The sequence below is a fragment of the Grampus griseus genome (genome assembly GCF_964374135.1).
Source record: "Grampus griseus genome assembly, chromosome: 2".
Taxonomy (NCBI): Eukaryota; Metazoa; Chordata; class Mammalia; order Artiodactyla; family Delphinidae; genus Grampus; species Grampus griseus.
In genome coordinates this window covers 164,651,591-164,795,769 of record NC_139018.1, presented here as the reverse complement: position 1 = coordinate 164,795,769, position 144,179 = coordinate 164,651,591, and the positions used below count along the sequence as shown (strand labels likewise).

General features: G+C 41.0%; 2 protein-coding genes across 2 annotated transcripts; both read left to right on the top strand.

The window, feature by feature from the left end:
• Positions 1 to 24,868: 24,868 nt before the first annotated feature.
• LOC309817802 (large ribosomal subunit protein eL30-like) lies at positions 24,869 to 25,457 on the top strand. Its single transcript, XM_082647046.1, has one exon. It carries the CDS (start codon positions 25,050 to 25,052, stop codon positions 25,416 to 25,418), a length of 369 nt encoding a protein of 122 aa, XP_082503172.1. The 5' UTR covers positions 24,869 to 25,049; the 3' UTR covers positions 25,419 to 25,457.
• Positions 25,458 to 34,713: 9,256 nt separating this feature from the next.
• On the top strand, positions 34,714 to 139,147 carry LOC309819341 (uncharacterized protein C10orf67, mitochondrial; the record flags this gene model as incomplete). The annotated part of the gene is made up of 12 exons (XM_082649438.1): positions 34,714 to 34,877; positions 59,165 to 59,285; positions 65,836 to 65,979; positions 67,894 to 67,968; positions 87,373 to 87,528; positions 93,855 to 94,002; positions 95,090 to 95,148; positions 129,472 to 129,554; positions 129,629 to 129,694; positions 132,642 to 132,729; positions 137,752 to 137,835; positions 139,061 to 139,147. The coding sequence occupies 12 exons, from the start codon at positions 34,714 to 34,716 to the stop codon at positions 139,145 to 139,147; spliced, it is 1,275 nt and encodes a 424-aa protein (XP_082505564.1).
• Between the last annotated feature and the right edge of the window lie 5,032 nt (positions 139,148 to 144,179).

The following is a 144,179-nucleotide window of genomic DNA, read 5'->3' as shown; positions in this document are numbered from 1 at the left end:
GAGTTTAATATTAATATCTACCTCAGATGTTGTGCAGATGACATGAGACCATACACATAGACTTGCTTAGTACTGTACTGGACCCATCAAAAGCAACGAATAAACATGAACAAATACCAATAACAGCCTTGAAAGGCAACTTTCCTTTTAGAGTGTCCTTAAGGCACAGTCAGCCAGGTGTGTTGAATTAAAAATACACAAACAAACAAAACTTTTAGGCGAAAGTAAGAAAGTCTTGATACAAAGTGTTTGCGGAATAGTGGTGCGTATTCACATTTCTTAAACTATCTTGAAACAATTTTACAACCCTCTCCTAAAGCTTACTGGTTCATACTACTAACCCTTACCAGTGGGATTATTCAGCCCTGCGTTCCAGGGTGAAATGGCTTCTGCACAGCCTTCGAAAAACATCACTCTATGTGATAGTGTCCCAGATCTAAGCCTCTCCAAGCTAATTCGCCTCTGGTCAACGAATGTTTAGCTGCCAGGCTCTCCGGCTTTTACTCTATATCTTTATCTCACTGTGTAGTTTCTTTAAAAGCAGCCTTCTCTTTGTATTACTCCCCTGCGCTGTTACCTGCACATGGGCGGAGTTATATTTGCATGCTTTGGCCTCAGTTGTATAACACCTGTCAATCGGTTATAACAGCACTGTAGGTAGATTAAACTCACATTAATATCGTGATTACTTTTTTTTTTTTTTCGGTACGCGGGCCTCTCACTGTTGTGGCCTCTCCCGTTGCGGAGCACAGGCTCCGGACGTGCAGGCTCAGCGGCCATGGCTCACGGGCCCAGCCACTCCGCGGCATGTGGGATCTTCCCGGACCGGGGCGCGAACCTGTGTCCCCTGCATTGGCAGGCGGACTCTCAACCACTGCGCCACCAGGGAAGCCCTCGTGATTACTTTTGATCCCTCTGAATTTAAGAAAATTTGTAAATCTACATGTGTATATATATTATTTTTCCAGTCACAAAATCATAAGTAATCATTAAAAATTCAAACATTACAGCGTTAAAAAATGATTCATGACACTTATTAAAGATGGTAAGACAGACTTTTTTCAAGGGGTGGGGAGGGGCTTCATAGAGGGAGAGACTCCACTCCAACGAGAACGAGTGGGAATTCACATGCAAGGAACAGGCTGGGGTGTCAGTGGACAAAAAATTACTAAGAGGAAACATCGACGGTAAGGAATTCTTATTAGACCCAACAGAATTCTTGCTGAAGGCAGGCCAGAATGGTAAAATGTGGAGGGTGGGGAATGAGGAATTTGATCAGATACCAAGGGTGGGGTATTTTCTCTAAACTGATTTAGCAGTGTTCAGGTTCAAACTGGATTCCTCGAGGACAGAGAGCGGAAACCCAAGATCAGGCTTAGGAGTCCAATTCAAGTTAAGCCAGGGAGGGCCCCTGTCAGTAAAATAAATATCCTAAAGTGATAATTTCCTAAAACCCCACCTGGGGACAAAGTCTTTACATTAGGATAAAGTAAAGACTTTGTAAATTACAAAGATTTACATTAGGATAAAGATTAAGCTGTTATAACAAAGGGAATAAATGACTTTAAAAACACATTTAGGCTTCCCTGGAGGAGGGGGGCAGGGAAAGGATGAATAGGTGGGGCACGGGGCATTTTTAGGGAAATGAAACTACTCTGTGTGATATCATAATGGTAGATACTTGTCATTTTACATCTGTCAAAACTTATAGAGTCTACAACACAAAGAGCGAACCCTAATGAATATTATGAACTTTAGTTAATAATAATCATCCCCTGCAAATATACTACATTAATGCGTGATGTTGATAATAGGAGAAACTGAGAGGGGGGGTTGGGGGGATGATGAGTACAGACTTTCTGTTCAATTTTTCTGTAAACCTAAAACTGCTCAAGAAAGTAAAGTCTTTTTAAAAATGTTAAGGTGAAAAAAAAAAAGTTAAGGTGAAAATTCCACCTGTTAGGGAAATTTCCAGCTGTTAGGGAAATTCTACTCCATATGGTCATTTAAGGACCCAGGTTCCTTCCAAGTCATTGCTCTGCCATCCCCATGATATTGTCATAGTTAGAGATAGGCCACCATCACGTCCAGGTTCCAGTTGGTGGAAAGGAAGAAGAGAAAGTAGAGTGCAAAACCCTACACCCACCCACTACTCAAAGCCATATTCTATTGTGAGATTGTAGTCACGTGACCACACCTCACTGCAAAGAAAGCTGGGAAATGTCTACACAGATGCCCAGGCAAAAGTTAAAAGCAGATTATGGTGAACATCCAGCCACAAGCAAACACACACACACACAAATATTCATATTTTATATTTTCATTATGTATTAGATCCATAAAACTGTACGTTATAACTGTTTTCATTTACAAGTATAGGACAACACCACAGCACACACTATTTTGCAACTTGTTTTTTCAAATTTATAGTTTATCTTGGGCATATTTACACGCTTTTCAGCTGTCTAATTCTCTAAGACAGCTGTATATGATTCTATTTACAGATTTGTCAAAATGGTTTAAAACTTTTAACCTTTCATGATCTTTAGTTCGTTCCAAAATTTTTTTTCCTATTTCACTTCTCCAGACTGGTCCACATCTTTTAATTGCATGTTTTCATAATCATAATGGCCTGTACTTCTCCTTCATTTGGGATTAAATAATATTTGATTAAATATAATTTGAATAATTTGTCATGTTTTAGATGTTGTGGGGTTTTGGGGTTTTTTTTGTAATTTTAAATTAAATGTGTAACCAAATCATGAATTATGTGACTTGTTTGATATCTGTGTTCTCTTCTGACATATAAAATTTGTGGGAGTCCTCCATCAAAGCTGGACCACAAAGACAACCCAACCTATGTGCAGACTCCACGTGGACCCTCTGTGTCACCCCTGAGAGACTCAGGGACAAAGGGAACCCATACAAACAGGCTAAGAAGGGAATTATCGAATCCCAGGTCCAACAGTTTTGGTGATGGAGAAGTGGCTTCCTGGAAGAGGCAGAACAGTAGTGGCCAGGCTGGATGGAAAGACAGAAATGCATCTGCAGTGCAGTAATGAAAGCTCTTCCCCTAGACATTTGCCCATGTTTGGGACAAGAAGAGGGGAACAAGGATCCCTACTGTCCAACTTCTTAATGAGGCTCATCAGTAAGTGTATCAGTAGTTATATCAGCTTGCTTTTCCTTAATTTCTCAATCTTATACTACCCTTACTTTTTAAATCTCTTTATACACAGACACTATGTGAAGTTTTAAAATACCTAAGTATTTACTAACCAATCTTAAAATTCTTTTCTTTTACTTGGAGCATATACTCTATAATGTAATAAGTTACTAATAAATTTGAAAAAAAAAAAAAAAGCTGGACTACAGCTGTCCTGTTCACTAATGTATCCCCAGAACCCAGCCTCACACCTACTATGGAGTAGATACTCAATAGATATGTCAATTGCATGTTGAGTGTATGAATGACTAAATATCAAAGCTGCCACAGACTTCGCAGTGTATTTCTAGAATAATTCCTAAAGCAAAGTTTATTCATCAAATTCATGAACATCTTGTATTTTTATAGATATTGCCTTGCAGAGAATACGTACCAGTTTAGTTTTTAAGACTTCTTTACAACAAAAATATGTTAGACCAAAGGGAGGAGTTATTTTAAAATTCAATTCATTACATCGCTATAATTGTGAGGAGATAAGAAATGTTATTTTGGTTTTGGGGAGGGAAATTTCTCAAAGATAAAATAGAACCCCCTTTAAATGAGAGATTTAGGTCTATTGGACTTTGTAAAATTTTCAAACATTATTTGGTCTTTGATACAGTTCAGATATGTATTGTCTTGTGTATATGGTGTGCTGTCGCACTTGATCACATTTTTCCTCAAAAAACTGAGATTAAATAGTAAATGTTTAAAACTGTTTGTTGAGGACTTCCCTGGCAGTCCAGTGGTTAAGACTCTGCCCTTCCACTACAGGGGGCTCAGGTTCAATCCCTGGTCGGGAGGGGAGACCCTGCATGCCAGCAGGGCGTGGCCAAGTAAATTAATAAATAAATAAAACTGTTTACTGAAATGTAATACAGCAAAATGCACACACAGTAAGTCTTTTGTTCAATGGATTTTCACAAACTGAAATCACTCATGTAACAAGCACAGGATCAAGAAACTGACACTCTCAGCACCCCAGAAGCCCATGGAATAACAGTTTTAATCTATACAGGTATTTGTCCCAATTGTGTAAGCAAATTGATACTACTACATGTTGTAGTAATAGTAGTAATGTGCATTTTGTGTGAATATATTTAAAATACATTTGTACGTACCCACATATATTATTGCACAGGGGTTCACACCAAAGTTTTCTCCTGATTTTCTTTCATCCTTACACTCTGTATTTTAAAGACAGGTCACTGGCGATAAATAGAAGATCCCTCACGTCATGCATGGTTAAAATTAAAATCACCGATTACCCTGCACATTCCTGGACATTTCCAGATAGCCCTGAGAGCCAGCCACGCACGTTGTGGAAACAGCTGAGGACGCTGTATGACAGGCAGTGACGCAGGAGGATTCAGGCTCAGGGGCTATTATTAGAGTGAGCAAGTGCTAGGTGTGTAAACAGACTGTTAAATAATCTCTTTGGAGGAGGAAGGAGAAAAGAAAAGGGAATCCGAGTCTCTGGCGCTTTATCTCTCCAAACTGTACTAGTCACAATCCAAATGTAGCGTCAGCCTGTGTCCGGGTAGCCCTGGTTCTTGGACTTTGTGCGTCTGCGGAATTCCCATGCGCTGAGCCAAGCTCCATGGGTCTCTGTGTCCCTCTGAGTGAATTCAAGGTCACGGCTCTTCACAAAGTGCTCACAAGGAAGAAAGGAAGACATGCGTGTGACTGTCAAGGAAAGTTCCAGAGACTTCAAAAAAAGCACATACCTCTCTTTTTCTCAGCTCTTCTGTCCCATTTTACTTTGACTTCAAATGTGATCGCTATTTTCTTAGGCTTTTAAAAGGGCTGGAAATGACACCGTATTTTATGATTTTGTTTGGGTGATAATTATTTTTCATTTGAAGGTCCAAGTATGAAAGACAATGTTCTGTCAGCAGGATAAATGGAATCAAAAGCAGAGGATAATACAGTTCTCCAGTGAAAACAAAAACAACCACATAACAACAACAACATTTAGAAAAAGTATCTGTCCTGAATTTACCAAATAATTACACACAAATTTGATTTTCATCTGGTAGACCTCACCAATATTCAGAATATCCCAGTAAATTAGAGAAATTGTCTCTTGAATAAAATTCAATAGAATATTATATTGAATGCAATTCAATATAGGTTTGAAGTATAACACTTCAAGAAGATAATCAACTTTCTGTGTGACAAGCATTTTTGCAAATTTTTCTCATTGAATCCTTATGATAGTGCAATGAATTAGTTACTATTATTGATGTCATTTTATAATTGAGGACTCTGAGTCTCAAAGAGGTTCAGTGACTTACATACCTGGCAGGGGATAGAGGGAGACCAGAACTCAGGTCGGTTTGAGCCCAAAGTTTGTTCTCCTAAATATTATGTTCAGCAAAACGACTACATATTCTTTCAGCTTAATTATTCTACAGTCTTCGGCCCTAAATGTGAATGGTAACGTGAAACCAGGTCAAAGACAAAAGTTGTGGATTTACAAGCCGCTAGTCCCAGCACTTGCAGTGAGTACTGCTATGTAGCAGGTGCCAAAAGTACTTCATGGATGTTCCCATTTAATCCTGACTCAGTCAGTTTCCAGACAGGCTTACAAAAGAAGCTTCCCCAAGGTCAAGTGGGTAAGGGATGCGACAGTGGGAGTTCAAATAGGGTCTGGCAGTCCAGACTCCACTGCTTCCCAAAATGGATTTTTATGCTGATGAAGTGCATCAGAAAATTAGCACTCTAACATTTGTGCCTTTGTTATAAGTGTAATTGAAATCAAGCAGCACCCTGAGGGGTCCTCCCTGATACAAAAGCCTTACCTCGTCCCCCGTTTCTAGTTTGTAGGAAAAGGCTTCAGGCTCCTAGACCTTCCCTGAGTTCCAAAGGGCAGATGTGGATCAAACAGTTTCTAATCAGAGAAGGGAGAGAATGCACAAACAAAGGAAAAGCAGTGAAGAAACAATAGTGCAGCGAGAAAACAGAGTCCTAGCTCCTCCTCAAGGAATATACATAACAATATACCCTTGAGTTCTTCTACAGGAACTAAGGCCCCCCCCACCCCAGCCAAGCTGGAGGATGGTAACTTCAGGCTGAGCACAAGATTCTTGGAGCACAAACCTCACCGCCAACCAATCAGAAGAAAGTCACCCTGTAGCCCTCCGCCCAAAGTTTGGCTATAAAAACTCTTCCCCGAAAACCACTGGGGACTCTGGATTTTGGGGGCCTGAGCTTCCTGTCCTCCTTACTTGACCCTTGCTATACTAACCTTTCTCTGCTCCAGCTCCGACATTTCAGTTTGTTTGGCCTCACTGTGGGCACAGGAACTTGGGTTTGACGACAGTCATAATGATTCTGGGAGAGGCACTGTTTTATGCAGTCAGGGGCATGGCTGCCCCTGTTATTTGTGGGCCAGGGCGTGAGTAAAATGGTAGCCCACATGCCATATGACTAAATATTTGACTATACACCAAGCTAGCACATTGTTAAGCAGGCATTCAATCTGTATGCTTTGATGAACAGACCTTTGTGATGACCTAGAAGGCGAGACTTCCATCTCAGAGGTGTCTCTGACTCCTTGGCATTAGAGGTCAAGGGTGGCTGCACAGGGACCTCGCTGGCCCTCCTCTTCCCACACAGTGAAGGCTCTTGTGCTTCTAGAGGATCAGGGCTCTGCACTAAGCATCGTCCACCAGGGTCCTGGCTGCACAATCTGATGCTGGGGAAAGAGACCCCAAATGAAGTCAGGACAGACCCTGTAAATCAACCTGGGGTCCCGAGCACTTTGGCGCATAATCTAGAAGGAGAAGGCATGGGTGTTGGGCAGACGCATCTCTTTGGCCCCATCTCCTCACCTAGAGGTTACACCTGGAGAACAGCAGAGCAAGGTCCCCCATGCATAGGGCCCCTCCTTCTGGGGCTTATGGGCAGGAGGTTTTGCCTGTGGTCCTCAGAGCCACTTTCAGAGAAGCAACAGCCGACACTGCCTTTTAAAATGAATTCCAGTCTTTTAACCTTGCCTAGGTTCTAAAACATTAAAAGTCATCCAGGGAATTCCCTGGTGGTCCAGTAGTTAGGACTCCACCCTTCCACTGCAGGGGGGCTGGGTTCGATCCCTGGTCTGGGTCCTGAAGCCACACAGCATGGCCAAAATTTTTAAAAATTAAAAAAAAAAAAGGTCATCCAGTACAGAAATCCCAGCAGTACTTCTTATTTATTTGTTTATCTATTTATGTAGAAGTATAGTTGGTTTACAATATTGTATTTGTTTCAGGTATACAGCAAAGTGATTCAGTTACATACATTTTTTTTCAAATTCTTTTCCATTATAGGTTATTACCAGATGCTGAATATAGTTTCCAGTGCTATACAGTAAATCCTTGTTTATCTATTTTATGTGTAAGTGCTGGAGAGCAGTGGTTTTAAAACATGCTCCTGGGACCAGGAACCCATCTAAAAACGCTAGTCCCTTCTTCTGATTTTACACATGAATGCTGTACATCTTCAGAGAACTTCATTTTAAAATAAGAATGAGTTCTGCTTTTAGTAAACGATTAAATTACTGAAATTTACTATGCGTAGGCAGTAGAGCAATACTTATACTGGGTTGGAAATACTTGGGTCTGAATCCTCTTTCTGACATTCACAACCATGTATATTTGGGCCTCAATTGGCTCACCTATAAATAGGCTATACTAATAACATGTCCCTCACAAAGCTGATATGATTCAAAGGAGAAAATGTGTACAGAGAGTGTAATAAACTGTCCGACACATAGTAAGCACTGAGTAAATGATAGCTCGGCTAATATTACCAGCAAGGAAAATTAACATATTGCTAGGGTTTCCCAGAGACAGTCCTCAGTTATCCACCAGGAGCTTTCCCTGCTACGAAATGCATGGCCATGATGCAGAGGCTCTCACTGCAAACCCATACTCGCACATGATTAAAATTTCCACAATTTTCCAGAAGGTTACCATGTTATCAGATCATGATCAACAGAGTTCTGAGTTCATTGTGATTTTTAATGTTGGGTCATCTGCCTTTTAAATATAAAATACTTCTGTGTAGCTGCCTCAGAACGCGTGTAGCAGTTGTGCATTGTTTGGTTAACTCCAGAGTAAGCAGTAATGTAAATCTGGATCAGCTCTTCTGGGCCTGTAATTTTGCAGTAACTAGACCTTAAGACATGAATGCATTGTGGCTCAAAGAAATTATCCTTATAATTCTTTCTGAGATGTTTCTGCAGTTTTGAGTAACATTTTCACTGAAAGTGAGACTTAGGTGGGCTTTTTTTTTTAATAAATATATTTGTTTGTTTATTTATTTTTATTTTTGGCCGTCGTGGGTCTTTGTTGCTACGCACGGGCTTTCTCTAGTTGTGGCGAGCAGGGGCTACTCTTCATTGCAGTGTGTAGGTTTCTCATTGCGGTGGCTTCTCTTGTTGCAGAGCACGGGCTCTAGGCACGCAGGCTCAGTAGTTGTGGCTCGAAGGCTCTAGAGCGCAGGCTCAGTAGTTGTGGCACACGGGCTTAGTTGCTCCGTGGCATGTGGGATCTTCCCCGACCAGGGCTCGAAGTTGCATGGGCAGGCAGATTCTTAACCACTGCAGCAACAGGGAAGTCCCTTAGGTGGGCTTTTGACGGCTTTTGTCCCACTAAAGTGGACCAAGGTCAAATGAGTTTTAAAACATGACCATATAGTATTCAAGACTACTCCTCGGGATCTTGGTTGTTTTTTATGGAAAGTCTGATAATTTTTGAAAACAATTAACAAATCTTAGAGCACAGAATGTAAGAACTGTGCAGTAATTGTCCTCTAAATTTGGTACTAATCATATCCTTGCAAATACTATATTTAATTCTTGGCTTTGTATCTAAAAGGGGATGGAAAACTTGGAGAGAGTTTAAAGGAAAACCATCAAAATGATTAAAGGTTTGGGAAACAAGACCCATGAGGAAAGGCTAATGAGACGTTGTTTATTCTGTCTGCAGCCACGAGAGTGAGTCCAAACTTGAGAAAAAACTTTCAACTTAAGGATAGCTATTGTCTCTAAGCTACCACATATGTTAACGCAAATTCGTGTGCTCGACACACAGTGAGGCCAAACAAACTGAAAGGTCAGAGTTTGGAGCAGAGAAAGGTTTAGTACAAGGTCATACAAGTAGACAGGTGGCTCATGGCCTAAAAACCCCTAACTCCCCGAAGGGTTTTGGCAAAGCACTTTTAAAAGCCAGGTAACATAGCACAGGGAGATCAGCTCGGTGCTTTGTGACCACCTAGAGGAGTGGGAGGGAGGGAGACGCAAGAGGGAAGAGATATGGGGATATATGTATATGTAGAGCTGATTCACTTTGCTATACAGCAGAAGCTAACACACCATTGTAAAGCAATTACACTCCAATAAAGATGTTCAAAACAAAACAAACAAACAAACAAACAAAAATCCCCAAACCCACCAAGCATAGAGCCTGACGCTCCATAAAGGTTGGTTGAACTGAATTGAAAGAACTGTGGATGTCATTTGCCACAGACTGCAGGGGACAGTGGGGGTGGGTGTAGGGGACACAGCCCCTACTGAGCCCCGAGCCATGGCATTGAGCTCATGGGGGGCCACAGGGTGCTGTGGTCTTAGAAGCCATAATAGATCAAGCCGGCACTGTTCTGACTTCATAGTGAATCTGAATTCAAATGAAACAAAGTTTCTAAATAGATTCATTCTAATCCAATTTATTTCACTTTGGTACATTTCGAACTCAATTTGTTATATACAACTCACTCCATGGCAAGGAAATTCTTTATAACTCTTATTGCCCATATAAGATTTCTATCTCTGTAGATAATATAAGAAAAAAACCCCAAAGATTGAGCATAAGATTTTCATAAATATTGGAGACAGTTTATCATTAAACTGACCAAAAGAGAACCCTTGTGAGCAATATATGAATAAATCATTAACAATTAAAAAAAAAAAAGCCAGGTAAGTGGGGGCCAGGGGAATGGGGGTGGGGCGGGTCAAAGGGGGTGTGGTCAGCTTGTGCACCATTCTCTGACTGGCTGATGGTGAGGTGGGGGGGGTGTCACAGGGGTTAACATCATCAGTCCTTAGGCTCCAGGAGGCCTGGGGGTTGTGTGCTCGTGGTCATCAAGAAGTTAACATCTACCATTTGTTGGAGAGGGTTTTTTTTTACATCTGCAAAACAACTCAAGTAATGTGCATCAAATACTATTATCTAGGTATTTCAGAGAGGATCTAAAGCAGAAGATATGGGGGAAAGCCTGTCCCAGGAAGGCTCCCATGGGGTACTGCTCGGTTACATATAGAAAGAATTTAAGGTAAGTATAAAATATCCTCACAATGGAGTACTTTACCCAAAAAGCCATAGAAAACCGCTATGCAAAGGATTGTTCCAAATAGGGTAGATATTCAGCTGCCAGATAGGAGAGTTTTGACCTAATGATAAGAAATGTATACAATGTCCTTTTGAAATTTCTATCAGTTTCACGATTCTAGGATTATTTCTTTCTGTAAGTGAACAGCTAATGTTAAATTAGCTGGTGAAATCCCAACCTCAAAGTTAAGTCAAAGATCTCCATCAGATCCTAATAATCTGGATGAGTAATAAACCTTGTGGTAACCCAGGAAATGGGATTCAATAATGATCTTGACAATACTGATGGAGACGAGAATCCACTTCTGTTGATGTTTAGACCAATTCATTAATTATTAGAAGATTTAATCTCCCCTATCGCAACCTTGCTTCATTAAAAACTCTAGTAAATTTGGGGGAAGTCATAGGGAATCGTGCTTATTGTATAGGTTTAATTGTGACGGCCAGTAACTCAAAGGCACATGGCAATTTTAATAACAAGAACAATTGTTAAAGATCAGAATGTCATAAGCCAACATGTACCTTTATCTGTAGTGTTATTTACTTGATGTTTATTCTCATGGTGTGTGTTCTCAACAACTGTGTAGACTCATTAAGGTTCAGATGATGAGCTGTGCATACGTGCCCAAGAGTGCTCACTGCATGAGTGAGAGTAAAGAACTATGTATACCGGGCATTTGCTTGGTATTAGGAAGGTTTATTTTCTTTCTTTTTTTTAAATTTTTTTTCAGCTGTGCCGCCCACATGTGGGATCTTAGCTCCCCGACCAGGGATTGAACCCACAGCCCTTACACTGGAAGGGCGGAGTCTTAACGCCTGGACCACCAGGGCAGTCCCAGGAAGGTTTAAAATGAAAGTCTGTGAGACACATCTTCTGGCCTCACAAAAACTACATATACTAAAGAAACACATGTTCCATTTGCTAGTAGGACCATGCTGTTTATTATCTAGAATAATTTTTAAAAACAAAACTTGTTTATTGATACACCAGAAATTTAGGGGAGCAACAATATCAAGAAAAGAAATTTCAAGATTTGTTTTTAAATACTGCTTTCCAGCAACATACGTATATCCACCAAATTTGATTAATCTAAATATAATAATGACGAAACATGTTTAGAGGAATCCAAAAGGTGGGACATTGTTCAAGCTTCTTGGGGAAGAAAAGTCACTGACGTAGAATTTTGTTTTTCAAGGCAGGGAAATTGCTCTAAATTTAGAACTAAAGAAGAATAACCAAGTGCAATCTTGGTTGGAACCCAGATTAGGAAAACAAAAAACCCAGCTATGAGACGTTTTTTGGAACAGCAGAGGAAATTCAAATATGGACTGTATGTTAAATGGTATTATATAACTAATGTTAATTTTCTTAAGTATGATCATTATACTGGGATAGATTATAGAAAAGATATCCTTCTCAGCGCTTCCAGTGCAGGGGGAGCAGGTTTGACCCCTGGTTGGGGAACTAAGATCCCACATGCTGCTCGGCTCGGCCAAAAAAAAAAAAAAAAGGCAAAAAGAGTAAAATTAGAAAAGACATCCTTATTCTTAAACAATTCTCCCTTTCTCTCTTTCCTTTCACATGTGTGTATGTGTGTATATATATGAATAGCAAAGAATTTAATCAAGTCAAAATATTTCAGATATATATTTGTATGAATATGTGTATAGATAGATAAATAGGTGAGACAAATGTGATAAAATATTAAAAAGTGGTGAATTTAGGTAAAGAATATATGTCTTCATTGTACTATCCTTTCAACTTTTCTATAGTTTTTTTGTTGTTGCTGTTGGTTTATTTGTTTTCAAAATAAAAATTGCGGGGGAGGCATGGAAGTGTTTCAAAATAGTGCAGTTAACAAACCCCAATATATAGTTAAGCACCAATATAGTTTCAATATTTGACATAAAAACGGAAGTGAACTTTTTGTGTCATTATTTTCTTGTAGACTCTCTTATTCTCAATTTAATAATTGCCTTTCAAGAAGTATTTGCTTTAAGTACAAAATTTTCCAAAGCTAAGAAATTAAGTGCTACAGAAATTAAATGCAAAAAAAGTACTAAATCATTTTGCAATATATATATATAGATATGTCAAGTCATTATGTGGGATACCTTAAATTTATACAGAGCTCTGTGTCAATTATATCTCAATAAAACTGGGGGAAAATAAGTACTATAAAAGTTAAAATGTAGAGCCATTTTCTCATGATTCACAATTCTTTTTATTCCTGAGTTTTCAGAAATCCCATCTGTGTTTGCCCGTGTGATCATATCCAACAGTGAAAAGGTGAATAAAGTTTCAGGGTGTAATTATAAAAATGCTTTGAGTTCCTATTCTTTAAGATGTCAGACTATAGACCATAGCTTGTAATTTTCTTAATAACCTTAATAGCGCATAAGATTTGTTTAAGCAGATTGTCCATTGAGTTGATCTCATTAATCCAAACTGTCAAATTTTAAAATATTTTTATGTTCTGATTTTGTCGAGTATAACTAATTGATGAAACTGTACCAAATTAAATGCACTTTGCCAGCATTAGCCTTTTTATTAAATTGGTCTAGCACAGTCCTCCCTATGTGCGTTTGTGGAGATTAGTTGTAACTTGCGTATTTTATATCTAGATTAGGGGATCCTTCTGGAATGCTACAGACTTGTTTCGCTTTGTTGATTCAATAATTTGTTGCAAGTCTTGCAAAAAAAGGATTCAGCTGGATCATAAAAGCTACACCCAGTAAATGCTTCAGAAACACATGCTGGACGGAGCAATTTTGTTTTCTGCTCAGCAGTTGCCTGAGTCACCAGATGACTTGTTGGATCTTGAGAGCCTGCTTAAGTAGAACAGCCTTGAGGCATGAATCAGAGCAACTGTTTGCAGTGTGCTTATTTCACATCGAGTTCAATAAATGGACCGTGGATTTTTTTTCCTTGTAATATTCACATCACTAGATTTCTTCTGAAGCGTTTATAATTGAAACACCATTCAAATTCTTTTGTGTTATCCTGTAGGTATTAAACAATTTGGCAGAGTCAGAGGTTGCTAAAATATTTCAGGGAGCATGCAACCCATTCTTTCAGTGAGATACCAAACGTTCTGCAATGGCATGGGAATATTCCTCTGTGTTTTGTGGAAGGCAAGTTCAAAGTTCTCTGATTAATCACCAAAGAGAAACCTAGTAATTATGATGTACTTTCTTTCTTGGTGAAATCAAGGTTTGTACGATGGATACGTTTGTAGCCAATTATTTGTTATGTAATATGGCATAGATGGATCAGATTTGAAGAATAACAATAACAAGTTTGCACAGAAAGGTCCACTCTTGAGTATATAGGGTTTGGGAATTGCAAACCCTATATATATAATGGTTGGGCCATTTCCCCCATGGTCCCCCATGGGTCATTTTGACATTAGTGGATTAAGAACTCAGGAAAGTGTTAAAAAAAAAAAAAAAAAAAAGAACGACTCAGGAGTCACAGTAAACCTATGTTCCCAAATAGAATACGCATCCCCTTGATACATTTTATTCAATAGTGTCTTTACCAAAGGATCTTACACACTGTATATGAGAATGCTTAATTAAAGGCTTACTGATTATTAATTGATTGGGAGGAGAAGGTATGAGGAAGTAAAGGACAATTAAATCCCAAATAAAATGTGTTGTCTGGACAGCCAAGATAAAGATGGAGCAATATACAATCAGTCTGGTACCACTAGGAACAGCTTACATTTCATTCAGAGTGTTTAGGAGCAAGTGGAAATGGCCCTTCAAAGCTCTTCCATTCTTCCCTTCACTCTTGAGCTCTGTTCTCTGTGGAAGTAATTGGCTACTGAATTTCGGAGGCTACAGGAAACATTCAGAAGTGACTCATCTTGTGATCCAAGTGGACTCACATGGAATGCCTCTGGAGGAAAGATTTTTTTAAATCTACCTTCTTAAAAATAGGTTGTCATCTATTTAATCATATCTTCTAAAGTGTCTTTTGAAAACCTTTGGGCTGTAATTCTAAGAGAAGGCACTGCCAGCAGCTCAGGCCCCCTGGTCCTGAGGGGTTTTCTGAGTGTCAGCCCTGAATCCTCTGCCTTGTTTCCTTGTGGAGTTCAGGAATGCTTCCTGAAAAAGATGTAAACAACCAAATAGCTCCTTCCTCGCCTTCCCACCTTGTCCTCCATCCCCCATGTGGTTTTGCAGGAGACCTTTTTCTGCGTCCCAACGAGTCCCCTAGAATTACTATAACTAGCCCCAGACAATCCACGAAAATCTTCTTGAGTCACCAGACACGTTTTAAATTTTTATCATTATTTTTGAATAATACCTGTTACTTGTACTGACATCATGGATTCACAAGCCAGTATTTCATGCATCAAGGTAGTTCATCAAGTTCCCAGAGTGCCCCCAGGTAGTTATTAGAACAGTGTAACTTCTTACCTATATATTATTTCATGGATACATGTACAATAACTTATTAAAACAATTTCATTTTAAAAACGATTACAATTCTAGTTTTTCAATGTTATAAGTAGTATCGATGTAAACATCCAATTTCGTGTATATTTCTATAGAATATAGTTCTCATATCCATGATAATGTTTAATCCTTTTCCCAGGTTGTATCTGATAGCTCAAAATTTGTCAATTTACAGACTTAGATAGATTGAATTGTTTTTCTCTAACTGCATTACTTGTCACTTGCCCTTAATAAAGCTCCGCCTGCCTTATTTTCTGCCTACAAACGTAGACTTGAAATTTCCTCCCTTCATTGATTTGTTAATTCCTGCTTAGTGAGTTTACTATATCCATAAATCTCAGAGCTCGTGGTATACTTGCTTTTCCAAATTAACTATAACACTATTAAAGTTTTTAGCTAAAGAATTGAAGCTGTAGATGATTTTCTATGACCTCTCTTTAACTGCTTTCCCAAACAAACTATTCTGTGATGAATCCCACAACTTTAAGGCTTTAGAGCTGAAGGTATCCTTATAGATCTTATCAAAAGCTCCTTTTTAGGGACTTCCCTGGTAGTCCAGTGGTTAAGAATCCTCGTTCTAATGCAGGGGATGCAGGTTCAATCCCTGGTTGGGGAACTAAGCTCCCACAGACTGCAGGGCAACTAACCCGTGTGCTGCAACAAAGAGCCTGCACACTGCAATGAAAGACTCCACGTGCTGCAACTAAGAGCCAACGCAGCCAATAAATAATAAAAAAAAAAATTTAAAGCTCCTTATCAGAGGCCTCTGGGATTCAAACAAAATATAAATTATCTCTATCCTTACCCCTTTGTCCACGCTGATTTACCACCTCAAAGAACTGTTTTAAATTACTAAGACTTCATTTCCCCTTTATCTTTGCTTCAAGATGCCTAATGCCTCTTTTCCAGTTCAGAAACTGGAGAGAGTTATCTCTGAGGATGTGACTGTGTGTGTGTGTGTGAGTGTGTGTGTGAGATATAACAAGTTGGGTCAAGCATTGGTATACCTTAAACAATTGGAAATTCATACTTTTTTAATTAATTAATTTTATTTTATTTATCTTTGGCTGCGTTGGGTCTTCATTGCTGCGCATGGGACTTCTCTAGTTGTGGCGAGCGGGGGCTACTCTTTGTTGCAGTGCACAGGCTTCTCTTTGTGGTGGCTTCTCTTGTTGCAGAGCATGGGCTCTAGGTGTGTGGGCTTCAGTAGTTGCAGCACTGAAGGCTCAGTAGTTGTGGCGCATGGGCTTAGCTGCTCCGCAGCATGTGGGATCTTCCCGGACCAGGGCTCGAACCTGTGTCCCCTGCATTGGCAGGAGGATTCTTAACCACTGCGCTACCAGGGAAGCCTGGAAATTCATATTTTAAACACACACGCACAGAAAAAAACTATTAGGTCATGATCTTGTCACATGAGCTGGTTCCAGACTAAAAGGTCAGGTTGACAAGTTCCTCTCCATGTTTTTCTACTTCTGGGAAGCCCAGGCTAGTTTTCTTCCCTGAGTCAGAGAGGAGCTGATAAAACAAACTCACACAAAGCTATGAGTGATTCAGTACTTAACTTTTTGCAGGTAATGCATTAAGGATGTATCAGAAGGCATGGCTTCATATAAATAAGGAACTGCTGATTCTGGGAATTTTGACCATCAGCCAGAAGAGCAGATATTTCCAAGTTTCAAATCAATCATTTATTCAATAAGCATTTACTGATTACCTTCCATGACTAGACACTGTACTAGCCATTGGGGATACTCAGAGGCCCTGGCATTCAAGGAGCTTGTGATATAGTACGGGAGACAGCAAAGAGACAATTATAATACATTATAATAGAATACGAGCAGGTATAAAGACATGCCCAAGATGTGGGATGCCAGGAGAAAAGAAGTACAAGAATAGAAATTGTGTTTGCCCCACATCCTTGGCACCTTTTTCTTTTTTGTAGCAGTCATAGGGTGAAGAGGGTTGATCCTAGCTCTAGGGGATGGGCCCTGAGGAATCTAAGCCACTCAGCCCCCACGTGCTTCTCAGTGGACACAGGGCTTCCCCCAGGACACTGGTTCACTCACGTACTGTAGTTCAGATCATTGATAGGTAAGGAGAGGTTTTCTGAGAACTTCTGGTAAAGACGTGTTCACGCTTCTTCTTCTGTTAATTGAGATATAATTCACACACCGTAATATCTACCCTTTTATTTTTTTTCTTTTTTTGGCTGCACCGTGCAGCATGTGGGATCTCAGTTCCCCGACCAAGGATCGAACCCGCGGCCCCCTGCATTGGAAGCGTGGAGTCTTAACCACTGGACTGCCAGGGAATTTCCCCACCCTTTCAAAGTGTACAATTCAGTGGTTTCAGCATACTCACAGAGTTGTGCAACCATCACTTCTAATTCCAGAACATTTTCATCACCCCCAAAGAAACCTTGTACCTCTTCTCTTTTCCCTGCAGCCTCTGACAACCATGAATCCACTTTGTCTCTTTTGCCCGTTCTGGATACTTCATGTAAATGGAATCATCCAGCACATGGCTTTCTGTATCTGGCTTCTTTCCTTGGGCACAACATGTTCAAGACCGACAAAAACAAACAAACAAACAAACACCCCGCAAACACTCTTTCATTGATATTGCTTAAAATTTTCCCTTAGAATAGTAGGAAAAGGATTCACATGGACTCCACAAACTTGTCTTGAATCTGTTATTAATTCATTTTAAAATGGAAGATTACATTCCAGATGTTCATTTTCCTCAGTTACTATGAAAGGTTCAGACTATAATCGGAGGACTAATGCCAAGCTTTGCACTGTTGTAAAGTACTCAAGTAACAAATGAACATGCTTCTTTGTAACTTTTTGCTATACTATTACCTGGGGAGAAAGTTTGCACTAAGTCTAAACTATTGCAAGCCAAGAGAGGATTCCCTCATTCAGCTCATTTCTCCTTGAATAATTCATTTGGCAAAGTTCCTTTTACTGCAAGCCTAGATGAGAGTGTCTTATTGTGTCTTAATGAATTTTAATTGTATCTCTCCCTATCTTGATGTCAACAGTATCTTATTTATTACTATATTTTGATCACGTTTAATAATTCTTCGGACTCCAAAGCTTGAAACAATTTGTAGTTTTGTTTTTTATTCTCATTGTCTTCTCGGACGGCCAGCTCAGGGAATAAGCTGATGAGACCAATGTGTCCAAGATCATGGGCTTGGCTTGTGATGCCTTCCCTCTGGCCACAGACTGTCCCTCTGACCCTCCCCCCCACCCATATTGTGATTTGTAATAAGAAATATATATGTTGGTCTTCACCTCATTTCTGACATGGAGTTCCCAAAGCCCTTGGAATTTCCTAAAGGATAGAGTGATAAAGATGTCTTTTGTTATTCATAACAAGCCCCTTTCCGACACACCTGAGTTTATGTTAATAAGTGACTTTTGGGGGACTTCCCTGGCAGTCCAGTGGTTAAAACTCCCTGCTTCCACTGCAGGGGGCACTGGTTCCATCCCTGGTCGGGGAACTAAGATCCCCACGTGCCACACGGCATGACCAAAAAAAAAAAAAAAGATGATTTTTGGAAAGCCCTAAGGATGGGGGCTGGTTGCCAGGGGAACCAATCAGGATTAAATCAAATTAGTGGATTGGAACTTTCAATCCCACCCACAAACTTCCAGGGAGGGGAGAGGGGCTGGAGGTTAAATCAGTCACAAGTGACCAGAGTTCTAGTCCAGCATGGCTATGTAATGAAGCCTCCATAAATACCCAATAAGAAAGGTTTGGAGAGCTTCCAGGCTGGGGACACATGGAAGTACTGGGAAGCTGGTGCACCAGAGAAGGTGTCCTTGCTGTCTTCCTCAGACCTTGCCTTATGCATCTCTTCCATCTAGAATAAACCAGTAATCGACTAAGTACACTGTATTCCTGAGTTCTGTGAGCCACTCTAGGAAATGAATTGATAGCTAATTTAATTAGCTGGTCAGTCAGAACCACAAGTGACAACCTGCACTTTCAATTGGCCCCGGAAGGAGGAGGACAGGGGCATTCTTGCGGTACTGAGCCTTTAGCCTGTGGGATCTGATGCTGTCTCCAGGTAAATAGTGTCAGAATTGAGTTAACTTGTAGGACGCCCAGCTGGTGTTGCAGAATGGCTTGATGTGTAGAAAACCCACACATCTGGGGTCAGAAGTGAAGTAGTGTTGTAGTGGAGTACTGAGGATAGAGAAGACACACAGGAGTGGGTTTTTTCCTTTAGATTCCTTAACCCCCATCTCTAAAATGCACCTGTGTAGTCATCCGGCTGAAGCGCTGGGTTAGCTGAGGGGATGAAGTGCAACTAACTGAATTCTCCAGTCCAAACACTTGCCCTTCAGACAAAGGGCCATTAGCCTTTAATTGGCTGAGGATGGCAATCAGTAATGTTCTAAGGCTCAGTTTCTCTCCTTATAAAAATATGATGATTAATGTGAATAATTATGAAGACTATGCACTACCACATAAAAGCAAAAGCCATGAAATTATTTGTGCCTTATGAGTACAACCATTTAAGAATGCCTGCAGTTTACACTTGATCTTAGCCAAAAGGCCGAGAAGCGATGAGAATGCCTGCAGTTTAAATAGCCCAAGAATGAAAGGGAAAACCAAAAAGGAAAAACAATTATTTTTTACAGAGGTAAAAATTTTACAAAATTTTATTTATAAATAAAACAATTATTTTATTTACGAACAAATGTTTATTTAAATGAACACATGTTCAAAACCCCTCTAGACTTCACTCACACTTTCCCTTTATGTCCAAATAAAATGGCTTAATTATACATCCCCATATTTTCCTAGGATTTTTTTTAAACCCCTAGCATAGATGCAGGGGGAGGAGACTTCAGTCTCCTGTCTGTTTCCACTTGCCCACGTGCCTGGGGCTGAAGTCCATTCTCAGCACAGCTCCCTAAGCAGAGACCAGCCTCTTGTCCTTCAAGGCAAAATCACTATTAACTAAAGGCTATTCACTCATTCTTATCTTACTGACTCTTTGAAGCAAAAGAGGGGGTGACAGAACAGCACAGAACACAAAACAGCTTGAAACTGGATGTTACCTCCATTTTCACCCCACCATACGTAACTTCCCCAGAAATTTTTCTCTTCCGTTTCTGACCAGATCAAATGACTCTATAAATATACTCTCACCCAAGCTCTTCTTAACATTTAAGGCAGTTTTAATTCTGCATTCATGTGTGTGGTTACTTGGATTAATAACTGTCTCTCTCACTGTATTATAAGCTCTATAAGGGCGGGGTCCATTTTTGGTTTTGTTCACCATTGTATTCCCAGCACCTAGTATAGCACCTGGCCTGTGGTAAACATTCAGTAAATATTTGCTGGGACTTCCCAGGTGGCGCAGTGGTTAAGAACCTGCCTGCCCATGCAGGAACACGGGTTCGAGCCATGGTCTGGGAAGATCCCACGTGCCGCGGAGCAACTAAGCCCATGAGCCACAACTACCGAGCCCGCATGCCACAACTACTGAAGCCCGTGTGCCTAGAGCCCATGCTCAGCAACAAGAGAAGCCACCGCAATGAGAAGCCCGCACACCGCAACGAAGAGTAGCCCCTGCTCGCCACAACTAGAGAAAGCCCGCTTGCGGCAACGGAGACCCAACACAGCCACAAATAAATAAATAAATAAATAAATAAATAAATAAATAAATAAATAAATAAATTTTTAAAAACTAAAAAAAATATTTGCTGAGTAAATGAGTAATGATTGTTAACATTTATTGAGCACATGAGATTTTATAGGCATTGTGCTTATGTGCTATTTATGGGTCAGACATTGCTCTTAGTGCTTTCCGTCTAATGTCTCATTTAATACTCATAAAAACTTGTGATATATATATTGTTATTATATCTGTTACACTAATGAGCAAAAAAACTGAGGCACAGAGAGGTTATGTGACTGCCCAAAGGCCACACAGCTTCTAAGTGGAGAAATTGGGATTCAAGCAGTCTGTGTCCTGAGCCCATTATCCTAACCTGTATACAAGCTATGTATTTAAATGGATGAATCAGTGAATAGAGAGGCAGATTCAATGAACTTTTTATCCTCTAAAAAATTTATTGTCCATCTATTTATCTAGGCATTTGGAATAAGGTACAGATGAAACAATTCACTTCTCTCATGTAGTTTATATTAGTGTGTGTGTGCACATGTGTGTGCTTGCACATGAGATAAACAATCAACAAATGAATATATACTATGTCAGGTGGTGATAAGTGCTATGACAAAAAATAAAGCAAAAGAGGGAAATGGAGAATAAAGACAAGTTTCTGCCAGCGTGGTCAGGGAAGGCTTTTTTAGAAGTGCTATTTCCAACAGCTGAGGATTGAAGTCAAAGAGAAGTTATAGAGATGATTGAGAAATAAATAATTCCATTAAAAAGACCTGAGCAGATAAAATTCAAAGCAGGTATTTATTAAAGCTTCGTACAAGCCCAGGGCTGGAGAAAGCAGCAAAATATCCTGGGAGGTCATTTTACACAGCATAGTGGTGGTGGTTTTAAATTCCAGGGTAATGGAGATAAGTCAGCCCTGAAGTATCCCTGCTCTGTCTTTGGCTGGTTTGCTGGGGTGCCGCCTGCTGCATGGTCCTGGCAGGCTCCAGGGGAGAGGCAGCACCACCCAAAATATACAACATCACCATCTAAATGCACCTCTGATTCATAGAACCAAATAAAAATCGAATATAATCTTCTATGCATCCACAGATCAGCCCATGTACTTGCTTTCCTGGGACTTTGCAAGGGAAATGTGTTTTTTTAAACGTCTGGGGCTGAGGTCGACTGAAGGATCCATGCATGTTGCTCAGATGTTTTGTTGATGCCCAGGTGGTAGGTTGAGCACTTAGACCACCTGACTCAATGTTGTCTAAGAGGAAAGTCTTGAGAACATGACACCTAATTGGAACTTTTGTTACTAAATCTTTGTGAGAAAATGCATTGAGAGACATCCACAGAGCACAGTGTTGGTGAAAATGATTAGATGTTTTGATTCCTAAAGCAAAGGAGTTCTTTTTTAAGAAAAAAAAAATCAAGTAGGTGTTGAGTGGCCTCTACTATCACTAGAGTTTCTAAACAAGGCTGAAATTCACCCACTGGTGCTTTGGATCTTTTTACTATAATCACTTCTCTCCATGCCTGGCCTTTTTTTGCTTTCCCTTCCTCCCTTCCTTCCTTCCTTCCTTCCTCCCTCCCTCCCTCTCTCCCTCTTTCTTTCTTTCTTTCTTTCTTCCTTCCTTCCTTCCTTCTTCCTTCCTTCTTTCTTTCTTTCTTTCTTTCTTTCTTTCCTTTCTTTCTTTCTTTCTTTCTTTCTTTCCTTCTTTCTTTCCTTCCTTCCTTCTTTCTTTCTCTCTTTCTTTTCCTTCCTTCCTTCCTTTCCTTCCTCTCTCTCTCTCTCTCTTTCTTTTCTTTTCTTTTCTAATTCATTCAGTAGAGGTACACAAACCAGCAAAGCCACATCCAGGACAGCTGGTTAACTGATACACCTTGAGGTTTTTGAAAACAAAAGAGCTGAACATTTCCTTTGTGCCAAAAGAGAGGAAGTAGAGGTTGGCTAAGATGCTGCACTTTATTAAAAAGCCCATTTAGTCAGAATGATTTCCTGACTAAGGAGGTAAATTACCCGTTCAGTCCTTCCTCTACTGATCTGCCCAAAGGCCAATAAAATATAGATTCTGTCTCAGAAAACTGAGACGTAAATAAAAGTTTGTTAAACTAACATTTCATTAGCAATGCAGCAGAAATGTCCATAACCACTACATCTGAGAAGGCATCATCATCTGTTTCCCTGTCTTTGAGGTGATACTCCTCACAACTCTTGTGAAGTTTAGATAAACCCCCAGATGTTGCTGTTGGTATTATTGAAGGTTAGTTCTTCTTCTTTCTTTTAAAATCCTACCCATTCTCCAGGTTCTTTTTATTTTTTTTATTTTTTATTGTTTTGGCCCTGCAGTTTGCGGGATCTTAGTTTCCTGACCAGGGATAGAACCTGGGGCCCCGGCAGTGAAAGCCTGGAATCCTAACCACTAGGCCACAAGGGAATCCCCAATGAAAGAGTTTTGTTTTTGTTTTTAAATTTAGTTTCCATACATTACCATGCGGTTTCTTTTTATTTTTAATAAATTTTTATTTATTTTATTTATTTACTTTTGGTTGCATTGGGTCTTCATTGCTGTGCATGGGCCTCTCACCTTGGTGGTCTCTCTTGTTGCGGAGCACGGGTCCAGGCGTGCAGGCTTCAGTAGTTGTGGCATGAGGGCTCAGCAGTTGTGGTGCACAGGCTCAGCAGTTGTGGCACACGGACCCAGTTGCTCCACAGCATGTGGGATCCTCCCGGACCAGGGCTCGAACCCACGTCCCCTTCCCTGTCAGATGGACTCCCAGCCACTGTGCCACCAGGGAAGCCCCCCAGTGAAAGAGTTTTGAGCACCTGCTATGTGCCACATGCAATGTCTACGCCACTTACACAAAGATAAATAAGGCCCTATTCCTGGAGATGATCGTAAACTATGAGACAGAGATACACAAACACAACTAAGAACAACGCAAGTCGGTGTGCCATAGCCAGGGCCAGGCACTTTCTCAGGAACACCGTGTATCTGGAGCCTTTGTTCATGCTGTTTCCAGAACTGATTCTCTTTTCCTCTCCACCTATCCAGACTGTATTCAGCTTCCATTCCTGGGGCCACATCAAGCTTTTCTATGAAAAGTTCTCTGAGTCTTCCTCCTTCCGTTTTCCCTTTTCTTTCTTAGCATTTTGTCTTCTTCACATTTCCTACATCATTTGGAGTTTTCACTGTACAAAACAGCAGTTTGTTGTAGACTGTTTTACAGAAATGTGTATCATTTTACATGCATTAGTTTTGTCTTCTTCATCAATGTGTAAGTTTCCAGAAGACCAGACGTCTCCTCTGTATTCTGTGCCAAACTTAATGCTAAAAGTACAGCTAAATATTTATTGTGGGGTTGGGTCTGCCGTTCTCATTTGGCTACCTTTGCTTCTAAAATCCTGATTGTTAAATTCTCCCATAGTTCAAGCGGGATCAATTTATTTCACAACTGTAATTTGTTTTGTCACATCTAGATTCAATGAGCTGAAGGCAATGAGTTGCCTTAAATTTCCAGGCCAGATGTGATATTTCAAATCTAATAGTGTTCTTACGTAACACCTAATACATGCTATTCGGGACGTGCAGTTTTTTACTTTCTTTTTTATTAGTGTGATAAATATTAAGTGTCTCTGCTTATAGGCCAGGCATGTTTTGTTGTGAAAGAAAAGGGTGTATGTGGTCAGAAGCAAAGGAGTCACAACTAGAAACGAGCTCCACTATTGTCTTTATTTCTTTCAACCCTTATGCTTCAAAGCTCCTTTGCAGTGAATTCTGGGACTGGGTTTCTCATGTCGGGCTGTTTCCTGGGTTAAACTCCTATCCCACTTTCCCCTCAGGGCCTCCTCTTCAGCTGTGACTAAACGTTCAGTATTTCATCTCCTAGATACTCATTGATGTGATCCTAAGCCAATCACTCCATTCAGTTGAACATTCTCTGCGCTCAATTCTCTCATATGAAAAAGGAATGTTATTGCACACCGTTGAATTAACAATGTAAATGAGGGACTTCCCTGGTGGTCCAGTGGTAAAGGATCTGCCTTCCAAGGCAGGAGACGCAGGTTCGATCCCTGGTTGGGGAACTAAGGTCCCAGAGGCTGCAGGGCAACTAAGCCCGGGTGACACAACCACTGAGCTCGGGCACCTCAACTTAGAGAGCCCACGGTGCCACAAACTACAGAACCCACGCACTCTGGAACACACGCGCCACAACTAGAGAGAAGCTGGTGCGCTGCAGCGAAAGATCCTGCGTGCCTCAACGAAGATCTGGCAAGCCGCAGCTAAGAACCAACGCAGCCAAAAGTAAATTAAATAAATAAATAAGTAAATAATAAATCTTCAAAAAAAAAAAAGTAATGTAAATGAGAGCTTTCTTGCTCCCCAGCCATCTTGGCAGCTCCTCGAAAAAGTCACTGGAGTTGCTCAACTCTAGGCTCCAACTCGTTATGAAAAGTGGAAAGTATGCACTGGGGTACGAGCAGACTCTGAAAATGATCAGACAAAGCAAAGTGAAACTGGTCAGCCTTGCCAGCGACTGCCCAGCCTTGAGGAAATCTGAAATAGAGTATTATGCCATGTTGGCCAACACTGGTGTCCATCACCACACTAGCAATAATATTGAATTGGGCACAGCGTGTGGAAAATACCACAGAGTACGCACACTGGCTATCGTTGATCCAGGTGATTCTGTTATCATTAGAAGCATGCCAGAACAGACGGGTGAAAAGTAAATCATGCACAATTTTTCTTTAATAAAACTGGCCAAAGCTTGTTTTTTTTTTAAAAAAAAAAAAAAAGAATAATAATAATAAGGTAAATGAGAGAAGCATTTTCTGGACCTTCAGGACCTGTGCAAACATCAGATGTTACCATCATCACCATCATCATCCTTATCATTATTATTATCTCCATCACTACCTTGTTTGCAAAGTTACTTAAGAAGGGTGATGGGATGGAAGGAATCCTGGTAGATATTACTACTGCTCCCCAGCATCAGCTCCCCTCTACCTCCTGAGCACTTGGAAGAAAAGACTTTTCAGTTGCCTTTGCAATTGGTGGAGCCCCGTGACTCTCTCTGATCAATGGAGTGGGTGGAAGGGGCCAAAGTATTTAATAACTGGTGCCTGACATTTTCTCCTTCTTTTTCTGGGTAAAGTGACTCAAGAGGCCTTGTGTTCCAGTTAGACAGAGCTTCTAGCAGCTGGATCCCTAAGTGGCTGTGTGCAGCAGAACTTCCTGCCAACAATGTGGGACTTGTACTGTGAATAAGGAATTAACTTTTGTTGTATTGAGTCACTGAGATTTAGGATTGGTTGTTGCTGTAGCATACAACAGCCTAATACACCGATACACTGTGACAGACCAACGGATAAAGAAATCCTGGATGTAGCTGTGGCCTAACTACCTGTATGTCCTTGACTGAGTGGACTAACGTATACCAGCTCTAAGGTCCCTTCAGCTCTGAAATCTCTGACATTTCAACACGGCAAAGCAATCCCATGCCAGTGACAGAGAAATGTTACCTATCATTTAAGGAATAAAATGAAATTTCAGCTTATAGAAAATCATCTCCGAGAATGAATCAAGCTAGAATAACTTGTAGAATTGAGACAATATTTTTTTAACTGTTTTATACACACACCAGCCTTTTAAAGAGAGTGTGTCAAAATAGTTGCATTAAGGAGAATCAGTGACTCGTGGTCATTATTATGAACCTTAGTTATTTTACAGCGATGGCCTCAGGACCAGTGACGAGTATAAGTCTCCTTGTTACTCGCAGTGGCCTAAGACTCCCATGTGATCTGAATTTTTGTTATGAATTTTTTACAGTCTCTTTTGTGCCAGCCGTTACCTTTCATTGCTGTCAATGTCCTGATCATTTGCAGCAGCTCGTCCCCCAACTTTTATTGGCTGTAGAGGTAGAAAGCAGATATCAGACTGTTAGAATTGTACATGATGGTTAGGATATATAGGGTCTGAGTAAGAGGTTAAGAAGCTTTCCTAGGAGTAAAGCAAATAGGTCCTCAACATGAACTTTGTAGCTTCTAACGATACACATCTTTTTGCTTCATTTCTTATTCTCACTAATATTGCACAAAGGTGAATTTTCCCAGTAACTGGGGTCTGGTAGACAGTGTGCTAATGTGTTTGATTCTCTACAGCAGCCCTAGCAACAGAGATTCATAATTAAGTTGCTGATATGGGCCTGACAGCTTTAGAGAGAATTCTCAGGCCATTTGCCAAAACTAACATCATGGGAAGAACTAAATAATTTGTTTCTCATGACAATTTGGTGAAGCAATATACCATAACAATTAAGTGTGTCTGTCAGTGCTCAGAGCCCAAGTGCACAGAGCTTACCCTTGCAAGCTCTGTGAACTTGGGCAGGTAAATCCATCTCTTGGTGTCTCCATTTCTCCTTTTTAAATTGTGAGTAATCAGCTAAATGAGTAGTGTGTTGAGTGCTTAGAAAAGTTCCTGGCATTGTCAGCACTCAGTAAATGTTAGACTTGTAATAATTATTTTTCTCGGTCCTTTTAGTATACTTACTGTATTGGTCAGGGTTCTCCAGAGAAACAGAAACAATGGGATATAAGTGATATAGAGAAAGATTTATTATGAAGGATTGGCTCATGTGACTATGGAAGCTGAGAAGTCCCACAATCCACTGTAGATTGAGGAGGACCAAACTGGAGGACCAAGAAGGCTGGTGATATAGTTCTGTACCAAACCTGGAGGCCCGAGAACTGCAAGCCGATGGAGTTAAGTGCCAGCCTAAGTCCAGGGGCCTGAGAGCCAAGAGCATCCATGTCTGAGGACAAGAGAAGATAGATGTCCAAGCTCAAGCAGAGAGCAAATTCGCCCTTCCTCCACCTTCTTGCTCTAGACAGTTCCTCAACAGATTGGATAAGGCCTGCCCACCTTGGCGAGGGGAATCTTTACTCAGTCTACCCATTCAAGTGCTAATCTCTTCTGGAGGCACCCTCACAGACACACCCAGAAACAATGCTTTACCAGCTCTCTGGGCATCCCTTAGCCCAGTCAAGGTGATATAAAATTAACCATCATATTTACAATTATCAACATTAAGTGCTACAAAGAATATAATGGTATCCTCTGATTAATCTGTTAATTTTTCATTGGTCACTCTGTTAGGGTTCTCCAGAGAAATAGAACCAATAGGATGATTGTATATAATATAGTATATAGATAGATTTATTTTAGGAAATTCATCACGTGATTATGGAGACTGACAAATCCAAAATCTGCAGTGTGGACAAGCAGGCTATCGACCCAGAGGAGAGCTGATGCTGCTGTTCTGATTTGAAGATCATCAGGCTGAAGACTCAAGAAAGAGCCAATGTCCGAATTCAAGTCCACAGATCATCTGCTGCAGAATTCCCTCTTGTTCAGGTAGAGGACAGTCTTTTGTTCTAGTTGGGCCTTCGACTGATTGGGTGAGGCCCACCCACATTACAGAGGATAATAGGCTTTATTCAGAATCCACCGATTTAAATGTTAATCTCATCCAAACCACCCCCCCCACACACAGAAATAGCTGGAATAATGTCTGACCACAGATCTGGGCACCATGGCCCAGCCAAATTGACACATAAAACTAACAATCACAGGGCTTCCCTGGTGGCGCAGTGGTTGAGAGTCCACCTGCCGATGCAGGGGACACAGTTTCGTGCCCCGGTCTGGGAAGATCCCACATGCCGCGGAGCAGCTGGGCCCGTGAGCCATGGTCGCTGAGCCTGCACGTCCGGAGCCTGTGCTCCGCAATGGGAGAGGCCACAACAGTGAGAGGCCCGCGTACCACAAAAAAAAAAAAAGAAAACAACAACTAACAATCACAGACACATATCATGTCTCCTTACTGGGCCAGTCTCTTCAACTGGTGGCTTGAATCTAGCCCTAGAATTTCCCGATGGGAAGTTCTCATTTGCAATCTTCTCCCTCTCCTCACTTATACATTGAAGAAAGAAGGGGTTTCCTTTTTCGTGAAGGAGGCAGCAAACGTGAAGATCTCTCTAGCCTGAAATATCCTGTTTCTCCCTTGGTTGCACATGAATTCCTGCAACCATCAGGCACTGGCATCTTGGATTAATCTCTGAGCCTACCCTTTAGAAAGCAGCCAACAGGATTTGCCTGCCTAGTTCTCTTGGTGTCAACTACTAGGTACACAACTCTTTAGGAATGGCCTTTTTAAAGAACTTATTTGGAGTTAGTCATTGATTCACTTGATAAATACTTAATGAGCACCTACTATGTGGATGGCATGGGTTGTCCTGGGGATACAAGGATGAATAAGAAACAGATTTTATCCATCAAAATCAGTCATATTAAGGAAGTTTTTATGATTTCTCTGGCTTCCCAAAAAACTGACCTAATTTGGTCACATGCAATTCCTAGGTTTCTTTAGATAAATGCTGTATCCTTTAAAGGAGTTTGATGAAGGTCAAGGTTAGCTATTTCCCCTTGCTCTCAGCTTATAATGAAAGCAAGTCTCAGACATTTATTTAAAAAAACATTCAAAATCAAAAACAAAAACAAACAAACAAAAGAGAAATTAAAAAACACTCATTAGCAAGCAGGGCCCAAACAGTTTATGCAGCCTGTTCAGAGAGGTCCACAAAGTTTGTTCTTTCAGGTGTTCTGACTACTGCCAGGTGCGGATGGTTCCCTTGAAGCAGATGTGATAACTTTCCAGAAGCAAGCTCCTAGGCCCTTTCAGTGGGCGTCAGGCAACTATACAGCAAAGGCTGGACAGAAGGCAAGGGGTCAAGCCCCATCCCTCAGGGTTTAAGTTACAGCCTTCCTGAGGTTCTTGCATACGGTTCCTGCAAGGGTGGGAGGATTTACGAACTACGTTAGCTGATTTACATAGCCTGAAGATCTTAAAATTCACCAGTTCAAGCCTGCTTCTAACATCTACCATGATAGTCAATAGACCAGTACGTTCAATAAACACCCACTGCTGACGTGCCATGTATTAACTGGCACAGTGTGGCTTGTTGCTTTAGAACAGTTAACAGCAGAGCTTGAAGTAGTCCCTTGTGTCGTGTGGGCGTCCTGATAAGCCACGGTGGGTGGGCCATCCCTGGACTGTGTGCCCCTGATCAGCACCTTGGTTACATGCTTGGTTATAGCATAACCCATGTCACATGTACATAATACCTCTCAGTGTACACTAAAGTATTTCCAGGTAAATAAACATATATTATAACAATAACAACCTGGGTTTCATGCTACTGTATTCTCCTATGTCCCTGTTCTTTGCTAGTTCTCGAAATTGCTAAATTTGTATTTTTTTTCTACCACTTTTCCAAGATAGGGTTTGAAGCTGAAGGACAATGATGGATGCCTAAAATTGCAGTTACAGGATGTTAATGAGTTGGGCTGACTGCCCAGGCAAAGGCTGACTTGCAGGTTTGTTGCCTCTGAGTCTAGCCCTCGTGAAGGCGGGTCTAAATCCTGTATTTTATCAGTTCCTTAGGTCAGGCTACAGAGGAATACTCACACTAACCAAAATCACATGTTTGCTGTTTACACCAAGTCTTTCTTGGAAATCTATGTACCTGTGAGTCTGGATTAGTTATTGGCAAGCTGCCTTGTGACACTGGAGAAAGAACAGAGAACTAGATGGTACTATGCGGGTACTTTATCCAAGTTATGGAAAAGCCTGATGAGTGTTCCACATCTCATGAGACTAGATCCCTCTATGATGTGATGAAATGGAGCACCCTGAACAGATCTCTGTCTGATAAATTCTTACTATACCTTCTTTCACTGATTCTAAGATTCACATTTTTAACACCTTTGGAGAGACTGCATGAAATACAATAACTGCCTTTTTATTGCTCTCCATTCAGACTTCTACCTTTCCTGAACGACCTCATTATATATTACAGTAGACATGTTACAGATGCCCTATGTCCCAGGCATGAAGATCCACTCTGGTCACATGACCAGACTTGGAGATTTCCCAAATTCCCTTCAGCCCCAGGTTCATAAATCATCTTTCAAATGAACTCACTTCTTTTTTTTTTTTTTCTTAATTTATTTTTGACTGCATTTGGTTTCGTTGCGGTGCCGGGCTTCTCATTGCGGTGACTTCTCTTGCTGCAGAGCACGGGCTCTAGGCGCCCGGGCTTCAGTAGTTGTGGCTTGCGGGCTCTAGAGCGCAGGCTCAGTAGTTGTGGTGCACGGGCTTAGTTGCTCCGTGGCATGTGGGATCTTCCCGGACCAGGGATCGTACCCGTGTCCCCTGCACTGGCAGGTGGATTCTTAACCACTGAGCCACCAGGGAAGCCCCTGGACTCACTTTTTTTTTTTGCCCGTGCCATCTGGCTTGGGGGAATCTTAGTTCCCTGACCAGGGATGGAACCCGTACCCTCTGCAGTGGAAGTGGGGAGTCCTAACCACTGGACCGCCAGGGAATCCCCATCTCAGATAGACTGACTTCTGCTGATGGCTAACCTCTAACATTTTTTTCACATTTTTATTGATTTCCCTTGTAAACTTAGATTTAAATAGAGGATACCCTTTACTACAGCAGTCAAGGGCATTTGGCAGTAAGATCTAAGTTCCATATCAAAATGACTCCTGTCCAAACTCTCGATCAAGCTTCTCATCTTGGTTTTCAGCTTTAGCCAGACAACAAACACTTACTGATGGATTTTTATAAGAGTGGACATGTTACCTCATGGCAGCAAAATTTAAGACATTAAAATGATCTAGTCTCGGGCTTCCCTGGTGGCTCAGTGGTTGAGAGTCTGCCTGCTGATGCAGGGGACACGGGTTCGTGCCCCGGTCCGGGAAGATCCCACATGCCGCGGAGCAGCTGGGCCCGTGAGCCATGGCCGCTGAGCCTGCGCGTCCGGAGCCTGTGCTCCGCAAAGGGAGAGGCCACAACAGTGAGAGGCCCGCGTACCGCCAAAAAAAAAAAAAGATCTAGTCTCAGGAGTTTTTCCATGAAGGATTTAGTAGCATAATATTGTCCTGGCTAAGGGCCTTGCTATTTCTTGTTACAACTCTTTATTTAAGAACTTTGGTTCTGGGCTTCCCTGGTGGTGCAGTGGTTGAGAGTCCGCCTGCTGATGCAGGGGGCATGGGTTCATGCCCTGGTCCGGGAAGATCCCACATGCCGCGGAGCAGCTGGGCCCATGAGCCATGGCTGCTGAGCCTTGCGTCCGGAGCCTGTGCTCTGCAACGGGAGAGGCCACAACAGTGAGAGGCCCTCGTATCGCAAAAAACAAACAAACAAAAAAAGAACTTTGGTTCTGGATGAAGCACGACATAAAACAAGTTTACATAACAGAGCCTGTACCACATAATCTTAGATTACAGCTGATAATAAGAGAAAAATAAGCACTTTATGCGGGATGATGCTCTAGAAAGAATTTAAATTACAAACCTACACTGAAACCCTCTGGCTTTTACTTTTGCTAGACTCTAGAACAGATAATATCCAATTGCAATATATAAATTTCTATGTTTAGAGCCAGCACTTGACTCAATCAAATCCTCATGCTATTTCATCTGAGATGTTCACACTTTTAATAATTGGTAGGTGATATTTTCATATAAGGACACATTATATTTATACATGTTTCAGAGAAGCACTTGAAAATTTAAAATTGGGGCCTTAGTCCTATTAATTTAGCAAGTAAAAATTATTTTCGCTTATGAAATATCCAACATTTTTAAAATGGAAAACTTAAAATAGTACCTTCCTCGGCTGCGGTTTAGAAGGAAGGAACACACTCTTTGAAGGCCTGGTTAGCATTCGACTTGCAGTGCATTTTATGTGTTGCCTGCTTTTCTTGCTTTATGTATTATCTCCAACCACCCCGAGACAGGTTGATTATCTAGTTTATACTGGTGAGAAAAGAGAGGCTCAGAGATGTTAAAACAAAAACAAAAACCTTGCCCATGTACTAAAACAAGTTTCAGAGCTACTATTTTTTTTTTAATGTTTAATCCAGAGCTCACAAGCTCTCCGTTAACAACCATCAATGAACTCAACATGTGATACAAAAGGCCTGCATTTAGTATAATAAGTTATCTGACAGTGACAGTATTGGAGGCGGGAATATGATCTGAAACGAACAATTTTATAAGGCAGAACACCTGAGAGATAAATGTAGGTAACTGATAAGAAGTGTTATGTAGTTCATAGTTTCAAAAAACAATCATCATCATAACTTGGTCTCCTAGACACTGAAATCTGAAGCTCCTTGCTATGCTATATAGCATGGGCAAACAAAGAGGTTTTGTTCAGTACATGTTTTTGTGGGGTGGTGTAACTACGCAATCCCTATAGGTCAACAAACACTGCACAGAGCCGACCAATGACTCATGAAATCTATTGTGAGATCTCCCTCCTCAGTTTCAAAATATTCATTTAGCATTGCATTAGTGAAACAGCCAACAGCTTGTCAGTCTTTTCACTATCTTGGCCTGGTTCAAAATGGATCAGGCTTTTTTTTTTTTGCGGCACGCGGGCCTCTCACTGTCGTGGCCTCTCCCGTTGCGGAGCACAGGCTCCGGACGCGCAGGCTCAGCGGCCATGGCTCACGGGCCCAGCCGCTCCGCGGCATGTGGGATCCTCCAGACCGGGGCACGAACCCGCGTCCCCTGCATCGGCAGGCGGACTCTCAACCACTGCGCCACAAGGGATGCCCTGGGTCAGGCTTTTTAACTTGGAATTTTACTCATTTTGAAAATTTCATATGCACTGTGGTAAAATAAAAATTCACTTAAGACAATTTAATTTATACATATATTACACTTACATATACATATATTTTTTAAATACTCTTTTCATTATATAGTAAAATTTTCCTATGTAGACTTAGAAGTTAGATTTTGAAAATAACAACACCGTAGAGTAAAAATAGCTCTTTTTCTCCTTTCTTCAACTTCCCGAGGGAAAAATGTACTACTGTTTTGATTTCTAAAATGTACTGTTGTACATGTACACAGTCATGGAAGACTGTGTTGACACTGGTTATGACTTTTGTTTGGCATTTGGGACTTTTCATCTTTGTCTTTAAATATTAGAGTAGTGATAAGGCTACAGTGATTTACAGTGATTTATTCTTTGTATTTTGAGCATCCAATACCAAACTAACTTCTTTTTATGTAATTATTATGAGAGAGAAGAAAATATTTTGTTTTCCTGTAGACAACAGATTGAAATGCTTAGTTCTAAACTGAAATTACTTCAAAAACCAGGCAATGACATATTGATGATATCAGAATAGATGTTTGCTATCATTGTCAATGAGTGGTACCTAATTTAAAATAAAGGATTAGCAACAGTTTCACTATAAGGAACTTATTATTGTAGAAGCAGTAAAAATGAATTCCACACAACACGGTATAGCTTAAAACGATGCGTTAGTTCTGACCTTTTATATTAAATAGGAATGTAAACCTGATTAATCTCTGCAAAAAAATTTTTGTCCATTAACACCTACGTTTGTGGCCAACTGGCGGGTATAGGCAATTCATCAGGCTGCCTGCTTCCCTCTTATTATGGGATTGCTCTGAGAGTCCAAGGCTCATTATGCAAAGGGCATCGTTATTAGATGGGTGCACTATTTTTCATCCTCCCGGAAGATGACCTTTAGCATAGGGAGGAAGGTCAGGAAAGCGAGGGCCGTCGAGCTTCCATCTAATGTCGCGAGGACAGGGGTGCTGACGTAGGAAAGGAGTTCAGGCATCCACTCCCCCCAAGTGCGCGGGCCTCGCAGGAGGCTGAGCTCAGAGCTTTAGCACAGGAGAAGGCTTGGAAGAGTTCGGGGCGTGGTTGGCTGCCGCAGGGTTATCTACAGGAGTCCAGCTCCCCTGGGGACATGTCAGCGGCGCCCTGGCCCGTGCGCACCGAGAACAGGAAGCCGTGAGCCTGGCGGGCAGTGGAAGCGGCAGCGGGTCGACTCCCGGGCAGTCTCCAGGCCGCCCGTCGCGCCCGCGCCCCCAGGATTCCGGCGCTCTGCCGGTTCCCCGGGAGTCGCCATGGCAACGGACGCCGGGTCCTGGACTAGGCGGGAGGCGCCCGGCCCAGCTGCCACCACCGCGGCTTCGATGGAGAGCTGTGCCGACGCGCCTGAGACCGAGGAGTGCTGGAGGATCATCGAGAACCTCGAGTCCACTATTGAACAATTCCAGTTCAGCCCCAGGTGACCGGCGCGAGCTGCGGCGCCCCGGCCCGCGCTGCCTGCCCCTCCCTCAGGTCAACACGGCGCCCCGCGCTCCTTCCCGCGCTCCACCGCTCCCCGGGCTCCTGGCTCCAGGCCACAGGGCTGCTGTTTTGATTTCTAAAATGTACTACTGTACACTAAGCACGGACTCTGGAGCCAGACTGCCTGGGTTCGAATCCTAATGACACGCTACAGGCCCCAAGAGTTGGGCGAGTTAGCTAACTTCTCTGTGCCTCGTTATCTCAAAGGGGAAACAGCCGCGATGGTGATGGTGGCGCATAGTGCCTCCTTAATAGTTCATAGCGAGCATCCAGTGAGTTAATCTGAGTGTTTGGAAGAATGTCATATATATAGCGTACATAGTACCACAGAAGTGTTTGCCAATATAACTGTTACTGACCTTTTTCTATAGTTTTTCCATCTCATAATCCTTCTTTGCCCCCTCTGCTCCAGTTTTATTTGGATAATGTAGAGCTGACGTTTCTTGGGAAAAAAAAAAAAAGGTACTTTTCTTTCTAAAAACCTTTTGAAATCCGTAAGTGGCCTGCACTAGGTTAGCTGCTGTGGAGGCCCTAAGACAAGGGCCTCGTGGTGCCCGGTGGGCTGGCTGAGAGGCAAGCCCCGCCCACTGAGGCCGCTCCCGAATGGGAAGAAGGGACCAAAGCCCAGTGGTGGGGACCGACGCAGTGAAATGGTGCCGCCAGACCAGCTGCCCCCGCTCAACTGTATTAAGTGGGTGCGTTTGTTAAAAGGGATCAGAACCTGGTTGATTGGTGGTTGTGAAAATACATACTGGCAGCAGCGGATGGTAAGTTCGGTGGGCACAGTGTCTCACCTGTTCTAGTGGTTGACTGAGAGGAATGACTTCCTGCCCTGGGTTCCGGAGCATTCCGTGGTGGGGAGCTTCTCCAGCAAAACGCACTGGCGGTGCTCAGCGGCCAGACTGACAGTGCCAGGGCCTCAGTTAGTGCTTGTTGCGTGAACAAAGGAACCACTGATGCGCGTGTGAGTTTCTCTTCACCTGTGGTGCTGGGGGGTGGGGTGGGGTGGGGAGACTGTGCTGGTTCTCAGGTGTCTGGTGTGAGTGGGAGAGGTTCAGTACTGACTGCAGTCCCGGAATGAGGGAAGAATCAGCCCATGAGGAAGCAGCAGTCCACAAACCAACATAAGCGTGTCCTTTGTGAAGTTTAGTTCTAGTCAGGAAACCAGCGATAGACAAGCAGACTCTATAATAAATAAGTTAAGTGGTGGTGAGTGCTAAGGGGGAAACAGAGCCGAAGAAATAGTGTGTGGAGTGGGGAAGGAGGTTGTAATTTTAGATACTGTGGTCAAGGAAGGCTTCTTGGAGATGACTTTGGGGGGAAGACCTGCAGGCTGGAGGGGGAACCCTCTCAGGGAACAAAGTGTTCCAGGCAAGAGAGGAAGCAGAAGAGAGTGGGCGTGGGTGTCACCAGGAGGCTGGAGCAGTGGGGGGAGGAGAGAGCAGTGGAGATGAGGTCAGAGGTAAGGGGATGGTGCCGGATGGCCTGGGACCTAGATCCTTGTAAGGACTTCAGCATTGACCTTGAATGGGGTGGTCAGATGTGTTTTTTCAACACCGCCAAGCAATTCTCCAATTCTCAGCAGACACTGACTGGGTGTGTCCTCTAGTTTGCTTATTTATTTATTTTTAATTGAAGTATAGTTGCTGTACAATATTATGTAAGTTACAGGTGTACAATATAGTGATTCACAATTTTTAAATGTTACTCTTCTTACAGTTCTTATAAAATATTGGCTATATTCCTCATGTTGTACATTATATCCTGTAGCTTACTTAATAGTTTGTACCTCTTAATCCCCTACGCCTGTGTTGCCCCTCCCTCTTTCCCTCTCCCTACTGGTAGCCACTATTTTGTTCTTGTGTCCTGTAGTTTAACTGGAGATAGTGTCATATTCCATAGGTTAAGGGTTCAGTCCCACAAGACTGCCCCTGTCCTCCCTCTTCAGAGGCCAATTGCAAGTCCAGGTTGTCACCTGTGCTTCTGACAACCAGTTATAACTCAGAGGTTCCTCAAGTTCAGTTGATTTGCTAGAGTGGCTCACAGGACTCAAGAATCCAGTTTACCTACTCGGTTACTGGTTTATTACAGAGAATATTAAAGGATATGAATGAAGAGCCAGAGGAAGAGATACATAGGGCGAGGTCTGGAAGGGTCTGGAGCACGAGAGCTTCTGTCCCTGTGGAGTTTGGGGTGTGCCACCCTCCTGGCACATGAGTTCATTCTTGTTCACCAACCTGGAAGCTCTCTGAACCCTGTAATTCAGGGATGTTTATGAAGGCTTCACTGCATGGGCAGAATTGATGCAATCATTGACTTTTTGTGATTGATTCAACCTCCAGCCCTCTCCAGAGGAATTGGGGGTTGGGATGGAAAGTTCTAACCCTCTCATCATTGTTGGTTCCCCTGACAACCCCCCCCCATCCTTAGGGGCTTTTCAAAAGTTACCTCATTCACATAAAATCAGGTGTGGTTGAAAGGGGCTTCTCACGAATAGCCAAAGACACCCCGTTCACCTTTTTCCACTATTTCAGAAACTGAGGACAGAAGACCAAATATTATCAGTATAACAAAAGGTTCTCTCATGGTGCTTGTCGCTTAGGAAATTCCAAGGGTTTGGGCTGCTGTGAGGCAGGAAGCACGGATGAAGACCAAAATATATATATGTTTATTATAAATCACACTGTCACAGATGGGAAGACATGAGGGGATTGGAGGAGAGGAATGACATAATCTGGTTTATCTTTCAACAGAATTATCCTGGCAATTGCTTTGATACGAGACTATAGTGAGGACAGGGGTAGAAACAGGGAAACCAGTTAAGGGACTAGGACAATATACTTGGTGAAAAATGACCGTGGTGGTAGCAGGAGTTGGAGGTGGTGAGACTAGTCAGGTTCTAGATCTATGTTGAAGGTAGGACTGATAGGCACAGAGTGGGAGCTGGCTAACTGGAAGGATGGAATTGCCATGAACTGGGATGGAGAAAACTAGGACACGAATAGCTTTGGGGGGAATATCATAAGCTTACTTTTGGACATAATATCTCAGATGTAACTCTTAGCCATCCATCTAGGCTGTTAAGTTGGTAGTTGGTTATGTGAGTCTTTAGAGAAGGGACAGTAATTTACCCCGTACTCTTCTGAGTTCTCGGCTGAGACAGCCCCGTTTATAAAAGATTAACAAGAGGAAAACAAACAAGTTTATTAACATGCATGTCTCATGTATACCTAGGAGTTACCCAGGAAAAATGAGTAAAACTCCAAGATGGCCCAAGCCACGGCTTTAAATACCATCTTCAGCTGAATACAAAAGAAAGATGGAGGGTGGAGGGAGGCCAGTTATGGGAGGTTACCAAGAAGTCCAGCAAAAAAGGGTAAGGTCTGTTATGCAGATTTAAAGGGGTGTCTTCTCCTTTAATAAGATTCTTTTGTGAGTTAGAGCCATCTTCCTGGTAGGAGAGGAAGACACTTACAAATGGAGAGTTCCTTTATAAATGTAAATTTCTCTTACAAAGGGGTAACTTCTACTCTGTTTCCAGGGCTTCACCTGTGTCTGCAGTTCCTCAAAAATCATTAGCTCAAAATAATCCTTATGCTAAAGGGGCATATTTCGGGGTGCCATATTCTGCTACCTTTAAAGCCTAAAGTTCAGAAGAGAGGCCCAGGATGGCTGTACCATTGTGGGGGTAATTGGCAAAAAGATGGATCTAGAGCTGGGAAACTTGGTCAGATCACCCAGGCAGTGAGTAAAAACAAGTGTGTGAGCCTTGGGGCACATCAAAGTTGTGTGCCCTTTGAAGAGGAAAAAGGTGGAAGCAATATTTTCCTTAGTTAAAATTGAGCAGTACACCATAGTGAAAGTTTGGTGCACTTTAATGCCACTTTCTTTGACTAATTCATTAATGAGCATTTGTTAGGATAGATTATTCTAGGATTTAGTGAGACGTGTCATTGCATTCTATTAATAAATATTCATGGATCTATTTTCTATAAGTTAACATGTTAATTTTATATCTAATTTGTTTGAAAAAACCCCTGTAATTGCTATTTTTCCAAGACTGTATTTTATGCATAATAACTAAGCTATTATTCAGAAATCAAATTGTTAAACCTGTAAATAAGGACTGTGTAGGAACCACTTAGTTTGTTGTGATGTTGGTTTCCATTCTAGGCAGAGGGGTTGTTATCTAAAATTAGACACATTTGGAATTTGATGGGAAGCTGAAGAATGAACTTTCATGTTGCACTTAGATTCTGAATGAGCCAGAATTTTCTAAATCAGTCATTCAAAAAGTTAGGACCAGTTAGGGATAGTAGAGCCATAGGCCTGTTCTCACCAGGGATGGAGGGTAAGACTCTGTCACTTCAGGCTTGTGGCTTTTTGGTTTTTTTTGGTTTTTGTTGGCCATGCCATGTGGCTTGTGGGATCATAGTTCCCCAACCGGGGATTGAACCAGCACCCTCGGCAGTGAGAGCGTGGGGTCCTAACCACTGGACCACCAAGGAATTCCCAGGCTTGTGATTTTTAGATTAACCTTCGCAACTTGAAGGTTCGTATTAGGGGACTTACTGTACTTACAATCTTTGAGCCTCAGCTTCCATATCTTCAGAACAAGAAAGGTAGATAACCTGAGAAGAAAGTGTGTGTGTATTAAGACGTATATCTTGACTAAGCACATGGGACAAGTTAAGCGTTCAATTGTTTTGTTTTGTTTTTTAGCTGCGTTGGGTCTTCGTTGCTGCGTGCGGCCTTTCTCTAGCTGCGGCCAGCAGGGGCTACTCTTCGTTGCGGTGCCCGGGCTTCTCATTGCGGTGGCTTCTCTTGTTGCAGAGCACGGGCTCTAGGCGTGAGGCTTCAGTAGTTGCAGCACGCGGGCTCAGTAGTTGTGGCTCGCAGGCTTAGTTGCTCCGCAGCACGTGGGGGATCTTCTGGGACCAGGGCTCGAACCCGTGTCCCCTGCATTGGCAGGCGGATTCTTAACCACTGCACCACCAGGGAAGTCCGCATTCAATTGTTAAAAAACAAAATTCAACCCAGTAGATTTGAAGATCTAATTGGTTTAATTAGGTGATTCATGAATTGGGCAGCATTCTTTCTAGCAATTAGAAGGGTGCTCCAAGGGGGTTGTACAAAATGGGAGGTTTCTATAGGAAAAAGGGCTATTCGTGAAGGAGAAGAAAGCATTGCTTTTAGGCTAGGGCTTATCTTTTGCGGGAAAGGGAAAGGCAGGGGTTTTATCGTGCAGATTGCCTCTTCTTCCTCTGGGGGCGGAATGGAGAGCCCCCCACACCCCCGTGACAGATTATCTTCTTGGTGCTGACCAGAAAATTCCAGACTGGTTGATTAGGAGTACATTTCTGGGGAAGGTTGAAACTGCAATTAAGTCAAGTATTAAGTCTAGATTTGGTATCATGGGCTTTAGAACGAGTAAAGCCTGTGGTTTTCTCTTTAACACAGTAAATAGGCACTAATATTATTTCTAGACACCCTGGAGGAGGTATCTATAAAATTCTTGAACCTGGTTTTAAAATATCATACTGTATTACTATAATATTATGGCATCAGATGGAATAGCTGAAAACATTATTCCAAGTTTCTAAATCATATCCTGAAGATATATGTATTTGGGGTGGGTTTTTTTTTTTGCACCTCTATTTTTTTTTTCTAGTTTGGAGATATAATTGACATGTAACATTATATATTTATCATAAAACCTACTCACATTCATAATTTACCACCTACCACAGATCTTTTGCTTAAAGTGGGAAGAAAGGAAAGAACATATGTGGTCAAGCTTATTGAAAAATGCAGCTGAGTAGTAAAAAGGAGCCGCCTGGTGTTGGAAAGGGTAAAGGATTGCATTTCCAGGCTGGAAGGGTGAGTCACTGAGGTCTGTTAAATGGGAGGCGTTGCAGAATATAAAGAAACAGGTTAAGTTTAGGTTGTTGTTTGTATTTATTGTATTGATGTAGCACGCAGAGTCCAAACAGGAGGCAGAAACCTCACCAATATTTGAACAGGGAACAAACATTTCCCGTTTCTTATTAAATATTAAAGAGGATTTTTAACTAGTAAAAGGTGGTAAAGGTGATAAAAGACCCTAAGCAGCATTGTCATAGTGAATGCAAATGCAGCTGTGACCCCAAGGGCAGAGGAGGCGTGAGCACAGAAGGGACTAAGATTTAGCAGGCACCCACCCCACCAAATGCTGAGATTAAGACCTCTTGGGAGAGGATGCGGCTGGTGGTAGAGACACCTGCCAGAGGGTGCTGCCCAGAGTGTTACGGAGTCCAAGTTCGCTCTGCTCGCTGTACCACAGGCAAGTAAATCGGGAGACAAGGTGTTGAGGCAAGGAACATGACTTTATTCGGAAAGCCGCAGACGGAAAAGATAGGAGACTAATATCTCCAAAAAAAACCATCTTATCGGGGTTTGGATGCCAGTTTCTTTGATGGAACAGAGAGGGGGAGGGGGTGAGGAAGTAAAGTAAAAAGGCCATAAGTCTTGCAAATATCTCCTGCAATGGCCAGCCTCAGGGAGGGGATGTGTTAATTTCTTCTTTCTTGCAGCCATTCACAAGTGGACAGGGTCAGGATGTTTCCCTGAACAAAGGCACTTTTGTTTAACATTCAGGCAGAGGGGCAGGGTTCCCCAAGGCAGGCCATTATGTATAGAGAGTATCCTTTTAGTGAACAAAAGCAACGGGAAGCAAAGGTTAAAATAAAAGAAACAGATCCAACATGGAGTCTGATTTAGCTCTTCCTGGTAACAAGAGCTGGTCCATGTGTTACCAAGGTCCGGCTGCTCGCTGCTGGAAAGCCAATTGTCGAGAGACAAGGGTCGGTAGGAAAGGAAAGGTTGCTTTATTTCGGAGGCCCGCAACTGGAGGCAGGGAAGGCGGACGCCTGTTCAAAGGCCGACTCGCATCCAACTCCGACAATCAGGAAGCAAGAGCCTTTATAGACAGAGCAAGGCGGCTACCTGCAGAAACAGTGCAGTCAGCTCTGACAGTCATCTTGAAATTGGTCATCAGTGGTCTGACCTGCGTCACCTTGATTGTTTTAGGTACAATTAATCTTCAGTTCCAGGGTCGGTTTGTTTCCATTTCTTTGAGGCCAATTCTTGGAATTGTGGCAGCGTATGTCATGGCTACAGCCTGGTCCTCACGTAGTTAACTTCTTCCACCTGGTGAGAGTTTCAGTATAAGACAGCTCACAGTATATGGCTCAGAATATTACCTATAGCCCTTAAGGAGGAACTAAAGGTCCTTGACTTTGCTTACTGACTAAACTATTATTATTTGGTCTCCTGTGACTGTTTTCCTCTGTTTCTGCATTTTCTCACTTCTCTGATTAAACTTATTCTTTGGCTAAAGTTTTTCCACAGACAAAATGCAGCCTGAGGACATGGGGGGCAAGCACCACAGGGTCCTTCTCCGTTTCACATGGGCATGGCTTGTTGAGTGGCCAAGGAACTTGGTGAAAGATACAGGCAAGCCAAGGTTCTATACATAGCTGGGAGATCCATATCGTCATTCTTGAAGGTCCTGAGTCCTCAAAAGTCCTGTCTGATTTTGGGGGGTTGCTGTATTTTTCCATTCATCTTTGCTGTTGGACATGGAAATGCTGAGAGTTACTCCAGAGAAACTCCTGGGTTCCAGACATAGTTCTTGACTCCACTGTATACCAACAACCTGTTTTTCTCTTGATAATCCGAATTAATCATTTCAACCAGTAGAGTGCCCCCTTTCTCTGCCTTTGGTTTAGTGGCGTAAGGATCACACAGTGTGGCCAGGTACCAGTTCAATTCACTCTCATATAATTCAGTGGAAACATTGTTGTGCTTCCTGGTAGAAGCATTCTCCCCTTGGGAACTAAGACCTCCAAGCCAGCAGATCATGAAGTTGCTGGGACAGGAAAGCAGTGATTTTAGGGGTGGATTATAGGTGTAAGAGTGAGAGGATCCTCTTCCCCTTTTACCCCTCAATTTCTGGACCTGTGGCTGTGGGAGAGATGGCGTCTTGTACTGATTCAAAGTGTAGAGGAAGAAAAGTAATTTTGTTGCAGGAAGGGGGACCCCTTCCAGGGCCCGAGAGTGGGCTCTTGTCTAACACTAAGAAATGAATTGTCCGAGGAGACACACGTGTTGGCAAAGCAAGAGACTTTATTGGGAAGGGGTGACTGGGTGGAGAGCAGCAGGGTGAGGGAACACAGGAGAGCTGCTCTGCCATGTGGCTTGCAGTATCGGGTTCTACGGTAATGGGGTTAGTTTCCGGGTTGTCTCTGGCCAGTCATTCTGACTCAGGGTCCTTCCTGGTGGTGCACTCATTGCTCAGCCAAGACGGATTCCAGCGAGAAGGATTCTGGGAGGTTGGTAGGACATATGGGCTTAGCATCTCTTCTCTCCTTTTGACCTTTCCCGAATTCTTCCGGGTTGTGGTAGCTTGTTAGTTCCACGTTTCTTACCAGGACCTCCTGTTGTCAAGAAACTCATGAAAGTGGCTACTATCTTGTCTGGCCAGGGTGGGCGGTTTCAGTCAGTGGTTCCCCTAACAATTTTCCTTCTACCCTTTCTATGTTATTGGCTGAGAGCCTCCCCCGACCCCACCCTGTAAAAAAAAAGACAGATTGACTGGAGAAAAAAAAATACCACCAACAGAAGTTTAATAACATGTATACCTCCTGTATACAAGAGAGATACCCAGGAAAACTGAATAACTCCCTGAAATGGCCCATGCCACCACCTTAAATATCATCTCCAGCTAAACACAAAAGAAGATGTTGAGGGTGAGGATGGAGCCAGTTATGGGAGGTTCCGAGGAAAAGCACGGCAAACAAGGGGATGGTTGTTATGCAGCTTTACGTCCATGTCCTTCTACATTGATAAGAGTTTCTAGAGGTTTAGTCATTCTCTTCTTCCCGGTACAGCCAGGAAGACAAGCTTACAACAGAGATTTTCCTTACAAATGTAAATGTCTCTTACAAAAGGGTAACTTTTATTCTGTTTTCAGAGCTTCTCCCATGTGTGTAGTTTCTTTTTTTTTAATATTTTACCATTTTATTTATTTAATAAATTTATTTATTTATGGCTGCGTTGGGTCCTCGTTGCTGCACACGGGCTTTCTCTAGTTGTGGTGAGCAGGGGCTACTCTTTGTTGCGGTGCCCGGGCTTCTCATTGCAGTGGCTTCTCTTGCTGCGGAGCACAGTCTCTAGGCACGCGGGCTTCAGTAATTGTGGCATGTGGGCTCAGTAGTTGTGGCTCACGGGCTCTAGAGCGCAGGCTCAGTAGTTGTGGCAACACAGTAGTAGTTGCTCTGCGGCTTGTGGGATCTTCCCAGACCAGGGCTAGAACCCATGTCCCTTGCATTGGCAGGAGGATTCTTAACAACTGCGACACCAGGGAAGTCCTGTAGTTTCTTTAAAATAACTAGCTCAAGATAATCCTTATGTCAAAGAGGCATATTTTGGGGTGGCAAATTCTGCTCCCCTTTGAAAGCAGGTACTACATCCTATAAGGCAGAACCACATCCTTTCGTGGATTTGTCTCTCAAATGCCATGACTGAGTCTTCAATAAGCCATTCTACCTTTCCACTAGGTCAGCTCTACTGGGTATGGGATATATGATAAGACTGTTACCCCAAAACTGGGTTCACCTCTTGGTGGGTGTTGAGCCAAAAGACACAACCAAGCCAAAGATTGGGAGAAGGAATGATTTATTACTTGCAGCAAGTAAGGAGAACACCAGGGATCTTTCCCAAAGCAATGTCTCCCCAAACAGCAAGATTGGGGAAGTTTTAAGGTAAGGGTACATGCATATTCATGAAGGGAGGTGAGTAGAGGAGAATTCAGCATAGAATTAGGGCAGAAGTTGACAGAGTCCAAGCTTTAGTTGATTGAAGTCAAGAGGGTCAACGTCATCATTCCATCCTCCACCTGGGTGGAGGCCTTAGTTCCTGCAGAACTCAAAGATATATTATTATGTATGTCTCTTGAGGAGGAACTAGGACCCTGTTTTATCACTGACCTATTGTTTCTTTTTTTTTTTTTTTTACATCTTTATTGGAGTATAATTGCTTTACAATGGTGTGTTAGTTTCTGCTATATAACAAAGTGAATCAGAATCTTTAGGATTCTCTATGTATAGTATCATGTCATCTGCAAAACAGTGACAGCTTTACTTCTTCTTTTCTGATTTGAATTCCTTTTATTTCCTTTTCTTCTCTGACTGCTGTGGCTAAAAATTCCAAAACTATGTTGAATAAGAGTGGTGAGAGTGGGCAACCTTATCTTGTTCCTGATCTTAGTGAAAATGCTTTCAGCTTTTCACCATTGAGGACGATGTTGGCTGTGGGTTTGTCATATATGGCCTTTATTATGTTGAGGAAAGTTCCCTCTATGCCTACTTTCTGCAGGGTTTTTATTATAAATGGGTGTTGAATTTTGTCGAAAGCTTTCTCTGCATCTATTGAGATGATCATATGGTTTTTCTCCTTCAGTTTGTTAATATGGTGTATCACGTTGATTGATTTGCGTATATTGAAGAATCCTTGCATTCCTGGAATAAACCCCACTTGATCATGGTGTATGATCCTTTTAATGTGCTGTTGGATTGTTTGCTAGTATTTTGTTGAGGATTTTTGCATCTATGTTCATCAGGGCCTGTAGTTTTCTTTCTTTGTGACATCCTTGTCTGGTTTTGGTATCAGGGTGATGGTGGCCTCGTAGAATGAGTTTGGGAGTGTTCCTCCCTCTGCTATATTTTGGAAGAGTTTGAGAAGGATAGGTGTTAGCTCTTCTCTAAATGTTTGATAGAATTCGCCTGTGAAGCCATCTGGTCCTGGGCTTTTGTTTGTTGGAAGATTTTTAATCACAGTTTCAATTTCAGTGCTTGTGATTGGTCTGTTCATATTTTCTATTTCTTCCTGATTCAGTCTTGGCAGGTTGTGCATTTCTAAGAATTTGTCCATTTCTGCCAGGTTGTCCATTTAATTGGCATAGAGTTGCTTGTAGTAATCTCTCATGATCTTTTGTATTTCTGCAGTGTCAGTTGTTACTTCTCCTTTTTCATTTCTAATTCTATTGATTTGAGTCTTCTCCCTTTTTTTCTTGATGAGTCTGGCTAATGGTTTATCAATTTTGTTTATCTTCTCAAAGAACCAGCTTTCAGTTTTATTGATCTTTGCTATCGTTTCCTTCATTTCTTTTTCATTTATTTCTGATCTGAGTTTTATGATTTCTTTCCTTCTGCTAACTTTGGGGTATTCTGTTCTTCTTTCTCTAATTGCTTTAGGTGCAAGGTTAGGTTGTTTATTCGAGATGTTTCCTGTTTCTTAAGGTAGTATTGTATTCTTATAAACTTCCCTCTTAGAACTGCTTTTGCTGCATCCCATAGGTTTTGGGTTGTCGTGTCTCCATTGTCATTTGTTTCTAGGTATTTTTTGATTTCCTCTTTGATTTCTTCAGTGATCACTTCGTTATTAAGTAGTGTATTGTTTAGCCTCCATGTGTTTGTATTTTTTACAGATCTTTTCCTGTAATTGATATCTAGTCTCATAGCATTGTGGTCAGTAAAGATACTTGATACTATTTCAATTTTCTTAAATTTACCAAGGTTGGATTTGTGACCCAAGATATGATCTATCCTGGAGAATGTTCCATGAGCACTTGAGAAAAATGTGTAAATATCAATTAAGTCCGTCTTGTTTAATGTATCATTTAAAGCTTGTGTTTCCTTATTTATTTTCATTTTGGATGATCTGTCCATTGGTGAAAGTGGGGTGTTGAAGTCCCCTACGATGACTGTGTTACTGTCGATTTTACCTTTTATGCCTGTTAGTATTTGCCTTATGTATTGAGGTGCTGCTATGTTGGGTGCATAAATATTTACAATTGTTATATCTTCTTCTTGGATCGATCCCTTGATCATTATGTAATGTCCTTCTTTGTCTCTTCTAATAGTCTTTATTTTAAAGTCTATTTTGTCTGATATGAGAATTGCTACTCCAGCTTTCTTTTGGTTTCCATTTGCATGGAATATCTTTTTCCATTCCCTTACTTTCAGTCTGTATGTGTCTCTAGGTCTGAAGTGGGTCTCTTGTAGACAGCAAATATATGGGTCTTGTTTTTGTACCCATTCAGCCAATCTGTGTCTTTTGGTGGGAGCATTTAGTCTATTTACATTAAAGGTAATTATCGATATGTATGTTCCTATTCCCATTTTCTTAATTGTTTTGGGTTCGTTATTGTAGGTCTTTTCCTTCTCTTGTGTTTCTTGCCTAGAGAAGTTCCTTTAGCATTTGTTGTAAAGCTGGTTTGGTGGTGCTGAACTCTCTCAGCTTTTGCTTGTCAGTAAAGGTTTTAATTTCTCCATCAATTCTGAATGAGATCCTTGCTGGGTAGAGTAATCTTGGTTGCAGGTTTTTCTCCTTCATCCCTTTAAATATGTCCTGCCAGTCCCTTCTGGCTTGCAGAGTTTCTGCTGAAAGATCAGCTGTTAACCTTATGGGGATTCCCTTGTGTGTTATGTGTTGTTTTTCCCTTGCTGCTTTTAATATGTTTTCTTTGTATTTAATTTTTGACAGTTTGATTAATATGTGTCTTGGCGTATTTCTCCTTGGATTTATCCTGTATGGGACTCTCTGTGCTTCCTGGACTTGATTAACTATTTCCTTTCCCATATTAGGGAAGTTTTCAACTATAATCTCTTCAAATATTTTCTCAGTCCCTTTCTTTTTCTCTTCTTCTTCTGGAACCCCTATAATTCGAATGTTGGTGTGTTTAATGTTGTCCCAGAGGTCTCTGAGACTGTCCTCAGTTCTTTTCATTCTTTTTTCTTTATTCTGCTCTGCAGTAGTTATTTCCACTATTTTATCTTCCAGGTCACTTATCCGTTCTTCTGCCTCAGTTATTCTGCTATTGATCCCATCTAGAGTATTTTTAATTTCATTTATTGTGTTGTTCATCGTTGCTTATTTCATCTTTCATTCTTATAGGTCCTTGTTAAATATTTCTTGCATTTTGTCTATTCTATTTCCAAGATTTTGGATCATCTTTTTTTTTTTTTAATTATTTATTTTATTTATTTATTTTTGGCTGCATTGGGTCTTCGTTGCTGTGCAAGGGCTTTCTCTAGTTGTGGCGAGCGGGGACTACTCTTGGCTGTGGTGTGCAGGTGTCTCATTGCGGTGGCTTCTCTTACTGTGGAGCACGGGCTCTAGGGCGGGCGGGCTCAGTAGTTGTGGCGCACGGGCTTAGCTGCTCCGCGGCATGTGGGATCTTCCCGGACCAGGGCTCGAACCCTTGTCCGCTGCATTGGCAGGCGGATTCTTAACCACTGCGCCACCAGGGAAGCCCTGGATCATCTTTACTATCATTATTCTGAATTCTTTTTCAGGTAGATTGCCTATTTCCTCTTCATTTGTTAGGTCTGGTGGGGTTTTATCTTGCTCCTTCATCTGCTGTGTGTTTTTCTGTCTTCTCATTTTGCTTATGTTACTGTGTTTGGGGTCTCCTTTTTGCAGGCTGCAGTTCGTAGTTCCCGTTGTTTCTGGTGTCTGTCCCCAGTGGCTAAAGTTGGTTCAGTGGGTTGTGTAGGCTTCCTGGTGGAGGGGAGTAGTGCCTGTGTTCTGGTGGATGAGGCTGGATCTTGCCTTTCTGGTGGGCAGGTCCATGTCTGGTAGTGTGTTTTGGGGTGCCTGTGGACTTATGATTTTAGGCAGCCTCTCTGCTAATGGGCGGTGTTGTGTTCCTACCTTGCTAGTTGTTTGACATAGGGTGTCCAGCACTGTAGCTTGCTGGTCGTTGAGTGAGGCTGGGTGCTGGTGTTGAGATGGAGATATATGGGAGATTTTTGCCGTTTGATATTATGTGGAGCTGGGAGGTCTCTTGTGGACCAGTGTCCTGAAGTTGGCTCTCCCACCTCAGAGGCACAGCACTGACTCCTGGCTGCAGCACCAAGAGCCTTTCATCCACACGGCTCAGAATAAAAGGGAGAAAGAGAAGAAAGAAAGAAAGGAAGGAAGGAAGGAAGGAAGGAAGGAAGGAAAAAGAAAGGAGGAAGGAAGGAAAGGAGGAAGGGAGGGAGGAGGGAAGGAAGGAAAGAAAGAAGCTAAAGTAAAATAAAGTTATTAAAATAAAAATAATTATTAAGAAAAAAAATTAAAAAAAAAACAAAAACGGGGGCTTCCCTGGCGGCGCAGTGGTTGAGAGTCTGCCTGCCGATGCAGGGGACGTGGGTTCGTGCCCCAGTCCGGGAAGATCCCACATGCCGCGGAGCAGCTGGGCCCGTGAGCCATGGCCGCTGAGCCTGCGCGTCCGGAGCCTGTGCTCCGCAACGGGAGAGGCCACAGCAGTGAGAGGCCCGCGTACCACAAAAAAACAAAACAAAACAAAACAAAAAAAAACGGACGAATAGAACCCTAGGACAAATGGTGGAAGCAAAGCTATACAGACAAAATCTCACACAGAAGCATACACATACACACTCACAAAAAGAGGAAAAGGGGAAAAAAAAATCATAAATCTTGCTCTCAAAGTCCACCTCCTCAATTTGGGATGATTCGTTTGTCTATTCATGTGTTCCACAGATGCAGGGTACATCAAATTGATTGTGGAGCTTTAATCCGCTGCTTCTGAGGCTGCTGGGAGAGATTTCCCTTTCTCTTCTTTGTTCGCACAGCTCCCGGGGCTCAGCTTTGGATTTGGCCCCGCCTCTGCGTGTAGGTCGCGGAGGGCGTCTGTTCTTTGCTCAGGCAGGACGGGGTTAAAGGAGCAGCTGCTTCGGGCAGGGGGCGGTGGTGGGGAGGGAGGGACGCGGACTGCGGGGCGGGCCTGCGGCGGCAGAGGCCGGCGTGACGTTGCACCAGCCTGAGGCGCGCCGTGCGTCCTCCCGGGAAGTTGTCCCTGGATCCCGGGACCCTGGCAGTGGCGGGTTGCACAGGCTCCCCGGAAGGGGGGTGTGGATAGTGACCTGTGTTCGCACACAGGCTTCTTGGTGGCGGCCGCAGCAGCCTTAGCATCTCATGCCCGTCTCTGGGGTCCGCGCTGTTAGCCGCGGCTCGCGCCCGTCTCTGGAGCTCCTTTAAGCAGCGCTCTCAATCCCCTCTCCTTGCGCACCAGGAAACAAAGAGGGAAGAAAAAGTCTCTTGCCTCTTCGGCAGCTCCAGACTTTTTCCCGGACTACCTCCCGGCTAGCTGTGGCGCACTAGCCCCTTCAGGCTGTGTTCCCGCCGCCAAACCCAGTCCTCTCCCGGCGCTCCAACCGAAGCCGAGCCTCAGCTCGCAGCCCCGCCCGCCCCGGCAGGTGAGCAGACAAGCCTCTCCAGCTGGTGAGTGCCGGTCGGCCCTGATCCTCTGTGCGGGAATCTCCCCGCTTTGCCCTCCGCACCCCTGTTGCTGTGCTCTCCTCCACGGCTCCGAAGCTTCCCCCGTCCGCCACCCGCAGTCTCCGCCCGCGAAGGGGCTTCCTAGTGTGTGGACACTTTTCCTCCTTCACAGCTCCCTCCTGCTGTTGCAGGTCCCGTCCCTATCCTTTTGTCTCTGTTTATTCTTTTTTCTTTTGCCCTACCCAGGTACGTGGGGAGTTTCTTGCCTTTTGGGAGGTCTGAGGTCTTCTGCCAGCGTTCAGTAGGTGTTCTGTATGAGTTGTTCCACGTGAGATGTATTTCTGGTGTATCTGTGGGGAGGAAGGTGATCTCCACATCTTAATCTTCCGCCATCTTCCCTACGATCCTGACCTATTGTTTCTTGACTGCATTTCCTTTGTTCCTGCATTTCCCTCACTTCCGGTAAGGTCATTAATTATGGAGACCTGTTCAAGGGAAAGCATTGTGGCCAGACTTAGATCACAAAATGGCTTAGGCCAAAAAAGGCTTCTCTTATGTCAAGAAAGCCGTGCCTGGCTCTCTTTCTTCATGAACCCTCCTACCTTATCTGCTTATAAGACCAGTAAGTTCCATGGGCATGAGTCCGTTGCTGTATTCTTTTGCTGTGAAATAGAGTACCTTGATTAGAAGTGATGCCATGCCCAGTGTTGTGATGGTGGGTAAGGCCTTCTGTGAATCAGTGGATGACGGTTCTGATCTCAGGTGGCCTCGGCCTGCAGTGGCATGAAGCAGGATTTTGGTTCCCGGCCAAAGATTGAAGTCAGGCCTCTGAAGTGAGAGCCCCAAATCCTAGCCACTAGACCACCAGGGAACAGTGGCCAGTGACAAGGCCCTGGCCTGTACGGCTTTGCAGAAAGTGAATTTCCACAAAGAAATGGGAAGTAGTGAAACAAAGTGTTTATTAGGAGGAAAAAGAGTACGTGTGGATAGACACATAGGCGGCCTCAGAGAGAGAGAGTCGTGCCCTCGTGGTAGTTTGAATCACTTATATGGGGCATTTCTTCCGGGTTTCCTTTGGCCAATCAACTTGCTTGGTTCTGAGTCCGTATTTGTTTTATCTCAGGGTCCTCCCCTGTGTGCGCGCATCTCTTAGCCAAGATGGATTCTAGTGAAGAGGCCTGTGGGTAGGTTGACGTCACTCCCTTTTGACCTCCAAGGAGCCTTTCTGCTCTTGTATAGTCAGGAGGGTCTCCTTGACCTCAAGAATGAGAAATATATGGCCTCTTATCTGGGCAGGGCTCAGTTCCTCCTCGTCAACTTGGAGTATCTGTCCACCGGGGACAAACCCCAGCTGCTCAGCCTGGGGCCCATCTGTCTCCTGCCTCAGTTCTGGTAGATGGCCTCATGGTCAGGGAATGCAAATCCATATCCAGTATATGTCTATCCCAATGAGGATGATGGGAGAGGTTCAATGTTATCAACCTGCCACCAGGTGGCTGGCTATCCTCACTAGTAAATATGGCCATATTAGGGGCTCTCTACGTGGGAAAAGTCCATTTTTTTGAACTCCATCCCTGCCACCATGGCCATTTTGTTGAAGGGCGATTGAGTGAGAACTGGGGTGGCTGTGGAAACTGACTGATATCCACAGGGTGTGTCTTGTTGCCTACCTGATTACTGAGCACTTTTTCTGCAGTGGATCATATGTGAGCATTCACACGGGGCACAATATTTTTACAGCCCGTACCCATTCTTAAAGCCTCATCCATGGTACTCTCCTTTAGACTTGCTTGTCACCAGTCTCTCAATCTTGTTCCTTCCAAGTTCCTGACCATCCAGTTAAGCCTTTAGCAACTACCCATAAATTAATACAAATGTGTGGTTCTGGCCATTTCTCATCCAGAAAAAGTAGTAAACTAAATGTACTACTTCAGGTTCTGTTCAGTGGGAGGATTTTTCTTCATGACTATTCTTCAGGGTCACCTCCGAGTGAGCCTGTAAGATGGCAGGTATCCACCTTCTGGTGGCAGCTCGATCGTTAACCAGCCTTGAGTTTTTTCTTCCTCAGCTCGTCATCCAGAACTTCCCATGAGGCCATAGCTGTGGATTGAGGGGGAAGAGGCACAGGGCCACTTACTCCTATAAATTGCTTTCCTTCTGCCTGAGTCTGGTGTCTTATACGCCACTCCCACCTGATGAGAGATTGAAGCTGCACTTGCCCAACTTCATGGTTTGGCGGTTCAGCTAAAACCCAGTTTGTCCTGGGAAACCCAGGCCATAAGGTCACCTGGTGACTCATGGTTAGGCATTCAGTCTCTTCCAAGGCTCAGAAGCAAGCTAGAGGCTCTTTTCTCAAAAGGATGATAGTCTACACAAGACGGCATTAAGATTTACTTCAAAATCCTAGAGGTCTGTGCTGCGATTTTGTGATGGGTGCTTGCCAAAGGGTCAACCAGATCATACCTGGTTGTTCCAGACACTCTTGAGAGTCCCACTGTATCTGCTGGTTCGTGCCATCCAAGTGGAAGAGCAGCTTGCACTGCAATCTAGATTTCTCTTACTGTAGGCGCCAGTAAAAGTAGGCTCCTTACTTGTGACTTGGAAAACGGGCTGAAGTAGCACACACAAATGTGGTATATGTTGCTTCCAAATTCCCATTTCATTGTTCATTAAGGCCTAAAATACTGACAGTTCTTACTGGGTGAAATTGGTAACATTTGAGCTTGCTTGAAGGATGCAGATGACTTTTAAAAAATAGTTTATTTTGAAATAATTTCAAATCTCCAGAAAAGGTGTCAGAACAGAACTAAGAACTCCCACAACCCCTTCACCTAGATTCTTCAATTCTTAACATTTTACCATATTTGTTTTCTCTCTCCTCTTCCTCCTCTCCCCCTGTACACATTCACACACACATACAAACACTCAGACGTTCATTATCATCAGTCTTTTTAGAAGCTTTTGAGAGCAAGCTATAGACATGGTTCCCATCACTCCTAAGCATTCAAGTGTGTTTTTCCTAAAAGGGATACTTTCCTACGTGACCAACACAGCTCTCAAATCAGCAGATTGACATTGCACAGCCCTGTAACAAGCCCCTTTCAAGCTGTGCCAAGTGTACCAGCGATGACTCTTTCTTTCCTTTCTGGTCCAGGATCCTATCTAGGAGTGTGTGTTGTCTTTAGCTATCCTGTCCCCTCAGACGTATTCAGCAGGAAGAGTTCCTCAGCCTCTCCCTGTTGTTCATGTCCTTGACACTTTTTCAAAAAGTACAGACATTCTGTAGCATGACCAGCTCTACCTGGGTCCATCTACTGTTTCCTTATAACTAGACTCAGGTCATGCATTCTTGGCAGGAATGCTGGAGCAATGGAGACTTAACCACTGGACCGCCAGGGAAGTCCTAGTAGTCCTGTTCTTAATTTTTCAACAAAATATCCTTTTCCTAATCAAACACTTCCACTGACCAGCCTTAGCCTTTAAGCTAAGCTTAGCCCTAGCTACCATTGATAACTCCCACCTTAATCAGTCACCTTTATGGTGGTTGCCAGATGGTGATTCTGTTTTCATCATTCTTTTCTAATACATTTACTAGAGCTTCCCATTCTCATTTATCTGTTTATTCATTCATTTATGTCAGTGTGGACTGCTGGATTCATATTTCATTAAATAGGTTGTAAGCTGATACTTTAATCATTTATTTAAATTATTTATTTTATTTATTTATTTTTGGCTGCATTGGGTCTTCATTGCTGTGCGCAGGCTTTCTCTAGTTGCGGCGAGTGGTGGCTACTCACAATGGAAGCCGCGGTGTGTGGGCTTCTCATTGCGGTGGCTTCTCTTGTTGCAGAGCACAGGCTCTAGGCGTGTGGGCTTCCGTAGCTGTGGTATGTGGGCTCAGTAGCTGTGGCTTGCAGGCTCTAGAGCGCAGGCTCAGTAGTTGTGGCACATGGGCTTAGTTGCTTCAAGGCATGTGGGATCTTCCCGGACCAGGGCTCGAACCCATGTCCCCTGCATTGGCAGGCGGATTCCTAACCACTGCACCACCAGGGAAGTCCCTCATCATTTATTTTGATGCTCAAATTGTCCCAGATATGGCCAGTGGGAATCTCTTCAATCTAGTTTCTGTGTCATTCTCAGGTGCCCCCATCATTTTTTGAGTATTTCCTTGCTTTCTGGAATAACAAGATGTTCCAGGCTCATTTTCTACTTTTGTTATCCCAGTTTTGGATCCAGCCATTTTTCCAAGAAGCCTGGTTCCTTTTAGTGCAGAATGGTATTTAAAAACCAACGTCTGAGTGTTCAGTGTGTTCATTGTTACTGGGGTGTCATTGCTTCTAGGCTCTCATATTGGACAGAAATAGAAACAAAGGCATATAAATATATGTACATATGTATGATATATGCACACGTTCATATGCACATATAGGTACCTATAACTATTTATCTATCTGTGTACATAATTATAAAACCATGCCCTCATGCCAGAACTTCCAATTCCATTACATTGTCACAAGGTATATTCTAGCCTACTCTTTTTTTAAGTTTGTAAATATCGTTTCGGGGACTAAAGAACTTGACTTCTGTCATCTTCAGTACATCTTCAGTTTGTTCAATGTATCCAATCTCCCAACCATTTGGGCTCTCTCCTCTGCCTGCTGCCTCTGTGCTGCTGCCCCTGTTCTCCCAACTACTCTCCATCCTTGGCTACTGGAGCTGTTGGCCTTCTCCTCTGCATGGCTCCCAACCTTTTTCATCATTGAACAATTGACCCATCTCATTGGCCACCATGTTGATTCCTGTCCTCTGGGAAGGGAAGGGAAGGAAAAGGAACATGGAAAAGAAAGTGACTACGTATGGTTTTGATAGGTAGAACTGTAGGGAAACTTGGTCCTAGGCTGAGGTACTGCTGAGGTACAGATGTATTTTGGGAACTTTTAACAGGAAGATGTGTGACAGGTGAGTATGGTACATGGGGTATACTTAATGAGAGATGAGGCTTATCTCTGCCTCAGAATATGTAACATGTTTTTGTTTACTTGTTTACTGGTTGTCTCTCCCGTTAGAATGTAAGTTCCACGAGAACAAAAACTTTGCCTTGTCCACTGCTGTTATCCTTGCTGCCAAAAATAGTGCCTGGCAAATAGTAGGTACTCAGTTATTCTTGGTTAAACGCGTGAAGCTCCGAAAAGTAGTTTGCCTGGATATTGTGGAGGTCAGAATAAGAAGATTGAGTTTAATTTTCTTAAGCAGGGGAAGGCTATCAAAGTCCTCCATAGTGGGGTAGTGGTACAACCTGAGTTTTAGTAAGATACCTCTAGGAACAATGGGAATGATAGATGAAAATGACAAAAGATTTGGAGACACAGTCATTTTAGGAAATGTTTATTATCTGTATTTTGTGGGACGCTTGTTCAGAAGTATAATGATTTTATTTTTATTTCATGTTTTAAAAGATTCCCAAATGTATCATAAAGGAATTTCGTTAAAATTTCTAAAACACATATTCTAGAAAAAAATTTACCACATGGACAGTTTGTCATCAATATTTGTCAGCTTTGAAAAGTACCAAGAACATTTTCCCTGAAATTTTATGTCATCACCACTTAAAAGTTGGTTTCTCCTGTTTGTTATAAATTGCTTTAAAAAGTACATTAAAATTTTTTTATCATAATTGATCATATGATTCATCCATTTCTATAGTTCAGTACAATATTATACATATTTAATTTTAACATAGTGATTATAATTTAGTAGTGGTTTTCACAAGTTATTTTCAAAAATGGTTATAGATTTTAGATAGACAAAGCCTTAAATATTGGTGATCTTTTCAGTTAATTGCTATATCTTAGTTTTTTTTGTTTTTTTTAAGGAATTGAATACAACAAGCATTTATCAAGAGGATTTTATGGGTCAGGTACTTGTCAAGGACTCTGCAGTGTGTGAGATCTTACCCTCCTTACAAGCTAATATGTTTGCTTGTTACTGTTTCATGGCTGTTGGCAGACGACATGACTCCTGGGTCAGAGACAAAGGGCTTCATCATGGCAAAAGCAGTATTAGTGATTCATGTTTATTTGCATTGATTCCCCATGCCCCCTAAGTTCTATGAGGGTGTCACAAAAGACCTACCATGGATGCCTATACAGTAGTGAGTTGTATTCAAGGAGAGGATCCCTGAGCTTGGGGGGTTCACCACTTCTGCAGTAAGGAGTAGCAAGCGTGCTTCTTGGCAGGGGAAAGACATTACCTCATCCTTCAAGGTTGCTCACTGCACACGCAACTCGGGAATGGCCCAAGGAAAGAGTGATCAGGGCCTTTGTATTCTTGGCATGCCCAGAAAGAACATGCAGGGACGCTTGGGCCAATGGAGATTGCCTCTCCCAAGGTACTGTGTTAGTGAGAAAAAAATAGCCTCCTAAAATGAAGTAGGCCAAATCTAAACTACAGTTTTTTGTGGGAAAACACTAGAAATTTTAATTGAAATTGAGATGTACAGCATCACGGATGCTCCCTCTGCTTTGAATAATGCTGCTGACTAGGTCTGTCATCAGTATAATATTGATGGGTGTGTGGAAGGTTAGTTGAAAATTTAGTGGGATTAGTTGAAAATCATTACAGTGTAGTGAATATCAAAATCTAAAAAAATTTAAATTTAGCCTTTCTTGGTTGAATATTGCTATGCTTTTCTAGTTTTCTCTGTATATGATTTTAAAAACTGTGATATTTTCAAAACATAGTGGTGATAGCAACAACCACTGTCACAGCACCAAAAATGGATAACATTTCGTGAAGGCTTACTGTGTGACATACACCATTCAAAGTACTTCTCAACTCACTATCCTGACAATAACTCTATGAAATAGATACTATTTATTTTGCATAAGAGGAAACTAAGGCACAGAAAGGGTAAGTAATTTACATAACGTCACATCGAATATCAGTTAGGATGCTTTCAGCTACAGTTGACAGAAACTCTGACAAATTGTTGATTTATTATATGACATTCCAGGAAGACCAGAAGTGTGATGGGTTTCAGAGTTGAGTCAATGGCTAAACAAAGTCAGCAGTCGAAATTATTTCCATCTTTTTTTTTTTTTTTTTTTTTTTTTTTTTGCGGTACGCAGGCCTCTCACTGCTGTGGCCTCTCCCGTTGCGAAGCACAGGCTCCGGACGCGCAGGCTCAGCGGCCATGGCTCACAGGCCCAGCCGCTCCGCGGCATGTGGGATCCCCCCAGACCGGGGCACGAACCCGCGTCCCCTGCATCGGCAGGCGGACTCTCAACCACTGCGCCACCAGTGAAGCCCTATTTCCATCTTTTTAAAAGCTCGTCATCTGTGCGCTGGCTCTGCCCTCTGGCTGGCCCCTCTTGTGGTCACCAGATGACTGTGCCAGTTCCTGGCCTCATTTCCACACGTGGCAATGTCCAGAGTCATAGAGGAAGCCTCTCCCTGGTGCTTCTGTGTCAAAAGCTTTCCCACAAGCCCCCGACAGATCTTTTCTCCCGTCACACTCACCAGCACTGAGTCCCACACCCCCCCCTAAAATATCTGACCAGAAGAATGGGATCACTGTGGTGGGCTGAGACCAGACGAGGGTTACCCTTGATACTGGGAATATGATCACCCTCCCCTGAGTTCCATGGGAGATAAATCTGAGGCTCTGCCAGCGGTAAAAAGAGAGGGCTTGCCAGGGGGTGCCCCCATCACGGTCTGCCCCACCTGGTCAGCAGACAAGTGAGGGGTAGAAACACAGACACTCTGTCTACAGAGCCTGCGCTGAAGAGTCTGGGAATTCTGCTTGAGCTTTCACGGCTCTCTTTTTTCACCTGACATTTTAGAAACCAATAGCTGTGGTAAGTTTGGTCAAATTGACAGAGAGAGTACATCCAGAAAACTGGCCTTCTTGTTACAGTTTGAGATGCCCGTAGTTAAAAGTCTGTAGGAGGACATTACAAATACTTGCTCCTAGTTAGATTTTTTGGGGGGAATTCTGTTTAAAATCAAATACAGTACAGTGGTGTGATTACCTTAAAGAAGAAGTTCTCAAATGTTTTGGTTTCAGGACCTCTTTACAGTCTTAAAAATTATAGGGTCCCTCAAAGAGCTTTAGTTTATGTTATATTTATTCAGAGTTACCACATTAGAAATTTTAAAGGAGAGACGTTTAAAATAATGATAAACCAGTTCTGTGTTAGTATAAATAATGTATTTTGAAGAAAAACGAACTCTGTTTTTCAAAACAAAAACTTTAATGAGAATAGTGTCATTGTTTTACATTTTTGCAAGCCCTCTCAATGCCTGGCTTAATGGAACATAGCTGAATTCTCCTGTCGGCTTCTGCATTCAATCTGTCATCCAGTCACATAACCTGTAGCCTCTGGAAAACTCCACTGAACACTTGTGAGAGAATGATAATGGAAAAGGCAAATAGAATTTTAATATTGTTAGGAAAATAATTTTGACCTGTGGATTCCCTGAAAGAGTGTCCTGGAACCTCCAGGGGTTCCTCAGACCACACTTTGAGAACCTCTATCTAAAAGTAATTTTGCTTGCTATGCCCGTGCATAATTTATAATGGCTTCAAGCAGAAGCACACATAAAACGCAAGTAAGATATTAAAAGTAGGCTCATAAATTGGTCATGTCTCAGAAAATGGAAATAAGATGAGTATCAGTGGAGCCATGTGCTCGTGTCCAGAGAATCTGATAATCCAGCAGTCCTGGGGAAAACCCCTAGTCATGAGCAGATAATTCAGTGGTTTCCTCACTTCACCAGTCCTCTGAATCTGTAAAATATGATTTGCATGAAATATGCTCCCTAAATATATTTTTAAGGAAATATCTACTATATAAACCACAGTTAATCTCTCCTTCCTCCCTTTTTTTTCTTTTTCAGATTTAACATTTCAGATGATTTGAAGGTCGGCTTTTTCAGCACAGACCATGCTACTCAAACGGATTCCAGTGAGATTTTGCCATTAAAAGAGTTGAGTTCATCTACACAAAAGCTAGTGCAGGTAAATCTGGATTTATTTTGAAACTTCTGAGATAATTTGTGGGTACCGTTTGCCTTTATGTCTTTCCTTGACAGAAGTGAAATGATTAGCATTTTAAAAAATTAATATCTTTTACACACTGAGTTGGATGACAGGTGTGTTTTTAAAATTATTAGTATAGGGGCTTCCCTGGTGGCGCAGCGGTTGAGAGTCCGACTGCCGATGCAGGGGACGCGGGTTCGTGCCCCGGTCTGGGAGGATCCCACATGCTGCGGAGCGGCTGGGCCTGTGAGCCGTGGCTGCTGAGCCTGTGCGTGCGGAGCCTGTGCTCTGCAGCGGGAGAGGCTACAGCAGTGAGAGGCCCGTGTACCACAAAGTAAAATAAAATAAAATTATTAGTATAAACTACTACTTCATTTGTGTCATATTTATGTCATGCTCATATATGTTAACTTGTTTAGTGAAATGTTTTCTTACTCTCTTTGGAATTCTTTTGACATCTGTGAACATTTACTATTTACGATATTTTAAAAAATTACAAAATATTTTTGGCATATAGAAAAATGTCAAGAATAATATACCGTAGTGAATAACTGTGTCACCCATGGTCAGGGAGGAAGAAATTTTCCTCTGTCCCTCTAGGTTCTTCTGGCTGGTCTAAGAATTAAATTGACATGAGACAGATTAACAGGAGAAAATCCAACAAAAATTTAATAGCATATATGTGGGAGAGACCCAGGAAAACTGAGTAACTTGCCAAAATAGCCAAAGCTCTCACCTTCAGCCAAAGACAGAAGAGGATGTTGAGGATAGTGGTTTGGGACTTTGTAGGAGAGGAAGACAATTCACATGAAGAAGGAAAAGCAAATATTTGGTAAACAAATGTTTGCAGGACCATGCAGAGACAGTGGGACACAGAGACGAATTTTAACTGACTTTGCTAGGTTCCTCCCAGTCTACACAGCTAGTGCATATTATACTATAGTTATCTATGGTGCTAGCTCCCTTCCTGGAACAGGTCCTCTATCTGCATTCTTCTAGGAAGTTATGGGGAAGGTCAAAGTTTCTTCCTGAGTCCTTGGGGCCTTAAAAATAATCAGCCTAAATAAATCCTCATGCCAAAGAGACACAATTTGAGGTGGCAGATTTTGCTCCCCTGTACTACCATACAGCTTTTTCAGATCTCCGTATTCTATCAGATTTCCTTTGGGGCTTTAAAAAAATTTTTTTTAAATTTTATTGAAGTATAATTGATTTACAATGTTGTGTTTATTTCTCTGTACAGCAAAGCTTTGGGGCCTTTTCGATTGTAAAGAAACAGAACATTTCATACACATTAGATATCAAGAGTTATTATTAAAAGTCCTAATCAATAAAACTGTGACATAGGGTGGCATACTACTACAAATACTTCAGGTTGCTTTGCTTCTGTTTTTTCACTTAACAACATAACTTGGAAATCATTTATGTACGTTGGTACATAAAGAGGTTCCTCATCTATTTTACAAGTACATTGTATCACAAACTGGCATCATTTATTTAGCTATCCTCCTACTGATGGACATCATTTTGGTTGTTTCACATCTTTTACTGCAATGAATAATTCTGTACATACTCACATGCCAGTAAAACTGGGATGTAAATTCTTAAAAGTGAAATGTCTGAGTCAGAGGATGCATGCATTAGTCATTGTGAAGGATGTTGCCAAGTTGCCCTGCATAGAAATTATACCAATTTACACTCCCACTTTTGAGGATGTCTCTTTTCCCACTTACGTCCCAATTTATTGTCTTCTTTTATGCCTTCAGAAAAGTGTTATAATTTTATTCCTTTGCAACTAGCATCTAAATGAGTAAGTTCCGGTCAGTAGAATTTAGGTGGAAATATTGGGTGGCCGCTTTGGGCAACCTTTAAGGCACAGTTCCGATGCACTGTCTGCCACTTTACCTCTTCCTCATCCTGTCCCTCTTTCCTTCCTCTCTTTCTTTCTTGCCCTCCTCTTTTTACTTCAGTGCCTAGACCAGGGATGCTACCAGTTACACCATGATTTTGAGGTATACAGAAGACTAAGAAGATAGAAGGATCTTGGGTCATTTTCACCACCTAGTGAAAGAGAAGTAAACCTACCTCTCTTTTATGCTTCTGTTATTTGGATTTTTTAATATAGTTGAACCAAAATCTGATGCAATATGCTTAAATCAGATTAAGGATGTTTATTTCAAATTAGTGAGAGACATTTTTTTAAAAAAAATCACGAATGGCTGGATTTGAATGCTTTTCATGGATCTGTTGAGATGGTCATACAGTCATATGGTTTTTCTCCTTTATCTGATGATGTGAAGAAATTCGAGTTTTTGATAGTAAACCTGGAACGAACCCAACTGGACTATAATATTTCCTTTTGCATTGCATTATTTGCTGTTAATTTACTAAGGATTGTTTTCCATCTATGTTCGTAAGTGAGGTTGTCCTATAATTTTCTTTTCTCCTTATGCTGTTGTTCAGTCTTGGTAGCAAAGTCATAGTATTGTCATAAAGTGAGTTGGGAAGTGTTCCCTAGTCTATTCTCTGGAATTACTGGCTTGAGATTGGAAGTATCTATTTCTTCAGTGTAAACTTGCATGTAAAACAGTCTGTGCTTATTTTTACTGCTATTGTTTTGTTATGGTTATATTAAGGTTTTCTTAAATCTTCTTGGGTCGTTTTGATGTTATATTTTTCTACAAAATATTCAAATTGTTGGTTATGGTGTTGATTATTGTCTTTGCATATCGTTTTTAGGTCTTTATCGTATCCGTAGTTATATTTCTTTTAAAATTCTTAATATGGTCTTCATACCTCCTCTTTTTTCTTGATGAATCCTGACAGTGTTATCTATTTCATTAATTTTTTTCAGAGACCCTACTTCTGGATTTATTAATCCTTTCTATCATATCTTTATTTTCTAGTTCATAAATGTCTTTTCTTATCCTTATTAGTTATTTATTTATGTGTTTTTAAAATATTTATTTGTTTATTTTATTTGGTTGCATTGGGTCTTAGTTGCGGCAGGCGGGCTCCTTAGCTGCAGCTCAGCAGCTGCTTAGTTGTAGCATGTGGGCTTCTTAGTTGTGGCATGCAAACTCTTAGTTGTGGCATGCATGTTGGGACCTAGTTCCCTGACCAGGGATCAAACCCAGGCCCCCTGCATTGGGAGCTCAGAATCTTATCCACTGCGCCACCAGGGAAGTCCCTCTTATCTTTATTATTTAATTCCTCCTACTATCTTTGGGTTTACTCTGTTTTTCTTTTTCTAATTCCGTGAATTGGATCTGGGTATTAGATGGAATGTCATATAGCTCCATGTACAGACAGTGCAACTATATTGACTTAACAGGAAGTCTTGGGTTAGAATATCTGGAGTTACAAGTTAGGGCAGTAGCTCCCTGATGTCATCTGTGTACCAGATTCATTTTATCTTTTCACAGGTCCATCATTAGTGCATGGATTTTGCTATCATATTTCTGACTTCACAGTAACAAGATGGCTGCTCCATTTCCAGCCTCCATCTGCATTTCACAGAGGAAGGAGAATAGGGGAGCAGTGGAATGGAGTGGTGGTAGCTCTACTAAAAAAGCAAAAACTTTCCATCGAAAACCCCAGCGTATTTATCGTTAGCCTTAACTACATCACATGACCCCTTTAACTGCAAAGGGTTCTGAAGGCGTGAGTATATTGGCGAGGCACATTACTGCCCTGACAAAGTCATGCTTCTCTCAGTAAGGAAGGACCTGTGTGATGGACACGGGGCTCTTAGCTATCCATGCCTACAGGTCATTCATTTTGAGGCTCCCTCTTTCCTTTCACAAGCATTTAAAGACAGTATAAATGACAATATTTAAGGCAATATAGTCCTACTAATTACTTCTTTAACGTCATCCCACAAATTTTGAGATGTAGTTTTTTTATTAGTATTTAGATTCAAGTGCTCCAATTTCCCATTTATTTTGTTGGCCCATTGTTTAATAAGAAGTTGGTTAGATCTCCACGTGTGCTCTTTAGTTACTGTTATGTTGCTGAGTTTTAACTTCAGTGCTTTGTTGTCAGCGGACAGTCTTTGTGAGATGAATTATTTGGTCTATGTTGCGACCTGTCCTGAGGCTTTGTGTGAGGTCAGTCTTCATTATTGTGCCATGGAAATGAGAAATTAAAAATAACCTGTATTTGTTGAGTGTGTGTATATACATATATGTATATATATTCACACACACATGTACATGTGCGTATATATACATATATGCACATACACATATTGTCCATTTTGTTCAATATTAATATACCTATATTAACATTCTTCGGGACATTGTTTGCCTGGTAAAACTTTCTTATTTCTACACTGACCTCAGTTCTGTGTCATTGTGTCTTAGGTATGTCTCTTGTAAACTGATCCATGGGAGTCTTGGGCCAGTACAAGTTTTTTTGACCATACCAGGATTCCTGTCCCTCCCTTCTTCAGAACAAGCCGTCCATATGGGGCTGGATCTCCTAAAGGCAAAGTCATTTCATCTTGTCCCTGGAATTTAAGGAATTCTTTAAGCTTTCACTTGCTCTAGAATTTTTTTTCATATTTCTTAAAATAGTAACCTTCATAAGTTGACAACATGGTATAAAGAAGGAGTCTGAGTCAGTCACTACTCTGTTCAAATCTGGACCTTCCGCTTACCGGCCACGTAATGTTGGACTAGTTAGTCACTTAACCTCTCAAAGTCTTGATATCCTCAACTGCAAAATAAAACCTCCCACATAGTATCAGGATGCTAAAACCGAGCTTCTTCCCAGGGTGCTAGTAGCCAGGTATCAAATTCCAAAGTGAGTGTAAGATCCCATTTGCAGAATTTACGAAGAGAATGTTACACATCAGATCAATGACTCTTAGCTCTTTAATCAGACCAAGGATAATAAAAACGGGGATCAGGAGGTGAAGGGGAAAAATTGCCGAAGGAATTTCTTTAGGAAACACTGTTGCCGTGCTCTTTCTGGGGGAGGGGTAGCGGAAGGGCTCTTCCTCGGCTCAAAGCCGGTAAGGCAGGCTTCCGTGGAACTTGAAATGTGTTTGCTGCTATTGGAAGACTAAGAGGACCGGCGCCGATTCATGTGCAAGGAAGCTAATGTGGGCTGGGGCTAGAAGGGGGAGCGGCTGAGCTGGGATCAGTCTGCACTGCCAGAGTTGCCGGGGTGAGGGTTGTGTGATTGTTTCTTGTGGACCACATGTGGCCTCTGAGAAAAAGAGAGAGAGCGCCAGCTTGGGGCCATTCTGGGTCCTCTCCAGTTGACGGATTGAGAAGGACAGAGGGCCCCCAACAGAAGGGAGAAGAAAGGGTGAAACTCTAGATTCATAGGGCCCGAGGGCGGAGTAGCAGTGAACACCTGGAGTAGAGAAGCAGCTGCTTGTCCCTGTGCATCCACAGGAGAGAGGGTACCTGCAGCGGGAACCTCTAGAGAAGCTGTGTTGGTGCCCGAGGGAAGAAGGGTCGTCCTCCTGTCCTACCAGACCAGGGTGAAGCCCCCCGCCAGGTAGGAACGGCCGTGTCCCTTTATCCCTTCTGCCTTGTCTGTGGTGGAGAAGCAGCTGGGGTGTGGGGGGAGGAGGTAAGAGGGGAGAGAGCTCAAGAGTGAATCCCACTCTTTTCCTTAAAGACGTGCAGCTGCCAGCTACTGCCCTTGGCCTGGAGTGCAGGGAGCAGCCTTACCTATGAATGAAGTTGGAAGTGTCACATTCTAAATGCTACTTTCGGGCTGTGTTTTGAGTGGTGATGGGACTTTCTGTTCCCAAGAATGAGTAGGAATTGCTTACAGTTTCCATTCAGGGCGAGGGAAGATTACCTAGTGAATACATTTTATTTTTTATTTTATTTTTTGAATTAAATATTTATTTATTTTGGGCTGCATTGGGTCTTAGTTGAGGTGTGTGGGCTTCTCTCTACTTGTGGCTCGGGCTCCAGAGTGCATGGGTTCTGTAGTTGTGGTGCACGGGCCTAGCTGCCCTGTGGCATGTGGGACCTTAGTTCCCTGACCAGGGATGGAACTCACGTCACCTGCATTGTAAGGCGGATTCTTAACCATTGGACCACCAGGGAAGTCCTAGTGAATACATTTTAAATAGACAGTGGGAGACAAAAATACATTGAGTTTGGATGATACCAACCAGTTCTTAGTCAACACATTGGTTATATATTTAAGTACTTGGCTAGTAAATTCACAACAAATGTTGATTCTTGCCCATTTTTCCTGATCTGAAAATCACATATTGAAAATTATTTTTTCAAACGTTTTTTGATTCATGGCAAAGGATAACTTACTCTGTATGGGAGGAAACTGCTGGGAACCTCCTCTCCCTTCGTCCATCAGCATGTATTAGTTTAGCAGATTAACTGGAACCCCCAGTGTACATGACTTTGGAGAGGTAATCTTCAATTCAGGACAAGCCCCTGACCAGGTGCCCAAGTGATCTGCCCAGACCAGGCCAGGTGCTAGAATCTTTACACAGAGGGCCCTTAACTCTCTACAATAACGTATGTTTTTCCATTTTTAGATTATTAAATCTCTTCAGGTGGATTTTGGGTTCCTCAAACAATTGATTCCACTGAAGTTTGAGGACCGTCTTAGAGAGGAATCTTGCAGACTTTTCACTTCTCTACATGACAGGATCCTGACAATCGAAAAACGTTACCAACAGGTAGAAGTTCTCTCATTTCCTCTGTTTCGTATGTGGATTAATTTTATGTTTAGATGTGTAGATACTACAGTTTTTAGCTTAGCAACTTATGAGGGCAATTTAATTTGTATGTGTTGTGTATCATGTGATGACTACATAAAGCTGTATGGTACCTATAGCTTTACTATGTGCAGAAACTTTTGTGAGTACCCTGTGTATGAACTCATTTAAGGCTCATGACTAACCTAGGTACAAAGTAGGTACAATTATTATACCCCTTTTACAGATGAGGAAACCAAGGCACAGAAAGGTTAATTCACTTGCTCAAGGTCACCATTTAAAAAACCATCAGGGTTTAGGTTCCAGACCAGAGAGTTTAATGCTTGAATTTCAGCCCTTAACTACAGTTTTATATGACTTGTGTTTTAATGGCTCCGTAGGAGCCAAAGACATGAAAACTCTGCTGCTCTGAGGAATTTCCTAAAATCTTTGATCAGGTTAGCATATTTATCTGTCATTAAGAACAGGCATCAGTGTTATTTTTCTGTTATAAAACAAAACACCCACGTGTTGTTGACCCCACCATTCAAAGTACCTTTTAATGCATTTCCTCTTTAAATCCCTCAACAATCCCTAAGTGGAAATCCTCTCATCCCTGCTCTGCAGATAAGGAAACTGAGCCACCAAGGTTAAGTCACTTGCTTAAAGTCAGACAGATAGTAAGTGGCACAGTAACAGTGAAATCCAATTCTGCCTGACTCTAAAGCCCATTGGTGGTTTACACTCCATGCTAGAATCAAAATTCATATCAGAATCAAGAGTATTTTTTAACATCTTTATTGGAGTATAATTGCTTTACAATGTTGTGTTAGTTTCTGCTGTATAACAGTGAATCAGCTATACATATACATATATCTCCATATCTCCTCCGTCTTGTGTCTCCTTCCCACCCTCTCTATCCCACCCCTCTAGGTGGTCACAAAGCACCGAGCTGATCTCCCTGTGCTATGCGGCTCCTTCCCACTAGCTATCTATTTTACGTTTGGTAGTGTATACATGTCCATGCCACTCTCTCCCTTCGTCCCAGCTTACCCTTCCCCTGTGTCCTCAAGTCCATTCTCTACATCTGCGTCTTTATTCCTGTCCAGCCCCTAGGTTCTTCAGAACTCTTTTTCTTTTTTTTAGATTCCATACAAGAGTATTTTTTTAATGTACTATCTTTCATTGTTATCCATAACAGATAGGATCAAATAATTTGATTAATCAGAAAGTGACTCTAGTTTGTGGATTAGTGGCCCTAGATTTCTTTCCATGAGCATAATTCATCCAAAAATACCAGGACCAGAAGAGGATGTGAACTCCAAATAGATTTCACTATTTTATTTTATTTTTAATTAATTTTTATTGGAGTATAGTTGCTTTATAATGTTGTATTAGTTTCTGCTGTGCAGCAAAGTGAATCAGTTATACGTATACATATATCCACTCTTAAAGAGTTCCTTCCCATTTAGGTCACCACAGAGCACTGAGTAGAGTTCCCTGTGCTATACATTAGGTTCTCATTAGTTATCTATTTTATACATAGTAGTGTATATATGTCAATCCCAATCTCCCAACTTATCCCATCCCCCGATTTCACTATTTTATAAGCAGTTCTAAGACATTAGAAAGACTATGATATGGAAGATGAGAGAAAACGTTCACATCATCTATTTATTTTATCCATATGAGCTCTCTATTGCTTTTGGTTCAGTGTAAGTGAAAATGGAATGTGTTGTATTAGCTGTAAACATAGGGGAAATCATTATAAAGTGAAGTTTTTGAGAGAGCATATGATTTGAATGATGGTTTTATACTGAGCCCCTCCCTTGTAGGTGTGAGAGTTGCATTTGGAAATCCATTGTGGTGCTTGTTGTATTTATTTTTCATTTGCAGAATGAGGATACCTTAAGAAAATGCTACAATCAGCAGCTGGCCGATGCCATAGCTACTATCAAAGGAATGTACCAGGTGAGTTTTGAGTGCCATCGTGGGTGAAACCAGCTTGATATCTTGTGAGTGCCCAGGGTGGGGCTCACCGTGGGTTCCCAGTCAGCGATTATAGCTTTGAAGGTCTAAGATTGTTCATGCTTACTTTAAACTGACCAAAATAACACTTTATGGTGACAGATAGAACTTTTCAGAAACTGAAAAATTCCAGTCTGGTATCTAGTCCACCTGGGCAAGCGATGCAGTATTCCAGAGTTTGTTTGGTGAGCATGCGGTTCGATAGAAGGAGGTCAGGGAGTCTCAAGAGAAGCTTCATCAGGTCTGTAGTAAATCCCAGGGAACAGTCTCAGATCCTCAATGGAGTAACTTTTCTAATGATGGGGACGCGATCTATCTTCCAGACACCATGCTTCCTTCTCTTGATCATTTCCAGTCATTATTTTTTCATCTTAGCGAGGACCTTGTGATGCTTTTAGTATTTATAACTATAATCTTGTCTTTCATTGCAGTATATTTCCATAAAGCAATATTGCTTTCTTTACAGCAAATCGTGCTTTGATTGCATACCTCTTTTTCATGGTACTGAACACCTTTGATTTAATTATGGGATTGCTTGTTACGTGTCTCTGTTTTGTGCTGGACTGTAAGCCTTACAAGGGTAGGGACGCTTGTCTTGCGCACCGCCATGCCCTGCCTCTTAGCGCTGTGCCTGGTACACAATTAGCAATCAGCTAAAAATTGCTAAGTGAATGGAGGTTGCCTGAACTTGTGGGAGATACTGGTGGTTCCACTGTCATTCTTCCCCTTCCTTTTTTTATTAGCAGAAGCACTTCTTACTATGAAGCCAAAATGCTAGATCCTTTCTCAGCTTCTTTTCCAGCTATGGCATGAACAAGGGCAAGTTCAGGTCCAATGTGACCTGAAAGTAAGTTAACTGTGAGGTTTAGAAAGGAGGTTCTTCTTCTTTTTGGCTGTGCCTTGCAGCATGTGGGATCTTACTTCCCCTACCAGGGATCGAACCCCTGCTGCCTGCAGTGGAAGCTCGGAGTCTTAACCACTGGACCGCCGGGGAAGTCCCTATTCTTTTTTTTTTTTTTAATTAAAAGAGACTCAAGGGAAAATATACCCCTCTTTTTCTTTGTTTGACATTATTATGTCTCCTTCTGATGCTTGGAATTGCTGCAACCAACCTAAAAGCAAGGAGTGGGATACTTAGGATGTGCTAAGGGTAGCAGACTAGAAAAACAGAAAGCACTGGGGTCCTTCATGACATCACCGAGCAACTAACTAACTCTGGACTTGCCCTGCCTCTGGCCCTTTTATGTCATGAGACAAAAACCCCCTTAGAATTTAAGCCACTGTTAATTGCCTGTTCAGTTACCTGTGGCTAAAAATATCCCAGAACCTATTGCCCTGTCAACAGCCTCTGTGACTCTGGGCCAAGTTGTGTTTCCAAAGGTGACCCTGACACTGTCTCCCACTCACCTGCTCTTCCGCAAGGTTACCTTGCTTCTTCCTCACCCAGAGGTGGAGCCTAATTCCCCATCCCTGGATCTGAGGGGCCTCCGTGACTTGGTCATAAAGACAGAATGTGACGCTGCATGACTTCGAAGGCAGGGACAAAAGAAGTCTTGCAACTACATCCTATGCTCTCGGGATGTTTGCTCTCTGGATTCTCGCCTTCCGAATCCAGCTGCCATGCTGTTAGGAGCCCAAGCCATTTGGAGAGTCTGCATGTGGGTACTGGGGCCATTGGCCCAACTGAGCCCAGCCTTCAAGTCATCCAGCCCCCAGGCATTTAGTCTTGCCATCTGGGGTCCTGGCAAGGAGCAGGAGTGTGCCATCCTGCTACTCCTGTCCTAATTCCTTAGTGAGTGACCATGAGAAATAGTTGTTTTATGCCACTAAGTTTGGGGAGCAGGGTTATGCAGCAATGACTAGATAGCTGGAATGGTATCCTTACGCTCACATCAATAAGGGATTTAACTGCATTTGTTGGATAAATTCCTTCCGTAGTGGTTCTGCCAGCACACTATAGCATCATGGTTAGGAGTTAGCATAGTGTATGTTTTAATACAAGGACTTGGGAGTCAAACTACTGCTTTCGAATCCTGGCTCTGCCACTTAATTGCGTGTGACCTTGGGCAAAATACTCACCCTCTCTGCCTCAGTTTCTTCATCTGTCCGATGAGGATCATATTAGTACCCAGCTCATAGGCCTGTTTTGAGGATGAAATGAACTGATCCTTGTGAAGCAGTTACAACAGTGTTGGGCACATGATAAGTGCAGTCTAAATGTTTGTGAAACAAATAAGCTCTTATACAAATTCATGACACTCCTTGGTGTTGGTGTCTTTTTCTGGCCCTTTATTATCCTGTGTTAGTGTTTAGGCTTACAGTTTTCTGTCCACTGACCACAGATTTCAGATATAGTAAAGTGCCCTGAAGATATCTGTAATCCTTATCAATTTTTATTATGTTGAGGCATATGAAATTGCCATTTGCTCTTACAGTTCTGTTCTGAACATTCTTGTACTGTCTCAGGTACACATGTGCAAGAGTGCTTTTAAAGTATGTTTGTAAGAGTGGAATGGAGAGTATGTGGATTTTCATATTTATTATCTAAGGCCAAGAGCCTTCCAAACTGATCATAATATGAAAATATTTGTTACTCTTCTTCGTCGAGACTTGATATTGTCAGATGTTTAAATGTTTGTTGATCTCATGGACATGAAACTATTTCATTTTGTCTGATTTGTGTTTCCCTTGTTATTAATACGGTTCACCCTTTTAGAAATATGTGTATTGGGGCTTCCCTGGTGGTGCATTGGTTGAGAGTCCGCCTGCCGATGCAGGGGACACGGGTTTGTGCCCCGGTCTGGGAAGATCCCACATGCCACGGAGCGGCTGGGCCCGTGAGCCATGGCCGCTGAGCCTGAGCATCCGGAGCCTGTGCTCCACAACGGGAGAGGCCACAACAGTGAGAAGCCCGCGTACCGCAAAAAAAAAAAAAAAAAAAAAAGAAAAGTGTATCGGCCATTCAGTTTTCGTGTTCTGTGACGTGCCTGTTCAAATTCATTGTTTATTGTGTTATTTGTTTTCTTTTTGGTTAATAAGAGTATTTTAAAAAACATATTTTGGATACTCATCTTTTGTTTGTTTTATGTGTTGCACATGTCTTCTCTTGGTTTTTTGTTCACTCTTTTTTTAAAATTTTTTAATTTTTTGGCTGTATTGGGTCTGCGTTGCTGCGCACAGGCTTTCTGTAGTTGTGGCTTCTCTTCTTGCAGAGCACGGGCCCTAGAGCACGTGGGATTCAGTAGTTGCTGCATGTGGGCTCAGTAGTTGTGGTGCACGGGCTTAGTTGCTCCAAGGCATGTGGAATCTTCCCGGCCCAGGGCTCGAACCCGTGTCCCCTGCATTGGCAGGCGGATTCTTAACCACTGTGCCACCAGGGAAGTCCCCTGTTTACTCTTCTTACAGTGTTCTTTAATAAACCAAAGTGGTTTTTTTACATTAATGTAGTCAAACTCCTATATTTTCCTCATGGTTTCCACATTCTGTGTTTTGTTTTAAAAATGCTGCTATATCTTAAAGTCTTCTAAGATTTTTATATTATTGTCTTTTACATACATACAGGTCTTTAATCCACTGGGACTGATTTTTAGTATTGATGTGAAAGAGGGATTAATTTTTTCCCCATAATGATCCCCCAGGTTCTCAAGTTAATAACAGAAGATAATGTGTCATGTCAGAACTCCATGTATGTGTGTAGGTCAGATTTGGGGTATTTTGTTCTGTTCCATTCGTTAGATTATCTGTCCTTGTGGGAAATCCCACTAAAATTAATGTTACCCCAAAACTGGGTTTGCCTCTTGGTGGGTGTTGAGCCAAAAGACACAACCAAGCCGAAGACTGGGAGAAGGAAGGACTTATTACTTGCAGCAAGTAAGGGGAACACTGGGGATCTCTCACAGAGCAATGTCTCCCCAAACAGCAAAATTGGGGATGTTTAAACTAAGGGTTCATGCATATTCATAAAGGGACTTGGGCAGAGGAGAATTCAGCACAGAATTGGGGCAAAGGTTGACAGAGTCCTGGCTTTGGTTGACTGAAGTCAAGAGGGTCAACATCATTCTGTCCTCCACCTGGGTGGGGGCCTTAGTTCCTGCAGAACTGAAGACAGGTGTCAGATGGTTATGTACATCCCTTGAGGAGGAACTAGGACTCTGTTTTCTCGCTGAACTATTGTTTCTTTACTGCTCTTCCTTTGTTCCTTCATTTCCCTCACTTCCCTTTAGATCCTTAATTACTGGGCAAGCATTGTGGCCAGGCTTAGATCACAAAGTGGCTTAAGCCATGCCTGGGTCTCTTTCTCCCGGGACCCCCTACCCCATCTGCTTACATTAATACTTAATTGTAGGTGTTTGGTAAGATAAATTGTCTCATTTTCTTTTTTCAGGATGGCTTAAATATTCATGGCTCTTTCTTTGTTCTTCCATATACATTTTAAAATAAATCTATGTCGGCGGTGGGGGGGAGATATTTTCTTCTACCATTCTAGGTTCTTCTGGCTGCTCTAAGAATTCAGTTGACATGAGACAGATTAACAAGAGAAAACAAAAGTTTAATAACATGTACACATGGGAGAGGCCCAGGAAAACTGAGTAACTTGCCAAAATGGCTGAAACCCTCACCTTAAATACCATCTTCTGCTAGAGACAAAAGAGGATGTTGGGGGTATGGTTTGGGACCTCAAGGGGGAGGAAGGAAATAGAGATGGAAAAGCAAATGTTTGGTAAACAAATGTTTGCTGGGTCCTGCAGAGACAATGGGATACAGAGTGGACCCTAATCTATAGGCCCTGCCAAATTTCTTCCAGCACACCTAGTCCATATTCTTTACAGATATCTCTAGTGATAGCTCCATTCTGGAGACAGGCCCTTTATCTAAATTCTTTGAGCAGCTAAGGGGGAGGTAACAAGAAAAGCTTTCTGAGTTTTCTGTTTCTTAAAAATAATCAGCCCAATTAATCCTCATGCCAAAGAGACACATTTGGGGATGGCAAATTTTGCTGTCCTACAATTTTACACCATTTCTTCATTCATCTCTGCCAGCTGCACTGTTGGGGCATCTAGCAAATTGTTAAGTAAAAGTGATGACAGCAAGCATCCTTATTTTATATCAATACTGAATACAGTATTTCAACATTACACATAATACTTGCTGTAGATATTTCTTTTGCAAAGAGACTTTTGAAAAAATCATGAATGAATTTTAATTTTGTAAAATGTGGGGGTTTTGCATCTATTGAGAGGCCATATGATTTTTTTCCCCTTAATCTATTAGTGTGGTGAAATTAATTAGCTGATTTTTAAAAATGTGAAATCAACCTTTCTTTGTATAAGCCCAACTTGGTCATGATGTGTTTTTTTGTTTGTTTCTTTTTAAAATTTGTTCCTGAACTTAGTGTGTTAATCTTTTGCTTAGGATATTTTAAACCTGTGAACATCAGTGTGGTGAGCTATACTTCTCCTTTTTTTGCGGTACGCGGGCCTCTCAGTGTTGTGGCCTCTCCCGTTGCGGAGCACAGGCTCCGGACGCGCAGGCTCAGTGGCCATGGCTCACGGGCCCAGCCGCTCCGCGGCATGTGGGATCTTCCCAGACCGGGACACAAACCCGTGACCCCTGCATCAGCAGGCGGACTCTCAACCACTGCGCCACCAGGGAAGCACCTACTTTTCCTTTTCTATACTATTCTTTTCGGGTTTGGGAATCAGGATTATGGTAGCTTCACAAAATGAGCTGGGAAATGTTATCCGCATTTTGTTTCCTAGGAGCATTTGTGTAAAATTAGAACTTTTTCTTCCTTAAATATTTAGAACAGCCAGGGAAGCCACCTGGGCCTAGAGGAGTTGATTGATTGATTGACATATTTTGAACTCCCAATTTCCTTACTGATTATGAGACTATTTGGGTTTTGTATTCCTTTCGAGTCAGATATAGTGAAATATTTGTCTAGGGCCTTTATTTCCTTTAAACTCAAAAATGTGTTGGAATAAAGGCTTAATATATATCTCATTACTCTCGTATATTTTAATCCTATATTTTAAAACCCCACTGCATATTTTTATTACTATTTTATCCATTTTCATTGCGTTTTAAAATATCACTTATCATGTTTTTTATGACTAGGAGTTCTATGCTTGGTTGGTTTGGTTATTTTTTTTTTTTTTTTTTGGTTTGGTTATTTTTTAATGGCTCTGGCTCTTTGCCCGTAACTTGTCCTGTTATTTCTATAAATATATTTCAGTGTACTTGATTGATCTTCCATGTTTCATAATTTCCATGTCTTTCATCTTTGAGGGTCTAATAAGTACTGGCTGTTGCTCATGATATGTCCTTTACTTTCGGGTTTCATGATTTTTGACTGTGAACTCATATTTCTGCAGAAACTCTTTGAGGCCTGGAATAGAGGTGAGTCTCTGTAGAGAAGATTTCTGTTTGCTTCTGTGAGACTCCTGGGTCTGTGACAGCTTTAACCTAATTCTCAGCTTGAGGCATTTTAGACCACCCAGATGTATGAATGTGGGCCATCTCATGCGTATAAAACTCAGAAGAGACTTTTCTCCACCTCTATACTTTGAGCCAAGTTTCCAGACAGGAGGCAATTTCACTTTTACTGGGATGGGAGGAGGTACAGGGTTCAAGGTGGTTACTTCTAGTTCCTTCTCACGCTGAAGAGATGGCCCTTTGGTGTCTCAACCTTAATGGGGTAGTCTCCTATTATTTGGAATCACCACTTTGAGGAAGACCTGTGTGATGCCTTTTCTCTGTGCCCTGTTAAGAGGTGAAAACCAAAGTTCACATTTACCTGGTTTCGCAATGCCTGGAGTACAGGCCAGCTTCAGTGTCCTGCACAAGTCTCTGGATGTCTGCACTCACTTAATTTTGGCTGAACTATTCCTCACTTTGTCAGTTTATAGAAGCCTTTCGCCTATCTATCCAGAATCTTTGTTGTTTACGAAGTAAGTCAGAATAACGTGATTTTTTTTTTTGAAACATGCTTTTGTAATCCTTTGTGTCTTCGACAATTTCTGGGTCACTGATAAACTTTTAGTGTGTATCAAATGCTCAAAAAATATGACAGAATAAGTGACTATCACCCTTTCTATATACTTTTTGTACATCTAGGAATAGAAAGCCCTGAAAGGATTAAATGCTTTATATGCATCGGTGTTGCGTAAACATGTGCTGGTTAAATATGCTTAGCCAACAGTGTATTAACTGTGGTTCATTGGTTTATCTAATTAAAGATTTTAATTTAATTTAATTTAATTATATTTTAAAGATATAAAAGTGATTCTTTGAATCTTTGCTTTGGCTTGTTGGCATCGCTTTGATCCATGACCTCAGACAGCCTTCCAAATCCTGGCCACCCAGTTTGTTAAGGCCTAGTCTCAAGAAAGAACAGAAGAGTTGAAAAAACAACCAAAGTACACACTTTTGGTTAAGAGGTAACTTTTGGTTAAGTGTAAATGACTCTCTGCTGCCCTCTGGAGGCCAGTTCAGGATACAGGTACAAGTGCTTTTTCAGCTATGGAGCAAGGTTTTAATTCTATTTAACTATTAAAACAATTTCTTGTGTAATATTATAGTACTTTATTTTCAGATAAAAGAAAAAGTTTTGATAAAAATTACACTTTATTTAGCTTCTTGTGGTCTTGGAAATGTATCAGCTCTGATTCAGATAAGAAAACACACTACTCTAGGTCCCTCAGACACAGAGGGATTTAGGAGCATATAAAATCCTTAGAGAGGACTTCCCTGGTGGTGCAGTGCTTAAGAATCCACCTGCCAGTGCAGGGGACACGGGTTCGAGCCCTGGTCCGGGAAGATCCCACGTGCCACGGAGCAACTAAGCTTGTACACCACAACTACTGAGCCTGCACTCTAGAGCCTGCGTGCCACAACTACTGAAGCCTGAGCGCCACAACAAGAGAAGCCACCACAATGAGAAGCCTGCACACTGCAATGAAGACCCAATACAGCCAAAAAAAAAAAAAAAAAATCCCTTAGAGAGACTGGAGGAATAAAAGTTTGGGAGACTGTCACTAGCTTTCAAATTAATAAGCAGTTTTCCCAACGTCATTTGTTGAATATCTTTTCCTTTTTCATTGATTTACGATGTTTCCCTCATGTTAAATGATAAACTGAGGCATGTTACATTTTTAAGAGTTTACTTGAGCAAAAATAAATAAGTCATGGGGAGATATTGTACGAAATAAGGAATATAGTCAATAAAATTACAATAAAATTGTAATAATTTTGTATGGTGACAGATGGTAACTTAGACTTACTGTGATGATCACTTGGTAATGTACACAAATATTGAACCACTATGTTGTACACCTGAAACATAATATTGTATGTCAATTATATTTCAATAAAAGGGGGGAGGGATGAGTAAAAAGAACAAATTTTTTTTTTAAGTTTATTTGAGGGAAAATTGATTCGAGTCAGGCAGCACTAAATCAGAAGTAGTTAGGAGCACTCCAACCAACACAGGAGTCAGGGGAAAAACTTTTATAGAGAAAAGGTAGAAGCAAAGCAAGGAGGTTATTGGCTGTAGCTTAAGTGTTTGCCTTCTATGGAAAAGCCTCATTGTCTGTTTGTGACTCGTTGTCCTTAGGTATTGATTTCTTAACCTTGAGGCATTTACAGGTTCAGGTTGGGGTTTGCTTACATAGGCTGCTAAGGTATTAGAGCCACCTCAGTCTGATGGCCTCCTTGTTTAATTAACACTCATCATACACCAACAATAAGGTTTATCTCAAGGTTATCTCTGCTATTTTGTGGCTATATAAGATTATCTATGCAGTGTTATAGCTCTCCATTGCTGTTTTGGTATTTACTGTTTTTAGCATTATAATATGTTAATATCTGGTTAAGTTTGGGTCTTTTTTCATTAGTTCTCTTTCTCAAAAATGTCTTTGATCTCTTATTTTTCCAGATAAATTTTAAAATAATTGTGTTTACTTCCATTCCAAAACGGCCTCCCTTGGCATTTTTATTAAAATGGAACTGTTTGGAAATTTATTCATGAATTTTGGAAGAAATCTGCGTCATTTACAATAATCAGTCTTCCTATCCAAGAATATTTCTTGATTCACTTATGTCTTATTTCATGTATCTCAGTGCAGTTTTATAACTTTATTTATGTGGGTTGTATATCTTTTTCATACAACTAAATTATTCCTAAATATCTTACGTTTTTAGAAGATGAGATAATTTTTGTCATATTTTGAGTATTTTGATATACATGGAAACTGTTGATTTTTAGCAGCTTTATTGAGATATAATTTACACAGCATAAAGTTCATTCATTTAAAGTGTACAGTTCAATGGCTTATAGTATATTTACAGAATTGTGCAGCCATCACTGCATTTGATTTTTTTTTTTTTTGGCCGCATGGCTTCTGGGATCTTAGTTCCCTGACGGGGGATCAAACCTGGGCCCCGGCAGTGAAAGCGTCAAGTTCTAACCACTGGACTGATAGGGAATTACCACCCTAAGCTAATTTTAAAAGAGTTTCATCAACCCCCAAAGAAAGCTTGTACCCATGAGCAGTCATTCCCTATTCTCCCCTCTCCCTTTTCCTCTCCTGTTTCAAATCTCTGGCAACTGCTAAACTCCTGTCGCTGTGGATTTACCTGTTCTGACTATTTCATATAAGTGGGATTGTACAATATGTGCTCTTTCAGTTGACTTCTTTTACTTCAGCATAATGTTTTTGATGTGAAACCACTCATTTTTATAACTACTGTTTCCGACCACTTTGTTGATAGATTTCCAAATGTGGGATTATCAGATCTCATTTTAACAGTTCTTAATTTATTTGTATTTTCTTTTTTTTAAAATTAATTTAATTAATTTGGTTGTGCCGGGTCTTAGTTGGGGCCGGCGGGCTCCTTAGTTGTGGCTCACCAGCTCCTTAGTTTTGGCGTGCGAACCCTTAGTCGCGACTTGCATGTGGGATCCAGTTCCTTGACGAGGGATCGAACCCCGGGCCCCCTGCATTGGGAGTGCGGAGCCTTAACCACTGTGCCACCAGGGAAGTCCCATTTGTATTTTCTAAATATTTACATCTACTAACTGAAAATGATAACATGCCTTAAATTCTCAAATGTATATCACTTTTTTACACTAGACAGAAGTTGCAGAATAATATTAAATAGTGCTCAAGAGAGTGATCATTTCCACTGAATTTGAAGGGAGTCCTACCTGTAATTCATCATTAAACATAAGAACGGCTTTTTGTTTGGAAGAGTTTATTGAATCCATTCCTTGTTGGAGCAGCTGGATGGAAGGAGGGTCAGACTAATTAGTCCTTTGAGATGGGCTGATTGTAGAGATGTCATTAACCTACAGCCTTGGTGCATTGGGCAATAAAGTAAAATTAGAATATATATTTATGGGGGGAGGCCAAAACTTCACCAGAAAAGTAGGTCAAAAAAGAGTTACAGTCAGAGGGACTTGAGATGGATGTTAGGTGTACACAGCCAAATGGGGATCAGGGAACCAGAGAAGATTAAGAAAAATCAGGCTAGAATGGATGACACAGAGGTGATCTAACTCCTGAGCTTGGGTTCTTAAATGCTCCCAGAAAAGCGTTGCTGAGATGAATCAAGTCCCTTTACAGAGGCCCAAGTGGTTCAGACTCTGCCCCTCCCTCATTCCTGAATGGGGAAGGACTGGGCGCTTCCTCGCCTTGTCAAGGTGGGGAATCAAATGTGTAAGGAGGGAGCAGAATTGGGGTAGGGACCACAGTTCTTTGGCACTAATGCATTGGGAAAACCTATAACCAGCCTCACACCCCATGTGATGCATGTAGCTCCTGGCAGAGAAGAGAGTCCTGTGACTTTTATAGAACTGAAGAGTCTGAATTAGACTAAGACATGTGTCTTTGCAGAGGCATCAAGGTGAAGTGCAGATGAAGGCTGGCAGCCTGGTGGAGGTGATTCTCAGTTCAGACCCTTTGGCATGGAACATGGTTTAATTTTGCTTTCAAGTTTGGAATACGCTCACTTCCTGTGTCTCACGTACTGCATGTACTTAGATGCTTCTTTAGATGATGGTCTCCCAGGTCTTCTAAAGAGAATTTTAGAGAGACTTAGCTTTATTCTGTTCTCTGTCTACACTGAATGATGAGGCTTTTCTTATACATAGAGTAATTTGTGACTAGCCCAGAACTGTGCATAGTAGGTCCTATGAATATGTACAGAATGGATGCTGATGTGTTCTTGCAGGACTCTTTGTAGAAGAGCTCTCTTAGGGTGCCGGCGTAACAGGAGAATACGTCCTGTTGTTCAAAAGCCTTAGGCACATCCGCACGCCCAGAGTGCTTGAAATAGAACCATCAGAATTGCATTTCCTCAAATCAAATCACCTCCCTCTCCTTTACTAACTGGGGGCTAATGAATGAAGTCATTACCTTCTTAGTGGGTATTCTTTCTTCTGTGAGTAAAATCTGGGCCAGTCAGAGGGCCTTAGGGAACTGACTGTTGGGGGGACTTTGGAGGAGAAGAGGGGGATGGGGAGGGATGTTTACCCTGAGAAAAGGATACAGAGGAGTAGAGAGAGCCCTGCATGAGCTGTACCTCCATCGTTCTGCGCAGACCTGATCTCCTTGAATCTGACAGAGTCTGGGGCTCCAGTTCTTTTGTCTTAGGTGGCATTGGTGACAGGGCATTGCTTAAAGATCTGTGAGTAACAGTGCTTGGGGAAACTTCCTCCTTTTCCCTAGGCAGATAATTAATGACAGTGAAAGCAGTTATCACTTATGGACGTATTTACTATGGCCCAGGCACTCTGCAAAATGCTTCATGTGTAGCATCATATTGATTATATTTCTATAAAAATACAAAAAAATGACTAGCGTTAAACTCAAATGGATTGCAGAAAAATGCAGATTTTAATATCTGAATTTTTATCTCAGTGCCTTCCTTTTCGGTGAGACTGTCATCGGTGTTCAGAAGGAAAGGTAAATGGAACTATCTCCTCTTCTGAGTGTCCTCACTCAGATATTTGGAGAAAAGGCTTATATTCATGTCTTCTCCCCTCTGGCTAAGCCATCATCTACTGGAATGGAAAATTGTTATAAGTTGACTTCAAATATTCCCCCATAATGTCTTCCCCATCAAATACTCACGTGTCTTTTTTGGTAACTTTGAAGAGATCTTGCAAACAACTCATAGTTCATTTTGCAGAACTGCAACCTTTTTATGGATAGCAAGTAGCAGTGCTTGTTTCAAGGAAAGCATTTCAGGTTTGTCCTCCTCTTTACTTTCTCAAATGTAGATAAAGATTCAATTCAGAATTACCCAGATCTGTTTCAAGGCTGTCATGTTAAAAAATGAGTTTGTTAAAATGGTCAAATAATAAAATTGTTTTTGTTTATTTTATTTATTTTTAGCTGCATTGGGTCTTTGATGCTGCGAGCGGGCTTTTCTCTAGTTGCGGCCAGCGGGGGCTACCCTTCATTGTGGTGCGCGGGCTTCTCATTGTGGTGGGTTCTCTTGTTGCAGAGCTTGGGCTCTAGGTGTGCGGCCTTCAGTAGTTGTGGCACATGGGCTCAGTAGTTGTGGCTCGCGGGCTCTAGGGCGCAGGCTCAGTAGTTGTGGCGCACGGGCTTAGTTGCTCCACGGCATGTGGGATCTTCCCGGACCACGGCTCGAACCTGTGTCCCCTGCATTGACAGGCAGATTCTTAACCACTCTGCCGCCAGGGAAGCCCTAAAATTGTTTTTAAAAGTCTCTGAACGGTGGGCTTCCCTGTTGGTGCAATGGTTAAGAATCTGCCCCCCAATACAGGGGGCACGGGTTCGAGCCCTGGTCCGGGAAGATCCCACATGCCGCGGAGCAGCTAAGCCCGTGCGCCACAACTACTGAGCCTGCGCCCTACAGCCCGCGAACCACAGCTACTGAAGCCCGTGTGCCTAGAACCCGCGCACCACAACGAAGAGTAGCCCCTGCTCTCCACAACTAGAGGAAGCCCGTGTGCAGCAATGAAGACCCAATGCAGCCAAAAATAAATAAATAAATTTATATTTAAAAAAAAGGAAACCTTATTAAAAAAAATAGTCTCTGAACAGGGAAAGTATTTATTCTTAAAATAGAAGCCTTGCTGTGTTGATTGTCATTGTCTTCCACCTCTGGAGGGTTGCAGAGATATAGAAGATCCCTTTCTAACAACTTTAGATTCCAAACTTTAATGCAGCAAATACTGTCCAGGTGTTAAATGATTTTTACTTCAAATTTTTTTTAAAGTCCTAATAACAGTACTGTGCAATAAAACACCAACATTTCAGTATTTGGAGGGGACTGAATTTTCTGTACTCTGACTTATGAAACCATGATGGACTTCTGCTAAGGGCAGGACGCGTGCTTTTGGATTGTGACCAATTCCTTTGCCTGGAGCAATGGCCTGAATGAGGCTTTTTGTTGAAAAGAGAGTGAGAGAGAAAACTGCTTAGATGAAATGGCAAGAAACTAAAGACTATAAAGAAGAGTTACAAAATAAATCATCCCATACTCACCGAGACACAAGCTGTATGAAGCATCTTCCCCTTTAACTCTGCCCTTTCTCCTGTGTGATCACCCCCTTGCCTTCTCTAGTGCGGCAGGATGTGATAAGGGTGTCCTTCCACCTCTAGATGTAGGGAGGGCACCTTTCTTATGGGAGATTGATTTCCTGCTTTCACGGAGACAGAAAGGAGGGTCTGAGTGTCCCATTTCTTAAGAAACTTTAATTCAAAATAATCAATATGCCATTGAGGCCCACTTTAGGGCGGCCTACGCTGGGCCCCAGCAAACGATGATGAATTTTGGCAAGCTTAAGGAAAATGGGAGAAAGGCAGGGAGGTGGCCCACTTGACATCATAGAGGCGTTTAAGTTTCAAGGCACCGCCAGGGAACTGCCAGTGCTTTGGCATGACTGGAAGACAAGAAGGCTGAGAAAGTGGTGAGAGGGGATACAGGAAAAGGAACCTACAGAATTTATATTTTATCTCAAAGACATCAAAGAATCATGGTAGAATTCTAAGCAGCTTTCGTGACCTGCTTAGATTTGCAAACTTGAGAGATAAATATTACTGGAGTATTTATGAGACTTGATGAATAATACTTGTCTTCCCTACTGAGGTTCTGGACCAGTTAAAATAAAGTCAGGGAGCCAGCAGACGGAGATCGTCCGTCTTACTGATAACACAGGCTATTCAGTGCTGAACCCCCGAATTTGGCAGATTAACTCCCATCACAGGCAGCAGTGGGCTGAGGAGGTCTCTTCCTGCCAGAGCAGAGCATCTGCTCCCCAAAGAGAAGGGCAAGGGGGAGGGGATGGCCAAGATGTGACCAAGTTCCTTCTTCCAAGGTCTTAATCAGATAATCAATGGAGGATGTCACTCCACGTGGAAGGAAACAACATTCCCTGGGTTTTTCTTCTTCTCTTAATACATTAAACTTAACTGTTTAGCCTGTGATCAACTAGGCGTGGGTCTGAGCCTTGGGGGAGAGGAAAGCCCCGCTCCCACCTTCATGATGCAGCCCCCCCAATACCAACCACCGCTCCTCTGGGGATCCCGAGACTGCTGGTGACCCAGAAGACTCAGCATCGGGTTAGAAGAGTGCATTATTTACATTAAACTCCAAGGTCACTTTGTATCCCCTACTGAGAATTTACTTCCTAGTCTGTTTCTCACCCCAGATTACATCCAGCTGTGTTGACCAATATTGTCTGTCAAGAGGTTTTGCCCATGAGGTCAAATAGCATCATAAAATTATTCTAATAATAAAAAGCCAACAGTTACATCAAATCAACAGATTTGAATATTAACCCCCTACTTTCGACTGCCAAAGGAAAAATTAAATATTAAATTTTCTTGTAAGAAAAGAATTAAAGTCCAAAATAAAATGTTCTTGCCCTCGTGAATTAAAAGACCAAAGACACACTCCTGCCTCCTTCCCCTCCCTGTGCCCTGCATCAGAGCCAAGCTCTCAGGGTGCAGTGTGGTCAGAAGATCGGTTACATGAAGGGAGGGAGGATGGAGCAGATGTCAGTGCCTCAAGCACCATGGGCACCAGTTCTTAACTGCCAGAGAAGGCACTGTACTATGGAAAGGAGACGAGCCATACGTAGTAAACGCTGTGGTGCTGGGCTGGAGTGGGAGGCATTGTGTGAATGTCTGTTCTTTCGTTGTAGATATTAGGATTCTCCAGAGAAGGAGAACCAGTAGGGTGTGTGGGGAGAGAGAGGGGGAGAGAGAGATGGAGATTTAAGGAATTGGCTTCTGTGGTCCCAGAGGCTGGCAATTCTGAAATCTGAAAAGTAGGCTGGCAGGCTGGAGACCCAGGGAAGAACTGATGTTACAGCTCGAGTCTGAAGACGCTCTGCAGTTAGAATTCCCTCTTCCTCTGGGAATCTCAGTCTTTCTCTGAAGGCCTTCAAGCTGATTGGATGAGGCCCACCCACAGTGTGGAGGATAATCTGCTTTCCTCAAAGTCTCTTCATTTAAATGTTAACCTCACATAGGAAATACCTTCACAGCAACATCTAGGCTGGTGTTTGACCAAATCTCTGGATACTAGAAAAGGAAGCCAGGCTCAAGCCCTCTCCTCCCCTGCAGGCTGCTAGTGTACGGGAGGCTGGGACTGGGAAAGGTCAGGAGCTTTGATGGGTTAAGAGTCAGCTGGATTGGAATTTGGGGGGTTGAGTTTTGGGGTTTTTAAGTTTTTGGGCCCTTCTTTCTTTCCTTCCTTCCTCCCTTCCTCTCCTTTCCCTCTTTCTTCTTTCTTTCTTTCTTTCTTTCTTTCTTTCTTCCTTCCTTCCTTCCTTTCCTTCCTTCCTTCCTTCCTTCCTTCCTTTCCTTCCTTCTTCCTTCCTTCCTTTCTCTTTCTTTCTTTCTTTCCCTCTTTCTCTTCCTTCCTTCCTTCCTTCCTTCCTTTCCTTCCTTCGTTCCTTCCTTTCTTTCCTTCCTTCCTTCCTTTCTCTCTCTCTCTCTCTTTCTCTGTCTTTCTCTTTCTCCCTCTCTCTCTCTCTGTCTCTCTCTTTCTTTCTGTGTTTTCGCTGCTATCTAAGAGTTAAAAAAAAAAGTCATGGCACTTTCCCGAGAGCTCTTCTAAGAGACTGAAACATGAGACAGGATATCAGATTTGAAGGGGTGGTGAAAACAAAACCCTGCTTTCTGCTCACCTCCTCTTGAGCCTAGCTCATTCAATAAACACTAGTAAAACATCAGAAACATTCCTGGAGATGAAGAGAAATGAATCCAATGTGTTTGGGCCTTATGATTACTTTATGAAATGTCAAAAGTGAAACTCTTTTTCTTCCAACGAACTGTGGCCTCCGCTGCCCTGAAGTCCAGAGGGGACGAGTGCATCCTGAAGGCAGGTTGACCCCAGCAATGCCATGTGTGTGCAGCATCTCAGCCCAGTTCCTGGTGGGATTTTTTTTTTTTTTTTTTTTTTTTTTTTTGGTACGTGGGCCTCTCACTGTTGTGGCCTCTCCCGTTGCGGAGCACAGGCTCCGGAAGCGCAGGCTCAGCGGCCATGGCTCACGGGCCCAGCTGCTCTGCGGCATGTGGGATCTTCCCGGACCAGGGCACGAACCCATGTCCCCTGCCTTGGCAGGCGGACTCTCAACCACTGCGCCACCAGGGAAGCCCTCCTGGTGGGATTTTAAATGAGCTCCCAGAGGTCGTTTGTGCTGTGTTATAAAGGAGGTGACTTGGCCAGCTTGTCAGGAGCATCTTTGTTTTGCTATTTTTTTAGGAGGACAAATAAATCCATCCTATTCAGAACATAAAGATTAGTGAGCAAAAAACAAGTAATAAACAAATGGACCCAAGAAGAATGTCTATAAGATATAGAAAGAACAGAGCAGTGGAAGGCAGGTGGGCAGGGCAGGGATGCTAAGGCTTCCCAGAGCAGGTGACATCTGGGTTTGGATGACAAACAGTAACAACAATAATAAACGCTAAGATATAATACTGGGAGCTGACGGTGCTGTAAACACTGTCCAAAATTGTTTACATGCACTATCTTATTTAATTCTCACAACAATTCAGATAGTGTTATTGTTTGTCCCATTTTACAGATGATAAAACTGAGACACAGGGGATTTGAGAAACTTGTTCAAGCTCACAAAGCTACTAAGTGACAGAGCTGGTCCTCAGGCGCAGGCTAACCTATTCTAATGCCATTCAGGAGATTGACAAGTAAGAGCTTATTAGGTGGCCTAGAAATTCCACGTACATGGAGACCTGTGGTCCCACAGTGCTTCTGAGAAATCGCCGGCTGAGTATCAGCACTGATTAAATGCCCAGTCTGGCGGGGCAAGGGGACAGCAGGCTGGCACGAGTCAGGGGCCAGGTCAGCCAGCAGCAGAGCAACAGGGGTACCATTTTGTCCATTGTGCTAACGGACCTGGACTTTAGCCTATGGGGACGGGGAGAGTTGCATTTTAGAAAGATCGGTTTGGCCACAGGGTGGAGATTGGTTGGAGAGGACAAAAGAAGAGTCAGGGAGGTGAGTTAAGGGCTAGTACAATAGTCCAGGTGAAGACAAGGACTCCGACTGTAACTGAGCAGGACCCTAGGGGGCATTCCCGGGACAGAGCCCTCCCCCAGGTCCCCTGCTATAGCTCCTCTCTGAAGTACCCAGATAACATTATCTGATGCACATTTCCTGAGTTGTTTCACAGATGCTAAAACCTCCACCAAATGGAAGATGTTAACCACTTGATGACCATGAGCACCCAGCCCCCAGGCCTCCTGGAGCCTAAGGACTGATAATATTAACCCCTGTGACACCACCACCCCCACCCCACCCCCACTACCTCACCGTCAGCCACTCTGAGAATGGTGCACGAGCTGATCGCACATCCTGGGCTCCCTTCCCTCACCTGGCCTTTAAAAATATTTTGCTGAATCCCATCAGGGAGCTCGGGTTTTTTGAGCATTAGCTGTCCCGGACTCCCGGCTTGGCGCCTTACAATAAACACACGGCACCGCAACCCGGTGTCAGTAGATCGGCTTTGCTGCGTGCGGGCGAGCGGACCCGGATTTGGTGGTAACGTGAAGGCGGGGGAACAGGGAAGGGGAGGGTGGGCTCGGGAGTGATTTAGGGGTGGGTTGAACGGATTTGGTGAGGTGAGGGGGGAGGGGGTCCTTAAAATGACAGAAAATCGGTTTCTGGCTTGGGCTGCTGTTATAAATGGGGAAGGTAGAAAGGAGGAGAGTGAAGATGGGCAACCTCCGCTCAGACCTGTTGGATTTGAGCTGCCCTGTCACTTACACCCAGAGCACCAGTGGGGTCACTTAGTCTCTGCAGAGCGTTTGAACTGTAGACATAAACAGAGTAGATGTGAAAAATAGATCTACATACTCAGTGCTGTTCTTTAAAATCTCCCAATTAGAAAGCTATATTGTCATATGGATTGTTCTGTTTTCACTCTTTTTAACTCTACTGCATATTCACTTACTGATGTTTTTCATCAGTGTGGTGTAGACTGTGTCAGTGTTATGCCCTTAGCTTGACTCTTAATGCTACCTCGATGTATTATTATTCTTCTCAGTCTGCCGGTGTTCATCGTATAACATTAGAACAATTTTAGTTTGTAAATCTAATTCTTTGAAATATAATATATTAGCAGATATGGTTAGGTTTTACTATATTTCCTGTATGTCCATGTGTCCAAACGTATCAGTAACAAACAAATGATAAAAATAAAACAATTCTTCTGTAATTCACAGATGCTGTAATTCACAGAGTCCAAAATGGACAAAATGCTTTTGCATGTCTGTGTTGAAAATGAGATTTTTATATGTCGGCAGTAAAGCACGGCATCATTTTTAAAGCATTTTTCCTTGTTTTGGTCTTGTGATACAATTCTTCAGAGCAATGGCTGCAAATAGGTTAGCACCTCAATGCTTAAAATAGGCTGTCAAGAAATGGGTCTTCTTTTGTTCACATCTCCATTCCAAACCACTGAGGGAATTAGTTGCACCGCTGAAGTGCATTTCCTTTCTTACATCGTCAAAATTTTTGCTGGCTTCCTTTGTAGAAGAAGATTGAGGTAGCACATTCACAATCATGATGTGGATTTCCTATTAAGGTTTACTATTATTATTATTATTACTGGCATGGCTGACGCAGTCAGACTCATGCTTTGTCTCATAGAATAATACTGTGCCGTATACCATGACACTTCAGTGTACTGTTCAATATAAGCAGAGTTGTTTACTAAAACTTGTGTGCCAGTTGCAAAAATAAAATAACTTTACAAGACAGGAGCTTGAATAAAACATGAAATGGTTTCTGCTGGTGCTAGCATAGTGTCTGACTTTTAATGCTGCTTTTTCCCCCCAGAAATTCTTTGAGGTGGAAGAAGAGAAGACACCTGTGCATGACGCAATGACTGTCAAAATGAATATTTTGTTAAAAAAACTGAAGGAGAAAGAAGAACTCATTAAGGAATTAAGAGAAGAACTGGACCAGTGTGAAGAATTTGGATCTCAAAAAGTTGTAAGTTTCACAGCAAAGAGTAATTCATTTTAATACATATAAATGAAGTTACAACTGTCTAAAAGCTTGGGGTCGGAATAAAGGGATTACAATGCATGTATCTTGGGTATCTCTCCACAACATAAGCCAGTCCAACCTTTTTGTGCTCGACACCATATTCTAGAAAACCCATAATAATTATAAGTAGGAGCAATATAATTGTTCTCAATTTTTATTTGTAATAGAAATAAAATAACCTATCTCCCACTACAGAAATTTCCCCACCCTAGAAGAAATGCAAAGAGATTTTTGTTTTAATTTGGAAGAGTCCCACCTTTTTTGCAGTCCAGATAATTTGAAAGACACAAAACAATCTCAAGTCAGAGGCTTCCAAGAAACCAACTTGGAACAGGATGACCTTAAGTGGAAATGTCAAGAAGGAAAATTCTCAGAGGGTTTTTGCCCTCTTCTCCCCTTTGCAGTAGGAGCCAGAAGCTGCTTTACTGCTCAGAGCACTGACAGAACAAAAAATGCAAAGAGAGACAAAGCAGAAAGGAGAGCTTAGCTGCCTGTCAAGGAGGTGAATGTGAAGGATCCGGAAAGTGTGGACCCTAGAGGAGAGTTTATTTTCATCTCAGATCAGCTCTGAGCTGCCGGCTGTACTGCCCAACCACAGCGCAGAGCCATAGAGGGGTTTTCGTATTAGGTTCTAGGAGCAAGAAGTGGATTGTTTGAGTAGGAAAGGTAAGCAGGGAGGCCAGAGAATCACAACCTGTTGAGTGTCAACTGGCAGGGTTACCTCCTCACATCACAGCGCAGTTTACCGATAAGGAAGCTGACTTACACCCCGGGCACAGCTGGTAAATGCTGACGTGACATGAGAACCGAGGTCCAGCTGAACCCAAAGGCCCGCATGAGGAGGGAGGAGCTCTGTATAGAGGAAGAATTAAAGTTGCTATATATATATATATATATATATATATACACATTATATTATTATAATAGATTATGGTATTATGGTCTATAGGTATATCATTATAATGTATGTTATAATTAATATATAGTGTATATTAATACCTGTGTATAGATACGCATAAATATCGACACATGCATATATATGTATGGAAGAAGCCTGAGAAGTTATACATCAAAGTGTTAACACTAGGAAGAAACACTTATGGTTTGCTGGGCCCTTTAAGTGCAGTCCTTGGTTTATCTAAGTCCCACACTAGTATTCTTACTTAAAACCCCAAAGTTAGAAAAGATAAGAAATTGAACTTGCGCCATTCTAAAGGACTTTATTTACGAACGGGGGAAGGAGTGCTTTGTTTAATCTATTAGAATTCTCTATGTTCTAAAAAAACCAGAGCATCTTCTAAGCAATGTGGTATTAAGGATTATTATCATAGACCTAATAAAATTGAATATTATTTCTTTGTATATGTTCTGGTTGCCTTGGAGGGAGAGGCACATCCAATTTTTGCATTTACTTTTCTTGTCTTAGATCTACATTTACTCTTATTTTTTGGAGAAAATAATTTAATAGAAAAGGTTAAAATAAGACTAACAGTTTTGGCTTTTAATCCTGACTTGGCTACCAATGTCCAGCATCAGTTAGCAAGGCAATTTTGATCCATTTGTTTCCCATTTGTGAAATGGGAGGTGATACCTGCCTAGCCAACAGAGTTATGAGGAGGATACCCGTTGTAGTGGATATGAAATGCTGTGAGTTCTTTGAAGAAAGACGTGCATATAAATTCTAGTTATCATTATGAGGAAATACACAAGTCCTCATGACTATCTGGTTTACATTCCATGAAATGCACTGCTGAGAACATCCCAATTCGGTAATTGAGCTTCTTCCAGTAAAACACGAGGTCTTTCTTGGTGTGTTTACACCTCTGAGTGTCCTCAGCCCGTTAACTGGTCTGTCTGGATGGCCTGAGTATAGGGGATGAGGGTGGATGGGGCTTGGTGAGGACCACAGAAAGTGGCAGGCCTGCACCCCGCTCTTGTATAAGAAGGCGTTCTCTGGCTCGGGTGGCATCCTGAAGACCTTGGCTGTTTCACTGTAGTTTGTCCCCAAGGACACCACATCAGTCTTTCTGTAAACACCTTAAGATTTGAGGAAAGTGAGACTTCTGATGAACTGGGTATATACATTTTTCCCAGCTTCTTAGGACCCCAGCAAAGCGCCAGGCTGACTGAGGACAGCGCAGAGCAGGGCTAGTGTACATTTGGGAGGACAGACATGAACACTGCAAAAGCAGATCACGGGTTATATAAAATAAACGTCTGAAAATTTCTTTTTAAAGATCCTCTAAGAACTAGCTTTCCTAGAACTCCATGCCACTCAAGTTCTAGGTGAATTACCTTTTAAATTTGAAATTTCATCTAATACGACTGCTCCCTCTAGTGGTGTAAAAAAACTTGCGACAGCAAGTATCTGAAACTAGATTTGGAAAACCGAATTTGGAGAAACAATTTAGAAAATTTCAATGCAGCAATGGAAAAAACTTGTAAAAAGCTTGAAATAAGCAAACTGAATAAACAGTAAGGAAACGCTCTAGTTCTTTCTCATAGTCCAATTATGTAAATCGCTCTATAGTTAATAGTCATAATCCCTCTCTAGGACTGTTGTAGAATGAAATCTAAGAATATGATAGGAAAGGGAAGGTTTAATAAACAGCTAGTTTAACTTATATTTATGACAAAATGGAAATCAGAAAAAAGAATCTCTTCAAGTTCCAGAAGCCTCATCTCTCCAGGTCAGAACACCCTTAATGTTGAATTCCCGCCCCCACTCCCACCCCGACCCCAGACCAACTACATTCAAGGGCTGAGTGTCTTTTCAGGTTCTGTAAAAACCTGCAATGACTTAATGGCACACTGCTGTAGTTATCAGGTTGCCATGCAGTACGCTGATAAATCCACTGGAGAATTGCTAAAGAAACTAGCCTGTCGAGGTATGTGTGCCTGTGTGTCTATGTGCCCAGGCACATGCATATGTGCTTTCAGTGCAATTGGAGTTGTTTTGAAAAGATTTTTCATTTTTGTTTCTTACCCAACATGGATGATCTATGCAACTATCACACCCACATCCCCTCACCCCCACCAACAGGTGAATGTAACTATTTGTTGCTGACAGTTCTGAAACAGAGCTGTCATTCAAAAGTGGCAGCTCTGCAGGGCTACACTGCCCCAGTGTGCCGCTTTCCTGGTTGTCACTCACTGGGAAAGCACCTGCTCGTCTCCGTGACTGCCATGCAGCATGGGCATGCAGCAGAAGCCCACTCCACCCGCAGCCTCAAATTGAGATGTCCAAGTACTGTACGTGGAGCCTGCAGGATTGAGACGCCAAAATGGCAGAAGGGAGACTGCTGGGAAGGCACCTGCGGTGCTCCAAACGGTGCTTCTCGGCCTTTATTGTGTTATTGTGTGTATGGGTCACCTGCAGCTCTTGTTAAGATACAGATTCTGGGCTGGGGCTGGAGATTCTGCATTTTCAAAAAGCTCCCAGGTGATGCTGAGGCTCCTGGTCCTTGGACCACATTTTGAGTGTCAAGGCTCTGGAGCACACCTGTTTTCAGAAACGATTCTTTCATGACTCAGTTTGGGATTCTGAAACCTGGGAACAGTGATACTGCACATCTTGGCTCACAAGAGAAGTAGACCAATGTAAGCCACCACTTGAAGTCCTGGCGCTCACTACACGATAGAAAAACTCTAAACTGGCAAGTTACTTTATAAATTTAAATTTCCAGAGTGACTGTGGATCACACACAGCCTGTCTTAGGCTATAATGTGGCTTTTAATAGCTTTAACTAGTTAACCACCTTTTTTTTTTTGCGGTACGCAGGCCTGTCACTGTGTGGCCTCTCCCGTTGCGGAGCACAGGCTCCGGACGCACAGGCTCAGCGGCCATGGCTCACGGGCCCAGCCGCTCCGCGGCATGTGGGATCTTCCCATACCGGGGCACGAACCCGTGACCCCTGCATCGGCAGGCGGACTCTCAACCACTGCGCCACCAGGGAAGCCCAGTTAACCACCTTTTAATGATCTCCATCCTTCTTAACTTCGGTTCGTTAATGCAGTTTGTTTTAAAGAAGTCTCATGGTTTAAGTGAGCCAAAGCTAGTGGTGTGGGCAGATGGTCGAAGGAACACCACCACAAAACCTGCCACTCAGAGTGTAACAGATGACCGTAGCCGCCCAGAACTATCCCTTTGTTCATTTTGCTAATGAGTGTCCTCATTGCTGTGAGAATCTGAATAGTTAATTACTTGCAGTTCCTGCAGCTGACAGATGGTGGGGACAGAGCTGAAGGTTAACCTTTCAGGAAGAGGGGCTGTCGATGGATTTGTGGAGAAAAAAACCCCTCGAGTTGGACGTGTTTCCTTGTTTCCTGCTTTTCTACCAGATTTTTAGAAAACGCACTTAGGTGTTAGCTGCTACCACTGGTAAATTTTACACTTCATCTGATTAATTCAAATAGTTCTCGTTTAGTTTATAATAATGAGCGCTCACGTAATCCACAGTGGATGTTCATTTTCTGCCACTGTTAGGAAATGTATGCTTAAGCCTATTAAGGCAAATGTTGTTTGTCTTTAAGAAAGCTTTTTTAGTCTATAAATACATTCTGTGATGTTCTCAAGTTGAACCATGTGGGACAAGAAATTAATGACTGGGATTCTTTATTAAGAAAACAGTGTTGTTTCTTAGCTATTAGATTTGTTAGTTAAGAATGAATTGGGGTTAAATAATTTAAATGAATGGTGACTCAAAATCATGAAGATTCATAATTGGGCTTAGTGCAAAATTTAACATTATTTTAAATATTAACTGATATAACTAACTTCATTAGTAAGTCACTTGTTGTTTTTCAAGGATTTATTCATGTACTATAAAACATTGTACCCACTTATTTTTCTTTTTAACCATTATAACCACAGAGGAAAACATTTTTAATAATTTACTTTCAGATATCTCTAAAGTTAAATCAAAGTATAGTTTCAAAGGGACACCAGTTATATTGGGAGGAATGGTTTTGTTTTTGAGAGGAGAATTTATTCTTGTGTATTTGCAATCATGGCATTGCTACAAAAAGAATAGCTTATAATTCACCTGAAGATTAAAGTTCAAAAGTATTTCTAGTGTCTATATTAATTTTGAAGGAAGGCATGTAGACGCTTTTCTCTTTTAGTGTAACAATACAATGACTTTCAAACATGCTGTTTAATATTTTGAGATTGCATAATCAGTTTAATATTGTATCATCATGAAGTATAAAGTTCTGCACCAGCTTCTCCAATTCATTACATCTTAATTCAAAAAAAAAGTGTGGCAATAAAATCTAGACAGCCATAAGCAAGCATATTCAGATGTTTTCAAAAGCTTTGAAACAAACAAGAAGAAGAAGAAGAAAAGAAGACTAGCTGTCCCCATAAGCTTCTACTGCGTAAGAAAAAGCTTCTCCCATAATGGACATGGCAAGATTTAAACAAAAGACGCACATAATAAAAATGTAAATGAGTTTGCTTTACTAAAACTATAACTTTAAAGTCTTTTGTTGTAAGTTATCCTGAAACCTTCTTACAAGGTAATCACTGTTTGCATAGAGATTTAAACCGAAGTCCTCAATAGCATTAAACGCCTGCACAGTCCCAGTGTGACAGGCATGCAAAGCCACGTTAATGTTCAGAATATGAATTGCCTCTGGGTGGCTCCTTCACCAAGCAGAAAACCAACTGTGTGGTTATCCGTGTGCCTGATGGACTCCATGCGGCTCCCAGCCTGAAAACGTCACCACTTTGACATGTGATGTGCTCCTCATGACACTGGCAGCACTGACACTGGGGAATGCCACAAAGGCGACAAGCCCCCCTCCTTAGCCGTGCGCTTTGCCCCGCCCCCCCCCCCGGCGCTGCTGCCCTCCCCCCCATCCTCCCACCCCCCCACCCCCCCGGCTGCTGCCCATCCGCGGTCTCCCCAGCCTGCCTGGTTACGGGCGGACAGCACTTCAGACACACACAGAGGGAAGTGTGGGTGGAGGGGCCCCAGCTGCCTCCATAATGAATTGACCTGAATGATGAGGGCACACAAACAGTATGATATGCATTATTCCTGTCAATAAACTGTCCCCATGTGCTGTGGTCTTTGTACAGAATGTACTGCAGCCTTTCTCCCAGCAAGCTCTATTTAGTCTCCTTCCTTTTTACTATTCATATTATAAGTGTGTAATAGAATTCAGAAAATTATATGATAGCTCTTCTGTATCTGTATTGTCTTGTGTTGCATATTTAAATCCTTGGCTCCCTGCTTAGAAATATGGAATTCTCCATCTTTTAGGACTCTTTTATCAAAGACGACAGCCCTCTAAGAACAGCTCTGGAAAAGGAAAATTTGGAGTACAAAGTGGAAAATGAGAGACTGCTTCAAGTCATTTCAGAACTCGAAGAAGACATCCGACTCAATCTAAAAGAAAATTCATTATTAGGTAACATTTTAAAGTCATTTTTGAGAAAACTCTACATTGGGCACTTTATAAAATTCATAGCCATGCTTGTCTTTTCCAAACATATGTTTGTTTGGTTACCTACATTTAAAACATCAGTTCGTTAGCCACTTTTCATTTTCATTCTTTTCTTGAGACAGAAATTGGTCATACTCCCCCAGCCATGCCTTTTTAACTCAGGGTGGTTGTTTTCTAAGCCAAGCATTGTGCTAATCAGTATTCTATATCACTTAGAAATATTATAAACAAATAGAAACTTGTGCTGATTTCTGCTTCATGTGCTTAATTATCTAAAATTTATAACATTTTAATATTTAAGCATATATATTGGGGTGTGCTTTGTGGAGAAACAGAGTTGGCCCTTCAGAAAAATATGCTACTACTTACTACATTATCTTCAATTTTTGGTACAAATGTTAAGTACAAATTTCCATTTGTAGACTTTATACCCTCTTTTTTATATCTATAAACATTGGTAAATATTGCATTTAAATCACCAAGTTAGATTGCTTTAACGTCTTTACACGTACTGCTATCTTTGTATTTATGTTAGTCACACAATGATATCCTTAATCTGCAGTATGAAAAGCTATGAGTAGGCAATTCAAAATTTACAGCAAAACATTGATACAATCAGATATAGGACAATATTCCTTGAATGTAAAATTATCCCACGTCAGTGTAGTTTCGTTTCTCTTCTGATGTGGTATAGTAATGCTTTTTCAGGTTTCGGTAGTTCTTACTGAGTCATAAAGTACCACCTGCTAAAGCCGTTTGTATTGGCTGTGACTAACAGCAGAAATATCTCTTGCTAGTATCGATGAAAAGCTTTCAACCCTGAGCCACACTTGGATCTTGAACTTAGTTCTTAATCCCTATCTGACCAGCCATCTGAACAGCAGGAAGAAGGCTGTGAATGTCAAGGGCAGTTGTGAAGGTCACAGTCCTGCTAGGACTTGCGTCCACCATGCCTGCCAGCAGTGTACAGCCTGCCCTGAAGCAGGCAGATTGAATACAGGTCCATAAGCTTGTAATTTCATGCTTGGCCTCTCTCTCCTTTTGTTTACAGAAGATGAAATTATAAGTCTGAAAGAGATGGCAGAAAAGGATCATAAAACCATTCAAAAGGTACTGTAACTTTTTTGCATTGATGAATGACTCTTTTCAATGGCAATATCAGCATAATTGGTGAAATAACCCTGTGTCCCCCTTGCCTTATGATGTAGAGAAAAGTCGGTTTCTGTTTTTAATCTCGCCCGTTACTCAGGATTATTTCTTTAGTAATGAAAAAGGATTCCATCTTGAAAACAAATTCATGTTTTCTTTTATTTGGGATAACTGAGTATCTACCTTGTTGACTGTAAGAACTGAAAAAGCATATGACACAGGGAGTCCGAAGATGTGCTTGTGGAAAAATGATATTATTAAAAATAAGCAGCCTTATTTTCAGATCAGATGTTGGTTTATGTTCATTTTTCTGTATATGAATGAACTGGGTTTGTATATCCAGGAAATCTGTATTTAGAGCAGGAAATTCTTTTGATATCATGAAGATCAAGATTTCCTGGGGCATCAAATGCCGCAGGACCGCGGTAGTTCCTGCCCTCCACACCCAGGTCAGGGGCTCCTGCTTTGTGCTTTCTTAGCTCTCAAAACCCTTTTCTGTGATGGTCAGTCTGCCTTGCCGAAGACCCCGCAACCCAGAGACAGTACTGTCTTTCGGTCTCTGATCTCTTCCCAGCGCTCAGCACCGTGCCGGCACACTTAAAAATAAAAATACTCTTTGAGTGACTCAGAGAATGAGAATGTAGTTAGAGTTCATAAAATTTATAGACGAAACGTGGATTTACATCCTCGATTATTCCAAATAAACATAAAGGTTTCTGTGAACTGAATCGAGTAGTAATTTTTAAATAAAAATTAAGTAAAATTGGATAAGATTAAAAATTCAGTTCCTCAGTCACACTAGCCTCATATCCAGAGCTCAGGTGACTTAGATTCAGGTTTCAACCTGATTTTGCAGCTCTGGGTATTCTTAGGTTTTAGATAAAATGACTTCCAAGAACTGTTTTGTAAACAAATGTATGCCATGATCGGTCAGAGCTGGGAGATGTCTTCTGTGATCACTGAATCCATCACAGGTTTTCACAACATGATGTCATTTTCTTGTGCTTCATCCTGTTTTCAGTGATGAGGGTGCAAATGCCATTCTTACAGAGATAACAAGAGTCTACAGAACTGACAAGTTTAACTTTCTTGGCATCAAATTCTAAGGTTAAAAAAGAAATCTCAGCTTTCTAGTTTCGCTTAATAACCTGCAAGGGAACCATCTCCGTTTATGTAAATGTTTCTTAAACTACTCAGTCAGTACTGTCTCTGGGAAAGATGAGTCCGATGAGCCTACTCTTCTCTGGGGGCAGTTCAAGGAAATTAAAGCAGAAACTCTCACCGTTAAGCCATTAGCCCCTGAGTGGCTGGTTATACCCTCTGTGGGTTTAAGTATTTCGATTAAATGCTGCCTCAGCTTTCTAGAGCCGCAGTGCCCCATGGTAGCCACCAGCCATGGGTGGCTGCTGAACACTTGTGTCTAGTGCAACTGAGAAGCTGAATTTTAAATTGTTTAATTTTAATTTTTAAATTTCAGTATAAAAATACTGATATTTGTTTCAGTTACTGAAAACTTTTATGTATATTTTGAATAACTTGAATATGTGAATCTACCTTTTTATTTGTAAATTTTATGAAATCTAAATGCAGATCAAGTATCTCCCATGAAATTTTAGCCCCCGAATTGAGATGTGCTCTAAGCGAAAAATACACGCTGGGTTTCAAAGACTTAGGTACCATAAGAAATGTGAAATATCTCACTAATGATTTTTAATGAGGATTATTACCCATTTAAATGATACTATTTTGAATAGCTATTGGGATAAACAAAATATATTATTAAAATTAATTTCACCTGTTTCTTTTACCCTTTTTTTTTTTTTTTTTGCGGTACGCGGGCCTCTCACTGCTGTGGCCCCTCCCGTTGCGGAGCACAGGCTCCAGACGCGCAGGCTCAGCGGCCATGGCTCACGGGCCCAGCTGCTCCGTGGCATGTGGGATCTTCCCGGACCGGGGCACGAACCCGTGTCCCCTGCATCGGCAGGCGGACTCTCAACCACTGCACCACCAGGGAAGCCCTCTTTTACCTTTTTAACAAGGCTATAAGTTCAACTATAAACTGTAAAGTTTAAAATTATATATAAGACTCACATAATATTTCTATTCAACAGCTCTGTTCTAGACAAATATAGCAAATCCATAGTTTGTTTGATCATCTTTTTTTATCCTGTCTCTTTTCTTTTCTTTTTTTTTTCTTTATATGCACTGGGCCTCTACCCAGATGAGTGTAGGTATAATTTGGTATTGATCAGGGTTCCTGTTCCATTTCTGACACTATGGCCACTTGGGCTGGTTCCTCATCCTCCTTCCTGAGTCTCACAGGCTTACTGTGTGGACAGAATGAGGTAATGTACGTCAAAGTGCTTTGCCAGTTGGAGAGCAGATCTGGAGTTGTTGAACAAAATGACAGCTGACATTTACCGGTTTGTTTCCAATGTCCTCCACTAAATCAATTAATTCAGCAATGTTCATCAGATGCCTTTTAGTGCCAGGCACTGCTGAGATACAAAAGTGTTATATACACACATGCAGCCTTGCTGTGGGGGAGAGCAAGTCTGGAGGGAGAGACAAAAACCATAGGGCAGGGTGATAGGGACTGTAATAGAAGTACGTACATAGAGAAGAGATGCCTGGCTTTACCTGGAAGATTCTAGAAAAAGGCTTCACCTATTCTTCCACACCTATCTCACACTCCTTCGCTTGAAGTGATTTTTCCAGGTGGGTAGGAGGGCGGAAGAGCTGCATGCAGCGTGTGAATGCATAAAGTGTAAGCTACGCCCGTGGAACTCTGTGATTTGCTATGGCTGGAGCAGGAGGTGGGATCTGGTGAGACCACGTGGTGAGAATTTGTGTTGGGGCAGGAAGAGGGGGGAGTCTGGGGTGTGAGGGAGGAGTAAACAGAACCGGAAGAGAGGAAAGGGGCAGCTCAGAAGCCTCTGGATAAGCCACATATTCCCCTTTTCAGTCCAGGATGCAATTAAAAACAAGTTGAAAATGGGATGGAATTTGGGTAGGCTGACCTCTTGCCGTCTCCATGGGCTAAATGCTGTCAATTATGGGATTCGGTAGCTTTTATGTTTAAATTTTAATAATCAAATGACAGCTGAGTCTGTGTTCCACCTGTGGCTGAATATATGAATTTATAAATTTGTAAATATGAATTTCCTTCTGAAAGGGGACAGTCGTCAGAGATTATAGCCCAGGTGTGATCAGTGTCAGGAAGCAGGGCGGCGTTGCTTGCCGTGGGGGCAGGTGGTCGCACAGACAGCCTGGACTGTAAAGGATCGGGGAAGGCTGGAGGGAGGGCACCGAGGTGACTCCTGGAAGCAAGGTCAGCGTTAGCAGGAAAGGGTGAAGGGGAGGTGGACGAGCCAGAACAAAAGAAGGGAGAGGGCACATGACTTGCTCTGGCCGGAAGGAGGTGTGGGAACAGGGGTGGTGAGAAGCAGGGCGCATCATGGAGGAGTGTTATTCCAAGGGGCTTGAGTTGCCTTCTGAACGGATGGGGAGCTTTGAACGTTGGGGCAGGATCGAATTCATGTTTCAGAAAAAAGGTGAACGGGAGGGAGGAAAATCCAGAGCCAGAGAGGCCAGTTAAAAGATTTCTTGTATAGGGCTTCCCTGGTGGCGCAGTGGTTGAGAGTCCGCCTGCCGATGCAGGGGACACGGGTTTGTGCCTCGGTCCGGGAAGATCCCACATGCCGCGGAGCGGCTAGGGCCGTGAGCCATGGCCCCTGAGCCTGCGCGTCCGTAACTAGGGGAAATATAAAGTCCGAAACAGAAGGAGGGCGGTGACACGGGGATGAAGGGGATGGATGAATTCAAGAGATGGTTAGACAGTAAAAGCTGTGGTCTTTAAGAAGGTTGAAGGCCAGAGAGATTAAGCAGAGAGAAGTGAAGACTGACATTCAAATGAAAATGACAATAGAGGTAGAGCAGGGGGAAAGCAGGAGAGAGAGTGGCTATCACAGAAGCCAGGCAAGAGTTTCAAAGAGAAAGGACTCATTCTGCGTGCCCAGCGCTGCCCGGAGGCCAGGTGTGCAAAAGGCTAAAAAGGGAGGATTGGACAATTAGCTTTGGCAAGTAAAATGACCCTGGTAATTAATGAGGGTCATTTACTGGAACGTGGAAGCAGTTGAGAATGGGGGGTGAATGCAGACGTGGAGACAGTGGGTTTGTGCAACTTTCTAGAAGTTTGGCTGCGAATGGCCAGGGAGAGGTCGGGGAGTAGTTGGAGGGGGACATGGGGTTGAGGAAGGAATTTTTTAAAAGATGAAACTAGAGTATTTTTAAATGACGTCGATGGAAAGAAGAATGAGAGGGTAAAAGTACAACAGAGAGAAGAGATCATTGCTGAGAGACATCTACGGAGGCAGGAAGGGTTGGGGCCAAAGGCCTTGGTGTTCGCCAGTAACTGATGCCCATTGGAAACTTAATGACACTTCTTTTCAGACCAAGGTATAAGACTCAACACAAAATCTTTTCCTTTCCTTCCACTTCTCATTCCTTTACTTTTCTAAACCCACCGTTCAGCCTTTCACATCTTCAACTACACCACCACCTCCCCTTCTGAGGCTCTCATGTAACCAGTACCCACTGTTCCCCGGCCTTGCTCAGGGATTGAGCTGTGCCATTGGAGACAAGCTGATCCTTGCCTTTAGGTGCTATGCCCTCCCTCTACCCATCCTTTCCCTTGGATCTAATTAGCATCCTTAAAAAAAAACAAACTTATTGATTGATTGATTGAAGTACAGTTGGTTTACAATGCTATATTAGTTTCAGGTGTATAGCAAAGTGATTCAGTTATATATATATACATATATATATATTATTTTTCATTTTCTTTTCCATTATGGTTTATCACAGGATATTGAATATAGTTCCCTTTGCTCTACAGTAGGACCTTGTTGTTTATCTATTTTATAGGTAGTCATTTGTATCTGTAATTAGCACCCTTTCTAACCACCCACTGCCGCTCTTTCCATCATTACCACTTTCCCCAACTCCATATTCCATTCCTCCTCGCGGTTCTCTAATTCACAGAGAACACAGTGGACTCCTGGATTTTTTTTTCCCCTCTCCACTCTCTTGCTCACCCTGTCACTTAGCTTACCTAGCCTCACCTTTACTCCTTCTCATCAGAAGAGGGGACATTCTTCTTTGCCTTGACCCATCCTTCCACCCATTTGCCTGACTCCATCTCTTCCTCCTTCTTTTTTTTTTTTGAATTTTTTTTTATTGGGGTATAATTGTTTTACAATGTTGTGTTAGTTTCTACTGTACAGCAAAGTGGAGTTCCATGTGCTATACAGCAGATTCTCATTAGTTATCTGTTTTATACATATTAGTGTATATATGTCAATCCCAATCTCCCAGTTCATCCCACCACCCCCCTTTCCCCCCTTGGTGTCCATATGTTTGTTCTCTACTTCTGTTCTCTATTTCTGCCTTGCAAACTGGTTCATCTGTACCATTCTTCTAGATTCCACATATATGCATTAACATACAATATTTGTTTTTCTCTTTCTTACTTCACTCTGTATGGCAGTCTCTAAGTCCATCCACATCTTTACAAATGACCCAGTTTCGTTCCTTTTTATGGCTGAGTAATATTCCATTGTATATATGTATCACATCTTCTTTATCCATTTGTCTGTGGATGGACAGGTTGCTTCCATAACCTAGCTATTGTAAATAGTGCTGCAATGAACATTGGGGTGCAGGTGTCTTTTTGAATTATGGTTTTCTCTGGGTATATGCCCAGTAGTGGGATTGCTGGGTCATATGGTAATTCTATTTTTTGTTTTTTAAGGAACCTCCATACTGTCTCCATAGTGGCTGTATCAATTTACATTCCCACCAGCAGTGCAAGAGTGTTCCCTTTTCCACACCGTCTCCAGCATTTATTGTTTGTAGATTTTCTGATGATGCCCATTCTAACTAGTGTGAGGTGATAGCTCATTGTAGTTTTGATTTGCATTTCTCTAATAGTTAGTGATGTTGAGTAGCTTTTCATGTGCCTCTTGGCCATCTGTATGTCTTCTTTGGAGAAATGTCTATTTAGGTCTTCTGCCCATTTTTTATTGAGTTGTTTGTTTTTTTGATATTGAGCTGCATGATCTGTTTGTATATTTTGGAGATTAATCCTTTGTCCATTGATTCATTTGCAAATATTTTCTCCCATTCTGAGGGTTGTCTTTTCGTCTTGTTTATGGTTTCCTTTGCTGTGCAAAAGCTTTGAAGTTTCATTAGATCCCATTTGTTTATTTTTGTTTTTATTTCCCTTACTCTGGGAGGTGGGTCAAAAAAGATCTTGCTGTGATTCAAAGAGTGTTCTTCCTATGTTTTCCTCTAAGAGTTTTATAGTGTCTGGTCTTACATTTAGGTCTTTAATCCATTTTGAGTTTATTTTTGTGTATGGTGTTAGGGAGTGTTCTAATTTCATTCTTTTACATGCAGCTGTCTAGTTTTCCCAGCACCACTTATTGAATAAACTATCTTTTCTCCATTGTATGTCCTTGCCTCCTTTGTCATAGATTAGTTGACCATAGGTGCATGGGTTTATCTCTGGGCTTTCTGTCCTGTTCCATTGTTCTATATTTCTGTTTTTATGCCAGTACCATACTGTCTTGATTACTGTAGCATTGTAGTATAGTCTGAAGTCAGGGAGTCTGATTCCTCCAGCTCCATTTTTTTTCTCAACATTGCTTTGGCTATTTGGGGTGTTTTGTGTCTCCATACAAATTTTAAGATTTTTTGTTCTAGTTCTGTGAAAACTGCCATTGGTAATTTGATAGGTATTGCATTAAATCTGTAGATTGCTTTGGGTAGTGTAGTCACTTTCACAAGCTTCCTTCTTCTTCTCCTGGGACCTTTCTTCATCAGCCTCTCTCTCTCTCTCCCTCTGTCTCTCACATGCCTTTAAGCATTTCCCTCTGGCCTACAGATATAGCCAAGCCATCATCCTGGGTGGTGTCCCTTGACCCTGATCACCCCTGAAGTAATTACCATTCACTATTCTTCAAATATCAACTAAAAGAAACCTGTATCTACTAGCCCCTTCTTCACACCCCTGTTGCTAGTTTTTCCTGTTGGTAAGGTCACCATGAGGTTCATCTTGCCCTCAATCCTTTTCAGTCTCATTCCTTCTTGAATCTTCTACTCTCTGTGGCAGGACTATGCCCCATGTCAGAGATGCCCTCTGCAGCAGTGCTTGCTTCTGATGTTTTGCTCACTCCCTCACACCTTCCCAAGCCATATCTGTCAATGGTTCCTCCTCCTCCATCTTTCACTTGAATGCCGTTCTTGGGAATTCTCTTTATCCTTGGTTTTTGTTTTCTCTCTGGCTGACTTCAGACTCTCCCATAACTGACACATCTGGTTACAAATGACTTCTGAACCTTCCCCCTGCTTCATGTTTTCCCTGAACACCACATCTGTAATATTAACTCTGTCCTCACCCTCAATTTCCATGTTACATGCACTGGGAAGACTTCTTTGACAGTCTCCTTCTGTCTCCTATGGTAATTAGGGGCTTCCTCTGTGCCCCCGCATACCTGGGACTATATGCTCCCTGGAGGTCAAGAACTGTGTCTCTCCTTTATTACCTTTATATTAGCTCAAAAATATTTGCTAAAAAATAAATGCTTTACATGTTCATCAAATTCAGTGTCAAATCTTGAACTCATTACTCCTCAAATCTGGACTTGGCTGTGTTCCCCACTTAAATGAATGACATTGGCATCTATCCCAGAGGACCAAGTGACAAATCTAGGGTCCTTCTCTACTTTCTCCTTTTTTCTTTTTCTGGCCATGCCGCATGGCACGGCTTTTGGGATCTTAGTTCCCCAACCAGGGATTGAACTCTGGCCCTCAGCAGTGAAAGCGTGGAGTCCAGGGAATTCCCATCTACTCTCTCCTTCATACCTTATATCTAGTTGGTCATTAGGTCTGTAGACATTCCTTCCAAAATTTACCCCCATCCCCTTTCTCTGCAACAACATTGTCACAGACTTAGTTGAGGCCCCATCATTTCCATAGATTCCTACTTCATTTTCCTGTCTCCACTCTCATCCCCTTCAAATCTAGCTTCCACACCCCTGCTATGGTTATTAATACCCTAATCTTACGTGCTAAAACCTTCAGTGGCTTCCCATTGCCTTCAGCATAAAATCAGGCTACCTCAAAATGTTCTGGGTGATTTTTATGTGCCGGGAGCAGCTAAGCACTTTTACATTTGCTGTCTCAAATTCTTTTCAGAAGAACTCTTCAAAGTAGGTTTTATTATCCTAATTTTATAGATGAGACAACGAAGACCTGAAGCATAGAATTAATTTACCCACACAGCTAGTAAGCAGCAGAGCTCTGATTTGAACCAACCCCAATTCTGCACTTTACACCAGTCTGCCCTCCGCTCCTAATTGAAGTGAACAAGCCCCCTCATAATATCACCCTGAATCTCTGTCTCCCTTCATTTCCTGCCGTTCCTGTCTCTATGCACCCTGGGTCCACAAACACCAAACTTTTTCCAGTTCCTCCATTACTCCAGGCTTCTCTGTGGTTACTTTGCTGTTTTTATTGCCATTTTCTCTTCCTCCAACTTGTTGAACTTCTGCAGATCCTTCAAGACCCTTGTCAAATGGCCCTTCTGTGCCATTGACACCGGGTATAGCCGAACTTGTTATAATTACGGTTGCCAGGTTATGTGGATTTTTATGCTTTTCGACTACCTGAAGATTTGACTTATTAACCTTTTTTCTTATGTGTTACAGTTATTTTGTTCACATTGCTCTCCTAGCATACTGTAGGTGCTCCAGGGAAGGGATCTGTTTAACTTCATTTCCCTACCTCCACAGCCGAACAAAATGTCTGGCATCTGAAAGGTGTTCCATACATGTTTATTAAATTAATGAATATATGAATTAATTGAATTGAATGGATGTCAAAACCAAGGGTTGAATTTTGTCAGTGTATATACTACATGCAAATTGCAAATAATCATTTAGAATACTGAGGTGGGGCTTCCCTGGTGGCGCAGTGTTTGAGAATCCGCCTGCCAATGCAGAGGACACAGGTTCGAGCCCTGGTCCAGGAAGATCCCACATGCCACGGAGCAACTAAGCCCGTGCGCCACAACTACTGAGCCTGTGCTCTAGAGCCCGTGAGCCACAACTACTGAGCCTGCGTGCTGCAACTACTGAAGCCCATGCACCCTGTTCTCCGCAACAAGAGAAGCCACCACAGTGAGAAGCCCACGCACTGCAACGAAGAGTAGCCCCTGCTCACCGCAACTAGAGAAAGCACGTGCGCAGCAGTGAAGACCCAACGCAGCCAAAAATAAATAAAGTAAAATAAATTTATAAAAAATAAAATACTGAAGCAAGTCAAGTTGGTACAAAGGCCCTGCAGTATATGCTTTGATGGCTGTTTTCAGTTGTTATGAATATGGCTTGATATGCATATAAATATAGCACCAAAACCTAAAATAAGAGAAATGTTCATATAATGAGTAAAGCAAAATTGCTCTTTTTGATAGAGTAGGACTTGCTTTATTAGACATTGAGTCACATTTTTTGGGGGGTAGGGTGAGAAAGGTTGTAAATAAATTGGCATTTTTATGTATGTTTTGCTTGCTTATATAATAAAAATAATTATATAGTAGTATATCATTATTACATGGTAATCTATGGACATTTAATTTTTGCTTTGATCATATTGGGATCCATTTTCCTCACATTTAGAATCAAAATGTTTCACTAGATTTCACTGAGGAGGACTCTTGAGTATTTTCTTACCTTTAATCAAAATGTAATATTCCTCTCTTTCAGCTAATCAATGGCAGAGACAAATTACTATGTGAGCTTGAGTTTGAAAAATCATTAGTGCAAGAAATGGTAAGGGGATTTACATTATTTCTTAATAAATTTGAATCCAGGAACTTAATCATGAAAGTTTTATAAACTTTATTTGTAACTGTTTACTGTGAACTCTTCATTTCACCTTTATCCATAATCTAAATGCATGCGTAATTATAAACATTTTTTAATGATTGTTTTGGAGAAAACAATTTGAGTAGTTCTTTAATAAATATACGTACAATGTAGAAGAGTCTTATACAAGAAAGAGTATTACAATTTAAAGCAGTGTACAAAATTTTTGTATTTTATTATAGGGATTAAAAAAACAAATATGAGAGCCCAGTATTTTGAAGGATTTACTATTTTTAGTTACAAATTGCCATAAGTGACAACAAAAAAGAGCCCAGCCAGATATTTTGGCATTCTGTGTTAGTCTCATAAGAAAACACTGCCTTTTTATGTTCTTTTAAGCGAACTTTCCAGACGGCTGGTCTTTTATTTTATCAGTTGACTACCCGCCCGCCCCCCCCCAGGCTCCCCGACTTCACCCCCCGTCCAGCTCATGGTGTCGTACTTTGGCTTTCAACTGATCACCACTACTATGTCTTTGTTACAGTAAACTGACTGTGTTTATTATAATCAAAAATAAAACACAGCTTGACTGGCGTTCTAAATGTGCTTGAAAAGAATATGATACTGTTTAGAAGAGAAAAGGTTGTTCATAGGAAATCAACACCACTTCAGATATTGAAACATTCCCTTTTTTACAGCTTGTCACACTTTGTGCCAAGTCATGACTGTTTCCCTAACTCTGTTTTGTTACTCTCAGCACCATGTGTTTTGGGTGCCTTGTCATAGAAATTAATGCAAAACAATGCTCTGGGACTACAATAAAGCCTTCTATGAAACCAACTTGGGAATGCAGGCCAGGAAAAAAATTATGGTTAGCTATCCACAGAAACCATGTGTTAACAAATGTGTTATTTTGAACTCTTTACTTTTAAACCCCTGGCGTATAAAAGTCATCTCCATGAACTGAGTATACGTGGTCGATTTCTGCCCCACCCCCTTCCTCTTCTGTCATTCCCCCCAGTCCAGGAGTTGCTTCTGAAAACAAACAACTAAATGTGCACATTGTCATTAAAATACAAAGTGTTTTTATAGAGTGGGAAGCAGATGTTAAACTGTCAGTTTGTTAGCAGTATCAGAGAAGAAATTAAACTACTCCATCAATGAGTTCGTGCCTATGCTAGGAACGGACTACACAGTTTGTGAATTACTTTGCCGCTCTATTTGAACTGTAAGCGGTTAACTGGTGCTATTATATTGCCCATGGGGAACCAATCATGTTTTATTTTGCTGTTTCGAAGTTGAGCACCACGCTTGTTGCCAAGCAGCAAGATCTTGCGTCGCAAACCTCACGACAGCACAAGAGCCTTCAGCGTGTTCAGAGCTGGTCTGGAGGCTCATATTTTCAGTAGAAGGAGTGTACTTAAGGTTCTTCTTAGGACTGGGTTTCCATGGCATAACTTTGGGCCCAACAAGATCACTATTTGGCACCCCCTTCCCCCCACCAAGGGATTCTGTTATTCACTTGGAAGGGAGGCTGGCTTTGTGGCTATTAGGGCTTTCTTTGTTGCTACAGTGCTTTTTTCCAGAAATGGAGATTTGTGATTGTGGCCAGATGGAGGAGTGGAAGAAGGTGGGGTTGACCAGAGTCACTTTGTAAAAATTAAAAGACGTGCTCCCTGAAGGGTTTTTGTTCCATGCTTGTCTATTACTGTTTTCAACACAGTTTATTTTCTGGACTATTAAGAGCCTAGTTTAAAAAGTCAAAGAGGTTGTAGTAAAAAGGCAGGATCAGTAAGTATAGGTAAGCAATAAAGTATGGAACGATGTACCCTTAGTTAGTTTTAGGAGAAGCATATGAAATAATTTTGAATCTTTCTGTGATTCCTATGCTTGGTGGCTTTCCTTTATCCTTTTTTTTTTTTTTTTGGTCAAATTGAGATATAATTGCCATATAACATCGTATTAGTTTCAGGTATACGCATAATGATTGATTTGATACATGCGTATATTGCAAAATCATCACCACAATATGTCTAGTTACTTAATACCCATCATCACGTGAAGTTACACAGTTTTTTTCTTTTTCCTTTTGGCTGTGCAACACAGCTTGCGGCAGTGAAAGCATGGATTCCTAACCATTGGACCTCCAGGGAATGCCCGTCATAATTTTTTTCGTATCATGGGAACTTTTAAGATTTAGTCTCTTAGCAGCTTTCAAATATACAATACAGTGTTGTTAACTACAGTCACTGTGCTGTACATTACGTCCCCAGGACCTACTTATCTTATAACTGGAAGTTTGTACCTTTTGATCACCTTCACCCATTTTGGTCCCACCTCTACCCCCTGCCTGAGGCAACCACCAATCTGTTTTCTGTATCCATGAGTTTTTTATTATTGTTGTTGTTGTTGTTTTTTAAGATTCCACATATATGAGATCATACAGTATTTGTCTTTGTCTATCTGACTTGTTTCACTTAGCATAATGCCCTCCAGGTCCATCCATGTTGTCTCAAATGGCAAGATTGCCTTCTTTTTTATGGCTGGATCATATTCCATTGGATAAATATACGACATCTTCTTTATCCATTCATCCATTAATGGACTTTTAGGTTGCTTTCATGTCTTGGCTATTGTAAATAACGCTTCAGCGAACATGGGATGCATATATCTTTTCAAGATAGTGTTTTGATTCCTTTGGATAAATACCCAAAAGTGGAATCATATGGTAGTTCCATTTTTAATTTTTTGAGAAACCTGTGTATTGTTTTACATACTGGCTGCACCAATTTACATTCCCACCAACAAGTGCACAAGAGTTCCTTTTTTTCCACATCCTTGACAACACTTGTTACCTCTTGTCTTTTCAGTGGCAACCCATTCTAACAAGTGGGAGGTGATCTCTCATTGTGGTTTTGATTTGTATTTTCCCAGGGATTAATGATGTTGAGCACCTTTTCATGTACCTGTTGGCCGTTTGAACATCTTCTTTGGAAAAATGTCTACTCATATCATCTGCCCATTTTTTAATTGGATTATTTGGGGTTTTGCTATTGAGTTTTATGAGATCATTATGTATTTTGGATATTAACCCCTTATCACATATATGATTTCCATATATTTTCTCCCATTCTGTAGGTTGCCTTTTCATTTTGTTGATTATTTCTTTTGCTGTGCAGAAGTTTTTTAGTTTGATGCAGTCCCAAATTGTTTATTTTTTATTTTGTTACTTGTGCTTTAGGTGTCATATCCAAAAAAAAAATCATTGTCAAGACCCATGTCAAGAAGCTTTTTCCCTATGTTTTCATCTAGTTTTATGGTTTCCTGTCTTACATTTAAGTCCCTCATCCATTCTGGGTTAATTTTATGAGTGGTGTAAGATAGGGGTCTAGTTTCATTCTTTTATATGTGACTGTTCAATTTTCCCATCACCATTTATTGAAGAGACTGTCTTTTCTCCATTGAGTATTCTTGGTTGCCATGTCAAATATTAGTTGACCATATTCTTGATTCTGTTCCATTGGTCTAGGTCTCTGTTTTTAATGCTAGCACCATACTGTTTTGACTCTATAGGTTTATAATATAGTTTGAAATCAGGAAGTATGATTCCTCCAGCTTTATTCTTCTTTCTCAGGATTGCTTTGGTTTTTGGGGGACTTTGTGGCTTCATATAATTTTTAGGATTGTTTTTCTACTTCTGTAAAAAGTGCTGCTGGAATCTTGATAGGGATTATATTGACTCTATAGATGGCTTTGAGTAGTATGGACATTTTAACAATATTAATTCTCCCAATCCATGAGCATGAAGTTTCTTTCCATTTATTTGTATGTTCTTTGATTTATTTCATCAGTGTCTTGTAGTTTTCAGTGTAGAGATTTTTCACCCCCCTGGTTACATTTATCCCTAAATATTTTATTGCTTTTAGTGATATTGTAAATGGCATCATTTTCTTTTTACTCTCACAGATAATTCGTTGTTAGTGTATAGAAATGCTACTGATTTTTATATGTAGATTTTGTAACCTGAACTTTCATTGATCGTGAAGCTAACAAAAAAGAGGGTCCTTATCAGAAAACTACCATAATTGAACTCTTACCCTTAACTAATTTTCTATCTACTTCATCCCAGTGCACCTTATTTCTAGGAACAATCCAGACTTGAGATAGAAAGGAGTTACAAAGGTTGTTCTAGCCGCTCATTCTGAGGGCACAGCATTGACTTATCTTTGCAGTGGGCTTTGATTCCGTTACTGGTTTCCTTGTTGCCTGAGTTCCCTCTGAGCCATGCTTCAAGTCTGTCCAGTTCTATTACCTGTAACATGCCAGCATTTGGCCATTCAGCTAGAAAACTGATATTTTGGTAACCCAGACGTTTACTCTAATAAAATACATGTCTGAATTTCTGTGCCTAGGAACCATCACACATTTCCAGTGGGAATAGATAAATCCATGACCCAAGGGGAGAGTCTTTAGTGGTTATCCTATGTCCCATCATGGTATGTTGGCTGTGGGGTCAGATAACTTGTCTCTTCAGTTCCTGGGTCTTCCAATCAAGATAGACTTATTCAAGGAGCCTCAACTGCACCTAAACCTGATTTAAGTAATGAGATCCTGACTTCAAGCAGATGCCGTTATAGAATGAGATTTTTTGAGGCCTTGGAGGATGAATGTATTTTGCATGTGGGAAAAATGTAAAACGTTGGAGCCAGGGGGCAGATAGATGTAGAAAAAGCATTTGAGAAAGTCCAGTATACATTTACGATAAAAGCTCTCAGCAAACTGGGAATAGAAGGAAACCTTCTAAAGCTTATAATGGGCACCTACAAAACATAACCATTAGTACATTTGATAGTGAAAGCCTAAATGTTTTAAGTCTAGGATCAGAAAATGCGACAAGACTCTCTGTTCTTATCACTTCCACTAGACATTGTTTTTTAGGTCCTAGCCAATATAATAAGCAAGAAAAAGAAAGAAATGGCATCCAGATTAGAAAGGAAAAAGTAGAACTGTTTTTATTCCCAGATAACCATGATCATTTATATAGGAAATTCTAAGGAATCTACAAAAAAACTACTAGAATTAATAAGTGAATTTAGCAAGGTTACAAAGATCAAAATAATGCATTTCTATGTACTAACAATGAACAATCAAAAATTGAAATTTTAAAAAACTCCAGTTGCGATAACATAAAAATATGAAATGGTTACGGATAAATTTGACAGAAAATGTACAAAACCGTACAAAACACTGCTGAGAGAAACCGAAGACTTAACTAGATGGAGAAACATACTGTGTTCGTGATTCAGAAGATGCATGTTATTAATCTGTCAGTTATCTCTAAATTGATTTATAGATACAATACAATCCCAATCAAAATCCCAGCAGTTTTTTTTTTTTTAATCAACAAGCTCCTCTACAATGTATATGGAAATTCATGGACCTTGAATAGTTAAAACAATTTTGAAAAAGAACAAGCTGGAGAAAGCACTCACACAACCTGAATTCAGCACTTACTTTAAAGGCACAGTAGTCAAGATAAAGTGATATTGGCATATGGATAAACGTATAGATTGATGGAATAGAATAGAAAGCCAAGAAGTAGACCCTTTGGGTCATATATGATGAACTGATTTCTGACAAAGGTGCCAAGGCAATTCAAGCAGGAAGGATGATCCTTTCAACAAGTGATGCTGGAATAATTGGATAGCTATAGGCAAAGAATGATCCTCAACCCTTGCCTCATACCTCATATAAAAATTTACTTGAGATGAATCATAAATCTAAATGTAATAGCTAAACCCACAAATTAATAGAATAAGGCACAAGAAAGGATCTTAGTGACATCAGGTTTGGCAGAGATTTCTTTAAATAGTGTAAACTGCATTTCATCAAAATTAAAAACTTTTGCTCTTCAGAATGTTAAAAGAAAACTGAAAAGGCAAGCTACAGAGTTGGAAAAAAATATTTGCAACACATACCTAACGAAAGATTTGCATCTAGAATACATAAAATGGTCTTACAATTCAGTAACACTGTCAACAGCCCAATTTTTTAAATGGGCAAACAATCTGAACAGACACTTCACCAAAGAAGACGTATGGGTGGCGAACTATGACATGAACAGATGCTCAGCATCATTAATCTTTAGGGAAATACAAATTAAAATCTCAGGGAGATATTATCACTCACTATATACTCACTACACTGACTAAAATGTCAAAATCTGACCGCATCAAGTGTTGTCAAAAGTGAGGAACACCTAGAACTCTCATTTACTGCTGGTGAGAATGTAAAATATCCAACCACTTTAGAAAATATTTAAATACTTTTAAAAATTTATATCTATACTTATCATGTGATCTGGCTATTCCACTCCTAAGTATTTATCTGAGGTAAGTAAAAATGTATATTCACACAAAGACTTGTATGTAAATGTTCGTAGGAGAAATAACCCTGATGTCTATTAATAGGTGAATGGGTAAATAAGTTGTACCTTATCTACCCAGTGGAATACTACTCAGAGATAAAAAGAAATGGATCGTTCTTATACACAGCAACAAGGATGAATCTCAGAAATATTATGTTGAGTGAAAGAAGCCAGACAAAATAAAGAATACCTTTGTACGGTTCAACTTACTTTAAATTCTCGTAAATGCAAACTAATGTATAGTGACAGAAAGCAGATCAGTGGTTGCCTGGTGATGAGGCAGGACTGACTGACAAAGAGGCATAAGGAAACTTTTGGGAGTGGTGGGTATGTTCATTATCTTGACTGTAGTGATGATTTCACACGTCATAGAGTTGACAAAGTATGAGTACCCCCAAAATATAAATATGCCCTAAAATCAATTTAATGAAAGACATACTATCCACTAGAAACATAGGCAAAGAGTTGAAAAGTGGGAATTCAGATGAGGAACCTACAAAAATATATCCAATCTCCTCAACAATAAGTGAAACAGAGTAAAACCATGAAGAAACAGTATTGCTCACACCAGATTGATTGTTTAAGAACAAAAATAAAAGGCTTACAGTACTAAGTGTTGGCAAAGTTGTGAAGCAAGGGGAACTTTCATAACTCTCAAAAGGTAGTAGAACTAATTTTGACAATTGTCTGGCAAATCTTCTACTATTGTTTAAGATGAGGATACCTTAGAATGACTCACAAAAGAGAGACATTTTCAAGAATGTTCAGGGCAGCATTGTCGGTAATAGCCCCAAATTGGAAACAATTCAAATGTCCATCTAAACTAGAGTAAATTAAATTAGTTGTGGAATAACTTAGAGTGACAGGTAACAATATGGATGAATCTCACAAACAATATTAGGCTCAAGCTGCAACATTCAAAAGAATGCAACAAGTTTTAAAAGGATTTGGGCAAAAGCTATTAATGTAATTCCCCACACAATCAGATTACAGGAGAAAAATTATATGATATTCTGAGTTGATGCAAATTCTTTGAGAAAAAATAACATTCAAAATAATGCAACAAGTTTTAAAAGGATTTGGGCAAAAGCTATTAATGTAATTCCCCACACAATCAGATTACAGGAGAAAAATTATATGATATTCTGAGTTGATGCAAATTCTTTGAGAAAAAGTAACATCCAGTCTTATGCACACACAGGTGTGCACATACACACCGCTGTCCCATGAGAAGTAGGAGGAAGTTCTTTACCTTGCTAAAGAGTAAAACCTACAGCAAACAGACTTCTTGATGAAACACAGGAAGCATTCTCTTTAAAATCAATACAAGGTAAGGTTGCCTAATACCATTTTTTTAGTTATTTTGGAAATTCTGGCCAGTGTAGTAGAATAAGAAAAAAAGACAGCAAGAGGTGTGAGGAGTAGAATGGAAAACAACAAGACTGTTATTATTCAAAGAGGATGCAATTGTCCACTTAGCCAACCTCGCAAAACACTTAAAGACAAATTATTTAAATTAACAAGATCGCTGGATAGAAGATCAGCATTCTAAAATCAATTGGATTTCTCAATCAAAAATTAGGAGAAATTATAATTTATAAAAATGTATAATTAAATAGCAAAGTTTATAAAGGGCTCATAAATAAATCTCATAAAAATTTGTAAAAATCTCCATGGAAAATAATTATAAAACCTATTGGGACTTCCCTGGCGGTCCAGTGGTTAAGACTTCGCCTTCCAATGCAAGGGGTGCGGGATTGATCCCTGGCTGGGGAGCTAAGATCCCACATGCCTCGCGGCCAAAAAACCAAAACATAAAACAGAAGCAATATTACCAAATTCAATAAAGACTTAAAAAAAATTATTGACTGGGATTAATAAAGACTTTAAAAAAAACTTAAGGGGATTACAAAAACTAAATAAATGGAGAGCTATAACTTAGTCGCCATAGGCAAACTAGATTATCTTAGAGATAATAGTTCTCACCAAACTGATCTCTATATTCAATAAAATTCCAACCAGAATTACTACAAGGTTTTTCATGGAATTGACAAGCTTATTTTAAAATTAATATGGAAGAACAAGGGTCAAGAATAGCTAGGAAACAAAGTGAAACAATGACATGATGGAGTAGGGAGCGATTTCTCCTGTAAGCTATTAATATAAATTTAAGGTAATTAGGACATCATGATACTGGGCCAGGGATAGACCATTGGGAGAAAATAGAGAACCCAGAGCAGAACCAGACATACGTAAATAATATATATCAGTATCACAGATCAATGTAAATAGGGTGGAATTTTCACTAAAGATGCTTAACAATTGATTCAACAATTGCATAAAATGAAACTGGCTCCCTACCTCACATGATGCATACCCATTTTGTATGGATTAAGCATTCAAATATAAAGGGAAAACAGTCTTTTAAAATTCTAGGGAACAAATCATATGAACTCCAAGTAGAAATTATTGCCTGAACAAGACACAAAATAAAGCATAAAAGGAAAGTTAAAAATTTCAACCCCACAAAAATTAAGGGCCCCTTTTCATCAGAAGACCCCCTCAAAGAAAGTTTAAAATCTAGCCACCAATTTGGCAAAGATATTCGCACCATTTATGTATTCACAAAGCTGTTTTCAGGAATACGTGAATAACTCCTTCAAATCAATAAGAAAAAAACCACCCAATAGAAAAATGGGCAAAAGTTTTTAACAGGCCCTTCACAAAAGAGGAAACTCAATGGCCAATGAACATTGATTGAAAATGTGCTTGATTTCATTAATAATATAAAAGTACCAAGTGTTGGTGAGAATGTGGAGTAGAGAATTCTCATAAACTGCTGGGGACTATGTATATTGTTACCAAAACTTTGGAAAACAAATTTGGGTTATCTTCTGAAGCTGATCATTCTCTTAACATATGCCCCAGAGTTCCGCTCCTAGGCATATAATGTCACACAGAAGATCCCTAGCACATGTGCCTGGGGGAACAGGTACAGGAACATTCAAAGCCATATTATGTATAAAAGAAATTAGAATTTCCCAAATGTTCATTGACAGCGAATGGATTAATAAATTATGCTCTACTCATACACTTGAATACAGCAGCCAATATGAATGAACCGTTTCCAGTATCAACATGGGTTAATTTCAGAAACTATGGAACAAACAAGTGGAGGAAGAACACATACATTATGATTTTTAAACAAGGTTTAAAAATAAGCAAAACTAAATTTGTATATTGTTTAAGGATACCAATGGGGTAAAAAGATAAGCCTATAAAAGCGACAAAAAATTATCAAAAAAATAAAAGGGAATCCCGAGCACAAAATTCAGAATAGTGATTACCTGGTTGGGAGGGTGGTGGTCATGGGACACTTACAATTACACAGGGAGATTCAACACTGTAGCTATTGTTCTCTTCCTCAAGTCGGATGGTCATATTTTTATTATTTCTAACTAACATTTGCACTGCTTCCTTTTTTGGTATATATAAAATTTTTTTTTTAATTGAAGCATTTAATTAATTTTTTTCCCAACCTCATGGCTTGTGGGAATCTTAGTTCCCCCACCAGGGATTGAACCCACCCCCTGCCCCCAACAGTGGAAGCTCAGAGTCCTAACCACTAGACGCCCAGGGAATTCCCTAATTGGAGCATTTTAGAAACCCATTTTCTGCTAGAACCTAAATGCTTGATGGCAAGGTTTATGTATTATTTATTCTAAGAGTCTAGTGCAGTGCCTGGTACACAATAATGTTAATAAAATAAATACATATAAGCAAACAATTGCATGTTTTCCTATAATCTCTATTATAAAGTACTTTTTTTTCTGGGTGCAAATTTATTTTCTCTTCTCATTTACATTCAGTATTATAATTTATATTCCTATAATAGTTTGGACAGTGAAATGGTTTAAAATGCCACTCTTCCATTGCTTAAGAAGTTTACCAAAAATTCTCTTTCTTAATCTTTGCAAATGATAACAAATGACATGGGTCTTTAATTTCACAGGTTAATAAACAGAAAGCGGACCTTGAAATGACAAGAAAGTTGGATGCCATAGTCGCCAAGGTTTGCATTTAAATTCTTTTTTTTTTTTCTTTTACTCTGTTAATTTCTTATTTGGGCATCTGGCTTGAAGAACCTATACACACCATCCCGAGGCTTTTCACTTTCCCACATCCAAGTTTGAAGGAGAAAACACTTAAAAGTGAGGCAAGACGTGTGCATGGGAGATGAGGGACTGGTGGGTGAGAGCAGTGAGGAGGGAGTGAGAATGGAAGGTGTCACTGGCGTCCCAAACCCCGGGCTCAGTGCCCTGGCCCTTCAGACTCCTGTCCCGTTGCTCCTGCCTGCGGCCCCTGACGCCCACCTCCACCTCCGTACAAATACGACACCCACCTCAAGCTACGACCCACCCCACTCCACCAAGACCCCACCTTTCCAGGTGCTTCCAGAAAACACTGATCTCTTGGTATGTTTTTCTTAGCACACGAGCATCTGTGGGAGGAATGGAAAATTGGGCCTCACCTGCAAATGAAATCAGGCAGGAGCGGGGGCGCTGGGGGACCGGGGATGGTGGGACAGGGAGCAAGAGTAGATCCAGGCCCTTCGGGACTGCGATTCTAGCTCAGGAGAGGAGGACAAGGGAGGAAAAGAGAGGGAGGCGAATCGGAGGCATGTATAGTGGGAATAACAGAGCTGGCTCTTTTTCTGTGCCAGAGCCCCAGAGCCATCAAGGAGAAAGAAACCACCTTGTCCCCGTGGCCCTCACAGCCCGGGAGTGCAGGCGCTCCGAGGCCACGTTCTTCCTTCACCGTTTCATTGCCTTCTAAGGCCAAAAGAGTCAAGAGTCCAAAGAAGGCTTCAAAGGAAGAGCATCCTATGGTAAGACCCACCCACAGGACCACACCCCGGGACACCTTCACCTGCAAACAGTCTCAGACACCCGATTCCCCCTACTCCCTCTGCGTGCATCTGGGCAGGGGGCTCTGGCTTCTCTTCCCCTCACCGATGCGTCCTCATCAGGCCCCTTACCTTATCCAGGAGGATGCCACCGTTGTCCTGAGCGTGGTGGTTTATTTGGCTTAGTCACCATGGCTTCGTGGATCTCTATTAAATTAGCAACACAGAGAAGCCACATTCCAAGCGCTTTCTAGTGTGTATAATCTCTAACTCATGACTGCCCAGTATCTATCAGAGGCTTCCTGGAGACTCCCTGAAAGATGTGCAGTTGGAAAGTCCATTTGCTCATGGACTATTCTTTTTTTTTTTAATTAATTAATTAATTAATTTTTGGCCGTGTTGGGTCTTCATTGCTGCACACCGACTTTCTCTAGTTGTGGCGAGCAGGGGCTACTCTTCGTTGCGGTGTGCGGGCTTCTCATTGTGGTGGGTTCTCTTGTTGTGGAGCACAGGCTCTAGGCGCATGGGCTTCAGTAGTTGTGGTGCACGGGCTTCAGTAGTTGTGGCACACGGGCTTCAGTAGTTGTAGCACATGGGCTCTAGAGTGCAGGCTGAGTAGTTGTGGCGCACGGGCTTAGTTGCTCCGCGGCATGTGGAAGCATTGCAGAGTGGGGTTGGAGACAGGGACAGGGCAACCCCTTCCCTACAGCAAACCCAGGGCTCGAACCCATGTCCCGTGCATTGGTAGGCAGATTCTTAACCACTGCGCCACCAGGGAAGCCCTGCTCATGGACTATTCTAAATCAACCGTGGACTAGCTCATGCTATCAGAGACATACATCCATGAATTATATGCTAGTAACCTCCTTACCCCCAGATAATCAGAGTTGCTTCTGCCTGGCCTACGGCGGTGCCATTGGTCTATATTAAAGGGCATATCAAGAAGTAGGTCTGTGATGTTCGTCTCAATGTTGGCTTATTGTGTGGACTGTGCAGAGACACTGCTCACTGCATTACCCAATACCTCCCTTTAAAATGATCCTGTGGCGAACTTTCTTCTGAGCTTAGTTATGGGAATAGTTGCATTTCTCTGAACAATCGATCTATCTTGTGGGCCCTGTGAATCGTGCAACCGGTCAAAGCTCCTTTTCCACGTTGACGTTTAGAAAGCTTAGAGGCTGATGGGTGACACATATGGCCAAGGTACAGCACTTCCTGGAAAGAGTCTGTCCACTAGAATCTTTTGGTTTCCCAGACTCTTTTGTCTTGTTTCTATGTGTCCCCGTGTTCTCCCTCCTTCTCCCGCAGGGGGCGGAATCTACCTCTCCAACACTCAGGGCAGGAGAACAGAGCAGAATCATGCTTGCTGTGGCATCCTTGCTCCAAACGGGGGCAGGAAAAGGTATAGCCCTCTCTCGCTCACTCACCAGGCAGATGGGTCACCACTCGAACCCACCACTTTCTCTCCTTTCGGAGGAGAAAGAGGGAAGTAGAGCAGCAGGTAGAGGGAGGCCGGGGTGTTAATACTGGTGGCAGTCACTCCACTTGGAAGGAAACCCCAGGACTTGAGAAAAAGCATTCTCCTCTAAGAGCGCTTCCACTTTGCAGAGAGTTAGGAAGTATCAACAACTGGAATTTCCTGAGGGGGAGAAGGACATCTGGGGAATGCGGCACATGACTGACCAATGACTGGGTTCTAGAAGTAAGATTTTTAGAATCCAGATCTGGGAAGTATTTGGTGGGGGTGGGTGGGGGGAGGAGGCCCACAACAAAGCAAGAAAACAAAAAGCAACCCCCCGCCCCCGGGGCTGAGCATGCAGGGCTGCCTGCTGACCTGGGGCGGGGGGCCCAGCCTTACTGGGCGAGGGGCTGTAGTCCAAGCCTGGGACTTAGGGAGTCTGTGGCCGAGGCAGTGTCCTGTTCCATAAACCTCTGTCAGCTGCCTTGAGATCAGGGTGTGTGCCAGGGGTCTGTGGTCTGAGGCTCTGAAATGATGGCAGGAGCATTGCAGAGTGGGGTTGGAGACGGGGACAGGGCAACCCCTTCCGTACAGCAAACCCAGGGCCCTAACTAAATCCTAGAATTGCAGACTAGAAACTCCAAAGTCCCGAATTTACCCATCAAAATTGAGCTTCCAAAGTCCCAACGACAAGGGGCAGAAATACCACTGTTCTCCCCTACAGGAAAGACACCATGAAGGGGAGACAAAGGCAGACAGCGTCTCTGAGAAGGTGTCATTTCAGTAGGGTTTTCTCCTAGTGTCACAGTTCTCTCCTTCTGACCGTAATGACTGTTATCTAGATGTTTCCGAAGCTTAAGAGTACATTTTGTCAGCTGGGAGACTCGGAAGTTAATGTGTAACTTTTACTTATTGTAAAAATTGGACTGGGGGAGGGGAGAGATGACATAAGCTGGAGTTTACATTTTCATAGGAATTGACTCGATTTTAAAGGGAAATATATTTTTCTAGCTCACCGTTATTACTCTCATATACACTTTTGTTAATAATGATCCTATTATAAAGAGTGTTCCCTTCCATCACCTCCCCATGTGGTGTATTCTTCATTGTAGATTAGCTCTCTCTATATGCACTCTGGTTATCATTTTCCTGTTTCTCTCCTTCAAATATTTTATTATATTGAGGTAGTTGGACTTCTTAAAAATTGTCTTTAAAGGGTTTTGTCATCTTAACCACGTGTAAATGACCAAACAGAGAGCTTGCTGCAGGAAGTTTTTACATCAGTCATTTACCTTATCTAATTAATCATACTTATTTTTTGAAATCTGTGTCATTCGGTGGGAACAGCACACGTGCTTCACCCAGCGGCGCACACAGTGATAAACTGAGTGTTCAACCAGTCTGAAAAGCACAATAGGAACATTGCTGTGTGATTTCTATTTATGAAATATTTCACAACATGAAATTTGTATTTGGACAGCGTTTTTGTGTAAAGTTTATTTTTTGATAGCTGTAAAACATTTCAAATACTGATGTTTCACAAAGCAAGGTTAACTTACATTCCCAGGTTTCCCTCCCACAGCCCCCGCTCCAGGGTAATTAGTTAATTAAGGCTGCACCCAGTAAATGCTTCCCTGGAAGACTTCTGAGCTTCCATGGGGTCACCTGTCTGCGCTGATGGAACATATGGTGCGCGCTTAGATCTGCAGAAAGCATCAGGACCCTTCCATGTGGGAAATGGGACAGGGGACAAAGTCAGTCGTATTCCCATTCTTAAAGTTCATTCGATACAAAGCAATTTGGACATAAGGAAAAACTTTAATAAAAGCTCTAGAATGTTGTTCTTTAAACATTCAAGAATTGCAAGTTGAAGTACTTTTGCAATAGTTTTGCAAGTATGACCATAGTCACCCTGCAAGCTAGTAATTTTTAAAAAATTATTATTACTATGGGATATGGAATTATTATGGGTGTAGAGTATTATAGGCAAGGTGGGTGAAAGGAAGATCTTTCCCATTCCTCTCCTGTACATCCCTTTTATTTGATTGAGCTGCTGAAGTTGAAAATACACTCCATCAGAGAAGAAAATCATATAACCTGTTCATTGTTTCATTATTTCGTTATTTTTCCCCTGGGCTTGCCTTCATAAAGAAGGTAGTTCATAGTTCTGCAGAGCTGTGTGAAAAAGCCAGCATTTTGCTCATTGTTGACCTGGCAGCCCAGGGTGGTAGAGTCATACAGAGCTAGGACAGTCCCGGACACGTGTACGGTTGTATGGTCTTCAGGGACTGTCAAAGGATATTTACTGTATTTTGATAGATTATGTTGACACAAAAGAATTTTCCTTATCGCACTGGATCTTTGTTTTCTAATGGGAGTAGCTTTTTTTTTTTTTGGCTGTGCCGTGCGACTTGCCGGGGTCACAGCGGTGAAAGCACTGAGTCCTAACCACTGGACCGCCAGGGAATTCCTGAATAGGAATAACTTTAAAATGTAGAGATAATTGAAATCATACACAACAATTACTTGTTTTTTATTTTAAAATCAAATTTGTCATTTGCCGCTAAAGTGAATGCATCTTTAGATTCTGTTGTCAGAGACCAAAATTGAAAAATCTGAGTAATACCATATTTAAACTTCAAGTGAAAGGTGGCATTGACTTTCTGTATTATTCTACTCTAAGTAGTTTGATGATAAATAAGTACTTTCAGTATATTTGGGACTGAAAATATTTTGGTGAAAATAATATCCAACATTTGTTCCACAAATGAAAAATGGTTTTTGTTAAAAATCACTTGATTTTTAAGGCTGCACCCAGTAAATGATGCCCTGGTCTGGGAGGATCCCACATGCCACGGAGCGGCTGGGCCCATGAGCCATGGCCGCTGAGCCTGCACGTCTGGAGCCTGTGCTCTGCAACAGGAGAGGCCACAGCAGTGAGAGGCCCGCGTACTGCACCAAAAAAAAAAAAAAAAAAATCACTTGAAAGGTTTTATGCTTTGTCTTCTTCTTGTTTATTTTTGCTGGGGAAGAATAATAACATTTTACTTGTAGAGTTTGCGATATTTAAGTATAATTTCTTTTAAGGGCTTAAGATTGTTGTGGAAATCAGGAAAAGAAGAGATTAGTATCAATTGCTATTCTTCCCTGGACACTCTGAGCCATAGGGCAGATGCTAGGTCCTGACCACATGTAATACCACCTTGGTGGTAACAGAGGAAATGTCATTCAGGAGTCCACAGGGCAGCCACCTGACCCCTCACTGCATGGTGTGCTTTATTCCATTTACCTGGGTTTCAGCTGTGGGTTTCTTTCTAGTTCTCCCTGGGAATTGGGGCCAGTCTTGAACACCAGGTCATTTGCCAGAGTCCTGACACTGCCGGGACTTGGGTCTCACCCCCTGAACATTTGACATGCTGCCACCCATCCTAACTGCCATCATTGCATGTACTAGTTCTGCTGTGAATTCTATTACAAACACTGTCATAGAACAGCTTTAATACGGACGTTCACCACCGTCAACCTGAGGTAGCTACACCCCACTGGATGCTGGCATTGGACTATCAGCCACCCTCTCCGGGTCCAGCTCTTCCAACTTGTCAGTTTCTCCAGCCCTGACCTCTTCAGGTTTCTCCTCAAACCCTAGGGATTAGTTTGTATAAATTACAACATATTTCAATTCCCCTTTCTTTAGGAATGTATTTTCGTGGAGGGTGGTACTTAGACTTTTCTTCATGTAATGCCTCAGTTGTAGTCTCCATTCGTTCATCAAAAAACTAAACTAAGTAAAGGAAAGCTATTTGTTTCCCCTTATTCACCTACTGCATATTACTGCTAACTTGCATTTCTGATCAACTTTAGATAACCAAGGATAGCTCACTGAATTGATTTTATGCCAGCCAAATCCAAAGAGTTCTTATGTTTTGTTAGCCTATGCAGCCTTATTAGGGAATCAGGTATACTGATTTTTAGGCTTTTAAAAAATCTTGAATATAGCCTGAGGATCTCCTTCACTAATTTCTATGTGGGAAACATTCTTCTGTCGACTATATGAATATATATATATATCTCCAGAATAGAATAAGGAGTTACTTATAACCAGTGCCATGAAGTGTTATGGAGTCCAGTTAATCCAATGGCTGAAAGCATATGGTGGACCCATACTGTGTTTCATGCCACCAGAACTGATAGACATGAGCCTGAACGTCCTAGAGAGTAATTCTGGTGGTCTTTCTCTCTAGTTGAATATATGCAAGTGGATTCTGATTAAGATTCATAACATTTCTGTCTGGTTTACATTAAATAAGGCATAAGTGTATTTTAAAGGTAAATTTTATACTTAAATTAGAAAGATTTCAATCGTTTGGGATTCTTATACAACCACTGGAATAGCTAGGAGAACATCTATTAGGAAAGCAACAAAAAAACGATTTCAGACTGAAGCACCCAAGCAGCTGGTTGATAAGAGATCAGTGGGAAGTCATTGCAATTTGTAGGAACCCCTGGAAATCTCCCACCAAATAGCTTAGTCTTCAGCAGTAAAGATAGTGTTTAAGAGTTCTCCAGAAAGTCACTGTGCAACTCATATTTGTCCATTCGTCTTGCTCAAAATGCCTTTGGATGATCTTTTCCAATGTGTCCCTCAAAAGTATAGTTCTTTGGAGTTTCTAACATGTTATATTCTTCAGAAGATTATAATTTAATATAGATATTTTCATGTAACAAAAATGGATATGATTTGCCATGGCAAAGTTTGCATTTGACACCTTCATTTATACCATTTCTGGAGCTTTTATTTTTTTTATATATCTAAGTTTCTGCCCGGTATCCTCTTCTTTCTTCCTGAAGAACTTCCTTTTGCAGTGATTATAGTGCAGGTCTGCTGGCAACAAATTCTCTCAGCTTTTGCTTGTCTGAAAAAAACTTTATTTTGCCTGTTTATTTTATTTATTTTTTTGTGTGGTACGCGAGCCTCTCACTGTTGTGGCCTCTCCCATTGCGGTGGACACGCAGGCCCAGCAGCCATGGCTCACAGGCCCAGCCACTCCGCGGCATGTGGGATCTTCCCGGACCGGGGCACGAACCCGTGTCCCCTGCATCGGCAGGCGGACCCTCAACCACTGCGCCACCAGGGAAGCCCTTGCCTGTATTTTTGACAGATTTTTTTCTGAGTATGGAAGCCTGAGTTGACAGTTTCTTTTCTTTAATACTTTGAAGATGTCACTCCCTTATCTTTTGTATTGCATAGTTTCAGACAAAAAGTCTACTGTATATTTTAACTTTGTTTCTCTGTCTGTAATGTGTCTTTTACTTTGGAATGCCTTTAGAACTTTTTCTTTCTCTTTGCTTTTCAACAGTTAGACTATAATGTGTTTTGGAGTGTTTGTTGTTCCTCTCTCTTTCTCTCTGTCCTAATGGACTTTCTTGAATTTGGGGTTTGGTGTCTTTCATTAACTCCTTACCATTATCTTTAATTATGTCTCTTGCCCTATTCTCTCTCCCTTCTCCTTCTGAGACTCTGATTACACATATGTTAGACCATCTGATATTGTCCCCAAATTCTTGGATATTCCGATCATTGATTTTAAACGACTTTTTCCTCTTTGTGTTTCAGTTTGGGGTATTTTTTTGACCTACCTTCAAATTTACTAATTGTTTTCCTCAGCTGTATTGATTAATCAAAGAAATTAATTTCTTCATCTTTTTAAAAAATTTCTAATATTTACATTTGACTTTTTTTTTTACATTTTCCGAATCTCTGCTGAAATTATCTATTGTTTACCATCTATATTGTTCACTTTTTCTCCTAGATTCTTTAACATTTTAATTATAGTTAAAGTCCTCATCTGATAGTTCCATGATCCATGGGTTATCTTTGAATCTGATTCTGTTGATTGCTTTGTCTCCTGACAATAGGTTGTTTTCCTTTTTGTCTGTCTCATAATTTTCGATTGAATATCAGTCATCATGTGTAGAATAGTAGAGACTGAAATAAACAGTGTTCACACGTGGAAATGGCATGCCTCTTCCTGTAACAGACTGTTATTGTAAGCGGTAGAGCCAATCTAGCCAAAAGTTGAATTGAGTTTGGTTGTAGCTATGGTTCCTTTTAGTGGGCCACAACCTTGATATTCTTGCAGTGGGTGTGTGCTTAGAATGGGAATGAGGGTAACAGAGTGCTTTTCTCTGTGTGCTGCTCCACCTTTAGCTTTCAGCAGAACTATCCACCTGTGCCACCGAGTAAGTCTCTCTCTGTGCTCTTATGCCTTCCTTGGTAATAGACTGCTATTGCTTGGTACTTCACAGGTGAGGGCAGAAAGAGTTCTCTGTTGTTCTAAAGCAAACTTACTCTTTGGGAAGTGCTGTGTGCCTGTGGCTCTTGTCTATTTTTGAAAGAATTTTGAAATTGAATTCTAATAATTTTGTTAGAAGAAAATTCACCAGTGATATATGGAGGTAAATGTTCTGTTTTGCCTTCTGGCTTACGCAGTGATCAGTGCCTGACTGCATACAGCCTCCTAGTCTATCCTCAGTGCTCTCAATTCTTAAGTCTCTTCTTTCCAGACTGTAAGCACACAGGCTGCTTCTCCTCTCTTCCTATGGTTGCATCACTCTCCCCTCCCCACCCACCACCATAGCTAGCACCTGCTGGCACATTACTGGTATTCAGAATTAGTTCTTTGCTTAGAAGGTAATCAGAAAAAAAAATGATAATATGGAAGTCAAGATTAATGAAATTTTAGAGACAGAATATCATCTTTCTTCATGAGTTAGAAACATTGTTTTGATAGAAATATATTTGATGGTTTAAAGGAGAGACTCAAGGAGGCATTAAACCCAGAAGGAACGGCCCAAGTTTCAGAAGAGGGATGTTTGTGGAAATTGGGAGAAATGAAAGAATGTGATGAGTCTTTGATTGACAAGAAAAGGAGAAAGAGGATATGATAAGGAATCTGGTTGATCATATGACAGTTAATAAACATAATTGCACTCCTGTTATTACAAACCTTGGCTGTTGATTCCAAATTTAGATTATATTTATTAAATGTTGGGTGTTTTTTTAACATGTTTTAAGTGCTTAAACTGGGAAATAAATTTAAGAATCATAATTCTTAAATTTCTGTTGTAAATAAAACTTACTTCTTAATTTTATAGACTTTTAGCTATAAATATATATACAAATTAAAAAAAAAGAGAAATAATGAATTATGTCTAGTCACAATGTTCGATTATCTTTGTAATTATTTAATTTACATTTTCCTACTTAGGAAGTTATCTCCTTTTCTATTACCACTCATTTTCACCTCTATCTACTGTTTAGCAGTCCAGTGTTTGCACCTGTCAATGAAGTAGCCACATAAAGACCAGCACATGTATTCCAGAGAAAATGGAACGCCAGCAGCTGGCAAAACAAAATGACAGTTTAATGTGGACAGAGCCAGGATTGAATATAACGTGCTATAGCGGGAGTTGAAAGTTCAACTCAAACTGGAGAGCAAACACTCTAGTCTACATGTGGTGCTTTTTTTTTAATGAAAAGAGAAGCTATCTTTGTCATTGTCAGAGTATTGTCTTTGGGAGAGATTGAATATTTATTTGCTTTACAGAAGATATGGTTTAGCACAGTTTTATCTGTAGTTATTACAGAGTTGATCATTATATGAGAGTTGGGAAAAAGGAGCCTTGAAAATTGGAACTAATTTTTACTGTATGCAAATTTAAATACAGAATCTTTTTTTTCCTTTCTAAAATTTTTAATTTAATTTTATTTATTTATTATTTTTGGCTGCGTTGGGTCTTCGTTGCTGTGTGCGGGCTTTCTCTAGTTATGGCGAGTGGGGGCTACTCTTTGTTGCAGTGCGTGGGCTTCTCATTGTGGTGGCTTCTCTTGTTGCGGAGCACGGGCTCTAGGCTTCAGTAGTTGTGGCACACAGGCTCAGTAGTTGTGGCTCGTGGGTTCACTAGTTGTGGCTCGCAGGCTCTAGAGCACAGGCTCAGTAGTTTTGATACATGGACTTAGTTGCTCCGTGACATGCAGGATCTTCCCAGACCAGCGATCGAACCCGTGTCCCCTGCATTGACAGGTGGATTCTTAACCACTGCGCCACCAGGGAAGTCCCAGAATCTTTTTTTTTTTAATAAACTTTCAATTACTGATATGACTTCAGATAGAGTGAAATAAATATAAATGCCTTTCTAAGTGGAAACTTATTTTGTTTTGCCAGTTTGTTTTCCTAACTTCCTGTGGATTCGTTTTTAAAATTTGGGTTGGTTTATTCCCATTAACATACGGGCAAGTGCCCTCCAAAGTTTGGGGCTCTTACTCCCATGATTTCCTTGGTCTACTGTTAACCAAATGGCAGTGAATTCACTGTGTACTCCTCATGTCCTGGTCAGAGAGGCAGTTCAAGCGGATTGTGTTCTTTGAGAACAAACAGGTAGAGGGAGCCCCAAAAGTGCATGCCTCCCATGACTTGGGTGACCCCAACGTATTCGAAGCCAAGGAAGGCTAATGATAACCACGATTCTCACTGTTTTGTTAAATAGGTGTTGCTAGGCCTCAGGCTTTGTTTTTGGCTAACTTCCTGCCACATGGGCCTTGGGGAGACTGAGTCACTATGCTGGTGGTTGTAGGTTTCTCTAGGAAGGTGTGCAGACAACCAAGGGAACTATAATCTTGGTAGTTCTAGGACCACCAGAAAGCTCCTCAGGACTGAGGGGACTGATGGAGTAGGAGTTAGAGTTTAGTGAACTAAGGTAAGAGCAATGGGTTAGGGTCCAAGTTCAGGATTAAGTCCATGCTGAAAATTCTCCTATCAGCCAGGGGATAATCAGGAATTATCAGCAGGGAGTTCGTAGATCACCATACAGAAGTTTACATATATTGACATCATAATAAAGGCAACCACAGTAAGAGCTGAACATTTGCAAATAAAAAATCAGGCACGCGAGGGAAGAGAGAAGATGGAAGGTAATTCGAATGCTCTAAATTCTTAATGTTTATTTGTGGGGAGCCCAAAAAATAAAGGCTACTGTTTATTTATAATGATAATGACGAGAAAAACTAAAACAAAACCAAACCCTTGGCTTCTGGGAAGTGAGAGTTTTATGTTCACGTATACTATCTGCAGTTTATTTTTAAAATATGTGCGTGCATTCTCTATCGCTAAAAATCTAAAGTAACAGGGATGGTGAAATCAATAGGTTAGTGTATAGAAGTGAATGGTAATATGTGTGATGTGCCTGGCACATAGTAGGCACTCAAAAACTTGTAACTTTTATGGCTGTTAATTACAAATTTTGTTACGTGGCAGCTAATGTCAGCTGGGTTCTCTCTGCCCCTTCAGATACGAGTAAAGTTGGCTCAAACCCACATTCTGTGCTTTGTGGCAGCCGAAAACGTGTCCACTTGTTTCTCCAGACACCCATGGCATCTTCTGGTGGTTGTTGTTATGTCTGGGCTCCTTCTTCCACTGAAACGAGTCAATTTCTGAGTCCCATTGCACTCTGTGTCATCCCAGCTCCCACTTTGTTGAATCATACACTGAATTCAACCCAATTCTGTGATTGCTACTAAAACCACTCACTCACAGGACACCTTTAGTTGAATGAGGTTGAAGAAGGTAACAGGGACAGTCTGCATCACCAAGATGCCGTTTCACATTGAATATTGGACATCACCCCTGGGCACTGGTCACTTGTGGCTTCACCACACACTAGCAGCTCCAGCCTTGGGGTCCTGCCTGGCCATTCTCTTCTTTTCTAGCTCTTCTCAGCCCTCACTTCTGATTGCTTCAGGGAGCTCTGGGTTCCTTTTACTTTATTCTGCAGACCTGGCTCCAGACCCTGCGTGGCAGACCCCACCCCATCAACATGGGCAACAGATCAAAAGCTTTTGGGTCACCCACTAGAGCAGGTAGTGGTGGTAATAAGAAGCACCTTTTGCTGTCTACATTCTGTGGAGGAATATAAGAATAGCTAATCAAAGGGCTTCCCTGGTGGCGCACTGGTTGAGAGTCCGCCTGTCGATGCAGGGGACACGGGTTCATGCCCCAGTCTGGGAAGATCCCACATGCCGCGGAGCGGCTGGGCCCGTGAGCCATGGCCACTGAGCCTGCGCGTCCGGAGCCTGTGCTCCGCAACGGGAGAGGCCACAACAGTGAAAGGCCCGAGTGCCGCAAAAAAAAAAAAAAAAAAAAAAAACCAAAAGAATAGCTAATCAAGCAGGTTTTTATATTCAGTATATTTTCTCACTGCCATCTGCTCTCTGCATCATTCAAGAGGAATAGTAGTGAAAATTCGTCTTAATTATCATTTAAAATAAAAGTTTATTTATTTATTATTAAATAAATGAGCAAACGAATGCATTAAAATCTAAAAACCAAAAAAGTGCAATATGTAATTTACTTAACCATTTTGAAACGCAGTGTTTTTATATCTATAACTGGGATTCATTAGATTTAATCCAAAAGATAGTTGAGAAAAATAAAATAAAAGGTTTTTTTTTAAGCTTGTGACTTCACTGGGTAATAACTGCCCACTTCATTAAAAAAAAAAGTGTAATGGTAAAATTTGACCCATATATAATTACAAAGTAATGCATTTAGAAAACAAACAGTAGTGGGAACGTTGGTTTTAATGGGATATAATTGTCCAATTGCAAATGCAATGTATAAACACTGAGTCTTGTAAATTAAATGAGGGAGTCAAGACCCCTATGGGACTAGGGTTGGCATATTTTTAGTCTCATTTGCCTTTCTCTAAGCTGCAGAAAAACCACATCTTTATGCATTGAGTTGAAATGTTATACTTGCTTTTGTTTATTTTCTTTCCAGGTTAGACATGGAATACCTGCTGCGATGCATAGAGAAAAAGCGAGACTACCAGTGGCTAAGGTATAATAATGACTAATATGACCCTTATTATTAACTTAAATATTGTTTATATCAATGCTGACTATCCTTAGAGAGGAGTAATGACTTTGAAAGCTACACCAAGAATCAGTCTAATGAAGAGACAGAGGACCTGGTTGCCTCTATAGTATGATTCTGGGTTACATCCCTGCCACACCCAAAGAAATCTCATTCATGACATGCCTACAATTCCACTGTTACAGATTCATTCCTTTGCCAAAACTTTGTCCCCTTGTAAAATAGAAACAGTACTGAGAAATGGCATACGGTTCTAATGTGATTGAGTTGGTCAGATCCTTTCCTGAGGACGGTTTTGAAAGAGGAAATAGAGTAACTGGGGGCAGCTGCTGCTATGACGAAGAGATTTAGAAAAAGTGATACCTGGTAGGGGGGAGGGGTGATGAAGATAAATTTTGGCTACTTGGTAATATTGTCTCACACTGGCTGCTTTGAAGTGAATCATTTACAGGAAATGGAGGCATGGGATCTTAAATTCTCCAGTTTATGGGAATTTGCAAGTAAATGTAACTCATTGTTCCCTCAAATTTTCGATGATAGTTAGAATATGCATGCTATTTAATAGAAATAACCTTTCAGATTTATGGGGAAATAGGGTATAATTAACTTTGTGATGTATTTTCTATTGAAAGATTGAAGAAGAGAAACGTGGTTTGGAAGAGCAAATACAAATGTTAAAGGCTAAGTTAGAGAAAGAGAAAAAGAAGTCGGAGAGGTACTGGTAATAGTAATTCATAATTGTTCATTTGCAGCTAATACAGTATTTAACCACCTATAAATTTATTACAGGGTTAAGAAGGAATCAGATCAGATCAACAAAAACTGGGAAAAGAAATTCTTCATTCTCAGGAACAGGTATAGTGTGGTGATATATACAAATTCTATTTATAAAAATGCGACTAATCGTCTTTTAAGGAAATTGGGAGCCTTGCATTTTTCTGTATATATTAACTAATATGAAATGCCCTCAAATACCTCTTTCAAGAGATGCAAAATAACTGACCTAAAAAAGAAGAGTAGTCAAAGTCACTTCAAAGAAAAACTAATTCAAAACTGTTTTATTCCTGATCTCAGTGTTTCAAATTTAAATCATAGACAGGATGGACAGACTCTCTTGATACCTGGTTTAATTGGACCTACATAGTCATCTTCCTCCGTAGGGCTATTAAAACATTTCCATTCATTTGCACATGATAATATTTATCTCCAGATACAGAGACCTGAATGAGTGAGGGAGCACGCCATGTGATTACCTGGAAGAGACTTCCAGGTGAAGGAACATCACGTGCAAAGGTCCTGGGGTGGGGGTTTGCTTGTGTGTTCAAGGACAGTGAGGAAGCCAGGTGGCTGGAGAGACATGAGCAGGGAGGAGTGGTATAAGAGCTCAGTGAGGTAGAACATTTGGGGTTTTACTCTGAGATGGGAAATCACTAGAAGCTTTGTTTTCAATTGATAAGAAAATTTTCTCTTTTACATGCCTACTGGGTCATTACCACACCTAATAAAGTTAGCAATATCAATCCTTTAGTACTACGTATTGACCAAATCATATTCAAATTCCTTGATTATCTCAAGGGAATCTCTTACAGTTGTTTGATTAAATCGGGATTCATGGTAGGTGGACCACTGCATTTGGGTGTTATATCCTTTAAATCTTTTTTTTCTTTCTATGATGGTCCCACTTACGTCCCCGTTCTTTCCAGCGACCTGATTTGCTAGAGAAATATGCTCATTTGTTATGTAGAATGTCCCCCATTCTGGATTTGACTAATTGTTTATGTGCACGTGTGTATGTATGTGTGGTGTCATCTAACATGTTCTTCTATCTGTATATCTTACAAACTGATCTTTAAATCCAGAGAGTTGATTAGACTCAGGTTCAATATTTTAGGCAAGACTACTTCACTCGAACTACTGTGTAATTCCTGTGCATCACATCATAGGGCACATAGTGTCCGGCTATATTATTTTAATCAAGTGTTATCAGGCTAATTCATATATTTTAAGGTTCATCACTGACCTTTCTCCAAATAATTTTAACATCCATCAATGATCACAAACCATGATCCAAGATTTCATTAGGGTTGCAAATTGGTGATACCTTAATTTTATCTTTCCTTCTGCATTTCTTAGCTAAATTCTATTAAAGAAAAAAAAGTTTTCCCCACTGGTTACCCTGAAATATAGTTTCAGACAAGATAAGGCAAGATAAATGCTTGATCCCCTTTATTTATCAATATTCAGAATAATGAGTTGGTACCCTAAAACCTCACTGGAGAGTCTTGAACTGAGGAAAGACCCAATGATCTGATGTCTTAAAAAAATTATGACTTGTGTTGATAAAAAGCCATAGGGAAGCCAAAGGAAAAGCAGGGAGAAGAGTTAAGAGCTCCAGAAAGAATAAACCCCTCTTAGGCAAAACATGATGGTGATTTGACTGGAATGGGAGACCTGGAGCTGTTGAGAAATGATTACATTGGGGATTTTTTTTTTTTTTTTCCGGTACGCGGGCCTCTCACTGTTGTGGCCTCTCCTGTTGCGGAGCACAGGCTCCGGATGCACAGGCTCAGCGGCCATGGCCCACGGGCCCAGCCGCTCCGCGGCATGTGGGATCCTCCCAGACCGGGACGCGAACCTGTGTCCCCTGCATAGGCAGGCGGACTCTCAACCACTGCGCCACCAGGGAAGCCCTGGGGATATATTTTGAAAGTAGGATGTATTGAAAGATTGGAGATAAGGTGGGAAAGAAAGAAGTCAAGGATTTTACCTAAACAACGGGAAGGATGGAGTTACCTTCAACTGAAACAAGCAAACACATTTTGGCGGGAAATCAATTTTGATTTAAGTTGCCTTTAGTCACTTAAGGGTAGAGGTCTGGTGGCAGTGATGAGTATATGAGTCTGGAGTTCAGAAGAAAGTTTAGGCTGGGGGCATACATTTGGGATGCATTAGTATAGATGGTATTTAAAGCCATGGGATTAAATGAGATCAGCTAAGAATGAGTGTTGGAGAAAAATAGAGAGATACAAGGATTGAGTTCTAATATTTGGTAATAACTGACTTTCAGATGCTTTTTTTGGATCTGATGTTTTCCCTCTAAAGGACGTCCCTCTCTTGTGAACTCTTTTCGTCTTTTGCTTTCTTGTTGGCTTGTGAAATTTATTTGTGTATTCTTATTTTTAATTCCTTATCAATTTTAGATGTTACAAATACCTTTTCCTAGTCTATGAACTTTGTGTATGCTGACTTTTATTGTACAGAAGTTCTTAATTTTTATCCATCAATATTTTTGCCTTAGGTGTGTTTAGAAAGTCTTTCTCCATCTCCACTAAAATATTCTCCCACGGTTTTAGACAAGCCTTCTTTATGGCTTGTCTAAATCTAAGCCTAAATCTAAATATGATTTACCTCTCATATTTAGGTCTTTACTCCAGTCCTTTCCGGATTGGGTTGTGGTGCCACTTTGGTCACATACTATGTTCTAGTACATTCCCGAATCTGTTTCAGTGTTCCTATTCTATTCCATTTATTTTTCCTTTCCAAACTGTTTTTATACTATGATTTTTGTGGTATATGTTAATATCTAGTATGGCTACTCCCTCCTATTTGCTTTTCAGGGCTGGAAAATACATAATTTTAAAAATCAAAGAGTGGTAAGTTCATACTAATATTTTTAAATTTTTACTTGTATCTCCTTGCTCTTACACTGAACATTCTAGTTTCTAATCACAAGAACATAATACCGATTTGCTCTTTCCTATAATTTCTGTTCATTTTAATTCCACTGCTTCTTTTGTTTCAGCTTTCACGTCCTTAAGAACGAGATGTTTACTAGACACACATTGTCCCGTCAGTTTGGAGTGCTGACTGACACATCCTTCAATTATGTCGTAAGTACACACTGGCTAGATACTCTTTGTCTCTTTGATGATACATGTAACGTGTCTTTCTGAAGTTAACATTTTTTGAACCCCTGACATTAGAGGCTCTGGAGATAGTACATGAGTCACTCTGCTGAATGCTGATGGCATAAGACAGAGTGTCTGAACCCAAAGAGCTCAATCCAGTGTGAGACATAGATGTGTAAACAAATTGTTACCACGCAGTATGGTTGAGCTATAATGGAGGCAAGTGAAAATTTCAGAGGAGGGGGACTCATTCCCCCGGGTGGCATTTATCAACCTGACCATTTGTGTGCGTGGATGGAATGTAGGAACTATCACAGCTCAAGATCCAAGTATCCAGTCACTTCCAAATGGAGAAAGCAGGTAAAAGAATCTATTCCTAGTACCAAGCCATTCGTTTTCACACTAGAAGTCACCTGTAGATAAAGCCCAATTCTAAAATAGACTTTTTTTGGAAACTGAAGTATAGTTGATTTACAATGTTGTGTTAGTTTCTGGTGTACAGCAAAGTGATTCAGTTTTATATATATATATATATATATATACACACACACACATATATATACATAACTGAATATATATATGTTCTTTTTCAGATTCTTTTCCATTATAGGTTTTTACAAGATATTGAATATAGTTCCCTGTGCTATACAGTAGGTCCTTGTTGTTTATCTATTTTATATATACTAGTGTGTATCTGTTTAGTCCCAAACTCCTAATTTATCCCTTTCCTTTTCCCCCTTTGGTAACCATAAATTTGTTTTCTATGTCTGTGAGCCTATATCTGTTTTGTAAATACATTCATTTGTATTATTTTTTTAGATTCCACATATAAGTGATATCATATGATATAAAATAGACTATTTTTAAAACTGTTTACTTAATGTTTTCACTTGGGAGTTGTAATTGTAAAGGCAAATGATGACCAGTGTAGAAAGATAATCAATAAATTGCAATCAATCAGTAACTTAACATACTGTAAATGCTATTGAGAAACTGCTACACAGCTAAGTGTTCTGAGGACAAGTCAGGTTTGTGGAAAAAGTCACAAGAAATATAAATTTTGGTTTCCTGCTTCAAGAGGCTTACAATCTAAAATCACTTTCTTTCTAAAATTTTTTCCACAATTTTCACTTTAAGTCAGTTTTCTAACTCCAAGTTGCTGCAAGAGATCAAAGAACTTAAGAACATTGGCAAGATAATATTATTTCTAATTTTTAACTAAATTTACATAGTAATATGAACCTTGCTGAGGATTTTCATAATTGACTCCCCTGAAATGTTCCAAAACTGGTCTACGTAGATGGGAATATATTAAGTCTCTTTCTTCTCCTTTTGGTTTTTTCTCTTCTCAACTGAAGGTTACAACTTTAATTGGAGTAATCCTCATTTTAGATATTTAATCAACTGGACAAATAAAATATTGGAGGACCCAGGAGAATGCTGTGCTACTCAAAAAGCAGGCTTTTTAAGGATTATCTGGTAAAATTTTCTGGTCCAAATTTGAATTGTCCAGGCTTTATGAAACAGACTTCTAAAATCTCAAAATTATTCCAGTCCAAGCATAGTAATAGATCCAGTATTTTCTTGAGAAAAATCTTGGCCCTGCCTCAGATGTTCATGCAATCTGTCTTCCTGTGGAGGAGAGATGGACTCTATCTAGTTGAGAATACATCTGTGTGCCACTACTTATTTGGGATTCAAGCTCATGAATCCTTATCTATATAGCTACACAGTATATATGCACTCAAGACACTCATCAAAGTGGACAGCGAATATTTAAGAAAAATAGACAGAGAGAGGGAAGGGGAGAAAGTGATGAGTGAATGAGTTAATGAACGTTGGGTAAACTAACATTTTCCCTTGGTTTCCTATACTCTAGTCACTTGTCCATTCACAGATATTTGAGTACAAATATGTACCAAGCAGCATGCTTGGGTTGCAAATGTCATCTCCCAGTTTGTGGACAAGGTTTTGGTATCTTTTCATAAATAAATTGTTCTTAATCTCAATGTTAGTTTAATAATCTTTTCCTTATTGCCTTTATATTTTTTTCTGTCTTTAAGAAAACCTTACCTAACCTTTAATGGTTGAGAGTCCGCCTGCCGATGCAGGGGACACGGGTTCGTGCCCCGGTCCGGGAAGATCCCACATGCCGTGGAATGGCTGGGCCCGTGAGCCATGGCCACTGAGCCTGCACATCCGGAGCCTGTGCTCCGCAACGGGAGAGGCCACAACAGTGAGAGGCCCACGTACCGCAAAAAAAAAAAAAATTCTTCTCTGATGTATGCAAATGTCAGATCACTATGTCGTACACCTGAAACTAACATAATTTTGTCAACTATATTTCAATAATTTAAAAAAACCTAAAAAACAAAAAATATTTTCTTCTCTATAAACTTAAATTTTTTTTCTTGTTTTGCCTTTCGTATTTAGAGGTTTAATCCACCTAGAATTGATATTAGTGTACAGAAAGGTAGACATCTGATTTCATTTTCTTTTAATATAATCAGCAGATCTAGCGCCATTTATTAAAAAGTCCATCTTCTCTCCTGGTACATAATTCCACCCGTTATATATTATAGTAAGGGCTTATGTATGTATGAGTCTGTTTCTGTCTATTCTGTCCTACTGTTCTATTTGTCTATTCTCGCATCAATGTGACACTGATTTAGTATCTATACCTTTATTATAAATCTTTTTCTGATAAAACAAATACTCCTGCCCTGATGTTCTTCAAGAATGCCTTGGCTTTATTGGATCTTTACATTTCCATATAAAATTTAGAATCAGATTGTCAGTATTCACAGTATAAAAAAAAACATAAGAAACAAATTAAAAATTCTATTGGGATTTTGATTAGAAGTGCATTAAGTCTATAGATCAGTTTGGGCACAGTTGGCACCTTTTAGGTGCTGAATTGTCTAATCCATAAACAAGTCATAGCTTTTCTTGACAATATTATGTTAGTTTGCATTTTATCTCCACCGATTCTTTTCCAGAGACTTTTGTCAGTAGTTTCTAGAGGTCGTATATTTTTATACTCTATTGTTGGGGACAGCAAGTTTAATGAACTTTTCATCTAGATCTCATAATAGGTCATTTTTTAAAGAGTATAGTTCTGATTTCAGGATACTGTTTCTTTAACTGACTCTACAGTTTTTTCATAGTCCCTGTTTTATTTACTCTTCTCTCTCATCCTTGACAGGGTGAGGTGTGTTGAAACCCAGTGTTATCAACTGCATTCTCTTGTGTGTTGCTCAAATCTCCCTTTTACATTTCAGCTGGAAGGCAGGTTGATAGGCACAGCCCCTATTTCTGACCCCAACTTCAGCAGGATTTTACCTTTTTCAGCCCTGGCAGAGAGGTTGTATTTTCTTCTACACCCACAGTATGAAACAATGGAGTACATTGGAACTTAAATTCTCAGCAGTCAGGCATTTAACACTGGCTTCTTTTACCATCTTTATGAAAGACTTGAAGGCAGTGAGGAAAGAACCATGTGTATATTTAAAAGAGTTTTCTAGACAGGGAAAGGACCATCGGAAGACTCTAAGACAGAAGTGTACCTGGCATGTTTGAGAAACAACAAAACATCCAGTGTGGCTGGAGCAGTGAGCAACGAGAGAGAACAGGAATAAATATGGTTAAAGGGATAATAGGACTTTGATTTTTTTTCTATTACTCTGAGTAAAATTGGGAGCCTTTTAGAGTTTTCAGCAGAGCAGTAAGACAGTCTCACTTAACATTTTAAAGGGACAACTCTGGCAGCTATGGAGGCCGGGGGCAGGGAGAGAAACAGACTAGGAAGCTATTGAAGTGATGCTGGTAAGAGATGGTGTGGCTTGGACCACCTTAGGAGAGCAGATGGCAAAACGGGGCCGACACATGCCTGGAGTACTAGGTAGTCCTATGCGGTGCTGGATTTTATGTACATGTAGCAAAATGGATGGACCTTAAAAGCATAGTACTTAGTGAAATTACTTTGTACATAGTCCTCAGCGAAAGAAGTGGAACACACGAGATGTGCTGTTTTTCACCCTGAATCTAAGATGTGCTCAACATCGGTTCAAGATTTTATAAGACTCTAAAAGAGAAAAAGTGCTGCCAATCATACTGTGACGCTCCATCTATTGTCAGATGCATCCTGATTTTAGGGATGTTAAAATATCAGAAGGCTATGCCTTAGAATCAACAAAATAGGATATCACATAATACTAGCACAAATTAAAATACATGCACAAAATTACATATTTTTGCAAGAACATATTCAAATAAAAAATACAAATAAATATTTAAATTGTTTATTTGGTGAGAGGAACAAAAACAGAGTGGGGGCAGGCTGTAGGGAAATAGAAAAATGCGTGCAAACACACTTAATGTATGTGTGTATACACACATACAGACCAGCAAGAGAGAAGCCTTGAGTAGGGAGAACGTCACATAAATTTCCAGGGTGCATCCATGGACCTCAGACCTCTTTTTGATAATCATGCTTGGTGTACTTCTGGTCCTTTTCACTTGTGCATTTTTAATGTCATGATTTACTTTGCAGTATATGATGTTGGTGGCAATTCTGCTTGTGTGCTACTGCTTCTGAACTCCTGGAAGAGATGCTTTTGTTTTTTCACTCTTCAGTTCCTGGGAATCACGACCATCACTGTGTAGCTTCCAGGAGCTGGGTGGTGCTGGGGATGACCCCGTAGTACCTGACCAGTTACAAGCAGTAAATCCCATATGGCATAGGAATAATCAAAAGGAAGTAGAGTCAGAAGAGACATTAAGGAAAACATTTTTCTTGAATTTTCTCTCAAAGTAGCCTGAATTAGGAAGGGGTCTATTCCTTGGGTTTAAAGGAAAGGATTTCCCCAGCGATATTTGAGCAAATAAGTTAGGAGCATGATTTTCATATCTCAGTTAACTAAGGACTGAAAAACATTCTACATCCATTTGGGCTGGTCATTATTTCCCCTGGATAACACGGTACATACTGTTTGTGTCTTTCAGAAAGCTAAACCTTTATTTGTGCAATCCAAAGTGAAATTGATAACAGCGTCGACATCTTCTGCAAATGTTTATCATGCATCTTCGGTAGGTAGATTATTTTTTCCCTATTTAACATTTAATCAGTCAGTATTATTCAGCCTCAGTAACGAAACGGTTTGGTTTACCTACAGATAGACAACAGGTATGTCGACCTAGACAGGGATCACATATCCCTCCCTCCTTCACCAAGAGATAAGAATCTTTATTGTTGGAGAAATGGTTCATGCAGGATGGGTAATTAAGATTAATAATGCTTTTCTTTGTTGTCCTGAGATGTTTGGTTTCTGGATGAATGCATGACTTTTTTCAGCCAATTTATTAAATTAATAGATATGATAAATAAAAGAATGTTAATGTATATTTCTGAATATTGATCTCTGCTAACTAAAAATGAATTAAGTCATATTTCAAAATCAGGAACTGTCTCAGTTGGAATCCTGTTTCTTTTTAATTAAACTGCCAACAAACCCGAAGCTCCTGTTAAATCCCTATTTTTCCAATTTAATGCTTAGAAGAAAAGGACAACTATTTATAGCATCCTTTATCTCCCATCAGTCCTTGTGTGGCCTCAAATTGGACTCTTTTGGAGGTGGAAGTATATTTTGTCCACACGTTTCTGTAAGTCTTTAGGAAACAACCATGCTTGCTTTTCTCTAATAAACAAGTTGGATTAATGAAATGCAACGTTATTTGTTTGAATTATTGATGGTAATCAAAGGGTATCAGTAATTTCTGTTGTTCATGTCTGGGAATCTTTAAAAGTAGACTTTTATAATGAATCTTTATACAAGGAGGAAGTGTGTGATATGAGTTTAAATCCTGGACCCTAATTTTTTTTTAACATCTTTATTGGAGTATAATTGCTTTACAATGGTGTGTTAGTTTCTGCTGTATAACAAAGTGAATCAGCTATATGTATACATATATCCCCATATCTCCTCCCTCTTGCGTCTCCCTCCCACCCTCCCTATCCCACGTCTCTAGGTCATTGCAAAGCACCGAGCTGATCTCCCTGTGCTATGCTGCTGCTTCCCACTAGCTATCTATTTTACATTTGGTAGTGTATATATGTCAGGGCTACTCTCTCACTTCGTCCCAGCTTACCCTTCCCCCTCCCCGTGTCCTCAAGTCCATTTTCTATGTCTGCATCTTTATTCCTGCTGGACCCTAATTTTAAAATCAACTTTTTGAAAACTAGATTGAGAAAGGAACCTCTCTTCTGGGCCTCCATGCAGTGGAGAGGCTTTTTCTGTAGTGCTTACGGGTATAGGTAGTACCTTTGCCGGAGGTGCCTGCCTGGGTGCAGAGGAATCTTTCGGCAGTCACGGTGCTGGCTGCCTCCTGGACTGGCATTTAGGTGACAGTAACACCCAGCCTGGACTCTGTACCAGCTGCTAGCCTAGGGCATGCAATTTAAAGATATCACCTTTTTTTTTTTTTTTTTTTTTTTGGCCACACTGCGTGGCTTGGGGGATCTTAGTTCCCTGACCAGGGATCAAACCGGGGCCCCCTGCAGTGGAAGTACGGAGTCCTAACCACTGGAGTGCCAGGGAAGTCCCTGAAGATATCAGCATTTAAATAAGGGACTAGCTCTGTTGAATTGTTGGAAATTCCAACCCATACAGTAAGTTATTTCTAAAATATCACAATGTATTAGGGGAAGAGAGACTCATGATTTATCATAAAAATATAAATTGTTAAATTTGGAACCTGTGTTCCACCTGACATTTTAATTAGAGAGCTTAATTAACAGCAAAAAATTCAGTTGAGAATTTTACATCCAAAAGTGATTTTTCTCTGCCAAGCAAAACAGTTTTCAAAGGTCCATTTGTAGTCATACAAACCGACCTTGATGGCCACCTGGGCCATAAGGCAGCTTTGGCCAAAACAAACACTGTCACTCCCTTTCCTCTGTCCTGAAAATGTGAAGTGTAGAGTTATTTTCACCCTGTCTACGGAAAGCCCTCCTAAAATTCATTAGCCCCCTTTTTCTGCCTTACTAGTAAAATTGAAAGTAAATGCTATTTTATGATCCATAATTTTGCAGCATGCCACAAAGTGCCTCATTCTGAATATGACTGCACCGCAGAGGAGGCGTGGGCGACAGTGTCATACTGAAAGCCTCTGGGCATAACCCTGATGTTTCTACAAAACCTCTGATATAACGTTGGCATGTCATGTTTTCCCCTCTGAAGATAGTGTGGGGAAATCATCCAGTTAACAAAAGTTTCTGGTTAATTGGGTTCCAGTTCATCCAAAATTGACTAGAAATAAATTTTCTATTTTTAATGGATAAGAAAACCAATACATGAATGCCAGGAGGAAACTGAATTTCAAATTTACTAATTGGGGAGTAGATGAGTATCAGCCTTTCACGATTATGGGGACTGAACAGTATTCACACTAGACGGTCAAAGGACCAAACTGTCGTCACAAAACAAATCACTCCAAGCTTCTCAGGTACTTCAGAAGGTGGAGAACCCCCTTCAGGCCCCTAGGAAATAGTTCAATACGTTATCAGTGTTTTCAAGCACTAATTCACAAATACATTTTCAAAGAGGTGTTTAGCTACATGGTTTGTACGTACCTGACTTACAGACAAATCTTAATTACTTTCTATAACACAGGGGTAACCTATATGGTGACAGAAGCCAAATTCAACCCTGTAAAGTCACTGTGGTATTGAGTTCTGTTTTTTAAATTATGTAAATAGAATATTAATATTTTAAATACCCTACGAATATTTATCCTCTCTGTTAACAGCATCCTTGGTGTTGCATCAAAGATAGAGGTTCTTATGTTGTATTTTCATACCACAAGGTACTTTTGAAAATTACGGATAACTACCATTTAGTGGGTGTAGGTACTATTCCAAATGCCTTTTAAGTTTTAACTCTAATCCTCACAAAAACCCTATAAAGTCAACACTCTTGCTTTCTCAAGCCTTAGAGGAGACAGTTGGACTCAGAGGGGTTTAGTAAGCTGCCAGGTTCATGACCACAAATAGATTATTAATTTATAAATAAGGCTGGGTTCAGACCCAGAGAATGTGGCCCTAGAGCCCAGGCTTGTCACCACTCAGTTATATTGACTTGCCCCAAGGCTCACGCATGACAGTGTGTGGTCCCATTTTCAACAACACACAATGGGAAAACGTGATGTAGCAGAAAGGCTTTGGAGGTGGACAGACTTCGATTCCTGTCTCATTCCTGTCACTCCCTGGGTAACTTCATTCAGCTCCCTCTGCTGTGTAAAATGGAGATGGCGACCCCACCTCCTAGCTTTGTTATGAGGATTAAATGAGGTGAAGTGCCTAGCTAACCCCATCCCTGCCTTTCCTCCTGAGCTATGGATAATATAATCCCTGGGTTCCCAAAATAAAGTCAGGCAAACCTGCTTTTTAATCTACTACACGAGAGCTATGATGTCCTCAGCAGTAGGCTAGTGATTTAAAAGAACTGGTCTCTCCTTTAATTCTTTAGTAACTAATTGTCTACCAAGCATAAGAAAGAATAAAATTTGTCACTGGTATCAGATCATATGGTAGATATTTTGAAAAGAGCAAAATAAAACAAAACATAACTTAAAACAACGTTATATCAGGTGATATATCTTTCCTAAGCAAATTGAAATTAACTTCTTGTTATGTTGCAAGCTTTACTCCAAAAAAATCTAGCAAGAACAACAGAGTTATTCTTGCAACAAAGGAAGTTTAAGAGATAAATCCTCATCAATATAAGGGAATAAAAAAATGAGGTACCATACTATCTGCAGAATTTCAAAGCCGTTTTTTTTACACAGTAGTAATTATCCCAAAAGATCCCAGGTAACATTATTAATTTGTTTGCTGCTTAACTGTGATAAAATTTGGGATCTGAGCTGCCCATTGTGCACTGTGCACTGCCACAGATTTTATGTACTTAAGAAGACCTTTCTCACAGTCCAGTAATTAGGTGCTATTGACATTGTAATCTTTGAAAATGTTCCTAATGAGCCCCAAAGACACAAATCTCATAGATAAAACCTCAAAGTAACAGTGACCCTTTAAGTGGCTTGTCAGTAAGAGAAAGCTCAAACATAAATATCTGAAACACAGGAGACACCCAAATTTAAACCTAGATTACATTGTATTTTTAATTCTCTCAGTCTTTTAGGGAAGAAACATGGAAGAGGTGATTTCAAAGGCTTTAAAGAATAGTAGAACAATCGCAATACGTTGGATAGGATTTTAAAACCTTTCTTTTCACCCTTTGAAACTTTGGACCTGAAAAGTGTTTTTTTTCACTAAGTGTATTATTATCCACCAATTTATAAAAATAAATATTAATTGAAAGCGGAGTTCGGTTGACCCTGCTGTTGTTTTAAACACAAAAATAATTTTAAAAATCACACAAGAAATTGGAATTTAAACGATAAAAAGGAAAGCATTTTAGGCATAAGTGTTAGCATTGTTTTACATATTGTTTCTAGACTTCAGCTATAATTAATATAATTTACTAAGGTATTCATATTCAAATGCGTATTTTACAGTATTACCACATATACCACATACATACATAATACATAACATCACTTAGCATGTAATTGATGGCTATTAAAAATGTTAAAATAGGACTAACCTAATTTACTGAATATAATGTATTAAGGGGTCTGTTAATGTTCATGATGTCACTGCCACCAACTTTTCTACTTCCCTTATTGTCACCAATTACCTGTAATTCAGATGTCGTATTGCTGAGTTATATATGTCATCCTTGTCTTTGAGATTTGGGCTGATTCTCAACTACCTTTTCTTAAGAATTTGCCTTGCTCTTTATGCCTGTGTTCTAGAGATATTTTCTATTCAAGGCATGGGATTTAGGCTATTAAATGACAAATAAAGCCTGGAAGATCAGCAGTGTGTCTCTTAACATACCTTTCCAAATACAGGGAATTCTCAATGGCATAGAAAAGAGCCAGGATGACCAACTGGATTTGAGAATTAATCTGAAGTTCTCTATCCAACTGAAGCTTTGTCCATTGGTCAAATAGGGAATTGAAAAATGTGAAAAATGAAAACAGATAATACATGCTTTGAAAATAATGTTAATAGTTGAAACAAGTAGGCAGGCAAAGTACTCTGTATTTGTAAGATCATAACAACTTAGTAGGAAAAAAGGTCACAACTAATACATATTAAAAGTGTACTTTATTAATTTGATGGACTATCTTGTATTAATTCAGCCTAGTGATGCTTTTTTTAAGTATTTGTAGACAATGTTTCATTGAATAAATGCCACTAAGCATATTCCTAATTATGCCCCAGATTGGTACTCAGAGGTCTCCAAAGCATGTAGCACGCGGCAAAGACGGTTTCTGGTGTGTTATTATTCAGTCATTGGGCCATGAGTTGGATTCCAGCAGCCTCTCTGGCTCCTGTGGCCACTGATTTCATCCCAAACCTCAGCTGCCCATTGCCGCCCAGTCATTATAAACCATATAAGCCTTTTATGGTGGTAACAGAATATCGAGAGAGGTTTTAACTAGTGTTGAGTGAGTATTAATTTTTAAATTTAGGAATGGTTCTGTTAGAGAAATGACAAAATGTTACAAGATGTTGGGTATGGATTCATGGAAATTCATGGACATATCAAGTTGCACCCTTAAGTGAACTGGGAGTGACATCTTTGCATGTGAATATTCCTTTCAATGGGAGGAACCCCGAGTTTGGAATTTGAGGGAATAAATGGAGATCAGAAAAGCGGATATTTATGTCAGTGTAGAGAAGTGTCACTGGGCTTCAGTCCTCAGCCTTTCCTGTTCCCGGCTGGTTCACATTCTTTAATGCATGTTCCTTATCTTGAATGAGATGATCACATGGAAAAAAAGTAGGTCATAGGAAGAAGTATGTTGTATACTATTACATGCTACACAAATGGAAGCTAGAGTGACAACTATAAAATAATCTTATTATTTGTGTTTACATATCAGTAAGAATGAATTGAGGAAGGGCTTGTTGACTAATTTAGAAACTATTTTTTTGTTTTTTATGAAATATTTCAAATATTCAGAAAACACAGAATTACATGTTGAGTACCCATTGCGTATGTGTATGTTTTAGTATATGTGCATGTTAAAAAGTATCATTACTTCAATAATTTGTTTAGTGAGGACCTATTGATGATAAATTCTGTTTGTCTTAATTTTATCTCCCTCTTGAGGGTAGTTTAGCAAGATAACGATATTCTGGGTTGGCAGTTATTTTTTCCTCCACATTTTGTTATTATACCATTGCCTTTGAGCCTCTGCTCAGGCTTCTTGAAGATTGTTGTCGATTTGTCAACCATTTGTGGTCATTTGAGTTTTCTTTATGTAGCTTTTAAGGTTTAGTCTTTATTCTTGATGGTCTT

Bases quoted from the DNA above. Each gene is read 5' to 3' on its own strand.
- LOC309817802 (XM_082647046.1), top strand. From the start codon at position 25,050: ATGAGAGCTTTCTTGCTCCCCAGCCATCTTGGCAGCTCCTCGAAAAAG.